Genomic DNA, 144,179 nt, shown 5'->3' on the forward strand with positions numbered 1-144,179 from the left:
ACCTAGGGACCATCAAATTAGTTTTTTGTCTTCTACAGAGAAAAAAATATTCTATTAGGATAGGTTTAGATTCCATTATCTAGGTCGTGTTATTCATCTATATTAGTATTAAGCTCATTATCAACTAAAATCTTTTATATTCTCACAAGTGCTGCTGTCAAACCACATTCCTTCTTTCATAAAACTTCAGGTCAATATTAGTTGTATTTTCCAGCCCAGAGAGAATGTTTTCAATTTTGGTTCTGTTGATGTGGATCTCCACAATATTGGTTTTCTAAAGATGATATAAGCATGCTTTTGCCTTCATATGAGTCACTGATAAACACATGGACTAGAATAAGGCCAAACACAAGCTCTGAAACACAGGGTCTCTTCAGTCAGGCACAAGTCCCTCTCACTTTGCCAAAACCTAGCTTACATTTCTTCACCTTGTCTATAAGCTTCTTTTGAAAGAGTTTGTCAAATGTTTTAAGACATTCTCCCTTACCTACAAGTTTTGTTCCCACAAATTGTAAGTGAAATTACCTTGAAATACCTTCAGCTTAGACCTGGGAATAGGCCATTTCCAGTTGTTAAGATGAGGAAAAATATGGAAAGCATTTCTCTAAAAAAGATAAATCAGTCTGTGCACCTGAGGCTGGATTGGAAATGGAAAGACAAGAAAAAGAACACAAGAGAGGAAGCCATTGACACAATCAAAGCAATAGGTGCAAAAGGTAATAAAAGATCCAACTAAGGTGTGAAGAGTAAACGTGGAAAGGATGGGAGAAATCTGATGCATTTTGGAAGGAATAGAGCCCCTTGACTTTGAAGGGGATTCAAGGATGACTCTAAGCATCCCAAATGAGGAAATTTAGAGGGACATGTAATACTCTAATATGCACAGGTTGTGTAAAAAAGATATCCGAGTAGTTTTCATTATATCTTTCATAACATATTTTACATAGCATTTGGTATAGAACATGAGACATCAATTATCAATGTCAATTACATTTGAAGTGACAAGTATAAAGACGTAGACTATTTCATTCATGACACATCACCTCATACCACTCCTCTTAGGGTCCCCCCAACTCCCCACATCCCCAGATCTTCAGATGTCTAAAATAAGTGAGTCTATAATTCAAATGTACAGTAATTGAAAGCTGGGCAAGAGGTAGAGGTTAGGGATGGAGAGGATGTTGGAAATCATACAGGAAGAGAAACAGAGGCCTGAAGATCATCCTTTCAGTGAAGGACATAGAGGAAGAAGAGGACTGAAACAAAGATTAATTGGTTAGTGAGGTAGAAGAAACAAAACAGGAAGGAAAGTCAAGACAATGGCTTCTGGTAGAAGAGAATAGTCAAATATCTAAAAGGTTACTCAACTGAGATGTTTGGATTTGTTTAGAGTGATATTATTGCTGACTTTATAGATTGATCACAATAGAGATGAGGGGTTTATAACAGATTACAAGGAATGGCTGGTTAAAAAAAAGAAGTGGATTAGGGAGATGGGTGGGTTGACAGGAGGAACAGCTGCATTGAACTGCTTACATTTTTAGATGGGAGAGATTTGAGAGTGTTTGAAATCAGGAGAAATGAGGATGGTTTAGAGAGGGAGGCTGCTAAAGAGTTTTCCCAAAGTGTTAACTGCAGGAAAGAGGCATCTGTAGAAATGAGAAGAGTTGGGATTGAAGGCACAAGAGGAAATCTTATCTCTAAGACAGAGAGAGACCTCTCTGAGATTGCAGGAGAAGGATAAATATGAAAAGGGCAGCTGAGCCAGATAATGTCAGAGAACTCAGAGTCCTCACTTTTCAGAACTTCTCAAGAGCAGTTCCACTGATTTGAAGTTTGACTTTCCAACATTCACTTGCTCATCTCCTTGTTATCTTCATTTAGGACTTCGCTAGTTTATCCTCTGTGTAATGGTCAATACCCGTAAAGGTATTGGTATCCTCTGTGTAATGATTAATACCCGTAAAGGCCCCTTCTCCAAGTTTTCTGAAAACCCCGTTACAGAAAACTATGAATGGGGAACTGAGGCAAGGACCCATCTACTTAGACTCTTACTTTAGGGTCCTAAATATGGGGTGATTTAAGGGACATTCAAGGGGCTTCCTGATCCTAAATAACTGTTCTACCAATGAAGGAGAGAACCTGAAATCTTATTTTTAATAGTTTTTCTTTTGTTCTCCCACATGTCTTTTAAAATTACAAAAATTCAAAAATTCCCTGGGGTTTTGACCTTTTAAGGTTGGTCACAAGTTGTTTTTATCTTAATAAATATTTATTTAGGATTGTATTTCTCTTAGAACCTTTTCTTTCTTTGTTTCTTCCTCCCTTAGATTCTTTTCTTCCACCCTCCTTTCCTTTCTTCCTACTTTTCTTCCTTCCTCCTACAAATAATGAGCGCTTTTGATGTTCCAGGTACTACGTGAGGCTAGGTAGTATGAGCCCTCAAATACCTCATATTCTAAAGAGGCACACAGATATCAATCCAATGACAGCATAGTGAAGTAAGTGGTACCATGGAGGTGTGCTGGGGTCAATGCACCAAGCTCAGGAGTATTACTGGAGGGAAAGAGAGAACAGTGGTGTCATTGGGAACATGCAACACTACTCAATGAGGGGTGGCTTGGGAGGAAGACCCTAGCAGGTAACCCTGGCAGTCAGAGGATAGCTGTCATGAGGTAGGAGAACACTGGAGCCACGGAATATGCCTGGGTCTGACCTGAACACAGGAATGGGTAGACATGCCATAAACCACAACACCTAATTCTTAAGCTTCAATGTTTTTGTTGCCTACAAATAAGCAATTAGCACATGTGAATCCAACCCAGGGTTAGAATTGTTTCAATAAATTACGTGTCTCTTCTCAAACAATAGTATCATAAATTTTCCAAGCTGATTTTGGAAGCAGAAGAGCTCTCATAAATCAGTTTTAACTGGGAAAGTTTAGATCTAATCTCAATTAATAATGAACTTCAAATGGGATGTTGTCTTTCCTCCAGCCATTACCCAAATAAATATAGATCATAGATCATTTATATTTTGACTTTTCCCCATGGCTCTCATTGTTAGGGCACTGGTGTTATTGTCAGTGGCAAAACACAAAAGGAAAAAGAGAAGGGGACTGGGAAAATGAATTTGAGTCCAACTTCTTCTTACTAAATACTTCTGTTCAATTTTATTATTATTTTCACAGAGCTATTAAAGTCTGTTTGGGGTAAATGTTGTTTAAAAATCTAGGGGCAAATTAGAAAAATAACATCTGAATTTAATAAGAAAATATCTGCTTAGAACTATACAATCTGATGGAAAGAGAATTCTCTGTGCCCCCGCACCCTCCCAACATGCTCTCAACTCACCCCACCCCCATCCCTTCGTCTCCGAAAGGACATCTAGTGACAATGCACTTAACCAATGAAAGATAACAGTCTCATTGGCGTAGAATTTTACTAGCTGCTCTAGTTATGAAGAAAGAACATTTTATTCTTTCAAAAATGTTCTACTTAGGACATGATGCAAACCATCCCCCAAACTGGTGATTTGAGAAACTGCACTTGATATTTAGCAGTTGCATTCTTTCTAAATGTCAGCAATGTGCCAGCCAATACTCAGATTATAGAATTAGAACACTCTAATTTTAGAGGCTTTTTAAGGGGAAAATTTTTGTTCCAAGCTTACATTTACCAATGGTGAGAAATGATGAAGAGATTACTGCAATGTTCCGATGTCCTGCTTAATGGTAAAAATCAGATCGCCACACTGTTGATGGCTCTTGGGAAATATTGATCTGTTGACGGCTCTTTGGAAATACTCATCTGATTGTGCTGCATACTGTCATGGGTTTAGAAATGTCTAAGATACTTGTTTTCTGGGTTTTTTTTGAACTTCTGAATTTAATTTTATTTTTTTATACAGTAGGTTCTTATTAGTCATCAATTTTATACACATCAGTGTATACATATCAATCCCAATTGCCCAATTCATCACACCACCCCCCTCACCCACCTGCCACTTTCCCCCCTTGGTGTCCATACGTTTGTTCTCTACATCTGTGTCTCAATTTCTGCCCTGCAAACCGGTTCATCTGTACCGTTTTTCTAGGTTCCACATATATGAATTAACATACGATATTTGTTTTTCTCTTTCTGACTCACTTGACTCTGTATGACAGTCTCTAGATCCATCCACGTCTCAACAAATGACGCAATTCCGTTCCTTTTTATGGCTGAGTATTCCATTGTATATATGTACCACATCTTCTTTATCCATTGGTCTGTTGATGGGCATTTAGGTTGCTTCCATGACCTGGCTATTGTAAATAGAGCTGCAATGAACATTGGGGTGCATGTGTCTCTTTGAATTATGGTTTTCTCTGGGTATATGCCCAGTACTGGGATTGCTGGATCATACTGTAATTCTATTTTTAGTTTTTTAAGGAACCTCCATACAGTTCTCCATAGTGGCTGTATCAATTTACATTCCCACCAACAGTGCAAGAGGGTTCCCTTTTCTCCACACCCTCTCCAGCATTTGCTGTTTGTAGATTTCCTGATGATACCCATTCTAAATGGTGTGAGGTGATACCTCATTGTAGTTTTGATGTGCATTTCTCTAATAATTAGTGATGTTGAGCAGCTTTTCATGTGCTTCTTGGCCATCTGTGTGTCTTCTTTGGAGAAATGTCTGCTTAGGTCTTCTGTCCATTTTTGGATTGGGTTGTTTGTTTTTTTAATATTGAGGCTGCATGAGCTGTTTATATATTTTGGAGATTAATCCTTTCTCTGCTGATTCATTTGCAAATATTTTCTCCCCTTCTGAGGGTTGTCTTTTCGTCTTGTTTATGATTTCCTTTGCTGTGCAAAAGTTTTGAAGTTTCATTAGGTCCCATTTGTTTGTTTTTGTTTTTATTTCCCTTACTCTAGGAGCTGGATCAAAAAATTTCTTGCTGTGATTTATGTCAAAGAGTGTTCTTCCTATGTTTTCCACTAAGGGTTCTATAGTGTCCAGTTTTACATTTTGGTCTCTAATCCATTTTGAGTTTATTTTTGTGTATGGTGTTAGGGAGTGTTCTAATTTCATTCTTTTACATGTAGCTGTCCAGTTTTCCCAGCACCACTTACTGAAGAGGCTGTCTTTTCTCCATTGTATATCCTTGCCTCCTTTGTCATAGATTAGCTGACCATAGGTGCGTGGGTTTATCTCTGGGCTTTCTATCTAGTTCCATTGATCTATATTTCTGTTTTTGTGCCAGTACCATATTGTCTTGATTACTATAGCTTTGTAGTATAGTCTGAAGTCAGGGACTCTGATTCCTCCAGTTCCACTTTTTTCCCTCAAGACTGTTTTGGCGATTTGGGGTCTTTCTGTGTCTCCATATAAATTTTAAGATTTTTTGTTCTAGTTCTGTAAAAACTGCTATTGGTAATTTGATAGGGATTGCATTGAATCTGTAGATTGCTTTGTGTAGTATAGTCATTTTCACAATATTGATTCTTCCAATCCAAGAACATGGTATATCTCTCCATCTGTTGGTATCATCTTTAATTTCTTTCATCAGTGTCTTATAGTTTTCTGCATACAGGTCTTTTGTCTCCCTAGGTAGGTTTATTCCTAGGTATTTTATTCTTTTTGTTGCAATGGTAAATGGGAGTGTTTCCTTAATTTCTCTTTCAGATTTTTCATCATTAGTATATAGGAATACAAGAGACTTCTGTGCATTAATTTTGTATCCTACAACTTTACCAAGTTCATTGATTATCTCTAGTAGTTTTCTGGTGGCATCTTTAGAATTCTTTGTGTATAGTATCATGTCATCTGCGAAGAGTGACAGTTGTACTTTTTCTTTTCCAATTTGTATTCCTTTTCTTTTTCTTCTCTGATTGCCGTGACTAGGACTTCCAAAACTATGTTGAATAACAGTGGTGAGAGTAGACATCCTTGTCTTTTTCCTGATCTTAGAGGAAATGCTTTCAGTTTTTCACCATTGAGAATGTTTGCTGTGGGTTTGTCCTATATGGCCTTTATTACCTTGAGGTAGGTTTCCTCTATGCCCACTTTCTGGAGAGGTTTTTTCATAAATGGGTGTTGAATTTTGACAAAAGCTTTTTCTGCATCTATTGAGATGATCATATGGTTTTTCTTCTTGAATTTGTTAATATGGTGTATCACATTGATTGATTTGCATATATTAAAGAATCCTTGCATCCCTGGGATAAATCCCACTTGCTCATGGTGTATGATCCTTTTAATCTGTTGTTGGATTCTGTTTGCTAGTATTTTGTTGAGGATTTTTGCATCTATATTCATCAGTGATATTGGTCTGTCTTTTTCTTCTTTTGTAGTATCTTTGTCTGGTTTTGGTATCAGGGTGATTTTGGCCTCATAGAATGAGTTTGGGAGTGTTCCTTCGTCTGCAATTTTTTGGAAGAGTTTGAGAAGGATGGGTGTTAGCTCTTCTCTAAATATTTGATAGAATTCACCTGTGAAGCCATCTGGTCCTGGACTTTTGTTTGTTGGAAAATTTTTAATCACAGTTTCAATTTCATTACTTGTGATTGGTCTGTTCATATTTTCTATTTCTTCCTGGTTCAGGATTGGAAGGTTATACCTTACTAAGAATTTGTCCATTTCTTCCAGGTTGTCCATGTTATTGGCATAGAGTTGCTTGTAGTAGTCTCTTAGGATGTTTTGTATCTCTGTGGTGTCTGTTGTAACTTCTCCTTTTTCATTTCTAATTTTGTTGATTTGAGTCCTCTCTGTCTTTTTCTTGATGGGTCTGGTCAATGGTTTATCAATTTTGTTTATCTTCTCAAAGAGCCAGCTTTTAGTTTTATTGATCTTTGCTATTGTTTTCTTTATTTCTATTTCATTTATTTCTGCTCTGATCTTTATGATTTCTTTCCTTCTGCTAACTTGGGTTTTGTTTGTTCTTCTTTCTCTAGTTCCTTTAGGTGTATGGTTAGATTGTTTATTTGAAATTTTTCTTGTTTCTTGAGGTAGGCTTGTATAGCTATAAACTTCCCTCTTAGAACTGCTTTTGCTGCATCCCATCGGTTTGGATCATTGTGTTTTCATTGTCATTTGTCTCTAGGTATGTTTTGATTTCCTCTCTGATTTCTTCACTGAACTCTTGGTTATTTAGCAATGTATTGTTTAGCCTCTATATGTTTGTGTTTTTTACGTTTTTTTCCCTGTAATTCATTTCTAATGTTATAGCATTGTGGTCAGAAAAGATGCTTGATGTGATTTCAATTTTCTTAAATATACTGAGGTTTGATATGTGATGCAAGATGTGATCTATCCTGGAGAATGTTCCTTGCACACTTGAGAAGAAAGTGTAACCTCCTGTTTTTGAATGGAATGTCCTATAAATATCAATTAAGTCCATCTTGTTTAATGTATCATTTAAATTTGTGTTTCCTTATTTATTTTCATTTTGGATGATCTGTCCATTGGTGAAAGTGGGGTGTTAAAGTCCCCTACTATGGTTGTGTCACTGTCGATTTCCCGTTATGGCTGTTAGCGTTTGCCTTATGTATTGAGGTGCTCCTCTGTTGGGTCCATAAATACTTACAATTTTTATATCTTCTTCTTGGACTGATCCCTTGATCATTATGTAGTGTCCCTCTTTGTCTCTTTTAACAGTCTTTCTTTTAAAGTCTATTTTGTCTGATATGATAATTGCTACTCCAGCTTTCTTTTGATTTTCATTTGCATGGAATATCTTTCTCCATCCCCTCACTTTCAGTCTGTATGTGTCCCTAGGTCTGAAGTGGGTCTCTTGTAGACAGCATATATATGGGTCTTGTTTTTCTATCCATTGAGCAAGCCTGTGTCTTTTGGTTGGAGCATTTAATCCATTCACGTTTAAGGTAATTCTCGATATGTATGTTCCTTTGACCATTTTCTTAATTGTTTTGGGTTTGTTTTTGTAGGTCCTTTTCTTTTCTTGTGTTTCCCACTTAGAGAATTTCCTTTACCATTTGTTGTAGAGCTGGTTTGGTGGTGCTGAATTTGCTTAGCTTTTGCTTGTCTGTAAAGCTTTTCATTTCTCCCTTGTATCTGAATGAGATCCTTGCGGGTTAGAGTAATCTTGGTTGTAGGTTCTTCCCTTTCATCACTTTAAGTATATCATGCCACTCCCTTCTGGCTTGTAGAATTTCTGCTGAGAAATCAGCTGTTAACCTTATGGGAGTTCCCTTGATTGTTATTTGTCATTTTCCCCTTGTTGCTTTCAATAATTTTTCTTTGTCTTTAATTTTTGCCAATTTGATTATTATGTGTCTCGGCATGTTCCTCCTTGGGTTTATCCTGCATGGGAGTCTCTGCACTTCCTGGAGTTGGGTGGCTTTTCCTTTCCCATGTTAGGAAAATTTTTGAGTATAATCTCTTCAAATATTTTCTCAGGTCCTTTCTCTCTCTTTTCTCCTTCTGTGACCCCTATAATGTGAGTGTTGTTGCATTTAATGTTGTCCCAGAGGTCTCATAGGCTGTCTCATTTCTTTTCATTCTTTTTTCTTTATTCCCTTCTGCAGCAGTGAATTCCACCATTCTGTCTTCCAGGTCACTTATCCGTTCTTCTGCCTCCGTTACTGTGCTACAGACTCCTTCTAGTGTAGTTTTCATTTCAGTTATTATATTGTTCATCTCTGTTTGTTCTTTAATTCTTCTAGGTCTTTGTTAAACGTTTCTTGCATCTTCTCGATCTTTGCCTCTATTCTTTTTCTGAGGTCCTGGATCATCTTCATTGAATTATTCTGAATTCTTTTTCTGGAAGGTTGCCTAGCTCCACTTCATTTTGTTGTTTTTCTGGGGTTTTATCTTGTTCCTTCATCTGGTACATAGCCCTCTGCCTTTTCATCTTGTCTATCTTTCTGTGAATGTGGTTTTTGTTCTACAGGCTGCAGGATTGTAGTTCTTCTTGCTTCTGCTGTCTGCCCTCTGGTGGATGAGGCTATCTAAGAGGCTTGTGCAAATTTCCTGATGGGAGGGACTGGTGGTGGGTAGAGCTGACTGTTGCTCTGGTGGGCAGAGCTCATTAAAACTTTAATCTGCTTGATTGATGATGGGTGGGGCTGGGTTCCCTCCCTGTTGGTTGTTTTGCCTGAGGCAACCCAACACTGGAGCCTACCCGGGCTCCTTAGTGGGGCTAATGGTGGACTCTGGGAGGTCTCATGCCAAGGAGTAATTCCCAGAACTTCTGCTGCCAGTGTCCTTGTCCTCATGGTGATACACAGCCACCCCCTGCCTCTACAGGAGACCCTCCAACACTAGCAGGTAGGTCTGGTTCAGTCTCTCCTGGGGTCACTGCTCCTTCCCCTGGGTCCCGAGGCACACACTACTTTGTGTGTGCCCTCCAAGAGTGGAGTCTCTGTTTCCCCCAGTCCTCTCAGAGTCCTGTAATCAAATCCTGTTAGACTTCAAAGTCTGATTCTCTAGGAATTTCTCCTCCTGTTGCCAGACCCCCAGTTTCAGAAGCCTGATGTGAGGCTCAGAACCTTCACTCCAGTGGGTAGACTTCCATGGTGTAAGTGTTCTCCAGTTTGTGACTCACCCACCCAGCAGTTATGTGATTTGATTTTATTGTGATTGCACCCCTTCTACCATCTCATTGTGGCTTCTCCTTTGTCTTTGGATGCAGGGTATCTTTTTTGGTGAGTTCCAGTGTCTTCCTGCCAATGATTGTTCAGCAGTTAGTTGTGATTCTGGTGTTCTCGCCAGAGGGAGTGAGAGCACGTCCTTCTACTGCACCATCTTGGTTCAGGCTCCTCTAAAGATTTAAAAAATGCAAACAAAAACGAATGCACAGAATCTCAACTGACAAACACCAAGGGAAGGTTTAGGCCAATAGAAAGACTTTGGTCTTTCCGCACATGAGGGAGACCAGCAAAAATTTCCATACAATGGGAATAAAAACTTTGCGCCTCCTGGATCATAACCAGAGGGGGAAGCTCCAGATGATGAGAGATCCATCAGCTCCCAGCCCAACCTCCTTGTTTTCTGTTGATCACAGCTTGATCTACAAATCCATTTTAATAATGATTCTACCTAATTGTTTTAATTCATTCTTCAGATCAAAGATTATCATAAACTGTTGGAGTAGTGAGGAAAAGAGACAAATATTTATTCAATACTTTGTCTTTCTAGAGATTTAAAAAATAACTTATATCTTAATATATTCACTTCATCCTTTTTGATAATAATATAATTTATTGAGTACCTACTATGTAACAGATTCTTTGCTGATAGCATTCAATATATCATCTCTAAGCTTCTCAAAAGTCTTGTGTACTAGGTATCATTAATTCTCTTTTAGAGGTGAAGTAGCTGAAAATATGGCAGAGATAGAATTTGAGTTCTGATCTAGTGAATCCAAGACCTGTGCTTTAACTACATCAAGATGTATCTCCTATGTAAGAAATTATATCACTTATCCTTCAGCAACATCTCCCATTAGACTACAGGAAATATAATTTACTAAAGTAAGTGTCATTTAAAACACAGAAGCAAATTAGCAAAACAGCATCTTAATAGGGAAATTTCTGTTTAGAATTGTACAAACTGGTGGAAGGAGAATTCTCTGAATCACCACCACATACTGCCACAGACATCTAGTGATAATACATTTATCCACTGAAAGACTCCTGTCTCACTGACCCCATGAGTGAGAGGGCATATGTATAGCTTGAAACGTCCCTCACACCAGCAGCCTCTCACATAGCTGAGAAACACTGCTATCTAGACATCTTCACGGTCTTGTGATTCTCTAATTAATCATGGATTTATATAAAAAAGGTCACCTGAAAGGCACTTGTGAACCTCCATAAGATTAATACTGAAAACATGTTGCATTGTAATTTAATGTTTCTTAAACATCACTTGGATGCTATCTTATTAGAGTTCAGTTCCTGGAAAATTTGTCTTTCTTGATGAATGAAATAACAAAAACTTTAAATATTAATAACAAAATAACTCTGGAGAAAACAGCATGAAGTGTGGTGAAGAGCTCATCAAAGATGGAAACCAATCATATTTATGTTTTGCCTTGAGCCTTGGCTCTCAGAAAACTCAGATTTATATTTGATGTTAAATATAAATCTTATAAGTGCTGCTTAAAGATAAGCAGCACTTATCTTTACCTTAGATTGTTTGCAAAAATGATCTATCTTTTGATTGCTCACATTATTTGATACTTAATCCTTTGTTCTTAATTTAATGTTCTATTTTTTTTAAATGGAAATGCATTTCTTTCATTTATTTATTTATTTTATTTTACTTTTGGCTGTGTTGGGTCTTCGTTTCTATTTTACTTTTGGCTGTGTTGGGTCTTCGTTTCTGTGAGGGCTTTCTCTAGTTGTGGCAAGCAGGGGCCACTCTTCATCGCCATGAGGCGATGCTATCGCGGCATCTCTTGTTGTGGAGCACAGGCTCCAGATGCGCAGGCTCAGTAGTTGTGGCTCATGGGCCTAGTTGCTCCGCAGCACGTGGGATCTTCCCAGACCAGGGCTTGAACCCGTGTCCCCTGCATTAGCAGGCAGATTCTCAACCACTGCGCCACCAGGGAAGCACTAATGTTCTATTTTACATGTCTTTTATTTAAACTATCTCAAATAACTTTTTACATAAATGGACCATAAATAATACAATTAAAAAGAAAACAGTTTCTGCTTGTTCCATTTCAGATTGCCCAAGTCTCTGTTTTTCTTTCTGACGTTTGGCTTTCAATTATCACTCACATCTAATCATTCATCTATTCTTTCGATTCTTTCTTAAAAGATTCTTTCCTTCTGCTTACTCTCACCATTTCCACCTGTAGAATTCTAATCCAAACTTTCCTCATTATTGAATTACTGAATGTTCCCCAACTGATCTTCCTCTCCCCAATCTCTTTTCTTGCCAATTCTTCTTTCTGTTCTGTCCCTAATGGTCATTGGTCAACACTGTGTTCCAGTTGCTGTGTACTTTGTGATTTAATGATGAATGAGATAGATACCAAAGGCAGATACTAAATGACTAATACTATAAATACTGCAACTGAAGTGTATGGGGGCTACTCTGATCTTATGCAGTGTCTCTCAAACTTGGCACTATTGACATTTGTGCTGGATAATTCTTTGTTGTGGGGGCTGTGCTGTGTGCATTGTAGGATGTTTAGCAGTTTCCCTCTCCTCTACCCACCACATGCCAATAGCACCTCCCCAGATGTGAGAAGCAAAAGTGTCTCCAGACATTGCCAAATGTCCTCTGGGGGCAAAGTTTCCCTCTAGTTGAGAATCATTGCTCAACTGTAGTCTGTGTGGGTTGGGAGATGAGTTTAATGTGGAAATGTTTACCTGTGGATAGGGCATTTGGATTGAGAGCTGAAGGATGAGTAGGAATTAGTAGGAATTAGGGTTGTGGAAGGAAGGAGGTACGAGGCTTTGGGAGATGGGAGAGCCTCAGTGTTCTAGGAAGGAAGCCCAATATGTTCAAAGACCTTGAAGTGGAAATGAACCTGCAATGTTCCAGGAACTGAAAGAAGGCCAGTATGGACTAGTACAGAGTGTGCTTAGAGTGTGGCTACTGCCAAGGTTGAGAAATGCACTCATTTAGCCAGGCTGTGTAGATCATGCTCAGACCTATGAGCAGTGAGAAACCCTGAATGATTTTTAGTAGGAAAATGACAAGATATTGAAGTCAATCAGGATAATGGCAGGAGTGGAATGAAGGGAAAGATTGAGTCTACACCAGCATCTTCCATGAATGAAGCTGGGGCTGGGCAGGTGTGTTGATGACAGCAAGGACAAGTGGACAGGGGTGTGGCTAACTGGTAGTGGCATAAGGCTCAGGAGGAAGGTGTGTGTGTATATTTGTATGCACGTATGTGTGTATGATCTTTTTATCTATTTTAAAAAGAGGGTCACTTTTTTTTTTTTTTTTTTGCGGTACGCAGGCCTCTCACTGTTGTGACCTCTCCCGTTGTGGAGCACAGGCTCCGGACATGCAGGCTCAGTGGCCATGACTCACGGACCTAGTCACTCCGTGGCATGTGGGATCTTCCCAGACCGGGGCACGAACCCGTGTCCCCTGCATCGGCAGGCGGACTCTCAACCACTGCGCCACCAGGGAAGCCCTAACAAGAGGGTCACTTTTGAAAGAGTCTTGGAAGGCCTTTGTAGGATGATACCAGCTACTCTTCACAACCTTGTAACCCTTGGGTAGGGGAGGTAAGCATGGTGCAGAAGATGCAACTTCCACTGGAAAAGGGCACAGAGGAAGCAGTCTTACAGGAGACAAGGAAATGAAGAGGTTAATGAAGAGGTTGAGGATACAAGGCAGTTTTTTCCTTGAAAAACTCCCGAGGATACTGTTGAAGACAGGGGAAGGGAGGTGAGGTCTGGGTTTAGAGGGAAAAGAGGTACAGACTTTTCTAGGGATGACAGCCTGGCACAGCTTAGATGTCTGGGGCTTCTGTCCCATTGCGCAGTGAACAGAGAAGGCTGGGATGTGGCACATGGTAGATTATTTCTGGGTATCTCAAGGGGCAGAGTGGGCACTTGGATCTAATAGGGAGACCTGGAGATTTTGGTATCATGAAACAAATCTTCCCCAAAGCCCATTTTTATAATGGTAGCTCTAACCCCTCCCTCTCCGACCCTTCCAGAAACATGACAAACGAGTAGGACTTTTATAGCCTAGCTTCCAAACCTTGGGTTACACTTTTGCTCCATATGAGCTGTGCTCTGCCTGAGCTGGTCTTCTTGTTCTTACAATATGCCTTGTTCTCTTCGCTGCCCCATGCCCTGAATCTGGTTTTGCCTCTTCACATCCTATTTGTTTTTAAAGCCCTAGCTCATATCCTGCCTCCTTCATGGCACCTTCCCAGATCACTGGGCCCCCCAAAGTTGCCTGCTCTTCTTAACTGGCACTTCATTAAAAACTACCTTGGGGCTTTTTTTTTGTACTGGTATATATTGTTAACTTTTCATGGGTATGACATTGTTGTTTCTAAAATTAGATTGCAAAATTCTTGAAGTCAGGATTACGTCCTATGCCCCTTAATATACTCCAAGAGGCTGAACACAGGACTCAACACCCAAAAGCCACTTGATGATTTGTTTAATTAATGCATTGGTTAAAATATGTATCACTTTTCTGGGACAGATGTAAAGGAGTACTGGAGTCAGTGTTATGTGGAGTGTAGACTCAAGGTGTGAATGTGCCTAGGCATTCATTTTTTCTCCTCTGCACAAAAGTTCTGGGAAGTTTCTGACTCACTATTTTGCTCATCTTATAGGGAACCCATTGTCCTTTTCAGATGACTCCATGATAGACACAAGTTGGCGGATTCAAGTCTTCAGCTTTAGTAACAAGGAGGTGAGAGCAACTCTGGGCATGGATGGAGTGGTCAGGGGTGCAGGGAAAGAACCGACCCAGCCAGACCACACAAGGGAAGTTGTAAGTACACTGGGGTCATGGGTAAGAATAAGAGGGTGAGGGATGTCGAAAGAAAGTGACTATTACTCAACAGTGTGCCTCAGGCTTGTCTTCTAAAGTTTAAATTGTGAACATTTCAGAGACAGTGAGCTAACTTTCAGTTATCAATGAACAGACTTTTACTTCTATAAAAGTCACAGTTGGAAATACATCTTCCTCCAAAATTTACATTTCCAGAGCCCTAGCTGAAAGCAATAGGTGTGAGGAAAAGAGAGTCTGGTCTCAGCAAAAAGAAGAGTGGTGGTGTATGCATGTTTGTCTGACCACTTTGAACAGTATCAAAAAAAAATTTGTCTTTAACTCTGGTTTATAAAGTGACAATATTTTTGCCAACTCTTCTTCCCATTAGTACAGATGATGGTAGATCCATTTTCCCAGCCTGTCTTTGGTTGCTGTTTGTCAACTGATGGATTTTCCATCTCCCTCTGGGTTGGGGGTGGGGGCAGTAGAACTCTAAACCAGGCACAAGCAATACTCTAACAGAGGTCTGACTAATGCCAAGCATGGTGGGAGGGTTCCTGCAGTGTCTTTCCATATTACCTTTCTATTATTCCAGCTCAGGTTCACTCTTACCTTTAAAAATAACACCAATGTGTGGTGAGTCCTTTAGCAAGCCTGAAACTGTGAACTTGCTTGTTTTAGACTTGGAGTTAGTTTTGCAGGTCTCACTGCCCCACTTGGGTAGGTTTAGTTCCATATCTAACCCTATGACCAGTCCAGAAATTCCTACCAATTTGGAATAGACTAACATAGTGTATTAATCCTTTTTTTATTTTCAGATACTTTGACACCTTGGGGCCTTGCTGACCAAAAGGCACTGCTCCTCTTAAGGTTAGCTAATTCCTAGAGACAGGCAAATCTTCGAGCACGCCTTTCATATGCAAACCAACCGATCCAGAAGCCAAACCCTCAACCAACTCCTTTAGAGGGCACTCACACTCCTGGGCCACTATCCATCTGTACCTAGGTACCACAGGAAACTATATACAATATCCTGTGAGAAACCATAATGGAAAAGAATATGAAAAAGAATATATATATATATATATATATATATATATATATATATATATATATATATATATATATATAACTGAGTCACTTTGCTGCACAGCAGAAATTAAACACAACATTGTAAATCAACTGTACTTCAATAAAATTAAAAAAACAACAACTAGGTACTAGACAAGTAGGGACAGCCCTTATGCCCCAGAGCCTGCTGAAATATTCAAACTGGCCAATTCTAAAACTGCTTACTCTGTCTTCCTGCAGAAACCACAAGAAAGGCTCATGTCCATGTTTCCCCCTCACTTCTCTGCCTCTTTACTTACTCTGGTGTTTCCCGTATGGTGTGGGAAGCACGACACCATAGATCCCTTCTTGTGGGATCTATGGGTAACAACAGTCTTTTCAATGGCAGTCATCTCTTGATCTGTTGGCCTCACCATACCTGAATAATAGTAAGACCTATATTTAAAAACATGCAGTTGTGATATTGAAACCACTTTTGTCATAATCTTATAAACAACATGGCCATTGATAGCAGCTGACCCCATTTTTGTGTACTGTATTAATCTTTCTTATTTATTTATTTCATATAGTTGTTTTACAACGTTGTGTTAGTTTCTACTGTACAGTGAAGTAGAGTTCCCTGTGCTATAATCTATTTTATACATATTAGTGTAGGAACCACAAATATTAATATCCCCAAACCTACACTGTACAGGTTAGTCACAGAGAACCTGGAGAATGTTTTATTATAATTCACATCAAGCTTACCTCACTATACAGGTCACTTTAACATGTTCTCTATATCTAGACTATGAGGTCTTTGAGGGAGGGGGAAATAGCTATACTTTTCTATTTTCTTTTTTATTTTTTTGTACCAAAGGAGTATGATAACTTCTTTGGCATTTCTGTCTAGGTAGTGAAGTGAAACTAGTACATACTTTTGGCCAAAGAGTACTCACCCTCCATCTGAAAAATGCTTTTCAATAGAGAGGGCAGTTTTGGGAATGACACAGGTAAAGTGGTAAGAGAAGACAGTTATACTTATTTAGTCAATGAGAGAGGGCAGTTCATTCCTGTGGTCACTTATATCACCTTTAAAACCATACATTGCTCTTTATTACGTTAGTTATAGTAGTAGGAAGCTTATAAGTCACTGAGATAAGCTTCTTGTTGAATGTGTTCCCTTGTGTCCTCTATGTAGAACCTGTATGATCTGGTCTTCTCTATTGTCTGAAATACAGGTCACATTAAATTTTAATCCCTGCTCCTATAATAGGACCTCATAAACACCCCAAATATATCCCAATTATTTTGGGGGGTCCTCAAAGGTTATTTTCTCACCAAACCAGCATATCAGCTACAGTTAACAGTGACATATTACTGTTTTTCTCCTTTGTCTCTCACTAGCCCATGTCTGCTGTCTACGAAGATCCTTAAAGAAGCCTCATGGCTGGCTTGGCTGACAGTGTCCCTGATCAGCACTCCTATGGGGATGCCAATGGTGCTATTCCCAGGTATGGGATAGTCCCATGGCTGCTGCCCTGAAGTGCTGAGCTAGGTTCTACTGAGAGGCAGAGAGAGTCAACTCCACCCTGCTTCATCACTATGTCTCCATAGGGCCCAGAGTTTCACAGAATTTCCCGTGTATGGTTTGGCTTTTCGGCTTCATCACTCTAACGCTGGTGGTTCATATCCACTTCAAGGAGCCAGAGGATGATAAATTTACCACGCCACCTACTCATTCATGCATTTCTCCCTCAGCTCTAACCCACCCTTCTCTCCACCAAGCATTCTAATTTACTCCAGCTGTCACACTCCCACAAAAATGTTTTTAAAATATTGGAGTCCACACATTTCTATTGCACCAGGGAGGCTCTGCTTTACCTTTACATAAGAGACCCCATGAGATGGTTTTCCTAGAGGGAAGGAAGATCTACTCCAAATGTGGATTCAGGTCCCCACTATTTGCAATGAGAGAACAACTCTGTGCTTTGAAATTACAGTTTTTCATTCTTCTGCTCTCTCCCTCAAATTTTCAGAGATCTTAGAGCTCACTTAAAGCTCAAAGTCAATAACTTCTTTCTCTTTAATTGTCTTTGCAATAGGGAAGCTTCCACTAATCAAGGATTATTAAACCTGTCTGTACATTAGAATCACTAGGCGGTGGTGAGTTTTAAAATATACTGGCAACTGGGGCCCACCAAAACCAATTAAATTGAAATTTGTGAGGGTAGGACTCAGGCAATGATCCTTTATTTTTTTTAAAACTCTCCCATCTTGTATTCCTTTACACTAACAATGAAAGATCAGAAAGAGAATTAAGGAAACTATCCCATTTAAACATTGCATCAAAAAGAATGAAATACCTAGGAATAAAACTACCTAAGGAGGCAAAAGACCTGTACTCTGAAGACTTTAAGAAGCTGATGAAAGAAATCAAAGATGACATAAAGAGATGGAGAGATATACCATGCTGTTGAATTGGAAGAAGCAATATTGTCAAAACGACTATCCTACCTAAGGTAATCTACAGATTCAATGCAATCCATATCAAATTACCAATGGCATTTTTCACAGAACAGAAGAAAAAGTTTTAAAATTTGTATGGAAACACAAAAGACCCTGAATAGCTAAAGCAATCCTGAGAAAGAAAAACAAAGCTGGAGAAATCAGACTCCCTGACTTCAGACTAGGCTACAAAGCTACAGTCATCAAAACAGTATGGTACAGGCACAAAAACAGAAATATAGATCTATGGAACAGAATAGAAAGCCCAGAAATAAAACCACATACCTATGGTCAATTAATCTATCTCAAAGGAGGCAAGCATATACAATGGAGAAAGGACAGTCTCTTCAATAAGTGGTGCTGGGAAAACTGGACAGCTACATATATAAGAATTAAATTAGAACATTCTCTAACACCAAACACAAAAATAAACTCAAAATGGATTAAAGATTTAAATGTAAGGCTGGATACTATAAAACTCTTAGAAGCAAACATAAGCAGAAAATTCTTTAACATAAATTGTAGCAGTATCTTTTTTGATCCATCTTGCAGAGTAATGGAAATAAAGACAAAAATAAACAAATGAGACCTAATTTAACTTAAACTTTTGCACAGCAAAGGAAACCATAAACAAAATGAAAAGACAACTTACAGAATGGGAGAAAATAGTTGCAAACAAAGAGACAAGATATTAATCTCCAAAATATACAAACAGCTCATGCAACTCAGTATCAAGAAAACAAACAACCCAGTCAAAAAATGGGCAGAAGACCTAAATAGACATTTCTCCAAAGAATACATACAGATGGCCAAAAAGCACATGAAAAGATGCTCAACGTTGCTAATTATTAGAGAAATGCAAATCAAAATTACAATGAGGTATCACCTCACACTGGTCAGAATGGCCATTATCGAAAAGTCTACAAACAATAAATGCTGGAGAGGGTGTGGAGAAAAGGGAACCCTCTTGCACTGTTGGTGGGAATGTAAATTGATACAGTCACTATGGAGAACAGTGTGGAGGTTCCTTAAAAAACTAAAAATAGAACTGCCATATGATCAAGTAATCCCATTCCTGGGCATATATCAGGAGAAAACCATAATTTGAAAAGATACATGCACCCCAGTGTTCATTGCAGCACTATTTACAATAGCCAAGACATGGAAGCAACCTAAATGTCCATCGACAGAGGAATGGATAAAGAGGCTGTGTTACATATATACAACGGAATATTACTTAGCCATAAAAAAGAATGAAATGATGCCATTTGCAGCAACATGGATGGACCTAGAGATTATCATATAAAGTGAAGTAAGTAAGACAAAGAAAGACAAATATCATATATCACTTAGATGTGGAGTCTAAAAAAATGATACAAATGAACTTATTTACAAAACAGAAACTGACCCACAGCTTCAAAAACAAATTTATGGTTACCAAAGGGAAAAGGTTGGGGGTAGGGATAAATTAGGAGTTTGGGATTAACATATACACACTACTCTATATAAAATAGATAATTAACAAGGACCTACTGTATAGCACAGGGAGCTCTACTCAATATTCTGTAATAACCTGTATGGGGAAGGAATCTGAAAAAGAATGGATATATGTATATGTATAACTGAATCACTTTGCTGTACACCTGAAACTAACATAACATTGTAAATCAACTATAAAATAAAAATTAAGTTAAAAAAAATCTCCCCCAGATAATTATAGATAAAACCAGGGTTAAGAACCACTCTTGTAAGCACATGACCTAGGGACAGTGAACTCCAATTTGAGATACTGACTGGGGCACATCTACTCTTCCTCCCATGTGAGACTTCAGGAATCACTCTCTTTTTCCTTGTTTGAAAAGTAAAGGGTAACTCAGTCTAATTATTGTTAATTGTTATTCCTTGTGATGTGTGCTGACTTCTGAAAGGTTCAGACTTGTTAGACCAGCACTCTGGCTATTTTCTTCTAAGCACTTTGCTATTAAAAGACATTGTCTCCCTATGGGCTTCTGGTGGAACCACCTTGGTTTCCTATAGGTGTGGTTAATAAGAAGATCAAGTCATTTGTCTTCTGAATTCTTCTGAAAAGAGTACTTTTGTTGAACTGGGCAAGTGTATATACACAAAAAAATTAAATACATGTTTAGAACAAGGGTTAAGTAAGTTTAAAACAAAAACCTAGACACATTTGATTCTTTATTCATTAACTCTGAATTATTGTTAAACCCTTCTTAATATAATTGTGTGTTTTTTTCATGTTTCTGCAGAATTCGCTCACTCTAAGTATTTTACTCAAAGTGGGTCTATTGGGCTTCCCTGGTGGTGCAGTGGTTGAGAGTCCGCCTGCTGATGCAGGGGACACGGGTTCGTGCCCTGATCCAGGCAGATCCCACATGCCATGGAGTGGCTGGGCCCGTGAGCCATGGCCGCTGAGTCTGTGCGTCCGGAGCCTGTGCTCCGCAACGTGAGAGGCCACAACAGTGAGAGGCCTGCGTACCACAAAAAAAAAAAAAAAAAAAAGTGGGTCTATTTACCAGATGCTTTTAAAACTTTGACAGCTCCACTAGGAGTCAAAACTCCTAAAGTCTTTTATTCAGGCTTTAATTCTGAAAACCATTTAGCACTTTCATAGCAAAGGCATCTATTTGGCTTTTCAGTTTTTAAACACTGTCTCTGTCTGATTTCAGTTGGAGAAAGCAGAAAACCATACAGAAAAGTTACATGGCTTTTGACCTTGGTGAAACTAGTCATTGTTTCTCTTCTCATGGAAAACTGTCTTTATTTAAGTATCTCTCCCAGTGCTTACTCCCTCACATATAGTACTTGCCATGCATTTTTGTACCTTGGCATTCTTACCAATCAGATCAAACCTAGAGGTGTAGATGGACACTCTTTCTTGCTTAAAACTTTAATTAAAGAAGTCTCAGTTTAGCAGGATAAGATAACTATTCTGAACATGTGTTCTGAGTATTTAAAAATATAAACTATGTGATTTCTCCATGGCCCAATAGAAATAAGACTCTTATTTTAAAAAGCATGCTGAAAGCATAATGAAAGTTTCTTAATATTCTCATATATAAAAAATATTTTCCAAGAGTACCAAGATTTTTTTTCCCATTCTTTGGAACTTACTTGAAATATAATGCTTTCACTGAGATGATCTAGAAATTAATTAGATGTTTATAAAAGTTAACTTAATTGACAAAGAACATGTCAAGAATTTTCCATGTTACTGTATCTTTAAGGACTAGTACATGTCCATATTAGTAATGGAATGTTGTTCAGTACCTTCAGAAGAAAAGTATATCTTTCAAGAAAGCATAAAAAAGCACCACTAAAATTACACACATAATGAAGATAAATATAAAAGTCTTGAAATGAGGAATTAATGTTACCCATTATCTTTTTTATTTTTCCACCTAGCATTTGGATAGGGCCTTTCACATAATGAACAGAAGGATGTTAAGTTTTGTGATTTCATATCTTTACAAATTAGAATAGTATGATTGTTTATGTATTACAAAAGTGGAAATGAAGCAAAGACTGTAACTGACTATGCAGTGCACATGATACATCACTCATTTTTTTTTTGGCTTCGTTGGGTCTTTGTTGCTGCATGCAGGCTTTCTCTAGTTGCAGCTAGCGGGGGCTACTCTTTTTTGTGGTGCATGCGATTCACATTGCAGTGGCTTCTCTTGTTGCAGAGTGTGGGCTCTAGGCATGCATGTTTCAGTAGTTGTAGCACACAGGCTCAGTAGTTGTGGCTCTGGGCTCTAGAGTGCAGCCTTAGTAGCTGTGGCGCATGGATTTAGTTGCTCTGTGTCATGTGGGATCTTCCTGGATCAGGGATCGAACCCATGTACCCTGAATTGGCAGGCAGATTCTTAACCACTGCACCACCAGGGAAGTCCCCATCACTCATTTTTGCTTACATCTTTTCTATTCACTTTTCTTAGCTGTTGATTTCCATTAAAAAGGTTAGATGAATCACAGTGAATATAACTGAACTCAAAAACTACTGTTCTGAATATTATTTTAAGTGAGTGAAATGTCATAAGAATTTGTGCTTCCTAACAACTTCAGGGTGTAACTCACCTTAAATTTGTACCAAGAAGGGAAGCCTTATATTTTTACCAAGTTCCTACCAGTCATCCATACAATCATATATCCTTGTCCTTCATACTGTTTTTAGTCAAACATTTACAAATGCTTCCAAGAATTGTTTTTGAGGGCATACTACATATAAAGCTAGATGCTCTATGGAGACAAAGACGAGTGAAAGAGAATCCCTCAACACAGTAGATTATGCTCTGGTGTGGAGGATGAGACATGTTCACCTTTAATTGCAATGTAAAGGAAAGAGTGTCAAATAACAATAAGAAAAATTAAAGAAAAATTGAACTTCTCATGATACTTCAAACAAAACAGAAACAACTGGGCTGGGAACTGAGGCAAATTTAAAAGAAGACATGATACTTCATCTGCTCATGTATTAAACAAATACAGGCAATGAGCACAGCATAAATTTCAAGGACTTGGAGGGGGAAGGGAAATGATAGATTTTAAGCGACTGGAGGGAAGACTTCCAAGGAAAACAAATGGGGCACGAATCAACCAATGTGAGTCACCACATTAACAAACTGAAGAATAAAAATCATATGATCACCTGAACAGATACAGAAAAAGCTTTGGACAAATTTCAATATTCTTTTATTATACAAACTCTCAACAAAGTGGGTATACAGGTGGGTATACAGATACAGAAAAAGCTTTGGACAAATTTCAATATTCTTTTATTATACAAACTCTCAACAAAGTGGGTATCAACATAATAAAGACCATATATGACAAGCCACAGCTAACACCATATTCAACAGTGGAAAGCTGAAAGCATTTCCTCTAATATAAGAAACTAGACAAGGATGTCCACACTGGCCACTTTTATTCAACAGAGTATTGGAAATTCTGTGCATAGCAATCAGACAAGAAAAAGAAATGAAAAGAATACAAATTGGAAAGGAAGAAGTAAAAGTGTAACTGTTTGCAGACAGCATGATCTGATTCATAGAAAATCAAAAATATGCTACCAGAAAACTACTAGACCTCATCAATGAATTCAGTAATGTTTCAGGATACAAAATTAATATACCGAAATCTGTTTCATTTCTACACACTATCAGCAAACCATCAGAAAGAGAAATTAAGGAAACAATCCCATTTACAATCTCATCAAAAAGAATAAAATACCTAGGAATAAACCTACCTAAGGAAGTAAAGACCTATACTGGGAAAACTGTAAGACACTGATGAAAGAAACTGAAGATGACACAAACATATAGAAAGATGTACAATGTTAATGGATTAGAAAAATTAATATTAAAATGACCATACTACCCAATACAATCCACAGATTCAATGAAATCCCTATCAAAATATCCCACAAAACTAAAATAAATAATTTTAAACTCTGTATGCCCCAATTAAAAAATTAAGCATTTACATTTTTATATAAATTAATAAAGCCTTTAAATATGCACACACACAAATCTGCATGGAAACACAAAAGACCCTGAATAGCCAAAACAATCTTGAGAAAGAAAAGATCTGGAGGCAGTTATATATTTTTCCTATTATATTTTTATTTTTGTTATTATTTTTTAACATCTTTATTGGAGTATATTTGATTTACAATGGTATGTTAGTTTCTGCTGTATAACTCTTATATAGTGAATCAGCTATATGTATACATATAGTCCCATATCTCCTCCCTCTTGTGTCTCCCTCCCCCCCTCACTATCCCACCCCTCTAGGTGGACACAAAGCACCGATCCGATCTCCCTGTGCTATGCAGCTGCTTCCCACTAGCTATCCATTTTACATTTGATAGTATATATATATCCATGCCACTCTCTCACTTTGTCCTAGCTTACCCTTCCCCGTCCCCATGTCCTTAAGTCCATTCTCTACATCTGCATCTTTATTCCTGTCCTGCCCCTAGGTTCTTCAGAACCATTTTTTTTTTCAGATTCTATATACATGTGTTAGCATACAGTATTTGTTTTTCTCTTTATGACTTACTTCACTCTGTATGACAGTCACTAGGTCCATGCACCTCAATACAAATAACTCAATTTCCTTTCTTTTTATGGCTGAGAAATATTCCATTGTATATATGTGCCACATCTTCTTTATCCATTCATCTGTCGACAGACACTTAGGTTGCTTCCATGTCCTGGCTATTGTAAATAGTGCTGCAATGAACATTGTGGTACATGACTCTTTTTAGTTATGGTTTTCTCAGGGTATATGCCCAGTAGTGGGATAGCTGGGTCGTACGGTAGTTCTATTTTTAGTTTTTTAAGGAACCTCCTTACTGTTCTCCATAGTGGCTGTATCAATTTACATTCCCACCAACAGTGCAAGAGGGTTCCTTTTTCTCCACACCCTCTCCAGGATTTATTGTTTGTAGAATTTTTTTTTTCTTTTTGCGGTATGTAGGCCTCTCACTGTTGTGGCCTCTCCCATTGTGGAGCACAGGCTCTGGACGCGGAGGCTCAGCGGCCATGGCTCACCTGCCCAGCCGCTCCACGGCATGTGGGATCTTTCCGGACTGGGGCACGAACCCGTGTCACCTGCATCAGCAGGCAGACTCTCAACCACTGGGTCACCCGGGAAGTCCTGTTTGTAGACTTTTTGATGATGGCCATTCTGACCGGTGTGAGGTGATACCTCATTGTAGTTTTGATTTGCATTTCTCTAATGATTAGTGATGTTAAGCATTCTTTCATGTGTTTGTTGGCAATCTGTATATCTTCTTTGGAGAAATGTCTATTTAGGTCTTCGGCCCATTTTTGGATTGGGTTGTTTGTTTTTTTCATATTGAGCTCAATGAGCTGCTTGTATATTTTGGAGATTAATCCTTTGCCAGTTGCTTCATTTGCAAATATTTTCTCCCATTCTGAGGGTTGTATTTTCGTCTTGTTTATGGATTCCTTTGCTGTGCAAAAGCTTTTAAGTTTCATTAGGTCCCATTTGTTTATTTTGGCTTTTATTTCCATTTCTCTAGGAGGTGGGTCAAAAAGGATCTTGCTGTGATTTATGTCATAGAGTGTTCTGCCTATGTTTTCCTATAAGAGTTTTATAGTGTTTGGCCTTACATTTAGGTCTCTAATCCATTTTGAGCTTATTTTTGTGTATGGTGTTAGGAAGTGTTCTAATGTTATTCTTTACACGTAGCTGTCCAGTTTTTCCAGCACCACTTATTGAAGAGACTGCCTTTTCTCCATTGTATATTCTTGCCTCCTTTATCAAAGATAAGGTGACCATATGTGTGTGGGTTTATCTTGGGGCTTTCTATCCTGTTCCATTGATCTATATTTCTGCTTTTGTCTTGATTATTGTAGCTTTGTAGTATAGTCTGAAGTCTGGGAACCTTCTTCCTCCAGCTCTGTTTTTCTTTCTCAAGATTGCTTTGGCTATTCGGAGTCCTTTGTGTTTCCATACAAATAGTGAAATTTTTGGTTCTTTGTTCTATGAAACATGTCATTGGTAGTTTGATAGGGATTCCATTGAATCTGTAGATTACTTTGGGTAGTATTGTCATTTTCCCAATGTTGTTTCTTCCAATCCAAGAACATGGTATATCTCTCCATCTGTTTGTAATCCTTAATTTCTTTCATCAGTGTCTTATAGTTTTCTGCATACAGGTCTTTGGTCTCCTTAGGTAGGTTTATTCCTAGGTAATTTATTCTTTTTGTTTCAGTGGTAAATGGGAATGTTTCCTTAATTTCTCTTTCAGATTTTTCATCATTAGTATATATGAATGCAAGAGATTTTTGTGCATTAATTTTGTATCCTGGTACTGTGCCAAATTCATTGATTATCTCTAGAATTTTTCTGGTTGCATATTTAGGATTCTCTATGTATAATATCAAGTCATCTGCAAACAGTGACAGTTTTACTTCTTCTTTTCCAATTTGGATTCCTTTTATTTCTTTTTCTTCTCTGATTGCTGTGGCTAAAACTTCCAAAACTATGTTGATTAGTAGTGGTGAGAGTGGACAACCTTATCTTCTTCCTGATCTTAGTGGAAATTGTTTCACTTTTTCACCATTGAGAATGATATTGGCTCTGGGTTTGTCATTTATGGCCTTTATTATGTTGAGGTAAGTTCTCTCAGTGCCTACTTTCTGGAGGGTTTTATCATAAATTGGTGATGAATTTTGTCAAAACTCTTTCTGCATCTATTGAGATGATCATACGGTTTTTCTCCTTCAGTTTGTTAATATGGTGTATTACATTGGTTGATTTGTGTATATTGAAGAATCCTTGCATTCCTGGGATAAACCCCACTTGATCATGGTGTATGACCTTTTTATTGTGCTGCTGGATTCTGTTTGCTAGTATTTTGTTGAGGATTTTTGCATCTATGTTCATCAGTGATATTGGCCTGTAGTTTTCTGTTTTGGAGATATCTTTGGTTTTGGTATCAGGGTGATGGTGGCCTTATAGAATGAGTTTGGGAGTGTTTCTCCCTCTGCTATATTTTGGCAGATTTTGAGAAGGATCAGTGTTAGATCTTTTCTAAATGTTTGATAGAGTTCACCTGTGAAGCCATCTGGTCCTGGGCTTTTGTTCATTGGAAGATTTTTAATCACAGTTTCAATTTCGGTCCTTGTGATTTGTCTGTTTATAGTTTCTATTTCTTTCTGGTTCAGTCTCAGAAGGTTGTGCTTTTCTAGAAATTTGGTCATTTCTTCCAAGTTGTCCATTTTATTGGCACAGAGTTGCTTGTAGTAATCTCTCATGATTCTTTGTATTAGTGCAGTGTCAGTTGTTACTTCTCCTTTTTCGTTTATAATTCTATTGATTTGAGTCTTCTCCCTTTTTTCCTGGATGAGTCTGTGTAATGGTTTATCAATTTTACTTACCTTCTCAAATAACCAGCTTTTAGTTTTATTGATCTTTGCTATTGTTTCCTTTATTTCTGATGTGATCTTTATGATTTCTTTCCTTTTGCTAACTTTGGATTTTTTTTGTTCTTCTTTCTCTATTTGCTTTAGGTGTAAGGTTAGGCTGTTTATTTGAGGTGTTTTTTGTTTCTTGAGGTAGGATTGTATTGTTATAAACTTCCCTCTTAGAACTGCTTTTGCTGCATTCCGTAGGTTTTGGGTCATCGTGTTTTCATTGTCATTTGTTTCTAGGTATTTTTTGATTACCTCTTTGATTTCTTCAGTGATTTCTTGGTTATTTAGTAGTGTATTGTTTAGCCTCCTTGTGTTTGTATTTTTTACAGATTTTTTCCTGTAATTGATATCTAGTCTCATAGCATGGTGGTCGAAAAAGATACTTGATATGATTTCAAGTTTCTTAAATTTACCAAGGCTTGGTTTGTGACCCAAGATATGATCTATCCTGGAGAATGTTCCATGAGCACTTGAGAAGAAAGTGTATTCTGTTGTTTTTGGATGGAATGTTCTATAAATATCAATTAAGTCCATCTTGTTTAATGAATCATTTAAAGCTTGTTTCCTTATTTACTTTCATTTTGGATGATCTGTCCATTGGTTTAAAGTGGGGTGTTAAAGTCCCCTACTATGGTTGTGTGACTGTCAATTTCCACCTTTATAGCTGTTAGTATTTACTTTATGTATTGAGGTGCTCCTATGTTGGGTGCATAAATATTTACAATTGTTATATCTTCTTCTTTGATTGATCCCTTGATCATTATGTAGTGTCCTTCTTTGTCTCTTGTAATAGTCTTTATTTTAAAGTCTATTTTGTCTGATATGAGTATTGCTACTCCAGCTTCCTTTTGATTTCCATTTGCATGGAATATCTTTTTCCATCCCCTCACTTTCAATCTGTATGTGTCCCTAGGTCTGAAGTGGGTCTCTTGTAGACAGCATGTGTACGGGTCTTGTTTTTGTATCCATTCAGCCAGTCTATGTCTTTCGGTTGTAGCATTTAATCCATTTAAATTTAAGTTAATTATCGATATGTACATTCCTATTACCATTTTCTTAATTGTTTTGGGTTTGTTACTGTAGGTCTTTCTGTTCTCTTGTGTTTCCTGCCTAGAGAAATTCCTTTAATACTTGTAAAGCTGTTTTGTTGGTGCTGAATTCTCTTAGCTTTTGTTTATCTCTAAAGTTTTTAATTTCTCTGTTGAATCTGTATGAGATACTTGCTGGGTAGAGAAATATTGGTTGTAGGTTTTCCCCTTTCATTACTTTAAATATGTCCTGCCACTCCCTTCTGGCTTTCAGAGTTTCTGCTGAAATATCAGCTGTTAACCTTATGGGATTCCCTTGTATGTTATTTGTTGCCTTTCCCTTGCTGCTTTTAATTTTTTTCTTTATATTTAATTTTTGATAGTTTGATTAATATGTGCCTTTGCGTGTTTGTCCTTGGATTTTCCCTGTATGGGATTCTCTGCACTTCCTGGACTTGACTATTTCCTTTCCCATATTAGGGACGTTTTCAGCTATAATCTCTTCAAGTATTTTCTCAGACCCTTTCTTTTTCTCTTCTTCTTCTGTATCCCTCTAAGCATGAAAAAATGGGAAGCAGGGAATATTAAAAGTAAGAACTTCTGTGCATCAGAAGGTACCCTAAATACAGGAATGTACTTCTTGGAATTTTGCAACATGGTAACACTAGTGTAAAATATATAAAGAACTCATAAATAACAATAAAAAGCAATATAGAATAAAATACTTGAACAGATATTTCACAAAAGAGCAAATGCAAATGGCTTATACATACAACAAGATGCTAATGTTCATAAGTATTTAGGAAAATGTAAATTAAGATCACAAAGAGATATTAATTTATACTGCAGTTGGCAAATTTAAGCTGACTGACGGTGAGACTGCAGAGGAATTAGAGCCAGAATTATACTGTATATGTCTATTGATCAATTTCAGACATTTAACTTTCAACCTTTTTCAAGAATGTGTTTTATAGGAAAGTGGGGGGTTTTCATATAAAAGAAAAATTTACATAAAACCTTGAACTCCATGCAACTGAATAAAAATGTCCTATGTTACAAGACAATCTGAAAAATCTCTTGAGTGAACAGGACTTTATAAATGTATGGGTCTAACAAATAACTCTAAGAATGTCTTTAAATTTTGTTTAAAAGTAAAGATATAATTTACATACTCCTCTCTTGAGCATGGAAGTAGATAGTTTCCTAAAATTCTCTGGTGGTATCTCATGTCAGCTGGCCCTCCGAAGTATAAATTACTCGTTTTTTTCCTTGTCTATGGTGGCTTGGTAATGTACAAGATACATTCACCTTCGGGGTAGAAAAGATCTTAACTTTCCAAACCTTTCCAGAGGTTGGCTGAGTAGCAGCATGTCACACTAAAGAATGGTGTTCTCATCTGAGAAGAAGTTAAGTTTCATTAAAAGGGGGGTGTACCTAAACAGTCTTGCTGTCTGAGCTTTTTAATTGTAGTACATGCTGCTCTTAAAAGTGGTTCAGTTTTATTGTACATAAAAAATAATCTTCCCAAGAATTATTATTCCATTGGAAAAAATTATGTGAAGGGCTTGGGAAAGGTATTCAAAAACAGCTGGAAGTCCAGAGTGGTGGGGAGGGCACTTAGCCTGAATGTTTTGTCTGCAGAATCTGAGCTTCTTTAATTTTATTCCTTCTAAAGTTTGTTAGAGACATCTATGTTTTCTCCAACCCTTCCTTGGAGACAGTTATTTTTAAAATTTGGCTAAGAATTATTTTCAGGGGCCTGCTCTATAGTCTTGAGTAATTGATACAGAAACATGTTTTTTTTTTTTTTTTTTGCTTTTATTTGTCTAGATATTTGCTCCAAACTCCAGTGCAATTTAAAAAATCTTTATAGGGCTTTGTATTTCTCTGAGAATATAATAAAAGCTGTGATCCATCTCCCAAGGAAATTTTTTATAAGTACATGAAAGTTGAAGGCTATTGTAGTCCCCAGGTTAAGCTTCCATTTCTTTTGTTCCCCAGCTTTATTGAGATATAATTGACATATAACCTTGTGTAAGTTTAAGGTATACAATGTGTTGATTTGATTCACTTATATATTGCAAAATGATTGCCACCATAGCATTAGCTAATACCTCTAACATGTCACATAAATATCAATTCTTTTTTTATGGTAACAACATCTAGATTTACTCTCTTAACATGTTTTAATTATATAATACAGTATTATTAAGTATAATCGCCAAACTGTACATTAGATCCCCAGAAATTATTCATCTTATAACTTGAAGTTTGTACTGCTTGTTCAACATGTCCTCATTTCCCCCACCTCCCAGACCTTGGTAACCGTCATTCTAGACTCTGTTTCTATGAACTTAGCATTTTTAGATTCCACATATAAGAATCTCTCTCTGTTTAACTAATTTGTCTTTCTCTAACTTATTTCACTTAGCATAATGCCCTCAAGGTCCATTCATGCTGTTGCAAATGGCAGGATTTCCTTCTTTCTCACAGATGAACAGGATGCAAACAATATTCCATATTACCTCTTCTGTATCCTATAGTCTGGATATTTATATTGTTTTCATATCTTGACTATTACAGACAATGATGCAATGGACATGGGTGTGCAGATATCTTTTTGATATATTGTTTTCTTTTCCTTTGGATATATACCCAGAAGTGGGATTGCTGGATAATATGGTAATTCCATTTTTAATTTTTTGAAGAACCTCACATACTATTTTCCATAGTGGCTGCACCTACTTATATTCTTACCAACAGTGCACAAAGGTTTCTTTTTCTCCATGGCTTAATCAACACTTTTTATCTCCCGTCTTTTTCATAATAGCCATTATAAGAAATGTGAGGTCATATCTCATTGTGGTTTCGATATGCATTTCCCTTATAAATAGTGATATTGAGCATCTTTTCTTGTACCTGTTGGCCATTTTTATGTCTACTTTGGAAAAATGTATATTCAGTTCCTCAGCCCTTTTAAAAATTGAATTGTGGTTTTTGTTTGGGTTTTTGCTGTTATGTGAGTTCTTTATACATTTTGGATATTAATTCCATATCAGATATGTGATTTGCAAATATTTTCTCCCATTCAGTAGGCTGCCTTTTCATTTTGTTGATGGTTTCCTTTGCTGTGTAGAAGCTTTTTAGTTTGATATAGCCCCATTTGCTTATTTTTGCTTTTGTTGCCTTCACTTTGCTCTGCCAAAAAATCAATGCCAAGACCAACATGAAGGAACTTACAGACTATGCTTCTTCTAAGGCTTTTTTGGTTTCAGGTCTTACATTCAAGTCTTTAATCCATTTTGAGTTGATTTTTGTGTATGGTGAAAGTTAGAGATCCAGTTTAATTCTGTTGCATGTATTATCCAATTTTCCCAGTACCATTTATTGAAGTGTCTATCCTTTCCCCATTCAACATTCCTGACTCCCTTTTCAAATATTAGTTGACCTTATATGCTGGGGTTTATTTCTGGACTCTCTATTCTGTTCCATTGGTCTGTATGTTTACTTTTATGTCAATGACACATTGTTTTGGTTACTCTAGCTTTGTCACATAGTTTGCAATCAGGAAGTGTGATGCTTTAGCTTTGTTCTTCTTACTGAAGATTGCTTTGGCTATTTGGGGAGTTTTTGTGGTTCCATTCAAACATTAGGGATCTTTTTTCTATTTCTGTGAAAAATTGGAAGATAAATAGGGATTGGATTTAACCTATAGATGGCTTTGGTTAGTATGGGCAGCTTTAACAATATTAATTCTCCCTATCTGTGAGCAAGAAATATCTTTGCATTTATTTGTGTCTTCTTCAATTTCTTTTTTCAGTGTCCTACAGTTTTCAGTTTATAGATCTTTCACCTCCTTGGTTAAATTTATTCCTACGTATTTTATTATTTTTGATGCAATTGTAAATGGGATTGCTTTCTTAATTTCTCTTTCACATGCTTCATTGTTAGTGTATAGAAACATAACTGATTTTTGTATACTGATTTTGTGTCCAGCAAATTTACTGAATTTATATATTAGTTCTAACAGTTCTTTGGTGGAGTCCATAGAGTTTTCTATATATCTATTATGACACCTGCAAATAGACAATTTTACTTCTTACTTCCAATTTGGATGTATTTTTCTTCTTTTTCTTGCCTAATCACTTTGGCTAGGACTAGAGTACTATGTACTATGTTGAACAAAAGAGTGAGAGTGGTTATCCTTGTCTTTTCCTGATCTCAGATGAAGAATTTTCAGCTTTTCACTTTTAAGTATGATGTTACCTGAGGGTCTGTTATATATAGCCTTTATTATGTTGAGATATGTTCCCTCTATACCTACTTTGTTAAGACTTGTTATCATGAAAGGATATTTGATTTTGTCAAATGTATTTTCTACATTTATTGATAAGATTATATGGTTTTTATCCTTCAGTTTGTTAACGTTTTGTATCACACTGATTTATTTGCAGATGCTGAACCATCCTTAGATGCCTGGAGTAAATCCCACTTGATCATGGTGTTCATCTTAATGGACTGTTGAATTCAATTTACTAATATTTTGTTAAGAATTTTTGAATCTATGCTCATCAGGGATATTGGCCTATAATTTTCTTTTCTTGTGGCATCCTTGTCTGGTTTTGGTATCAGGGTAATTCTGGCCTTGTAAAATGAATTTGGAAGTGTTCCCTCCTCTTCTATTTTTTGGAAAATTTTGAGAAGGATTGGTATTAATTTTTCATTAAACGCTTGATAGAATTCACCAGTGAAGTCATCTGGTGCTGGATTTTTCTTTATTTGAGAGGTTTTAGATTATGATTTAACCCCCTTGTTAAAAAATGGTCTATTCAGATTTCCTATTTCTTCATGATTCAGTCTTGGTAGGTTGTATGTTTCCAGGACTTTTTCAATTTCTTCTAGGTTGTCTAATTTTTTGGTGTATACTTGTTCAGAGTAGTCTCTTATGATTCTTTGTATTTGTATGGTATCCTCTTTCATTTCTGATTTTATTTGAGTCCTTACTTCTTTTTCCTTGGTGAATCTAGCTAAAGGTTTTTTTTTTTTCTTAATCTTCTGAATTTTTAATCTTTACAGTTTTTTTTAACAAGCTGAGTTATAACTGTCATATAACATTATCTTAATTTCAGGTGTACAACATAGTGATTCAACATTTGTATACACTTTCGAATGAGCACCAAAATAAGTCTAGCTACCATCCATCACCATATATAGTTACAAATTTGTGTGGGTGTGATGAGAACTTTTAAGCAACTTTCGTATATGCAATACAGCATTATTAACTATAGTCATCATGCTGTACATTACATCCTCATGACTTATTTATTTTGTAACTGGCAGTTTTTACTTTTTGACCTCCTTCACTCAAATTGCCCAGCCCACTCAGTCAAACACTGGTATGTTCTCTGAATATATGAGCCTGATATTTTTGTTTTGTTTTGCTTATATTTATTTGTTTGTTTATATTCCACATATAAGTGATATCATATAGTATTTGACTTTCTCTGTCTGACTATTTCACTTAATATAATGTCATCAAGGTCCACCTATGTTGTGGCAAATGGCACGATTCCATTTTTTTATTGTAACTATATTATACATATGAAAAGAGATATGAAAATCGTGTCATGAAGTATAAATGCAACTCTTGCTTATCAAACAATAGTAAAAGTAACTTATGGATCATGTGACAATCCTTTCATTTTACAGATAGTCTAAAACCCAGAGAGGAAAATACTGGTTAGTGGGAGACTCGTTATCAAAGAACCTCTTCTGATTTCCTTTTTGGTACTTTTTCCTTTATAGGACATTGTGAGTTGTAAGAATAAAATTATGGGGTATTCACCCATTTTTAGGTGGGTATATTTTAAAATTCTAAACGTAAAGGTGGTTGTAGCATCAGGTGAAATATGATGAGGTCTATTTGTCTTGAATGGTGTTTCATAAAGATGACTGGTTGAAGATAAAATAATTTGGGGGGGTGGTTGGGGGAAGAGAGAACCAGCCTTAGAAGTATTTAGATGGTTTACAACAGCACAGTGTACCCTAAGCTTAACTTCTGAGTACCAAGAAAAGAATATTTAGTGGGCTACAGATGTAGATCTTTAGTCTTATTTGCAATGTATTGTCTAAATTAGCAGGATATGAATAGGTTGAGAGAAAGTTTAGACAGTTAGAAATAACCACCTCCCTTACTGAGATTCTACCTGTTTTTGGCTTCTCCCTCGTCCTGGTAACTAAGCTGGGGAAGTAGTTGATGTGGCGATGGTAGATATAGTGAGTACTTGATGGAATTTTGGAGGTGAGGCTAGCTTCTTCCCAGGCTAATGAGTTCAATGAATGTGGGTGTAGATTTTCCTCACTCTCCAAATACAATCCTTTACCTCCACTGACCAGAAGCATTGTCTAAAAGTTTTAGAGCGCAAACTTTTCATATTAGTGATCATATTCTTTTCTTAATCTATGAATATCTGCCAGACCAATCCCAAAACTATGCTTTTCTGTAAGTGCATGACTTAATTGAACTAATCTCATCCTTGAACTCAGGATGTAAGTAGGCTCAGTACAATTTGTCCCTGTCATAAGAAAACAGTGATTCAGACAAATGGCAACTAGACAAAGTGGAGAGGAAAAAGGAAAAATAAAACAGAAACAAAACCCTGAATTATGTATGATTTTATGATTTGGCTGTGGTTTCTGTTGTCCAAAGACTTTTTTGGTCAATTACCTACTCATCATTTTCAGAGATCATAGATCCATACTTAGCTTCTTTCTTTCTTTTCTTTTTTGTTTTTTGTTTTTTGCGGTACACGGGCCTCTCACTGTTGTGGCCTCTTCCGTTGCAGAGCACAGGCTCCGGACGTACAGGCTCAGCGGCCATGGCTCACGGGCCCAGCCGCTCCGTGGCATGCGGGATCCTCCTGGACCAGGGCACGAACCTGTGTCCCCTGCATCGGCAGGTGGACTCTCAACCACTGCGCCACCAGGGAAGCCCCATACTTAGCTTCTTTCTATTCAACTTTGAGGAAATTAAATGCAAATATCCTGCCACAATCATAGAGGAAAGCTAATATTTAGACTGAAAAAAACCTTAAATACCTTGAGAAAAATGACAATGAAAATACAACCATACAAAATCTATGGGATGCAGCAAAAGCAGTTCTTAGAGGGAAGTTCATAGCAATACAGGTCTTCCTCAAAAAAACAAGAAAAATCTTCAATAAACAACCTAACTTACCAATTAAAAGAATTAGAAAAAGAAGAACAAACAAAACCTAAAGTCAGCAGAAGGAAGAAAATAATAATGATCAGAGAGGAAATAAATAAAATAGAGATTTAAAAAATAGAAAAAAGTCAATAAAACCAAGAGTTGGTTCTTTGAAAGAGTAAACAAAATTGACAAACCTCTGGCCAGGTTCACCAAGAAGAAAAGAGAGAGAACCCAAATAAATAAAATAAGAAATGAAAAAGGAGAAATATCAACCAATACCACAGAAATACAAAAAAACCATAAGAGAATACTATGAACAATTATATGCTGACTAGAAGAAATGGACAAGTTTCTAGAAACAAACAGCCCATCAAAACTGAAAATTTGAACAGACTGATCACTAGAAGTGAAATAGAATCTGTAATTTAAAAAAGCTCCCTAAAACAAAAGTCCAGGACCAGATGGCTTCACAGGCAAATTCTACCAAACATACAAAGAAGAACTTTTACTTATCCTTCTCAAACTTTTCCAAAAGATTGAAGAGGAGGGAACCCTCTCAAAGACATTCTATGAAGCCACCATCACCCTGATATCAAAACCAGATACCAAAAACAAAGATACGACCAAAAAAGAAAATTACAGGCCAATATCTTTGGTGAATATAAATGTAATATTTGTCAATAAAATATTAGAAAACCAAATCCAACAACATATTAAAAAGATCATACACCATGACCAAGTGGGATTCATTCCAAGTTCACAAGGATGGTTCAACACATGCAAAGCAATCAATGTGATACACCACATCAACAAAAGAAAAGACAAAAACCACATGATCATTTCAATAGATACAGCAAAAGCATTTGACAAAATTCAACATCCATGATAAAAACTCTTACCAAAGTGGGTATAGAGGGAACATGTCTCAACATAATAAAAACTATTTATGACAAACCCACAGCCAATATAATACTCAATGGTGAAAAGCTGAAAGCCTTCCCACTAAAATCTGGAACAAGACAAGTACGCCCACTCACCACTTTTGTTCAGGATAATACTGGAAGTCCTAGCTACAACAATCAGACAAGAAAAAGACATAAAATGTATCCAAATTGGAAGGGAAGAGGCAAATTATCGTTATATGATGACATGATACTATATATAGAAAACCCTAAAGACTCCATACAAAAACTACTAGAACTGATAAAAAAAATTTAGCAAGGTAGCAGGATACAAGATTAACATACAGAAATCAGTTGCATTTCTTTACACTAACAATGAAATATCAGAAAGTGAATGTAAGAAAACAGTACCTTTTAAAATTGAACCAAAAAATACTTAGGAATAAACCTGACCAAGGAGGTGAAAGGTTTATATGCTGAGAATTATAATACATTAATAAAGTAAATTAAGATGATCCAAAGAAATGGAAAGATATCCCATGTCTTGAATTGGAAGAATTAATATGGTTAAAATGGCCATACTACCCAAAGCAATATACAGATTTAACATGATCCCTATCAAATTACCCATGACATTTTTCACAGAACTAGAACAAATAAACCTAAAATTTATATGGAATCATAAGAGACCTAGAATTGCCAAAGCAATCCTGAGGAAAAAGAACAAAACAGGAGGCATAACCCTCACAGATTTCAGAATATACTACGAAGCTACAGTAAACAAAAAATGTGGTATTGGTACAAAAACAGAAATATGGATCAATGGAACAGAATAGAGAGCCCAGAAATAAACCCACACACCTAACATCAATTAATCTTTGACAAAGGAGGGAAGAATATAAAATGGGAAAAAATCTCTTTAGTGACTGGTGCTGGGAATGCTAGAGAGCTGTATGTAAATCAATGAAGTTAGAATACACCCACAAAACATACACAAAAATAAACTCAAAATGGCTTAAAGACTTAAACATAAGACATGACACCGTAAAACTCCTATAAGAGAACATAGGCAAAACATTCCCTGACATAAATTGTACCAATGTTTTCTTAGGTCAGTCACCCAAGGCAATAGGACTAAAAGCAAAAATAAACAAATGGGACTTAATCAAATTTCCTTTTGCACAGCAAAGGAAACTGTAAACAAAATGAAAACACAACCTATGAAATGGGAGAAAATATTTGCAAATGATGCGACCTTCAAGGGCTCAATTTCCAAAATATACAAACAGCTCATACAACCCAACAAAACAACCAAAAACAATCCAATCAAAAAATGGGCAGAAGACCTAAACAGACATTTCTCCAAAGAAGACATACAGATAGCCAATAAGCACATGAGAAATGCTCATAGTTGTTAATAATTGGAGAAATGCAAATCAAAACTACAATGAGGTACCACCTCACGTCAGTCTGAATAGTTGTCATTAAAAAGTCTACAAATAGTAAATGGTGGAGAGGGTATAGAGACAAAGGAACCCTCCTACATTATTGGTGGGAATATAAGTTGGTGCAGCCACTGTGGAAAATGGTATGTGAATTCCTCAGAAAATTAAAAATGGAATTAGCATATGATCCTGCAATCCCACTCCTGGGCATATATCCAGACAAAACTATAATTCAAAAATATACATGCACCCCTATGTTCATAGCAGCACTATTCACAATAGTCAAGACATGGAAACAACCTAAATGTCCATTGACAGAAGAATGGATAAAGAAGATGTGGTACATATATGCAATGGAATACTACTCAGCCATAAAAAAGAACAAAATAATGCCATTTGCAGCAACATGGATGGAACTAGAGGCTATCATACTAAATGAAGTTAAGTCAGACAGAGAAAGACAAATATCATATGATATCACTTATATATGGAATCTAAAATATGACACAAATGAACCTATCTATGAAACAGAAACAGACTCACACAGACATAGAGAACAGACTTGTGGTTGCCAAGGTGGGGGAGGGGAGGGATGGATTGGGGGTTTGGGTTAGCAGATGCAAACTATTACATATAGAATGGATAAACAACAAGGTCCTACTGTATAGCACTGGGAACTATATTCAGTATCCTGTGATAAACCATAATGGAAAAGAATATAAAAAAGAATGTTATATATAACTGAATCACTTTGCTGTATAGCAGAAATTAAAACAACACTGTAAATCAACAATACTTCAATTAAAAAAAATTGAAAAAACCTCAAATTCCTAAGTAACTTGCACCCTAAGACACAACTATTTTCCTTTTGCATTCCTCTTACATTATTTCTTATGTAATAAACAAGGTCAGACAGATAAAAGATATATGAGGAAGTGCACTAGGTAGAAGGAAATATACATGAGAAAATAATCTTATCTCATTTATTATCTTGAAGTTGGTTTATATAAAATCCATCACCATGATCCACATAAGTCTTTCAGGTTTGATATATACCTTCTCATTAAGTAAATTAGATGCATTTAGTTTGTTTTAGAGTTCATTTAGTTCCAGGCAAGGTCAATTAAATTTATCTAAATTTTAATGCAAAAAGACATGGTGGTCTCTGTAGATTAATGCTATTGTAAATTAATTTCATATCTATTTTTATATCCACCAGAAAGATTATGGTATTCATACCTGTGGTAAGATATAAAGCTTAACCTAAAACATTCAGGCAATGTGTAATAATTAAAACTAAGCCTGATGGAACAGTCTAGTTCTTCTAGAAAATATTTCTAGAAGTGACCTAATACAAAGATTATAACTATTTTTAGTTTTTTAAGGAACCTCCATAGTGTTCTCCTTAGTGGTTGTACCAATTTACATTCCCACCAACAGTGTAGGAGGGCTCCTTTGTCTCTGTACCCTCTCCAGCATTTACTATTTGTAGACTTTCTGATGATGGTCATTCTGACTGGTGTCAGGTGATACCTCATTACAGTTTTGATTTGCATTTCTCTAATAATTAGCGATGCTGAACATCTTTTCATGTGCCTTTTGGCCATCTGTGTGTCTTCTTTGGAGAAATGTCTGCTTAGGTCTTCTGCCCAATTTTTTGATTGGGTTGTTTTTTTGATATTGAGTTGTATAAGCTCTTTGTATATTTTGGAGATTAATCCCTTGTCAGTTGCATCATTTGCAAATATTTTCTCCCATTCTATAGGTTGTCTTTTCATTTTGTTTATGGTTTCCTTTGCTGTACAAAATCTTTTAAGTTTAATTAGGTTCCATTTGTTTATTTTTGTTTTTATTTCCATTACTCTAGGAGGCGAATCCAAAAAGATATTCCTGTGATTTATGTGAAAGAGTGTTCTGCCTATGTTTTCCTCTAGGAGTTTTATGGTATCCAGACTTACACAGAACTACTATATATCTTACAATCCCACTCTTGGGCATATATCCAGAGAAAACTATAATTTGTACCCCAAATAGTATTCATTGCAGCACTATTTACAATAGCCAAGACATGGAAGCAACCTAAATGTCCATCAACAGATGACTGGATAAAGAAGATGTGGTACATGTATACAGTGGAATACTAATCAGCCATAAAAAAGAATGAGATAATGCCATTTGCAGCAACATGGATGCACCTAGAGATGATCATATTAAGTGAAGTAAGCCAGACAAAGAAAGACAAATATCATATGATATCACTTATATGTGGATTCTAAAAAAAATGTACAAATGAACTTATATACAAAACAGAAATAGACCCACAGACGTGGAAAACAAACTTATGGTTACCAAAGGGGAAAGAGGGGGAGGGATAAATTAGGAGTTTGGGATTAACATATACAGACTACTATATATAAACTAGATAAGCAACAAGGACCTACTCTATAGCATTGGGAACTATATTCAACATTTTGTAATAACCTATATGGAAAAGAATGAAAAAAAAATGTATGTATAATTTAATCACTTCACTGTACACATGAAACTAACACTACATTGTAAATCAACTACACTTCAATAAAAAAAGATTATAACTAGTAGATTTTGAAGGTCTAATTAAAATAAAACAGTTGTAGAAGTTATGTGAAAATTTGGTATGGATTGGTTTATAAAGCATTTTAATATCCTGGCTAAGAGACAGTATACACTTGAAAAACTAGTGAAAAAAGGAGAAACTTGACAGTACTTGCAGTGATTTACTTCTTTGGAAAAAGGAAAAAAAAACCCTAACTGAAGCAAGTAATGCCAAATGTTGACATCTATTTTGTCTTGCTGGTGGCTACATAGCTGTCTATTTCATTTTTTCTATTTGTTTAAAATATTTTATTGTTAAAAATTTTAAAGATGGGATTGTTGTCACCATCACTTTTTTTTTTTTAACTTTTAGAGATACATACTGAAATATATTGGAATGAAACGGCATATCTGGGATTCTTTAAAATACTTAAGCATTACTAAAATAAGAAGAGTTAAAAGTATAAAAAGAACAAGGGTGGCACAATCTTGAACGCACTGTGTGAACATAAAGGAAAGCCTCATTTAAAGTGGAGTCCAGAAGCTCTGAAGGGGGAGCGCTCATGCATATACCTTCTGCTGCAACTTACTTTGCATTCCTGGGCATGAAGAAGCTTATTTTACTACCCCAGCAGGAGGAGGGAAGATTTTTTCCTTACCCAGAAACAGCCCAACCAATGAGAAACCATCACCACCCTGAAATTCTGTTTTTCTACAATGGACTTCTGTTCAAAGCAGCCCCTCCCAACTTCCCCCTTTTTCTCTTATAAAGTAACCTTCCCTCTCCTTTGTTCACTGGACTTGCCTATGGTTTGCTATAGTTTGCATGTCTTGAATTTGCTATTCCTCTGCCATTACCAAATAAACTCTTTTTTTTTTTTGCTGGTAAAATAACTGGCCGTTTTATTTTTAAGTTTGAAAGTTAAATCCAGGTGATAACTGTACATGCACATAAATACTTTAAAATGAGGAACGGTATATTATCTTAAAGCTGTTGGGACAAGAATACTTAGATGAACACAAAAAGGAATGATAGATTAATTAAGGAGATTAGTTAATGTATATTCTTTTACACCAGTTCTGTGTTTCTAAAAGTTTCAATTATTTTGCTTAAATCAATTGTACAAAATTTTGGCTGGCTTATTTTTATGAGCACAGAGTAAGAGTTATCAACAAGTTAGATTGCTGGGAAATTCTAGCTCTTTGCTTGTGTAATCCCTATTGGTTTGCTGTATTGTTCCTAACCATTGCTTAACTTATCCCCCAACTCTGTTTTACCTACTTGTTCCCTCCAAATGAAGACTTTGACTGTGAGGGTCACTTTAAAGCCAAATTATAGGGGAAAAAATGAGTAGGAGAAGGAATTAATAGGAATTAAGTGAGGAATGTTCTGAGAAGTACACTTGAAATTGAAAGGATATGGGGACATTCTCAGCAGGATAGAGTCCTGGAACTGGTGAATATGTGCCACATCAACATCTATAACTAACAAGTAGTTCAAATTTACTTATCAGAGTTCATCTAAATAACCATTCTTTTTCAATTATGTGCCATTTCCTTGTTTCCTCCTGTAAACACACTTCACATAAGAAGTCACAGTAATGTGAAGTTAGTTTGGTTCTTGGAATTTTTGTTAAGAAAATATTTGCACATAAAATGAAAAGACCCTGTTATTAGGAAATTAGCACACATCTTTTATCCTGCCCCAAAGGCAGGATAAATCCTTTATTGTGTTTCCTTAATTTTCCTATGCCCTGTATATTTTGGACTTGAAAGCATTGCGTTGTATCCTGTGTTGGTGTTTCTGTTTTGGTTAACCAGACTAAGTTCAGGATTCAGGACTTCTAGCGTCCATCCCAACGCATGTTAAACCAATTATGGAGGCACAGGGTAAAAATGAAAGCATTTCTACCCAAAAGGCCCTGCTAAAACTGTTAGATTCAATTAGGTACAAATTCTGTCTTTAGGATTAGAGTTTTATATTCTAAGCCAAAACTCAATTCCCTTTGTTGGTTTCTATACCTACACATACATTTTGCTACTGAGGGTATGTATCCCCACCATAGTGTCTGGTCCTGAGAAGACACAGTGATTCACAGCTCTCCTGAGAAGTTGATTACACCCATCAGTTGGGTTTGGAAAAATTCTGAAGGCTTCTTTTTGCAGGGAGAAACGGGAGAGGGCATTTTTTGCTGGTTACTACAGGAGAGATTTGGGTTTTAGGTTTTATTTTCATACCAGGGTTGGGTTGCTAAGACGGAAATCAAATTAAAACTGGCATGTCTCTGTGGCTTCATTTGCTTTTCTTCCTGCCATGGGACAAGCTGGCACCAAAGCCTTGTTTTGAAACCCTGAAATTCGAGTCTTAGACAGTCAGTGCCAGTAGCGTGAGTTGAAATTGCTTGGTTTGACTTTCCATAGGACTGTGGGGACCCAAATAGAAAGACTGAATGGGAGTTTGTCTCAGCAGCTAGTAGAATATCTTCTTTGGGAAGGCTTATTAAGAGATACAGGCACTGTCTTACAAAATGTTTAAAAATTAAACTTGCGCCAGCCCTTCTTCTACTGTATATAGGTAGTATCCTATTTATGGGAGAAAATGTGTTAAGGCCAAAAGGAGGAAGTGAGGTTTGCAGTGTTTTGAAGGAGAGTTTTCAGGAATCTTGTAAAAGGAACAGAGGAAATTTGGGCAATGGAATTTGTTCAATGTGTGGCATGGAGAGAAAAATGGATGAAGAAGATTTTAGAGACATTTTGCTGTATATTATGAGTGGAATTCTCTTTGGAAACATTTTGAGAAACTTAAAAATTTAAATTGCTTTTAAATGCCTCCCCTACCTTTTTTTTTTTTTTTTTAAAGGTTGGAGTCCTCTAAAAATGGAGTGCTTAAGCACTTATATAGATCAAAAAGTGACAACAGTCTGGACTTGTTCTCTTAGTAGGTTGTACAGTTCACCTAATAACTTTATATTCAGGAAGAGTTTTAAATATCTCTTTTCATTAGTTTTTGTTCAATATTAGATTTTGAATTTGGAAATATCTCCAAGCCAAGTCAATATAATAGGAGATTTAATTATTTCTCGTCATTACTTTTTAATGCAGTATTAGATTTTGTAATTGGAACTATTTCCAACTTCAGGCAATATAATGTTATTGATTAATAGAGGGGTCAGAACACGTAATGTTCATTGTAATTGCAGTCTAGTAGACTACTTAAGTGCAAAATGAAGATCAAGTAAGAGATAATGTAAAGACACTTGCAACTATGAGGTTCCTTATACTCGTCTTTTCTTTTTTCCCCTCAGCAATACTATATATTAGAAATATCTTAAAAATAGAGACTACATAATGTATAAGGGAGAACTATAGAGAGGAGAATGTTTCTGCATCTATTATGTGGAAATGATAATTGACTAGGTTACTCAAAATGCCTTGAGTCAAGTTCAACAGGAAGAATGAAATGGGAATGCTGTTAATGTGCTTTTAAAGATTCCTTTCCAGACAGATTGCCTCTGGGTTCAACATTTACAGTTTGGTCCAGGTATGAATTTGAGAGGAGAAAAATGGATTTTGGTATTTTCTATGGAATAATTGTTTTTATTTTTGTCATTGTTTTTGGCCTTGGACAGACTTATCTAGCCTACACAGAAGCACAGATGTTGCAGTTTAGAAGTGTGGTAAAGACCAATTTTTTTCCCTCAAAACAAAACAAAAAACCTCTCAGTTTGTCTACTGGACAATAAAATTGGATGGAAAAGCTTCTCATGAAAGGTAGTCTTGGTGTGAAATGTGAAGCTTCTGTTTAGTGCCCCTCAGACTGTATACCCTGTATCATTACTTCTTATGAGGTATATTTGATGACACATAGGCCAAAAGAGACAACTGACAGGAGTGTGAGACTTGGACCAATTATACCTCACATGAGTTAACAAGGAGTGGTGATAGCAAAACCTCACCAGTCAGGGAAGATGAAAGACACATACCATATTGTGCCACATTTGAGAAATATGAATGTTTGTAATTCCACATCTGTACTTAATTTCACTAAACTTCCCTGGTTATTCAAGTCTGACTCAGTGTACATTCACGTTCTACTGCCATGCAAAGCACAGAGTTGTTGGTTTACTCTAGCTGGATATTTAGTTAGTAGTTTTTACGGGAAAAGAGTTTAACCAGGCATTGGGGAAAGAGATTATTTTATTTGGGAAAAATTTAAAGACATTAAGTATGATTAAAATATGTTTTTAATCCATACATTATGAAAACTATGATGCTTAAAAGTAGAACGAAGGGAGAAAGTTTCTGTTTATTTAGGCATTGATGTATTCTTGCTTTCCACATCAGTCCTCAGAGAAGAAGTGGGAAAGGAGTGAGAGTCACATTAATCGTGCTTAGAGCGAGTCTCAGGCTAGGCCCAATTTAATTTCTGCACTTGATAGATAATATCATGGCTAAACTAATCAACTTTTAGGTGAATTCAGACTTTAATAAATTTCAGAATCAGATTTCTGAGAAGTATTAAGGCTGAAAATAAGAACTGTCCTATTGAACTGAAGAAAATAAAGCCAAAGAATCCTAACTTCCAGGAACTGAAGGGACCCCCCCCCCAATTCCAGAAAAGACTGCCTCAACTCTTACCCACAGATGAGTATCTACTCAACTCTAACAAAGCTCCTCTTTTTAGAGGAAAGCATTCTATTTTGTTCTTTAATGAATACAAATTATAAGGGCTTTTCCTTTCAAAACCTGAATCCCTCCTACTTTAGCAGAGTTCATGGTTAGGTGGTCATCCATCTGGTATGATTCTGAGACAGAACACAAATAAGAACATAGACTCTCCTGTCATTATTATAAATGTACCACAAAATTGAATTGAGAGGAACATTTTTCAGTTTTTGAACTCTTTTTCCCTCCCAAGTGATATGTTATTTTGCTTGAAAGGGTGTCAGAAATATAAGAACCAACCCATTGATTAGTCTCTGCCATCATGCTTCTGAAATAGTTGACGATCAAAGGAGCCATTAGATGAAAAAGTGCTTGAGTTCTCAAAGTTGTACTCATAGTGTGAGAGATTATTTCAATGGCTCTGACCCTGTATTATGTTAGGCCATCAATTAAACCTCAGTAGGTCTCAGTGGCTTCATGAGAAAATGAGGAGGTTGGAATAATTGATATTTAAGATCTGGTTCTAACATTCTATGATTTCAAGATGTTTGATATTCAGTTAATTCAAGTCTGTTAAAAAAGATGGTCATCTTAAAGATATCCCTGAAATTGGGTCTTAAATTAAGCCATGGGTTTGGAAGTATTTGTTGAGTAGGTATTTATTTCTTTTTAAAAAGAATTCCTGTTCTCTTATAACCTGGGTTATTTAGGGTAGACCTTTGGAGTCTTGTACACCCTCCTATTTCAGAAGAGGGCCAAACTTTCCTGGTGAAGAAGTTCCAATTATACACCAAACATAATCAGAAGGATGTGACAGGATATATTGCCCACAGTGTCCAGAATTCTCACATCTTATGCTGGTTTGGGAGATTGGTTTTTGTCAAGTATTTTCCAACAACTCATTGCTCTTAATTGAACCCTGAAGGCTTTTCTTGGCAACTGATATCAGCCTTCACTAAGTCTGTGAAGGCCCCTCAATGTGGGCAGAGGCAGCGTGCTGTTAGAATCCTTGATTTCTCTCTCAAGGTTTTGCTTAGGCAAACAGAGACCATCTCCTGCTGCTTTACTGATGCCCAGGCAAGATTTTCCAGGATAGAGACTGCTGGTGCATAAGGTTTAAAACAAACCCCCAGTGGCTGCAAGGGAATGTGGTTTTGAGACCTGAGGTTATATATTCATATCTCCCTATTCCTCTTGGAGTTGCTACTTCTGTTCTTCAGAGGGTAAAAGGAGTCGGCTAACAAAATTGAGCAAATCAGTGATTGATGGTATTTTCCCTCTATTGAAATTCATTAGTATTTCTTAAGTTCTGCAAGTCGATGGCCTGAAAGCTCTTGAAAAGTATGAATGGTGACAAAGTTTAGCTTCTGCTATCCTTGTGCTTTTCTCTCATGAGGCCAGAAGTAGCTTCTTATTCTTATATTTTTTTAATTTTTAAAATTTCTTATGCAGTTTTTAAAGGTTACTTTCCATTTACTGTTATAAAATATCAGCTCTATTCCCCGTATTTTATAATACATCCTTGAGCCTACCTTACACCCAATAGTTTGTACTTCCCACTCCCCCACCGCTGTATTGCCCCTCCCCATTTCCCAGTGGTAACCACTAGTTTCTTCTCTATATCTGTGAGCCTGCAGAAGTGACCTTTTAAAAGTAAAAACAAATTTATAGGAAGAAGAACAAGTGTTGCTTTGTATATTCGCTTACATCAAGGCAAGGTGTGGCACTAATGAATTTGGATTGTATTATTGGCTAAAAGTCGAGACATAGTCTAGATTACACTGAAGGAAAGAATGACCCCAGTAATTTTTACTGTAATGAAGGATATGTGATGTCTGGTGAGATGATTTTGGATTCCATCAGTAGGAACCTTATCACTAACAAATAATAAAGTGTCATAGGATGAGAGAAGAGGATTAGAAGTGATCTCTGGGTTCTCTATTGCAATTAAGTTAGTCTGCATACAAGCAGGTGATGTGACTGTGTCCATAGTTTACTAGGCAAGGCTTCTAGTATGTGCAGCTCAGGGCCAAGGCCAAGGCCTGCCTGTTCTCTCTTACCCAGTGCTGGCTGCAATCTAAAGTAGCTTACACATTTGGAAGAAAGAAATTCCCAAATATATATAGGTGATCAAAAATTTATTTTATTTTTAATTTTTATAAAAATAACACATTCATAGAAAATCAGAAATTAGAAGAGCAGAAAGAAAAACATGCATATTCCTCCCACCCATTGACAACCGACAGTAGCAGCTAGTCTATTTCTAGCCAATCTTTTTTCCTAAGCATTTCAATCATGATTATGATGAAGTTGTATATAAAATTTTATATTTGCCTTTTCTCATTTAGTATTTTATTCCCCCCAGCTTTATTGAGGTATAATTGACATAGAACACTGTGTAACAGTGTACAATGTGATGATTTGATATACGTATATACTGTCATTTATTTTTTTTTCATTTTATTATGTTCCTTTGTAGAACTTGACAATAGAGATACAAAGCTGATCACAGAATAGATACTATTTTGTATCCTCTTTAATATAACAATGCCTCAAAATTTCCTAATATTCTGATCTTCATAATTATCATTTTAATGGGTATAATATTCCATCAATTTGTTGTACCATAGTTGAACCATTCCTTTACCATCCAAAGTCCCAGGTGTTCTCTGGTTTTCCATTTCTTTGCCACTATAAATAATAGTGGTATGACTATCTTAGTGCATATATATATTTTTTTATTCTCTTGAATTATTTCCTTAGGATAAATTCCCAAAGGTGACAAATGTCCATGGGCAGTTTTTTGATTCCTGATACACAGTCAGACCACTTTCCAAAAATCAGCAATGGAAGGTTGCAAACTTGCAAATTATCACATTTCACCACAATTTCACAAGGACTGGATATTATAACTATTTTTTTTAGCATTTATTGAGTATTTATTTTGCTCTACATGGTACACAGTGTGTGAATTACCTCTTATAATTTTAGCATGTGTCATTTATTTTTATTCAAGCATTTGTCCATGTTACATATCACCTCTTTATTACCATAACTGAAATTTTAAATAATGGTTACATAACAAGTGTGTAATATGGATATACTGTAGATTATTCAACATTTATTTATTGATATTTTAGTTGTTTTCAAATTCTGTTACAAATTACAAAAATATCTTTGTAGCACAAACGTATCTTCTAAAAATTTCTCATTATTTTTCCATTATGAGAGATACACAGCATGTCACTCCTTCTTCAAGTTATCATTGAGCAATAGAACTTCAAAGAACTCAGAAATTATCTCAACTAGCCTGCTCACTTTATAAATGAAATATGTAAATGACGGTGTGCTATGAAAGACATTTTTTCTTTTCTTTCTTGCTTAATTTCTCTTTAAGATGACTGTATCTGTGCCCTAAAGGAAGCAGAGGTAGGAAGTTAGATACTCCTTGCAGTCATAAAGGACACCTCTCAGGTCACAGTCTTTGGCTACCCATTCAACAATGAAAATCACGCGGGCGACTGCTGATGTACCTAGTAAGCATTGTTCTGAGCCAGTTTGGCTTTGAGAATCCTTACACTATTCCCTACACTATTGTTTCTTTCCTACGGGGCATGCTCTTTCCTCATATGCTTTCCACCTCCCTCTCTCCTGTGTAATGAGCTACTGAGTCACAGAGCAGGAACAAAAACCTGGTGTCCTTATTCCTAATTCAATGATGAAACATTATGGGCAAATTGGGAATATTACTCTGGTGCTGACTTATCAGCTGGCAAAACTCATTTTTGAAAGTTTAAATCAGACTTTCGTTGTTGTTTGTTTTCAATTTTAAAGTGACTTTCTTCTGCCTTTAGCTTTCATTATCTTACTGACTACAAAAAGAAGTCTCCAAATAGAGAATTTTGGCTAATCTTGGATTGTCTTTCTCCATTGCCTCTTCCTTTTTTGCTTTCTTTTATGTCAGCATTTCCTTGATTTCACATTTGTTCTTCCTCTCTGAAGCATTCTTTTGACATAATCAGTTATTGATTATAGGGTAGAAAAGTGCTGCTTCACTTTTTTTTTTTCCTTCTGATTTTGGGGTAATAGAAAAAAATGGGGAAATTCTCATTTAAATTGTAGTCAGATGCCTTGTCTTTGAATCTAGTCACATAATAAATATTTGTTGTTATTTATTGAATAAGATTGGGAGTTTGAGATTGACATATACACACTGTTATATTTAAAATAGATAACTAGCAAGGACCTGCTGTATAGCACAGGGAACACTGCTCCATATTCTGTAATAACTTAAATGGGAAAAATATTTGAAAAAGAATAGATACATGAATATGTATAACTGAATCACTTTGCTGTACACCTGAAACTAACATAACATTTTAAATCAACTATGATCCAATATAAAATTAAAATTAAGAAAAAAAGAATAAGAAACTAATTTGGCTATAGACTCCAATTTTAAAGTGTGAGTATACCCTGAACATTTTAAGCTGGCCAGTCTTTCTTATTTAGGTTTCAGCTGAATTTTTTAAACAATGTATTTGAATTTTTTAAAAACATTTTTATATGCCAGCTGTGGAGCTAAGGACCTTCCTTGCAGCATCTCATCTAATCCTCAAAACAACCTTACTATATGGATAAATTATCCATAGTGTGTGGATGAGGAAAATAATCTTACAGAGGTTACACACCTTGTCCAAGGTCATCTAGGGAATACCAGAGTGGGATTTCTAACCAGTTTGGGCTACACCTCTTCTCAAAAATTAGCCTATAGTACTTATATCAGAGAAAAAGTAATTTAGAGTTAAAAGTCAGAAATCTTAGAAAATGAAATTCTGAATACCTTGGATTTCTAAGAGTTGAGAGAAAGGTTCTTAAAATGGCAGGAACAAAATACCCACGTTACAGGTGTGACAAAGTAACTAATATTATGTACATGCTGTGTGGCATCAAAGTCATATTTCCCATGGTGAGTCGCCATAGAGTGGTGGTGTGGGGACCATGTTTAATGTTGCTGGGTGGTTTAAAAGGACAGACAAAACTAAATAACAAGGAATAATAAATTAACTTGAAATTAAAAAAATATTGTAGACACAGGCATTATGCAAAAGCATAATTTTCCTAATAATCCTCAAGTAAGGTTTTAATCTTTAAGAAAGACTAGCATTTCCTCCACAGTTAAACTGCACAATTTCTGGTTTTAAGAGGTCCCATTTTTAAACACTTGATCTGGGATTCTTCTATCTTAGCTCTGCAAAATTGACAACTAGGTATATTCTCTAGAAACTCGGGAAAATAGTTCCTAATATGGCATTGTCTCCTTCTTATGGACAAGAGCTTGCAAACTTTGTCTGTGGCCCTCTTGTGCCTTTCTCCCACAGTCCTGTTCCTTGCCTTCCGTACATCTCCCTCATCCTCTGAATAAGGGACACAGGTAAAGATAGGATGGCAGCTGTGTCAGAATTTAGTGGTCTTTAGGCCAAAACATTGCTCAACCCATATTTTTTTACTGTTGTATCAAATGAGCTGAGGGGAAGTCCTAAAAATGATCCAAAGAGTTTCCATGGCCATGGAGCCTACATGTCTAATTTCAAGATAAGAATTAATGTTAAACTGATATATTGCTCGAGGGTTTAAATTTTTCCCCCTCAAAATTGGACTGGGCCATTGGTTCTTAACTTAAAGACCTTTGACTCCCTCCCTCCCAGATGTCCATGAAGAATAAGGAATGTATGTTATTGACAGTGTGTTTTTTTTTAAAAAAATATCCGCAAAAGGCTAATTAAAAATTCAAGTTTCTTTGTTTTTTGTTAAGTTATCAGCAATTGTGTTAGTATTGGTTCCTAATCAGTAGCTCTGACTAGAAATCGTTTTGTATGCTAAAGGTGCAAAACTAATTATGAATTCATGATGTTTGTTTCATGGATTCAACTACCACCTATACTCTTATGACCACAAACCCTTATTTTCAAGGTTAATCTCTCTCTCTCTCTAAGCTTCAAAATCAGATATCCAACTACCTGACACATATCAACTGCTAGATGTTGTATGGTTGTTTAAAACTGAACTCATCTTCATCATACTCCCTGCCTCTTCTTCTGACTTCCCTATTTTCATGAACCCATCACCCTCTTCACAATTCCTAAGAAAGGCATTAGAAAATCACTTACTTTCTTCATCTCTTTCTTTCTCCAAATGCAGCCATTTAATTCCATCATTTCATTTTATTTCAGACATATCACTCACACACAGTTGGTAGTATTATAAAAATGTCCTACATTGTCTCCTTTCCTCTCCTCTGTAAAGTACATTCAATCCATGGCCACCACAGATCTGATCACAGTATTTCTGTTTTTGAAGTCTGTCCCATATTATCCAGAGAGCAAGTCCCAATCCCAAGCAAGTGTACAAGGCCTTTTAACACACGGCCTCAGTCGAACACACTGACTCATTTCCTGGTATTTCTGATCCACAGTTTGTATTTTAACCACTCACGGAAACACCCACACACACTCTCAGGTCTCTGTCAGCGTCCTTCGTCAGCAATGCTCCTGCCTCTCTGCTCTGTCTTGTTAACCTCTAGTCATTTTTTTTTTAGCCCAGCTCATTGCCACTTATCTTTAGCTTTTATTTCAAGTACAATTAGTCATTCCTTTTCATTGTATCCCCACTGTATCATTTTCTTCATGGAACCATCCATTTATTCATTCATTTTTTCCATATATTCATCCATCTATTTATCTATCCAAATATTTATAGAGAGTCTCCTATGTATTCCAGTAGCTGATAATACAGCAGAGAATCGTACAAAATCCTTACCCTCATGGATTTTTTTAATACATTCTAGTATGAAATAAATACATAATAAAAAAATAAAGGTTGAAATAGTATGATTCAGGTAGTGACAGTGCCAGGAGGAGAAATCAAGCATTTTAAGAGGATAGAAGGTTACAGAGGTTGGGGAGGGTAGCTACATTAAATCAAGAGGTCAGGGAAGGGCTTTATAAGCAGGTGATAATTGAATAGATATTTTACTATTATTTTTCATTTATTTTTATAATTTTTAATTTATTTTATTCACTTAGTACAGTAAGAACACCTTTCCATGCATTTAAATATATTTCTACAGAATCGTCTTTTTTTTTTTTAACATCTTTATTGGAGTATAATTGCTTTAAAATGGTGTGTTAGTTTCTGCTTTATAACAAAGTTAAACAGCTTTACATATACATATATCCCCATATCTCTTCCCTCTTGCATCTTGCTCCCTACCACCCTCCCTAACCCACCCCTCTAGGTGGTCACAAAGCACCGAGCTGATCTCCCTGTGCTATACGGCTGCTTCCCACTAGCTATGTATTTTACGGTTGGTAGTGTATATATGTCCATGCCACTCTCTCACTTTGTCCCACTTTACCCTTCCCCCTCCCCATGCCCTCAAGTCCATTTTTTGGTAGGTCCCGTCCTGTCCCTAGGTTCTTCATGACCACTTTTATTTAGATTCCATATATATGTATTAGCATACGGTATTAGTTTTTCTCTTTCTGACTTACTTCACTCCATATGACAGACTCTAGATACTTCCACCTTACTACAAATAACTCAATTTCGTTTCTTTTTATGGCTGAGTAATATTCCATTGTATATATGTGCCACATCTTCTTTATCCATTCATCTGTCGATAGACACTTAGGTTGCTTCCATATCCTGGTTATTGTAAACAGTGCTGCAATGAACATTGTGGTACATGACTCTTTTTAGTTATGGTTTTATCAGGGTATATGCCCAGTAGTGGGATTGCTGGGTCGTATGGTAGTTCTATTTTTAGTTTCTTAAGGAACGTCCACACTGTTCTCCATAGTGTCTGTATCAATTTACATTCCCACCAACAGTGCATGAGGGTTCCCTTTTCTCCACACCCTCTCCAGAATTTATTGTTTGTAGATTTTTTGATGATGGCCATTCTGACTGGTGTGAGGTGATAGCCCACTGTAGTTTTGATTTGCATTTCTCTGCTTTTTAATGATGTTGAGATTTCTTTCATGTGTTTGTTGGCAATCTGTATATCTTCTTTGGAGAAATGTCTATTTAGGTCTTCTGTGCATTTTTGGATTGGGTTCTTTGTTTTTTTGATATTGAGCTGCATGAGGTGCTTGTATATTTTGGAGATTAATCTTTTGTCAGTTGCTTTATTAGCAAATATTTTCTCCCATTCTGAGGGTTGTCTTTTTGTCTTGTTTATGTTTTCCTTTGCTGTGCAAAAGCTTTTAAGTTTCATTAGGTCCCATTTGTTTATTTTTGTTTGTATTTCCATTTCTCTAGGAGGTGGGTCAAAAAGGATCTTGCTATGATTTATGTCATAGAGTGTTCTGCCTATGTTTTCCTCTAAGAGTTTTATAGTGTCTGGCCTTACATTTAGGTCTTTAATCCATTTTGAGCTTATTTTTGTGTATGGTGTTAGGGAGTGTTCTAATGTCATTCTTTTACATGTAGCTGTCCAGTTTTCCCAGCACCACTTATTGAAGAGACTGCCTTTTCTCCATTGTATATTCTTGCCTCCTTTATCAAAAATAAGGTGACCATATGCATGTGGGTTTATCTCTGGGCTTTCTATCCTGTTCCATTGATCTATATTTCTGTCTTTGTGCTAGTTACATACTGTCTAGATTACTGTAGCTTTGTAATATAGTCTGAAGTCAGGGAGCCTGATTGCTCCAGCTCCATTTTTCTTTCTCAAGATTGCTTTGGCGATTCCGGGTCTTTTGTGTTTCCATACAAATCGTGAGATTTTTTGTTCTAGTTCTGTGAAAAATGCCAGTGGTAGTTTGATAAGGATTGCATTGAATCTGTAGATTGCTTTGAGTAGTATAGTCATTTTCACAATGTTGATTCTTCCAATCCAAGAACATGGTATATCTCTCTGTCTGTTTGTATCATCTTCAATTTCTTCCATCAGTGTCTTACAGTTTTCTGCATACAGGTCTTTTGTCTCCTTAGGTACGTTTATTCCTAGATATTTTGTTCTTTTTGTTGCAATGGTAAATGGGATTGTTTCCTTTATTTCTCTTTCTCATTTTTCATCATTAGTGTATAGGAATGCAAGAGATTTCTGTGCATTAGTTTTGTATCATGCTACTTTACGAAATTCATTGATTACCTCTAGTAGTTTTCTGGTGGCATCTTTAGGATTCTCTATGTATAATATCATGTCATCTGAAAACAGTGACAGCTTTACATCTTCTTTTCCGATTTGGATTCCTTTTATTTCTTTTTCTTCTCTGACTGCTGTGGCTAAAGCTTCCAAAACAATGTTGAATAACAGAGGTGAGAGTGGGCAACCTTGTCTTTTTCCTGATCTTGGTGGAAATGGTTTCAGTTTTTCACCATTGAGGACAATGTTGCTGTGGTTTTGTCATATATGGCCTTATTATGTTGAGGAAATTTCCCTCTGTGCCTACTTTCTGGAGGGTTTTTATCATTAATGGGTGTTGAATTTTGTTGAAAGCTTTTTCTGCCTCTATTTAGATGATTATATGGTGTTTATTCTTCAGTTTGCTAATATGGTGTGTCACATTGATTGATTTGCATATATTGTAGAATCTTTGCATTCCTGGGATAAACCCCACTTGATTATGGTGTATGATCCTTTTAATGTGCTCTTGGATTCCGATTGCTAGTATTTTGTTGAGGATTTTTGCATCTATGTTCATCAGTGATATTGGCCTTTAGTTTTCTTTCTTTGTGACATCTTTGTCTGGTTTTGCTATCAGTGTAATGGTGGCCTTGTAGAATAAGTTTGGGAGTGTTCTTCCCTCTGCTATATTTTGGAAGAGTTTGAGAAGGATAGGTGTTAGTTCTTCTCTAAATGTTTGACAGAATTCCCCTGTGAAGCTATCTGGTCCTGGGCTTTTGTTTGTTGGAAAATTTTTAATCACACTTTCAATTTCAGTGCTTGTGATTTGTCTGTTTATATTTTTTTATTTTTTCCTGGTTCAGTCTCGGAAAGTTGTGATTTTCTAAGAATTTGTCCATTTATTCCAGGTTGTCCATTTTATTGGCATAGAGTTTTTTGTAGTAATCTCTCATGATCCTTTGTATTTCTGCAGTGTCAGTTGTTACTTCTCCTTTTTCATTTATAATTCTATTGATTTGAGTCTTCTCCCTTTTTTTCTTGATGAGTCTGGGTAATGATTTACCAATTTTGTTTATCTTTCAAAGAACCAGCTTTTAGTTTTATTGATCTTTGCTATCATTTTCTTCACATAGCCTCCTTCAGGCTGTGTTCACGCTGCCAACCCCAGTCCTCTCCCTGGGATCCGACCTCCGAAGCCCGAGCCTCAGCTCCCAGCACCTCTCGCCCCGGCGTGTGAGCAGACAAGTCTCTCGGGCTGGTGAGTGCCGGTCGGCACCGATCCTCTGTGCGGGAATCGCTCCACTTTGCCGTCCGCACCCCTGTTGCCGCACTCTCCTCCGCGGCTCCGAAGCTTTCCCCCTCCGCCACCTGCAGTCTCCGCCCATGAAGGGGCTTCCTAGTGTGTGGAAACCTTTCCTCCTTCACAGCTCCCTCCCAGTGGTGCAGGTCCCGTCCCTATTCTTTTTTCTCTGCTTTTTCTTTTGCCCTACCCAGGTACGTGGGGACTTTCTTGCCTTTTGGGAGGTCTGAGGTCTTCTGCCAGCATTCAGTAGGTGTCCTGTGGGAGTTGTTCCACATGTAGATGTATTTCTGATGTATTTGTGGGAAGGAAGGTGATCTCCGTTTCTTACTCTTCCGCCATCTTGACGCTGCTGAATAGATATTTTAATGAAGTGCAGAAGTCATACTGGTAACTTCTAAAGGGTGATGTGTGGGCTTTGAGAGAAACAGGAATCAAGAATAAAATCTAGGCTTGAGACAAGGGCATTTCAATGAACGGTGACACCATTTACTGGGATGAAGATTAAAAGAGAATATGGTATGCAGAGGATATATTTATTATACACTTATTTATTTACAGATTTATATCTCTCATTAGTTTGTGAGTTCCTTGAAGACTGGCTCCATATTTTCTTTGGCTTTGGATTAAATAAAATAAGCAAAATATTTTAAAACAAGGAGGATTATTGGTTGGGTGGTTCACAAAAAGGCCACTGGGTGGCAAAAATGTTAGGGACCACTTTACTACATTATTTCTACAGACACGTCTAGGTCTATAATTATATGCATCTAAGTCTTAAAATTTTAATATAGGCAATTACTCAGGAGTTGAAAATCAACTACTTACTACCACCAGGTATTCAGAATAATATTCTCCATATACAAAAAATTATCTTTTTCATTAGAAGCTTTCATGTTAAAAATAACATCTTCAATATGATGCAGGAAAAAACCAATAAAATGGCAAAAAATATGTTAGCTGAAATACAGTTAATAATATAGAATCCTGAAGTGAAACTTAAAGCTCAATACCATCTTTTTCATGAAGTCATTTTGATTACTCCCACATAAACTCTCTCTTTTCCAAACATTCATCACACAGATCACTTATCACATACTAAGGAGGCAGCACAAGGCTGTAGGAAGAACAAAGGGAATTGGAAGCTAAGCTATAGCCCCATTTCTACCACTTATTATATTGGAAACCATTATGAGCTCTCTCTACCCACTTTTCATTGACTGTGAAAAGGGAGAAAACATATAGGCCTGGCTATCTCATAGGGTTATGGTAGCCCTTAGCCAAGTGGCTTCATGGACTTTTCATAAACTATAAAACTTCATTCACAAAATGATCCCTTTTATTTATTATTTATTTGTCTTTTTCCAGGTACTACAAGGACTCAAAGATCAATAAAACACCATTACGATTCCCTAAGAGCTTAACCTGTAGTGGGAAAATAGAAGCATACCCAAGGAACAAGAGAGACGCACAGCAAGATGCAGGAGACATTACTATTAGTGTTGGCTGCAATTTCGTGATTGGTGAACACATTTATTTTCCAAAGAGGTAATAAATTCCTAAGTGGTAGAGACCATGTCTTGTATAATATTCTTATATTCCCACTATTGGTAGACGTTAGAACCTCAAAATCAGTTAAACGAATGAGTCTAAATAGGGAAGCTGGGCTGAGGAACTGTATCACTACAAATATAAACACTCTATAAATCTCCTATTCCATATACATGGTTCCCTTCCTCTGCCCTGTGTCTCCCTGCTTTTGGACTTTGGAATGTCCACTTTACAGAAGTAAATTAGTTTTCTTGGGCTGGACTCCTTACCCCTGGTGTCAGGATTACTCTCCCGTAAATATTTTCAAAGACATTCCTGAAAAATATGCACATCTCAGTTTTCCTAAGAGAAGTATATTTCCTATAAATGTTTTAGCAAAGTTAGTTCAACCTCTTGAAGCTTGTAGAAAAATAGTTTTGGGGCATAGTTCTTCTTATTCACTCATCTTGGTATCTTTTACAATAGCTTATTATAGTTATTTTAGTGATTGCTTGTACTAAAATTCCCCAGCACCCCAGAGGAGTCATCATGAAGCATACTCTCAGGTTACATCCTGACACCTCCAGCTTAAACTGGTCAATTGTAGTGAGGTTATTACAGATGCAGGAAACAGCTGCAAAATGACACACTTTGCCCGGAAACTTGATTTCTATGGTCTTAATCCAAACTTGCTACCTCTTCTGAATACACACTTTTGTGCAACGATGTCTTTCCCACCTGCATCCCAAACACAATGTGCCAATTTTAAGTATGACTAAGCATGAGTGTTTAACTTGACTGACTTCACAGAACGCATGGCTTATGACATTATAAAATATAGAAAGTGACTATTTGACCATTAGTGGTATATAATGATCTTTTCATGCCCCTTAAAGGTCATGATACTCAGTGGATATGTCATCAAATAAGTGTAATTAACTGGATGTTTTCAGTTCATATGAATTTTGCTGTTGGGGCATGTTGATTTGGGCATGAGAAACATCATGAAGTACTGGGGAATTTTTTCTTTCAGAAATCAGGAAGCCAGGATTCTGGTGGCATCCTTGTCACTAATTGACTCAATAACCTTGGATAAACAATTTTACCTTTTGAAATCCACTGTTCTTACCAGTTAATGGAGAGAATTGGACTGAGTTCATGACAATGCTTTTCAGTTGGAACATTCTTTAGTGCTAATCACTTTTTTTTAATTTTATTGAAAGTGTTAATCACTTTTAGCATAAAGTGTATAGTTAATTTATTACTTATTCTAGGAAAAGTAACGTGTTTTAGGAAGTTTTGAATGACAGAAAGCAAAGGACTAGGTGACATAAGTAAATAGAGAGCATTTATATGAATCAGAAGCAAAGTATAAGACTAGGAATTACAATATGTAGAACAACTAGGTGAATAAGAAGAAAACAACAGGTTAGCCTGCCTAATGTTCTAATAAGTTTATTGAATGAATCCTACTGGAGCCAGACCTCTTCAGGTCTTATTAAAATGTGACAAAACTGGCTTTTACTTCAGACATCAATGTATCCTGCCCACCAGTCTAGATAAGCAGACCAGAGAAATTTGAGAATGACTGGTGTCTAAGATGAGAGAGCTGCAAATTTTCTTTCCTCTTCATGGAGGGGGTAGAATAGTGCTTTCTTGTGGTCCCCAAATCAAGAGATCTGAAAGAATCACTTCTAGAGTCAACCATAATGGGAGCCTGGCATCTCATTATCTGGTGGGTTGTATGCCCTGGCAGAGGACTTAATACCTGTGGATCAAAGGTATTCTGGGCAAGGGCAACCCAGAAGCAAGATCACTATAAGAAGCTGCTGATAGAGATTGAAAGGTCAAGCTGGAACAAATCTCCCATGCAGATGTTGTGCATTTAGAAGTCCCTACAAGAGTCCTCTAAAGAACCCACGTATGTGCTCACTAGAGAGCCATCAAATCAAGATCATCTCACAGAGAAGACTACTGTAGCAAAACATAGGTAAGAAACAACCACTTATGACATTCCATTTCTCCTCCCAACAAGCCAAAAGTGAGAGGGACCCAGAAAGGGGCCAAGGTGGTATTCTAAGAGCACCCCATGTCCCCATGTTCCTTACTCATTCCATATGCTTCAGGCCAAAGCTAAAGTTGAGCTGGGGGAAAGGAGGATATGAGGTTAAAGTGTGAAATGATTAAATTAGACTGGACTCTTTGACAACTGAAAGTCACAAGAAAACTGAAAGTGATTGTGGAAGCTGAGATTTCACACAGAGACAGGAAATGGAAATTCCTCATGTCAGAGTGAAAGCAGTGTTAGCAAAATAGAAAACCATTTTACTTTCATGTGCCACTAAATCCAAAATGTTCAATAATGTGGCAGACAAAGAGCAGGTTTTCTCAAGCCTTGGTCCAGGATCTCAGGTGTGGGGAAAATGGCATAGCTGCAGATGCTGCTGTACCTGTCACTACTGAGGGGATATGTGGCTACTTCTAGCTTAGCTTCTAGAATTTGTGGAAATTCATGAAATACCAGCTTCATCAAGAAAGTAAGGATGCTGGTCTACTGTTCCAAAATATCTATAGAAAAATATCTGTGCACAGTTTTATTGGGAGATAATTCTCCACAGATATTTTCATATTTTTGCATAGTTGGGCTTTATGATTGAATCATAAATGCAGGAAGATAGATATTGTGCATTGCTCCAGAGAGATTTAGAGACTTCCCTCCCCAGAGCCATTTGTTTACATTCCAGGGTAAAGCCCTTCCTTTCCATTCCCCAGAGAAAATTTGGTTACATTTCAGAGTGAAGTTCTCTCTCTCTGGAAAGGAAGAGGGAGAGGTAGATGTGCCAGCTGCCCTATGTAAACTTTGAGTCATAATTTCAGGGTTCCTCTCCTCTGATGCAAATCCCACGCATACCCAGGTGAAAAATTGGTCTTCATCCTGGTGCCCTCTGGGGAATAGGAGCTAAGGTGCTCTGTGAGAATAATCTCTCTGTTCTCTAATTCGGAGATCTCATGTTTTCTGTCAGTGTGTATGACATATACTATATATACACACACATATTGAGATATACGACATACATATGTAGTATATGTCAATTCTGCAAAATCAATAGGATAATTAATGCTTAACAAATTTATCCTACTGATATTTGTAAAAATTGATATTTACAACCAGATAAGCAGTCAGTTTTAAGTCCAGAAACTAGTATAAAGCATTTATATTTTATTTCTATTATGGGATTAACTTTTAGAATTTTTTTAGAGATAGTGGTAGTTTACTTTGTTTGCAGAATAAAAGTTCTTGATTTTGTATTTGTTAGAAACAAATTAATACTGTTAGAAAAATATACTGATATGATCTATTATTCAGATATAAATTTCCTGAGCATTGGATGGATGTTGTAGACTCCAGAGTTAAGGCCTAAACTAGGTGCACTTTTTGAACTTTGACCCAGCTGGGTGTATCTGTAAGGGCCAGTGTGACAAATTGTGTTTTAGTGAAGATCTGGTGAGGTTTCTGACAGCAGCTTTGGCTGGATGAGCTGGGCAGCTGGAGGTCAAGACTAGTATTTCCTCCTCAGTTAAACTAACAATTTCTGATTTTAAGAGGCCCCATTTTTAAACACACCCCTTACTCTTCTGCAAAACGTAGAATGGGGAGAGAGAGGTAGCATATGGAAGGATGGGAAAGAGTGAGGAGGGATGCTTTTGAGCCACTTAATTTGTCCTCTTGCCTTGAAATGATGCCTCATTTCCTGGGTCATCCAGGAAATGACCCAGGTCTTAGCGAGTAAGGGACAAAACTGAACTAGGCGACCTGATCAGATGAATAAGGGAGACCATGATGAGGGGACCAGGAGAGGTAGAAGCGATAACACAAATTAGCATATTTTGTGATCAAGTTGACATTAGTTCGAGAAACTCTTATTTAGCTCCTATTGTGCATGACATACTACACTAGGAACTGGGCTTAAAAGATGAATACGACACAGTTCAAGTCTGTGTGTGTGTGTGTTTTAATATAAAGTAGTAAATGCAGGGGTAAAGGAGCAGACACACAGAGATGGGAAACAGTATGGTGTCCAAGAAGAATCACAAAGAGTTCAGTAAAGTGAAAGCCATGTTTTTCAATCTTGCCGCACAGGGGAATCATCTCATGAACTTTAAAAAACTGCCTATGCGCAGGCCTCACCCCACACCAATAAAACCTGAATCTCTGGAGGTCGGGCCCAGGCATTGGTCACCTTTTTAAGCTTCCCAGATGATTCTCGCTGTATTTGGGTTGAAACCCACTGTCATGGTCAATAAGTATAAAGTAGGACTTCATGAGAGATGATGCAGTTTGCCCATCTGCTAAATAGGGATAATAACACTTACCTTGCCTAACTCATCAAGTTGTTATAAAGACATTTGGAATGTAAGAATGCATTTGAAAATGCTTTGTAAACTACAAAGCCCTGAAAAAATGCAAGGTAATATTAGCTCTCCTGTCAGATTGAGAGTCCTTTGAGCATAATAATTATTAATTCTTATTAATATTAATCTCTATAAGGTTAATCTTATTAATCTTTATATCACCACACTTCCCAACATAGGATCTGCCACATAGTAGATGTCCAATATATGTTTGCTGAATGGGTGAATGAATAAATACATCAACAATGCAAGTAAACACGCATTGAACTCTTGAAACAGCACTGAAATAGAAGAAGTGAATAAAGTGAAAGTATATTCTCATGGCTTATATTCAAAAGGAGAGTTTATAGGGGCATATGAGCTTATGAAGTGATGTAAATTAAGTTGATTTATTGCACCTTTCAAACAACATGTGAATGAACTTTAAAAATATGTACAGAAACATGTCCCTGATTTTGAGTGTTCCAGCCAGGAACCCAGCTTGGTATGTAGACATTTTAAACAATAGATTTCCAGAAAAAAAGTTAATATTTGAAATCAGAGCACAGTGGAATTCTTAGAAAGAAATCACATTTTCTTTGGAGTCTCCCACTTTTATCTTTTACATGGTCTGACTTTGAATAAAATCGTATGTGGATTGTGTGTGTTTATGTGTGTGTGTAATTGATGTGTGGATTTAGACATGACAGAGATGTTCAGGTAAAATAAATCTGCAATCCAAAAGTGATTAACAAGCTTCAAATTTAAGAAAAAATGTTGCATGCTTAATCAATGGATGAGGAAAGGCAAAGAACTATAAATGCATTGTACGTACATGATGCTCTTTGTGATTCTCAAAGAAATATCCTAAAATATGCCCTCATTGTTTGTGTCAAAGAAAAGCCAATCTTTCTGTGCTTTTGTTGCAATGTGATTTTCTAACTGATTTGTCATCAACTCATCTCCATTCAGCTTCATTTCCTAGAAAGAGATGAATGTGTGCCTCCATCCAATGCTAGAGGAGTGCATGTGGGCAAGAAAGGGAGGTCACACTGAGGGGGAGAATAGGAGTAGAAACAGCACTCCCAGAGAGGTGCCAACCATAACATTTTTCACAGCTCAGAGTCAAATAGGTATCAATATCTAAGTAGAACTCTCTACCAGGAATGCAGGATAATTTATTTAGCTTCAGAAATTTGACACCAAGATGGCAATAACATTAGTTCATGTCCAAGGAGGCATAATATCATGTCTAAGGAGATCCATTTGAAAATAAGGGAGTGTGATGAGTAGACAGAAGGTAAGAGAGTAGATCCAAGTTAACAGGCTAGGTGCAGAGCAACCCTCCTGGGGCCACTGGTCTAGGTAGAGAGATGTCAGTATGGAGGAAAGCCAAGGACTCAAGGAAAGTCAGCCGCAAGTAGGAGGCCTGCACTTGTCACAGGGATGCTCAGAAGGCCTGACACCTGATAACATCACCAAATTTCTTCTACATATGCCTAATGATTCTGTCAAAAACATTTTTCAAGAAATACTATTTAATGGTGTAAGTTTTGCTTTAGTACTAGGTCCATGCAGGCTAGTCTGCAGATGGTTAACAGCTCATTTGACAATTTGGATTGAAACTAAAATGCATAGGAGTTAATACACTGTCCTTTAGCCTTGTTTATATCCTCTTCATCTCATTAGTATTATTTCTTTATAATTGTCCTCTACCTGGTCCCCCTGCCTGCAGTCTACCTCCACAATAACCTCCCCAAAATGTGAGTTTAATAACTTTACTTCTTAACATCACCTTCATTGTTTTTAATGGAATCTTCAGTGTGTCCAATTGCAATGAGGTTTATCCAAAAAATCTAACTTCCCACTGTCCAATGACCATTCCCTCCATTCCTTGGCTCTTTCTATGTCTGGAATACTCCAACCTGTAAACTGCTGAAATTCCACATGTCTTTCAAGGACAGATTCAAATCTTAACTCTGGGTAGTTCTGCCCAAACTTCCAAGCTAAGATTTCTTTGAATACTTTGTTCACGTTCTCCTTTCTGTAAGACTAAAAATTTAAAGTGCATATTTATGTTTGTTTCCTCCATAAATCTGTGAGCTCGTCAGAGGCAGGGAATCTATCTGCTTTGCCTTATCTCTAGTTCTCAGCACTGAGCATAGTGCCCAGTACACAGTACATCTTCAAATTTTTTTTGGTTAAATGAATAGATGCCTATATACTATATCATTTGAGATTAGGTTTGATTCAATATAATAGAAATTCAAAATACACGATTCAGACAAGATAGTGGATTTTTTTTTTAGCCTCGTGTAAAGGAAATTCAGAGATGTACAGGCAGTCTATGGATGTATGGTGGCTTCATGTTGACATCAATGTTGTAAGAATCTAAAAAAATTCTGCTGCTCATCTGCTATGGATTAAATTGTGTCTCCCCCCTCCCCCCACCAAATTGATGTGTTGAAGCCCTAACCTCCAATGTGTCTGTATTTAGAGACAGGGCCTATAAAGAGGTAATTAACTTAACTGAGGTCATAAGAGTAGGGATGTCATACAATAGGATTAGTGTCTTTATAACAAGAGATACCTGAATATTTCTGCCACCCCAGGGCCCCATGCACACAAAGAAGAGATCACGTGAGAACATAGAAATATGGCAGCTACCTAAAAGCCTGGTAGAGAGGTCTCACTAGAAACTGACCATGCTGGCACCCTGATTTTGGACTTCCTAACCTCCAGAACTGTGAGAAAATAAATGTCTGTTGTTTAAGTTACCCAGTCTGTGGTGTTTTGTTATGGCAGCCCAAGTTAACTAAGACACCAAACTTAGCTTTGAGATCTGCTTCTGATGTAAGATGGCTGCTGGAGTACCAGTGATCACATCTGAGTTCCAGGTAATAGGAAGGAAGAAGGGGGAAAAGGAAAAAGGGTAAGAAGTCTTCTCTCCTAGATGAATCAGTGCTCCTTAAGATTTCCCAGACATCCACCTAAGTACCTCTGCCATCCCTAGCTTTAAGGGAGGCTGGAGAATATAATTTTTAATCTGGGCCTATTGCCACCTAGAATAAAATCAGGGTTCTGTTTGTGAAGAAGATGGGAAAAATGTATATTAGGTTGGTACTTAGAAGTTTCTGCCACAAATGTCTTCCTGGCAGTTTTGGCTTTTGGGTAGAAAGTCTGTATCCTGGCTGAATGGGGTGGTTACCCATGCTGCACTGAATTTGTAAAATGAACTGTTATTTGGGTACCATAGACAAGGATCTAGATAATAAAAATGTTGAAGTATAGGATGTTTTAAATGCTACTGTCATTTGATTAAAGGGTTGGGTGGCACAATATTTTACTACATCCCTGGAAAGAGTTTTGGGGGGATATTCTCTTTTTCTCCAAGCAAGGAGAATCTCAACTAGATATTCCTATAAAAATGAGAATCCATCCTGGACCTATCACTTCAGAAAGGTTGATTGTATTATGCTCATCAGAATCTATTCACCAAAGTTAGCACAAAAAGAGAAATAATATCAGAGCAGAAATACATGAAATATAGACCAGAAAAATAATAGAAAAGATCAATGAAACTATGAGGATTTTTAAAAAGCTAAACAAACTTGAAAAACCTTTAGCTAGACTATCAAAGAAAAACAGAGAGATGACTCAAATAAATAAAATAAAAAATGAAAGAGGAAACATTACTGATACTAGAGAAATACATAGGATTATAAGAGACTCCTATGAACAATTAAATAACTTAGAATAAATGGATAAATTCCTAGAAACAAGCAACCTACCAAGACTGAATCAAGGAATAGAAAATATGAACAGACCAATAATAAGTAAAGAAAGGAATCAGTAATCAAAAACCTCCCAACACAGAAAACCCCAGGACCAGACAGCTTCAGGGTGAATTCTACCAAACATTTAAATCAGAATTAAAGACAATTCTTTTCAAACTTCTGCAAAGAATTGAAGGAAAAGGAACATTTCCAAACTCATAATTTGGTATCAGCATTACCTTGATACCAAAACCAGATAAGGATACTACAAGAGAAGAAAATTACAGATCAATATCCCTGATGAAGATAGATATAGAAATTCTCAACAAAATATTAGCAAACTGAATTCAAGAACATATTAAAAGCATTATAAACCATGACCAAGTGGGATATCCCTAGGGTGTAAGAATGGTTCAATGCATGAAAATCAATAAATGTGATATACCACATTAATAGAATAAAAGATTAAAATCATATAATTATCTCAGATACAGGAAAAGCATTTGACAAAATAAAAAATCCTTTCATTATAAAAACCCTCAACATATTGGATATAGAAGTAACATATCTCAAAAGAGTAAAGGCCAAGCATGATAAACCTACAGCTAACATTATACTCAATGGAGAAAAATTGAAAGCTTTTACTCTAAGATTAGGTACTAGACAAATGGTGCCCACTCTCACCACTCTTATTCAGTATAGTACTAGAGGTCCTAGCAAGAACAATTATGCAAGACAAAGAAATGAAAGGCATCCATATTGAAAATGAAGAATTAAAACTGTTGTTAGTTGAAGAATATATGATCTTATATACATATAGAAAACCCCAAAGGCTTCATAAAAAAAAAACTGTTGGAACTAATCAATGAATTCAGTAAAGTTGGAGGACATAAAATCAATGTACAGAAATATGCTGAATTTCAATAAACTGATGATGAAACATCTGAAAAGGAAATAAAACTACCCCATGCACAACAACATTAAAACAATAAAATACTTAGGAATAAATTTAACTAATGAAGTGAAAGATCTCTACACTGAAAACTATAAGACTTTGTTGAAGGAAATTGAAGAAGACACAGACAAATGGAAAGACATCCCATGTTAATTGATCAGAAGAATTAATATGATTAAAATGTCAGTATTACCCAAAGCCATCTATAGATTCAACACAATCCCTCTTAAAATTCCAATGGCATTTTTCACAGAATAGAAGGAAATCCTGAAGTTTGTAAGGAACCACAAAATGCCCTGAATAGCCAAAGCAATCCCAAGAAAGAAGAACAAAGCTGGAGGCATCACACTTCCTGATTTCAAATTATACTACAAAGCTATAGTAAAAACAGTATGGTACTGATATAAAAAGAGACATGTAGATCGATGGAATACAATAAAGATCCCAGAATTAACCCCCCGCGTATATGGTCAACCAATATTTGACAAGGGAGCCAAGAACACCCAATGGCGAAAGGATAGTCTCTTCAACAAATTGTGTTGGGAATACTGAATAACCACATGCAGATAAATGAAATTGGACACCTATCTACACTACTCACAAAAATTAACTCTAAATGGATCAAAGACTTAAACATAAGATCTAAAGCCATAATACTTTTAGAAGAAAACGTAGGGAAGAAGTGCCTCCATTGGTCTTGGCAATGGGCAATGACTTTTTGGACAGGACACCAAAAGCACAAACAACAAAAGCAAAAATCAACCAGCAGGACTACATCAAACTTAAATGCTTCTGCACAGCAAAATAAATGATCAACAAAATGAAAAAGCAACCTACACAATGGGAGAAAATATTTTCAAACTATATATCAGATGAGAGGTTAATATTCAAAATATATAAAAACTCATACAACTTAATAACAACAGAAAAACACAAACAATCTGATTAAAAATGGGCAGAGGAACTAAACAGACATTTTCCCAAAGTAGACATATAACTGGCCAACAGGTACATAAAAAGTGCTCAATGTCACTAATCATTAGATAAATGCAAATCAAAACCACAATGAAATGTCACCTCATATCTGTTAGAATGGCTAATATCAAGAAGACAAGAGTTAGCAAGTGTTGGTGAGGATGCTGAGGAAAGGAAACACTTGTTCATTGTTGGTGGGAATGTAAGTTGGTGCAGCCACTATGGAAAACTATATGGAAGTTCCTCAAAAAAATGAAAAATAAAACTATCATATGAACCAGCAATCCCACTTCTGGGTATATACCCAAAGGAAATGAAAACAGGATACAGAAGAGATATATGCACTCCTACATTTATCGCAGCATTATCCACAATAGCCAAAATAAGGAAAGAACCTCAATGTCCATCAACAGATGAGTGGATAAAAAAGTTGTGATACACACACACATACACAATGGGATATTATCCTGCCATGAGAAAGAAGGAAATCCTGCCATTCGTGACAACATGGATGGACCTTGAGGATATTATGCTAAGTGAGATAAGTCAGACAGAGTAAGACAAATACTGAATGATATTACTTATATGTGGAATCTTAAAAAGACCCAACTTGTAAAAACAGAGAGTAGAAAGGTGGTTAACAAAATCTGGGTGTTGGGAGAATAGGAGAGATGCTGTTTAAGAGTACAAACTTGTAACTGGTAGATAAATAAGACCTGGATATCTAATGCACAGTATAGTCATTATAGACTATAATATTATATTATAGACATCTAAGAAGAAAAAGGATCCATTTAGGTAACTCAAATTGGGCTATAGCACTCTGATCTCAAAGTGAGGTGGACTAAAAGTTCCCATCTTCTGGGGAGAGGAGCAGGTAATAGCAGAGTGCCAGGCTGGGTATGCAGTATCAGGGAAACAAATCTCCAGAACTGGAGAGGGAGAGGGTAGACCTCTGCACTCCAGTATTATCCTGTAGTAGTTTTATAGGTTTGAGCTCACAAAACTAGTACCAAATGTGTGGGAGATTCTTGAAATGCTGTCACCATCCTGGAGTTCCTAATTAACCACAAAGAGCCAGAGTGCTTTCCATGTTTAAACTGAAATGGATAACCTCCACTTTTTAGTTAGACCCAAAGAGGTTTGGACTGGGGAGCCTGACCCTGATATTCCCGGTTGGCTCAATGTCATTTCATTAACCTTGCAGCAATACTGCAGTTAGGCAATAAATGCAATTCCACATTTTACCCAGTTGAATTGTTGGATTCCATTGTGACACCATGACCAGGTTCTACTATTTTTACAACACCATCTGAAAGGGGAAAGGAAATAATATCCATCAATGTCTGTTGTGTAGCACAGGATCTAAGGCCCTTCTGCCCAGCACATATACTGGCATTTCACCACAGGAAACCTTATTTGATATGCATCTTTAAAACGTAACTACCTGGGAGTTAAGGAATTTTTCTAAGGTAACCGAAAGTGCTACTGGTGAGCAGAGTTGTAACTCATGCAGTGCTCACCTCAACCACACGGCTTAATTTGGGGAAATAGGTACCATTTATTGAGCAATAACTGTATGTCAGACCCTTTGCTCACCACTCGACATCCATCATTCCTATTTACTCTATAAAGCGCCTCCTCCCCCAGCTCTCTATTATTCTCACTGTACAGGTGAGGAAACACAGAGAGCTTTTGTAACTGGGCCAAGCATGGGAGCAGTAACTCATACCAATTTTGTATCTCTTCCAAACCTGTATTCTTAACCATATGCCACTTTCCTTAACACAGAAGGAGGAAGCATATTGTCATAATTAGCAGTTTGGGCTCTGGGCTCTGGGTCAAAATCCTACCTCAGCACTTTACTAGATTTGTAGTATTGCAAAAATTATTCAAACTCTCTACAGAGCAGTATCTTTCTTTACCTGTGAAATGGGAATATTAAAAATACTTACATTCTATGGTTGGGGTGAGTAATAAATGAGAGATACTATCTCACCGTTCTCCAAGGCAGTCTCCAGCATCACTGTCCTCAATGACCTGGGGCCTTGTCCACAGTTACTTTGTTAACTGGGAAGACATATGCTAAATTCATTTATAATAAGTTAATCAATATTAGTTCACTGTTATTTAAGCATAAAGATTTTGAATACTGTGATGCTTTATCATATATTTTAAAGCAATAGAAATTTACGTTTCAAAAGAAATCTCAAGTGAGAGCCAAAACACATAGTCCAGACAAAAGCAGGAGTCTAATTAAATTCCTCTCAGGTTCTGGTGCTGGTTAGGGATGGTGACCCTAGGGATGGGATATCTAGGAAGATCAGTGATGGGGCTGAAGGTGGTGAACTCAGCCTGGGTTGTGATGGCTGTGGGAAATCAGATAGAGAGGCAGCAGGTAGGCATGGAGAGGGCTCAAGCTCAGGACAGACTTAGAACTGGAGACACAAGTATGGAAGGTATGCGGTGCTGTGTGCCTTATGAGGTGTAAATCAATCAGTGTTGCATGGTTGCAGGAGCCAGGTGAATGGACTGAGTATGCAGAATGGAGAGAGAACCACGGACAGAATGAGGAAACACCCTAAACACTGGGTGGAAGAAAAGGAGTCCATGGAAGAATCCAAGAAGGAAGGACATGAGAGGGAGGACAATATCAGAGGAGAGCCACAGAAGCTATCCTAGCAGCTCACACACTTCCTGCCGCCATGTTGGGGAGCATGCCCACCCCTGACCACAATCTGAGTCTGCACCCTCAAAAGACCTCAAACTACTGACCACAACTGACTGGAGATCAGGACTTGACATAAGACTCAAGCTGGGTCAAGCAGATTCCCTCTTCTTGATGGGTGTAACTGTAATGGGAGACTCTAGTCATTTTACTGGGTTTTTACTGTAGAGGCCACAGGAATCCAGGATCAGGAGAGCCACTCAGTGCTAAAGCAGAGAAAAACTGATATGAGGAGAAATGATGAGAGATTCAGTGGGCATAGCGTACTTGAGAAAGAAACTTAAGTTGCAACTTTCTGGTTCCAGTGAGTTGCTCGGAGGGGTACCCGCATGTGAGTTCTGTTACTTAGGCTGCCTTGAGTGGTTTGAGTTCCCAGCAGCCAGTGATTGCAGACTGAGGCAGAAATCAAGGGAGGAAAGCATTTTAAGGAGATTGTGGTTAATACTATCTAGGGCAGCAACAAGGTTGAGGATACAGTCTGAAACAGATCCATCCGTTTGGTGAAGAAATAAGGGATTGGCCTTGCTAAGGGTATAATTAGAATACTGATGGTGACAGAGATTTATGTGGTGGTCGGGAGAATGAAATGGAGGCAACCTGGCTCTTCAGGGGAGAGGAGTGAGGGGTGGGAAGGTGCAGATTTTTTCAAATTAAAATTAAGGGAAATTTAATGGGAGCAAAATACTCATAGAAGGGAAATCCTTGCTGAAGCGTTGGTCTGCAAAATGGAGGGTATGGGATTCTGTGTATCCTCCCAGTGAGGTACAAAATGAGTCACTAGGGTATAGGAAAAAAATGAGAACTTTTAAATATTTTTCTTATTTAAAATTATGTGTATGTAGTTTTATAATGTATATATTATAAAATGGTACAGTTTTATAATTTGTAAATACATATATATACATTGTGGTTGTGTGCTCAATAATTTTATTGATAGAGGTATGTGATCAAAAAAGTTTGAGGCCACAGCATTAAAGTGTCCGAGAAGCAGGATGTTCACCCGCCTAAAAGCCAGCAGTGTACTAGATGTCACAGAAGTAACTTCACGAAGGACAATGTTTTGGCAAAGTAAAAATAAAATAGTGGAAAAAGGTATATCCTCATCCTAAAGAAGTTTTGCATTTTTATCCTTTTTGCTTTGTGCTTTCTCGAAACCTTTACTTTTTTCTTAATGAGGTGACTCTTATGATGCTGGAAAGTGTGGAGCTCAAGTGTTTTTTATTTCATTACTTTTCCAGACCAAAGACTCTTGGTCATCAATGACCGATCATAGCATACCAAAAAACATCAGGTATGAAACAAAATATTTCCATAGAGCAAGTGCCAGAAGAATCTACTTTGCTTTTTTTTCTTAACTCAGTGGTCTTCCCATGTCCTAATGGCTCATTCCTAACCAGTCAGGGAGAAAAGTAAAAAGGGTTTTCTGATTTGTAAAGCTAAGGCACTCACTCTCTCCGCCTTTTTTTTTGTTTGTTTTTGTTTTGTATCTTTTACATTTGAGGTAGAAAAGTAACACAGAAGACAGAAAAAAGTCTTGTTCTGAACATTGATAAATGTTGCTCTTCCTACTGCTTTATATTATAAGAAAATATTAATCAATTCAATAGCAACAGATTCATCTTTATATGTTGTACATCTTTAGGCCACTAGAAGACAGAATTTAAAGCTCATTGTAAAGGGCAGAGTTTTCTCTTTTGTTCTCCAATTGGAGTGAGAGTGTGAGTATTTAGTAAAAAAGTAAGGAGACAGAGATATTTTTGGCATTTTGGTATGCCAGGTTGCCATCTGGTTGCAGTATTTGTCCATCTTTAATTTTCAGAATTAAACTGGCAGATTCTGCCCATCAGAGAATGTCACCCTTTACTCTAGAAACTATTGCTATTTCAGAAACTTACTATAAGTTAATGACCTTTCCAGAGACAGAGGTAATCAACTCGAACCCAAAGACCTATAATTGAACTAAGTATCAATATCGTTTCCACACTGAGCTCAGTTTTAGTGGAAATTTGAATTCTTTATTTCCTTATTATATTATTGAAAAATTTACTTATGATGTTGATTTAGGTTTCAGTTAGCTGCCCTATTTTGGTCTATCTATAGGCTTAAGGATGATTACTTCCAAATACTATCCTTTCTAGACAAAGTCTAATAAGGAGCCAATGACAACTAGAATTATTAAATTGAAATAATTTATGACAAGCCTATCAATCATTCATATTTTATATATTTGTAGATTTATAGTTTTCTGCACACTCCTCTGAGCATATTTAGTAATAAAAATTTGAACTATGCATGAGATAGTGTGATGGTTAATTTTATGTGTCAGGTTGGCTAGGTCATGGTGCCCAGTTGTTTGGTCAAACACCAGTTTAGAGGTTGCTGTAAAGGCATATTTTAGATGTGATTAACATTTAAGTTAGTAAGCAGACTTTGAGTAAAGTAGATTACCCTCTATAATGTGAGTGGGTCTCATCCATTCAGTTGAAGGTCTTAGAGAAAAGACTGAGGTCCTTAGAAGAGGGAGGGTTTCTGCTTTCAGACTGCCTTTGGAATCAAAACTACAACACCAACTCCTGCTGGAATTTCCAAGCTTCCAGCCTGCTCTGCAGATTTCAGACTTGTCAGTGTCCACAATGGAGTGAGCCAGTTCCTTAAGATCTCTGTCTCTCATTCATATTTATATATGAATATAAATAGAAAAATTCCAACTCTCTGTATAGATATTTTTCCTTCTCAACGTATTTGAAGAAATTATATTGACATTATTTTGAGAATGACTAAAACATTGTAAACATATGTATTCACATATCAAGTTTTTTTTTTTTTTTTAACCAAGTAAATAGTGAGAAATGATACATGGGTAGAAATGTATGTGTCCAGGGGCTGGGTATTTCACCAAGCACACCAGTGAGGATGGTGACTCTATGTCAACTTCACTTTTCGATGTCCTGTCGATTGCTACCCCCTTGATTTTGTTAGTTCCAACACCTGCTGGTTGGGAGAAGCACTGCCAGGTATGAAGTCCTGACGATGCTAGCCTAACTTCACCTAAAACATCCTTTGTGGAAGTGTAGTCCAAGCACTTCAATAGCTGTGGTTAGTCCACTGTTAAAAACTGAACCAAGATTTTTGAAGATTATTAAAAGTTTTCCAGATGCTGAGTCTATACACGCATTCTATCTGAAAATCAGTCCACTTAGATACACAAAGGTTTGCCCAGTAATAATGAATGTTTTGTTTTGGCTGCTGCCCAATGTAAGCAGCTATAAGAGGTTCCAGTAATTTCTTCCTTGATGTACTGATATTTAATAAGTTGGAAGTGTCTGTCTTTCAGCAAACATATTTTATGCCTCATCTTTTAACTCTAAGATATCTGTATGGTTAGACTAGAATTATAGAACACCAAAAGGTTGGGTAAGTTCAAGTGCTTCACTTAAATCTTTGGTTCCCCAGATAGCCCCTGAATTACAAAATCATTTCCATAGTAGAGTTTCCTGTTTTGGGACTGTTTTTTACCCTTGCCTTGAAATGCTGAACTAGTCTGGCCGGCTGGCCTGATGCTCACAGAGGGTCATGCTGAACCGCGATATTGAAATGCCTACAACTATATATTTTCCAATTCTGCTGTATTTGTAGAAGCACAGCTAGAAAAAAAAAACTGGTTTGATTTTAGATGTGAACCTTGTCTAATCATGGAATAAACAAACTACAGTTTAAGAAGAAACTCATCCAGGTACAGTGGGATTAGCCATGGACATCCTCAGACCAATTACAGATACCTCTTTCTTCATTCATTCTTTACCACACAGATGGCCCCTGCGGTTCACGGATCATGGTGAGAAGCCTGGGATTGGAGTGCACTGGGATATTAGAATAAAATGTGTAAATGTGATGCATATTTAATCATATGCATGTCCTTATGCAGTGTATTTCGAATGAATGGCTTATCTTTCTAAAAGGTACAGTCACTCTACCAATTTCAGTTGTCCTACCAAGGTTTCTCACAACTTCCCTCCATGTTCACATCAGAAAAGAGTCTTAGTTTTTGTAGGGCTAATATAAAAAAATAGACTACATTTCACTTTGTCAGGATCAAGCTGGACCAACAAATCTAGGAGGGTGAGTTTAAGCTGTCAAGAGAAAGAGACACAGAAAAAAAATACCTCAGACTAATAAACATTTACACATCATCTATCTGGACTTGACTTTGACCAGTCTGTTTTTAAATCTCTGGTGATGTGTAGCAGACAGCAGAATAAGTGGTCCTGAGGGCTGCCAGCCTCTCATCCAGAGACGTAGGTGGCCACAGGCATCTGTCCATCGTTGTCAAGGTTCAGAAAGTCTGAATAAACATCAACATTTTCATAAGGAAGCTGAGGAATTCCAGACGCATCAACCCAGTGAGAGAAATGCTCTGGAAAGGAAACTGTGGCAGACGCTCCCACACCTCTTGGACAGACATCCACATTTCCTAAGTGAGGGCATCCACTTATCCCCAGATGTGAGAACTGAATAAATATCACCTTCACAACCCTGTCCAGTGAAGACATATTTTGATTCCAGAAATTACACAAGCTGACCAAACGACTCTACCTATGAAAATTCCTGGCTACTTTCCCCCAATCCAAAACAAGAATGACAAGAAATAGTTTTCCCTCAGAAAAGAGAATCCTGCTGAGATTTAAACTCCGTTCTAGACAGGATCTGGCTTCTAGAATTTTAGGCAAGGTTAGATCAGTTAAAAACTGTACAGAAAAATCAAACACATAGAGGAATGCCAGGAACATTTTTGAGTGTTGTTATATAAGGTATTTTAAAGGGAAGAGATTATATTTTTATAGGAAATACTTAGAGGCCAGAATATTTTTCAAAAATATTCTTTCTCCTAGGTGTACTATTGTTCCTCTATTCAAATTTACTAAATGAGCGTCTGTCTTCTTTAAATGTGTGAATGGGGAATTCAGCTTAAAATTGTTAGTATTGGAAATGGAAATTCTTTTTGGAAGCTGTGGCTCTATTGCTTTTCTACCGGTTGTCAGGCAGATTTCAGAACTGTATTCCCACATGTTCTCCTTCCACAACAGCTGGAAGCTTCCTTGTATGAGGGAGGATTCCACACTGTTGTTTTCTGTTTCAACGTGTATAAGGGTCCACTCACCAGCCCTAAAAAATTGCGACAATGTATAGTTTTAGATTCTTAGCAAGAAATGGTTGCATGTGAATTCAAATTCAGTAAAATCAAATAGTTTCAGCAAACGAGTTAAGCTGTAAACCATTTACGTAGAAAGTATTTCCCTTAGTGACATTGTTCATTCATTTAATGTTTATTGAGTAGCCTAGTATATTCAGATGTATTAAGTCTTTAATCTCTACTTATGGAGTAAAGAGTTTTGTTTCTCTAAGAATTTTCAGGCATCTGAAAGTAGACAGAGAAATCTAAAAGTGAATAAGCAGAAATAGGCCTAGTGTTGAAGAGCAGCAAATTCAGTGTCCCAACCAAAATCAGTGTTTTCCTTGGAGAACATTGGGAGAAAAGAAGACGCTCAGAAAAAGTGTGTTATTTATGAAAAGCTATGTTTCATTTAAACTAGGGTTAGATTTTATCAATGGTAGAACTGCTAACTTGATTATGTTCTGGGCTAAACAGCCACGCAGGATTCCGTTTCCTTTGCTCCTTTCGATGTTGGCACTTTGTGAGGCTACCAGTTAATCTCTTACAATCTAATTGCAATGCGGACATGTGGAAGAAAAGCTCTTAGAATAAGGAAGGTTAATAAAACTCTAGGAAAGCTCCTTTTTAAGCACTTAATGTTTATGGTCTACGCATTGAGTAATTCAGACTAGAGTCACCGGAAAAATGAATTAGGACCAGTGTTAGGTTCAGTAGATTCTGACTGCGGGTTTTCCTTGTTCCCCTCCACACTGAGAGGAGTGCGACCTCTTAACTTCAGTGGAATTCTTGCAGGCTCTGCACCACAGGATTGAGCCAGACATTATATTGAAAGTGGGGCGCTCATACACTTGGATTGAATGAATTTAGGACTGCCAACCATTGTCAGTTAGTAGCTGAATTGCAGAGATCTTGGCACAGAGGGTGTAAAAGTATGCTCTGGCTAGTCCTCGAAGAACTATTTTGCTTTTAGAGTACTTTGAAAACACACTGAGTCATAGAACAAGGCCAAATGTATGTTTGGCACAAGTTTATCTACTGTATTCATTTGTATATTTTCATGGTACCTATCAGTACGCCTAAGCTTTTATACGGAAACATAATATCCTTGAATGGAAGTGATTGGAAGAGGATCTATTTGCTCTGTAAGCTGGGGCTTTGATAATGAAATGCATAAAGGGTCAAGAGTTGGCCAGACCTGTAGAATGACAGTGCATTGTTTACTATCTATTCTTCATACATAAGAGTTATCAATTTCTAAAGGGATCAGTAGCAAGGCAGGATGCTTGCTTCACTTCACAGTGAAAAATATACATACATAGAGTTTTCCCTGGGATGGCAATGTGCTGTTATTTAAAAAGAGCTGAGCTAGGTAGGAATCAAGAAAACTTGGTCCAACCCAGTTCTTCTAAAACTCACTGTATAACCTCAGGCAAGGCACAGTCACTCTGGGTCTCCTTCTCCTCATTCGCAAATCGAGGGGGTTTGACTCTCTGTGATATATTCTACTCCATAGTTCTTAATCTTCAAGGGGTGATGAGAAGAAGACAGAAAGTGAGCACAGTTAATGATGAGAAAACTTGGCAGATTTAGTTCCTTCCCAAGTGCCATGTCTGTGAAGCTTTTTCATCAGCTCTAGAAGTTCTCATTGCTCAAGTTCAGCATTCCCATAACCAGGTTAGGAACGGCACAAACTAGCTGGATTCTAGAGTCATGATTATTCAGTGGCTTATAAGGTTAGGTCACAGTTGCTATGGAAATAATTAGTTTCATTACCATTCTGGCATGGTTAACTTCCGGGACCATGCTTTGAATAAGCACGCTTTTACTCCAAGCAATGTGTAGGGACAGAGATTCTGACACAGTTCAAAGACTTCAAATGCTTTTCAGTCTCTCTGACAAAAGGCTTCTGGCCTTGGCCAGCATCATGATGGCACAAGCCTCTTTAAATATTTCTTGTTCTTACTTCTCCATTTATAAGATGAGATACTGTCTAACGTCATTTACTGTTCTGAAATTCTATCAGTTACAGAATATTTGGGCCCTAGGATAGAACAAGAGTCAACCCTTCCTCCCTAAATGTTTTTGCAAAATTAATTGTATGTATTAATTTTTATTATGATATACAACAAGCTGACATTTTTTACTTGTATGAAATTAATCAACCCAACATCTTTGGATCCTTCCTGTTCTTTTTAGCCTGCTCACTGGATATAGGCAGGCATTCCTTTGCGTATCACTTGCTTCCCAGCTTTATTAGGCCTTCCTAAAAACCCAGAAAAATATCTGTTCTTAAGCATTCTCTGAATTCTTCCATTTACCTCAAAGAATTCTTCTTTTTAAGAAGACACAAAGTTCTTTATATCAAGTAGCAATGCTAGTCAGCACTGGGATATTACCAGAAAAGCTAAATCTGTATTAGCTTGCTAGGGTGGCCAGAGCAAAATACTACCACAAACAGACATTTATTGTCTCACAGTCCTGGAGGCTAGAAGTCCAAGACTAAGGTGTTAGCAGGGCTGATTCCTTCTGAGGGCTGTGAGGGAAAATCTGTTCCATGTCTCTCAACTGCTTCTGGAAGTTTGATGGCGGTGTGACATTTCTTGCCTTGTAGCATCTCTACCCGATCTCTACCTTCATTTTCACATCTTATATGTGTGCGTGTCTATGTCCAAAGTTCCCCTTTTTATAAGGACACTAGTCATATTGCATTAGGGGCTACCATATTCTGGTATGACCTCATATTAACTAATTACATCTGCAATAACCCTATTTCCAAATAAGGTCACACTCTGTGGTACTGGGGGTTAATACTTCAATATGTGAATTTGGGGTAGACCCAATTCAACCCATAACATATGGCTTCCAATATTCTTAGTGGCGGGAGAATCCTGTTAGTGGTGTTGGTTTTGCACTTTGAACCAGGGCTCAGTTGCATTAATAATAAACTTCGATGGAAGGCTCTTGGCTAAATTATGAAGAAGAGGAGTTTGCTTTCTCTTATCCTGCTACCTCCTTCTAGGTCCTTCTGTCTCTGGTGGGCCCTCCACCCTTAGTCCTTTTATGTTCTGCCCTTCAGAATGGATATGTAATTCATAATATTAAATATCTGCCCCAGCTTTTATTGCTTTGGGGAACATTTCTAACTCTCTTGTTAATCATTACAGGATTTTAGAGTCGGTTTAGCTTCTTGGCTGGCAGCTTTATCCAACATGCTTACAGAATAACAAAATATTAGATTTCAAAATCATCTATTTTTCACTTCACACTCCCTATCTATACGAAATTCTTTACCTTCTTCAGTAACAAAGTAACCATTTTAGCAAGCTCCTCATTTCTGGGACCAGTTCTTTTTTTTCTGGTTCAAGGAAAAGAACCAAAGGCTCTTTAAGTCTGGTCTCCGTTCATCACCATCATCCAACTTGTCAGCAGTCACTATAATGTTCCCCTTTGACTTGCCTCATTTCCACCACATCTAGAAGTTGCAAGCATGCATTTTAAGCATTTTATTGGGGGAAAATATTCCTAGATTTGCCTATTTACAGAAATATCTATAACCTATTCTTCGTGATGGAGTAAGGAAGGTATGGGGGCCTAAGTTTGGTCAAATCCAAACACTTTCCTAGGCACTCCATGTAGATTATCTATTTGAATCCTACAATAACCCTGTGAGATATTCTTGCTTAAATTTATGAACAAAATAGAGACTAGCTAAAGAATTTGTGATCATTATCTAATAGCCAAAAGGAAGGACCTCTGGAATTCTTTCCATTTCAAGAAGAAATGCTGAACTTTAATCACATTTTGAATGGTGACAATAATGATGATAATTTTATATTTATTGATCACTTACTCTATTCTAGGTACTGGCCCACAAGTGCTTTGCCTGATTTATGTCATTTTATCCTCACAACTATTTGACGAAGATGCAGACCCTGTTTTTTTTTTTAATGTGATATGACTGACATATTATATTATATTAGTTTCAGGTATACAACATCATAATTTGATAGTTGTTTGATATTTGGCCCTTAGTTGCGGCTCGTGGGCTCCTTAGTTGTGGCATGCGAACTCTTAGTTGCGGCATGCATGTGGGATCTAGTTCCCTGGCCAGGGATCGAACCTGGGCCTCCTGCATTGGGAGCATGGAGTCTTAACTACTGTGACACCAGGGAATTAACCCCACCTTTTTTTTTTTCTAATAATGGAGAGCATTCTATAACTTTATAAAATTTATTTATTTATTTTATTTATTTATTTTTGGCTGTGTTGGATCTTCATTGCTGCATGCGGGCTTTCTCTAGTTGTTGTGAGTGGGGGCTACTCTTTGTTGCGGTGCATGGGCTTCTCATTGTGGTGGCTTCTCTTGTTGCAGAGCACGAGCTCTAGGTGCCCGGGCTTCAGGAGTTGTGGCTCTTGGGCTCTGGAGTGCAGGCTCAGTAGTTGTGGCGCATGGGCTTAGTTGCTCTGCAGCATGTGGGATCTTCCCAGACCAGGGCTTGAACCCGTGTACCCTGCATTGGTAGGTGGATTCTTAACCACGGCGCCACCAGGGAAATGATCACCACAATAAGTCTAGTTAACATCCATCACCACACATAGTTAAAATTTTTTTCTTGTGATAAGAACTTTTAAGATCTATTCTCTTAGCAACTTCTGAATATATTATACAATACAGTATTGTTAACTATATTCACCCTACTGCACTTTACATCCCCAGGACTTATTTATTTTATCACTGGAAGTTTTTACCTTGTGACCACCTTCACGCATTTTGCCCACCCTTCACCCCTTACCTCTGGCAACTGCCAATCTGTTCTCTGTATCTGTGAGTCTTTTTTTTTTTCTTAAGATTTCACATACAAGTGAGATCATACAGTATTTGTCTTTCTCTGTCTGACTTATTTCACTTAGCATAATGCCCTCAAGATCCATAAACCCTGTTTTACAAGATGAGAAAATTGAAGTTGAAGGAAGGTTAAATAACTTGACCAAAGTTTCATGGCTAGGAGTTAGTAAAACCTATACTGGAATGCTGCCAGTGTCAATTAAGACCCTTCACTTTTAACCACAATACGTTTATGTGAAAGTGAAAATATCATGCATTACTTTTCACTCAGTCATCTTTTGCAAAAAATCCCCAGCTCTCTTTATTAAAATTGTCATGTATAAACACTGCACATCTCCCAAGGGTGTCTAGCTGAGTGCTGGGCGCAAAGCTTATGCTGAATATATACTTTTCATTAGAAGCAGCCATATGAATGTATCCCTTAAATTTACAATAAACACAACTGGAAAAGTCATCATTGAACTGGGGGCTGGGAAAAATATTGGACAGATGGTTAAGAGACCTATGTTCTAGTCCTGTGTAACACCTGTGATGCTAAGTTCCCTCGTCCATAAATTTAAAAAGCTTGGTTTAAATGATTTGGGTTCAAAATGGTTTTAAAATGCATACCCCCACATTTTGTAGTTTCAATTATGTTTTAACTATGTTGGAAAGTATTTTAACTTCTGGTTAACAGCAAAGACTATATGGAATGTCAATTTCAGCATAGTGGTTTGTTTCCATGGCTTTTAGGAATGCAAATTATGTGTACCCAGGTTTTGGCCGACCCACATATTTGGGGTGTGTGTGTAAGTGTGTGAGAGAAAGTGTGTGTGTGTGTCTGTGTGTGTTTAGTATCCGTGGTCAGATCTAACCTATGTATATTCCCTCAGGAACACACAAGTGTTTAGGGTTCAGCCGTATTAACTATGAAATTATTTGGTAATAAATGTTATCTTCATTGATGTGTCTTTTCTCCTAACATACAATTTTTAATTCCAGCTCTTAAAAAGAGACCATTTAGTACTTTTCAGGCACAAACATTGGCAGCCGGTAAACCACAGTTATATACGAGAGATCCAAACAGGCAGGCTTCCTTTAGATACGGTAAAATTTAGATAGCTAAGTTTTATCCAGTGTTTAGTATTTTGGAGACACTTTGTATTTGCCTGTATTCGCTCCTTTAGTCCTTATAATAACCTTATGAGGTGGGTGCTATTAACCACTTCATCTTGCAGATAAGGAAACTGAGACACAGAGGCAATGTAACCTGCCAACCCACTAACCATTCTTTAAAATAGAAATCTGAACAACTTCCCCACACAAGTGATTTTTTAATACAAAAAATTCTCTATTAAAATTGTCATATTTATGGGAATAGATTCTAAAAAAGTGGATATATGTATAACTGATTCACTTTGCTGTATAGTAGAAACTAACACAACATTGTAAATAACTATACTCCAATAAAAAATAATTTTAAAAACTGCCATATTTAAACAACAAGAGGTAAATGACGCTTAAAAAGTCAGCTAGTAACAACAAAGTATCAGTGCGTTACTCTCCTAATCCTTAGCTGTTCTCAATTTCCACTTAATTTTCTGATTTGACTTGTGGCCTCCCTAGATTACTTCCTTTGAATATAACCTAATTTCCTAATTTGGAAAGCTCCCAGCTTCAGTGTTTCGATCGCTTCTCTAAGTGTAAACTTTTACACATTTTTTCCTGCACCAAAGTTTTTAATGTCCCCACGGAATGAGTCTTAATTGTGAGACACACAAGCAGACATTAAAAACAAAACAAGGGCTTCCCTGGTGGCGCAGTGGTTGAGAGTCCGCCTGCCGATGCAGGGGACACGGGTTCATGCCCCAGTCCGGGAAGATCCCACATGCTGCGGAGCGGCTGGGCCCGTGAGCCATGGCCACTGAGCCTGCGCGTCCGGAGCCTGTGTTCCACAACGGGAGAGGCCACAACAGTGAGAGGCTCGCGTACCGCAAAAACAAAAACAAAAAAGCAAAACAAAACAAACACCACAAAAAACCAGCTTTTTAACTTTTCCCCACTCTTAGCTGGTGCTAATGTGCGGTACTGTGAGAAAAGAAACTCTCTCATCTCAATGAGTTATATAGAAATGAAGTTATTAAATCAATAGATGAATGAATTTTCTTAGGTCTAGGTGGAAAGTAAAAGCTGCTAGAGTGTAGATTCATCCAAATCCTTCAAATCAAAAGTGGATGAGTAGGCATTGACTTGGTCCTATCTTTTGCAAAAATATTCAAATTACTGATGCAAAACAATAGATTTAAAGTTTAAAATGGAAGATTGACAATATCCATTTATTGCCCTCCTGTACACTACCCATATTGAACTGCAAGGATGGAAAACCAATGAAAAAATGTCTCATTTTCATATATTTTGGCTCATTCAGGTTTATTCTTCTGTGAATTGACTATTCATAGCCTTCATCCATTCTTCTACTGAGTTTTTCTTCTTATTGATTTATGAGTTCTTTAGGTATTTTAGATACTAATTATTTATTGGTTCTAGGCACTAAATATTTTATTCCAGTCGATGGTTTGGTATTTCACTTTATTTATGGTTTCTTCTGTCAAATAAAAGAACTTAGTAGTTAAATACATTCATCATTTCCTTCATGTTTTGGCTCTCTGTGTCTTTTTCTTTTTTCACTTGAGGTACAGTTGATTTACAATATTATATAAATTTCAGGTGTACAACATAGTGATTTACAATTTTTTAAAGGTTATACTCCATTTATAGCTATTATAAAATATTGGCTATATTCACTGTGCTGTACAATATATCCTTGTAGCTTATTTATTTTATACATAGTAGTTTGTACCTCTTAATGCCCTAACCCTATCTTGCCCTTCCCCTCTTCTCTCTCCCCACTGGTAACCACCTGTTTGCACTCTATCTCTGAGTCTCCTCCTTTTTTGCCATATTCACTAGCTTGTTTTATTTTTTAGATTCTACATATAAGTGATAATATTTGTACTTCTCTGACTTATTTCACTAAGCATAATACCCTCCAAGTCCATCCCTGTTTTTGCAAATTTCATTCTTTTTTATGGCTGAGTAATATTCTACGTGTGTGTGTGTGTGTGTGTGTGTGTGTGTGTGTGTATCTGTGTGTATGTGTATACACACACATACACACGCACACACCCCACATCTTCTTTGCCCATTCATCTGCTGATGGACACTAAGGTTGCTTCCATATCTTGGTATTGTAAATAATGATGTTATGAACATTGAGGTGCATGTATCTTTTCAAATTAGTGTTTGTTTTCTTCGGATATACACCCAGGAGTGGAATTGCTGGATCATACAGTAGCTCTATTTTTAGTTTTTTGAGGAACCTCCATACTGCTTTCCACAGTGGCTGCACAAGTTTACATTCCCACAAGCAGTGCACGAGGCTTCCCATTTCTCGACATCCTCTCCAACATTTGTTAACTGTGGTCTTTTTGATGATAGCTATCCCGACAGGTTTGAGGTGATATCTCATTGTGGTTTTGATTTGCATTTCTCTGATCATTAATGATGTGGAACACCTTTCAATGTGCCTGTTGGCCATCTGTATGTCTTCTTTGGAAAAAATGTCTATTCAAGTCTTCTGCCCATTTTTAATCAGGTTCTATGGGTTTTGCTTTTTTTTTTATATTGAGTTGTATGAACTTTTAATATATTTTGGATGTTAACCTGTTATTGGTCATATAATTTGCAAATATCAATATTTTCTCCCATTCAGTAGGCTGTCTTTTCATTTTGTCAGTGGTTTCCTTTGCTGTGCAAAAGCTTTTAAGTTTAATTTGGTCCCATTTGTTTATTTTTGCTTTTGTTCCCTTTCTCTTAGGAGACAGATCCAAAAAATAGTTCTATGGTTTATGTCAAAGAGTGTTCTGCCTACGTTCTCTTCTAGGAGTTTTATGGTTTATAGTCTTACATTTAGGTCTTTAATCCATTTTGAGTTTATTTTTGTATATGGTATTAGAAAATGTTCTAATTTAATTCTTTTACATGTACATGTCCAGCTTGCCCAGCACCACTTATTGAAGAGACTGTCTTTTCTCCACTGTATATTCTTGCCTCTTTTTTTGTAGATTAATTGACCATAGGTACGTGGGTTTATTTCTGGGCTCTCTATTCTGATTGGCTCTATGTGTCTTGATAAAGCAATCCTTTACGACTGCGTGTCATGAAGATATTGATATTTTCTTCAAAAAAATTTAAAATTGAGCTTTTCATATTTAGCTTTTAAATCATCAATCATATTACATTTTTTTTTTTGCAGTACGCGGACCTCTCACTGTTGTGGCCTCTCCCGTTGCGGAGCACAGGCTCCGGACGCGCAGGCTCAGCGGCCATGGCTCACAGGCCTAGCCGCTCCGCGGCACGTGGGATCTTCCCGGAATGGGGCACGAACCTGTGTCCCCTGCATCGGCAGGCGGACTCTCAACGACTGTGCCACCAGGGAAGCCCAATCATCTTATTTTTATATGTGATATGATGTGAAGTAAAAATGTAATCTTATCTTTCTACCATATGGGCAGCAAACTGTCTCACATTTATGTTGGACAGCTAATTTTCTCCCCAACAATTAATAATTCCCTCACTATATTCAAAGCCCCTGTGTATACAAATGTCAGATTCTAGGCTATATTATCATCACTGTTCTTTTGTTCACTTCTTACATCAGTACTACACTGTTTTCTTTGGTTTTTTGGGTTCTTTTTACATCTTTATTGGAGTATAATTGCTTTACAATGGTGTGTTAGTTTCTGCTTTGTAACAAAGTAAATCAGTTATACAAATACATATGTCCCCATATCTCTTCCCTCTTGCATCTCCCTCCCTCCCACCCTCCCTATCCCACCCCTCTAGGTGGTCACAGAGCACCGAGCTGATCTCCCTGTGCTATGTGGCTGATTCCCACTAGCTATCTATTTTATGTTTGTTAGTATATATATGTCCATGCCACTCTCTCACTTTGTCCCAGCTTACTCTTCCCCCTCCCCATACCCTCAAGTCCATTCTCTAGTAGGTCTGCGTCTTTATTCCCGTCTTGCCCCTAGGTTCTTCATGACCATTTTTTTTTCTTATTTTTTAGATTCCATATATATGTGTTAGCATACGGAATTTGTTTTTCTCTTTCTGACTTACTTCACTCTGTATGACAGACTCTAGGTCCACCCACCTCACTACAAATAACTCAATTTCATTTCTTTTTATGGCTGAGTAATATCCCATTGTATATATGTGCCACGTCTTCTTTATCCATTCATCTGTTGATAGACACTTAGGTTGCTTCCATGTCCTGGCTATTGTAAATAGAGCTGCAATGAACATTGTGGAACATGACTCTTTTTGAATGATGGTTTTCTCAGGGTGTATGCCCAGTAGTGGGATGGCTGGGTCATACGGTAGTTCCAGTTTTAGATTTTTAAGGAACCTCCACACTGTTCTCAATAGTGGCTGTATCAATATACACTCCCACCAACAGTGCAAGAGGGTTCCCTTTTCTCCACACCCTCTCCAGCATTTATTGTTTGTAGGTTTTTTGATGATGGCCAATCTGACCGGTGTGAGATTATATCTCATTGTACTTTGATTCGCATTTCTCTTATGATTAATGATGCTGAGCATCTTTTCATGTGTTTGTTGTCAATCTGTATATCTTCTTTGGAGAAATGTCTATTTAGGTCTTCTGCTCATTTTTGGATTGGGTTGTTTGTTTTTTGATATTGAGCTGTATAAGCTGCTTGCAAATTTTGGAGATTAATCCTTTGTCAGTTGCTTCATTTGCAAATATTTTCTCCCATTCTGAGGGTTGTCTTTTGTGCTTGTTTATGTTTTCCTTTGCTGTGCAAAAGCTTTTAAGTTTCATTAGGTCCCATTTGTTTATTTTTGTTTGTATTTCCATTTCTCTAGGAGGTGGGTCAAAAAGGATCCTGCTGTGATTTATGTCATAGAGTGCTCTGCCTATGTTTTCCTCTAAGAGTTTGATAATCTCTGGCATTACATTTAGGTCTTTAATCTATTTTGAGCTTATTTTTGTGTACAGTGTTAGGGAGTGTTCTAATGTCATTCTTTTACACGTAGCCGTCCAGTTTTCCCAGCACCACTTATTGATGAGGCTGTCTTTTCTCCACTGTATATTCTTGTCTCCTTTATCAAAGATAAGGTGACCATATGTGCGTGGGTTTATCTCTGGGCTTTCTATCCTGTTCCATTGATCTATATTTCAGTTTTTGTGCCAGTACCATACTGTCTTGATTACTGTAGCTTTGTAGAATAGTCTGAAGACTGGGAGCCTGATTCTTCTAGCTCCGTTTTTCTTTTGCAAGATTACTTTGGCTATTTGGGGTCATTTGTGTTTCCATACAAATAGTAAAATTTTTTGTTCTAGTTCGGTGAAAAATGCCAGTGGTAGTTTGATAGGGATTGCATTGAATCTGTAGATTGCTTTGTGTAGTAGAGTCATTTTCACAATGTTGATTCTTCCAATCCAAGAACATGGTATTTCTCTCCATCTATATGTATCATCATTAATTTCTTTCATCAGTATATTATACTTTTCTGCATACAGGTCTTTTGTCTCCTTAGGTAGGTTTATTCCTAGATATTTTATTCTTTTGGTTGCAATGGTAAATGGGAGTGTTTTCTTAATTTCACTTTCAGACTTTTCATCATTAGTGTATAGGAATGTAAGAGATTTCTGTGCATTAATATTGTATCCTGCTACTTTACCAAACTCATTGATTAGCTCTAGTAGTTTTCTGGTGGCATCTTTAGGATTCTCTATGTATAGTATCATGTCATCTGCAAACAGTGACAGTTTTACTTGTTCTTTTCCAATTTGGATTCCTTTTATTTCTTTTTCTTCTCTGATTGCTGTGGCTAAAACTTCCAAAACTATGTTGAATAATAGTGGTGAGAGTGGGCAACACTGTCTTGTTCCTGATCTTAGTGGAAATGGTTTCAGTTTTTCACCATTGAGGACGATGTTGCTGTTGGTTTTTCATATATGGCCTTTATTATGTTGAGGAAATTTCCCTCTATGTCTACTTTCTGGAGGGTTCTTATCATAAATGGGTGTTGAATTTTGTTGAAAGCTTTCTGTGCATCTATTGAGATGATCATATGTTTTTTCTCCTCCAATTGATTAATACAGTGTATCACACTGATTGATTTGTATATATTGAAGAATCCTTGCATTCCTGGGATAAATCCCTCTTGACCCTGTTGTATGATACTTTTAACGTGCTGTTTGATTCTGTTTGTTAGTATTTTGTTGAGGATTTTTGCATCTATGTTCATCAGTAATATTGCCCTTAGTTTTCTTTCTTTGTGACATCTTTGTTTGGTTTTGGTATCAGGGTGATGGTGGCCTCATAGAATGAGTTTGAGAGTGTTCCTCCCTCTGCTATATTATGGAAGAGTTTGAGAAGGATGGGAATTAGCTCTTCTCTAAATGTTTGATAGAATTCGCCTGTGAAGCCATCTGGTCCTGGGATTTTATTTGTTGGAAGATTTTAAATCACAGTTTCAATTTGAGTGCTTGTGATTTGTCTGTTTATATTTTCTATTTCTTCCTGGTTCAGTCTCGGAAGGTTGTGCCTTTCTAAGAATTTGTCCATTTCCTCCAGGTTGTCCATTTTATTGGCATAGAGTTGCTTATAGTAATCTCTCATGATCTTTTGTATTTCTACAGTGTCAGATGTTTCTTTTCCATTTTCATTTCTAATTCTATTAATTTGAGTCTTCTCCCTTTTTTTCTTGAAGAGTGTAGCTAATGGTTTATCAGTTTTGTTTATCTTCTCAAAGAACCAGCTTTTAGTTTTATTGATCTTTGCTATCGTTTCCTTCATTTCTTTTTCATTTATTTGTCATCTGATCTTTATGTTTTATTTCCTTTTGCTAACTTTGGGGTTTTTTTGTTCTTCTTTCTCTAATTGCTTTAGGTGTAAGTTTAAGTTGTTTATTTGAGATGTTCCTTGTTGCTGATCTTTCAGGATTGTATAGGATTGTATAGGATTGTATTCCTATAAACTTCCCTCTTAGAACCACTTTTGCTGCATCCCATAGGTTTTGAGTCATCATGGTTTCATTGTCATTTGTTTCTAGGTATTCTTTGATTGCCTCTGAGTTCTTCAGTGATCTCTTGGTTATTAAGTAGTGTATTGTTTAGCCTCCCTGTGTTTGTATTTTTTATAGATCTTTTCCTGTAATTGATATCTAGTCTCATAGTGTTTTGGTCAGAAAAGATACTTGATACATTTTCAATTTTCTTAAATTTACCAAGGATTGTTTTGTGACCCAAGATATGATCTATCCTGGAGAATGTTCCATGAGCACTTGAGAAGAATGTGTATTCTGTCATTTTTGGATGGAATGTCCTATAAATATCAATTAAGTCCATTTTGCTTAATGTATCTTTTTTTTTTTTTTGCGGTACATGGGCTTCTCACTGTTGTTGCCTCTCCCGCTGCAGAACACAGGCTCTGGACGCGCAGGCTCAGCGGCCATGGCTCACGGGCCCAGCCACTCCGTGGCATGTGTGATCTTCCCAGACCAGGGCATGAACTCGTGTCCCCTGAATAGGCAGGGCGACTCTCAACCACTGCACCACCAGGGAAGCCCTAATGTATCATTTAAAGCTTGTGTTTCCTTATTTATTTTCATTTTGGATGATCTATCCATTGGTGGAAGTGGGGTGTTAAAGTCCCCTACTATGATTGTGTTACTCTCGATTTCCCCTGTTATGGCTGTTAGCATTTGCTTTATGTATTGATGTGCTCCTATGCTGGGTGCATAAATATTTACAATTGTTATATCTTCTTCTTGGATTGATCCCGTGATCATTATGTAGTGTCCTTCTTTGTCTCTTGTAAAAGTCTTTGTTTTAAAGTCTATTTTTTCTGATATGAGAATTGCTACTCCAGCTTTCTTTTGATTTGCATCTCCTCAGTTTCAGTCTGTATGTGTCCCTAGGTCTGAAGTGGGTCTCTTGTAGACAGCATATATATGGGTCTTGTTTTTGTAACCATTCTGCCAGTCTATGTCTTTTTTTGGAGCATTTAATCCATTTACATTTCAGGTAATTATCCATATGTATGTTCCTATTACCATTTTCTTAATTGTTTGGGGTTTGTTACTGTAGGTCTCTTCCTTCTCTTGTGTTTCCTGCCTAGAGAATTTCCTTTAGTATTTGTTATAAAGCTGGTTTGGTGGTGCTGAATTCTCTTAGCTTTCGCTTGTCTGGAAAGGTTTTAATTTCTCCATCAAATCTGAATGAGATCCTTGCTGGATAGAATAATCTTGGTTGCAGGTGTTTCTCCTTCATCACTTTAAATATGTCCTGCCACTCCTTGTGGCTTGCATAGTTTCTACTGAAAGATCAGCTGTTAGCCTTAAGGGGATTCCCTTGTATGTTTTTTGTTGTTTTTCCCTCGTTGCTTTTAATATTTTTTCTTTGTATTTAATTTTTGATAGTTTGATTAATATGTGTCTCAGTGTGTTTCTCCTTGGATTTATCCTGTATGGGACTCTCTGTGTTTCCTGGAGTTGATTAACTATTTCCTTTCCCATATTAGGGAAGTTTTCAACTATAATCTCTTCAAATATTTTCTCAGTCCCTTTCTTTTTCTCTTCTTCTTCTGGGACCCCTATACTTCGAATGTTGGTGCGTTTAATGTTGTCCCAGAGGTCTCTGAGACTGTCCTCAATTCTTTTCATTCTTTTTTTCTTTATTCTGCTCTGCAGTAGTTATTTCCACTATTTTTTTTTCCAGGTCACTTATCCATTCTTCTTCCTCAGTTATTCTGCTATTGATCCCTTCTCGAGAATTTTTAATGTCATTTATTGTGTCGTTCATCACTGTTTGTTTGCTCTTTAGTTCTTCTAGGCCCTTGTTAAACGTTTCTTGTATTTTCTCCATTCTATTTCCAGGATTTTGGATCATCTTTGCTATCATTATTCTGAATGCTTTTTAAGGTAAACTGCCTATTTTCTCTTCATTTGTTAGGTCTGGTGGCTTTTTACCTTGCTCCTTCCTCTGCTGTGTGTTTCTCTGTCTTCTCATTTTCCTTAAGTTACTGTGTTTGGGGTCTCCTTTTCACAGGCTGCAAGTTCGTAGTTCTCGTTTTTGGTTTCTGTTCCTAGTGGTTAAGGTTGTTTCAGTGGGTTGTGTAGGCTTCCTGGTGGAGGGGACTAGTGACTGTGTTCTGGTGGTGAGGCTGGATCATGTCTTTCTGGGGGGCAGTTCCACATCTGGTGGTGAGTTTTGGGGTGTCTGTGGCCTTTTTATGATTTTAGGCCACCTCTCTGCTAATGGATGGGGTTGTGTTCCTGTCTTGCTAGTTGTTTGGCATAGGGTGTCCAGCAGTGTAGTTTGCTGGTCGTTGAGTGGAGCCGGATCTTGGCATTGAGATGGAGATCTCTGGGAGATTTTTGCCGTTTGATATTACATGGAGCTGGGAGGTCTCTTGTGGACCAGTGTCCTGAACTTGGCTCTCTGACCTTAGAGGCACAGCCCTGATGCTTGGCTGGAGCACCAAGTGCCTGTCATCCACACGGTCATGTGGCTGTATGTAGAAGGCCTTAGTTCCTTGCCACATGGATCTCTCCTTAGGGCTGCTTGAGTGTCCTCATGACATGGCATCTGGCTTACCCCAGGATGTGTCATCCAGCCCGCGGTCCCCAGGACTGTTGTGGCTTCGGCTGCTGGGGCCCCTCCAGAGCTGGCAGCCTCAGTGAAGCTGCCCTCCCCTCGGGCTCCAGGGCAGTTCAGTTTCAGAGGAGGGAAGAGGTCCCGAGCCAGGTGGTCCAGCTCTGCAGAAATGTGGGCTCCATTCTCAGTACCACATTGTTTTAATTATGGCAAGTCTTGATGGTAAATCAGCTCTTAATTTTTAAGATATTCTTTGTTGTTCTTGAATCTTTTTTCATATACATCTTGTGACCAGCTTCTCATATTAAAAACATATTTGGGAATTTGGAATTATCTGATATTTTAAAGTCACATTCATATGTATATATGTAATATATGTATGTATATATAAAATATATATTTATACATATGTATGCATATATATATATAAAACACACTTATGTATGCATATGTACACACGCATATTCTGGGAGCACTATATTTTTGTGATATTGAATCTTCCCATTCAGTAAGATATCTCTCATAGATATCTCTATGATTTGCAATAAGATTTTATATATTTTCTTCATAAATTTTTTGCATATCTTTTATTATCTTTATTTATAGGAACCTTATGTTTATTGTTGTATGGTAGCATGGAGAATTTGAAGTCTCAAGGGTAGGTTCAATTCCTATAATTCTAGAAATAAGAGGGCTTAAACCTCTATTATTTACTCTATGAAAGTAACTCTTTTATCAGACATGTTTCTTATGTTTGTGGGGGGATGCTTATCATTATGATGGGTAGTGATACATGTCATATGCACAGGGTTAGTGTTAAAGGCAGGAAATTTTTTCAGAGTAGGTGTATTAACTGGTCATATCAGAATCGAGGGTAGGATGCTTGAATTCATAGGAAGGATATTGTTAATAACAGTGTTTTGATGATGAAATTGATTGTGTATTGTTCTGGTGTATGTGGGTTGTGAAATGCTCCCAGGAACAGGATTTTTGTGAATATATTTATTATGATGATATTAGTGTTATTCTGCTGGGGAAAACATAGGGAAAGGGCCTGCTGCATATTCTACATTAAAGTCAGATACGAGCTCGGATTCTCCTTCTTTTAGGTTGAACAGGGCTCGGTTGGTCTCTGCTAGGGTAGAAATAAATCATATTATGGCCAGTGGCCATGATGGAAAGATCAGCCATAGTTGTTCTTGTGTTGTGGTGAGGGTTGATAGGGTGAAAGACCCATTTATTAGGAGCACAGATAAGAGAATAATTGCTAGTGCTACTTCATATGAGATTGTTTGTGCCACTGCTCACAGAGCCCCAATTAGTGCATATTTTGAGTTGGACCATAAGATAGAATACACAGTTAGACTTGATATGGCTAGTATAAATAGCTCAGCTGGACCATAAGATAGAATACACAGTTAGACTTGATATGGCTAGTATAAATAGCACCTCTAGGTTTACGTTAATGAGGGGGTATGGCATGGGTAGGGGATTCATATTGTTAGGGCTAGAGTCAAGGTCAGAACTGGCATGATGATGAATATGGAGGTGGAGGAGGTAGCTGGTCATAGTGGTTCTTTAATGAATAGTTTGATTGCATCAGCAATGGGTTGAAGTAGGCCATGTGGTCCTACAGTTTTCGGTCCTTTTTGGAGTTGTACGTAGCCTAGAATTTTTCATTCTACTAATGTTAAAAATGCTATGGCTAGAAGAATAGGGATAACAAGCCTTAGAATATTGATTATAAACATTTTGTTAGGGAGAGGATTTGAACCTCTGGGTATAAAGGTTTAAGTTTTACACAATTACCAGGCTCTGCCACCCTAAATAAACCCTGGTCTCAGGTGATTGTTTTTGCTTATTAAGTTGAGATTATATCATTAATTACTTTAAAGGCACTTGCTTGAGGTGGGCCTTATTTCTCTTGTCCTTTTGTACTGGGAGAAATACATAATAGAGAGAAGCCAACCTGGATCACTCTGGTCCGAACTCAGATCACGTAGGATTTTAATCGTTTAACAAACGAACCTTTAATAGCGGTTACACCATTGGGGTGTCGTGATCCAACATCGAGGTCGTAAACCCTATTGTTGATATGAGCTCTAGAATAGGATTGCGCTGTTATCCCTAGAGTAACTTGTTTTGTTGATCAGTGTTTTCGATCAATAAGTGATACTGTGCTTTGACTAGTGAGTCTAAGCTTTAATCACTAGAAGTTTTTTTGTGCTCCGAGGTCACCCCGACCAAAATTGTCAACCCATGTGAAATTTCGTTATCCATTGATGGTTTAATCATGTTTTTTTGGATTAACTAATTGAAGCTCCATAGGGTCTTCTCATTATTTTTCGGTATCCCCGCCTCTTCACAGTGAGGTAAATTTCACTGATTAAAAGTAAGAGACAGTATAACCCTCATGTGGCCATTCATACAAGTCCCTATTTAGAGAACAAATGATTACGCTACCTTTGCATGGTCAGGATACCACGGCCATTCAACAGTTGTCACCGGGCAGGCAGTGCCTCCAATACTAATAATGCTAGAGGTTATATTTTTGGTAAACAGGCTGGGTTTGTGTTTGCCGAGTTTCTTTTACTTTTTTAAATCTTTCCTTGGGTGCACACCTGTGTTGGCTTAACAGTGTATTTGATAAATAGTTTAGTGTTGGGCTGTATTTATTTACTGTTAACTATCAGTATATTATTACTTGCTGATGTAAACTTGTGCAAGGAGAAATATCTCGTTACTCATATTAACAGTATTGCTTCTATAATTTTATAGATTAGTCCAGTAATAAGACTAGGAGTTAATTTATTTAACATTGATATTAAGGTATATTTATTGTTGAGCTTGAACACTTTCTTAATTGGTGGCTGCTTTTAAGCCAACTGTGGTGCTGTTTATTTTTACTCTCTAGTTAAGGTTGTACCCATTTCTGAAAAGCTGTACCTTTTTAGACTAACATTTAAATACACATTAAAACCTATAAGGGGTCTTTAGTGTTATTTAAAGTTGAACTGAAATTCTTTTTCTGGACAACCAGCTATCACCAGGCTCATTAGGCTTGTCACCTCTACTTATAAATCTTCTATTTTGCCACATAGATGAGTTTGTTCTAATAACTGTTCATAAGTAGCTCGTCTGGTTTCAGGTGGTTTAAGTTCTCTTTGTTAAAATTTTGCTAGTTAAATCATTATGCAAAAGGTACAAGGGGTAAGCTTGGCTTTCTGTTACTTTTAATGCTTCTTTCATCATTCCCTTATGATACTTTCTCTATAGTGCCATAAATATTTAAATTTCTATCTCCTATAATTTAAATGTTAGGTGAATGTTTAATTTGATCGGTTCATGCTAATATAATGGGAACGGGTGTGGGCTAGATTTAGTTCAAGTCATTCACAGGTTATGAAATCTCCTAGGTGTAAACTAGGTGCTTTATTTAAGCTATGCTTTGATTTATCCAAGCACACCTTCCAGTATGCTTACCTTGTTACATCTCCTTTCACAAAATAAACTAGTATTTGCCAGTAAGTTATGATTTTTGTTATATACTTGAGGAGAGTGACGGGCGGTGTGTGCGTGCTTCATGGCCTTATTCAATTAAGCACTCTACTCTTAATTTACTACTAAATCCTCCTTTGGTTTTTAGGTTTCATAAAAACTTTCGTGCAGGTAAGAGATTGTTCTTGGTGTGGAATATGTAGCCCATTTCTTCCCACCCCATGGGTTACACCTTGAGCTAACATTTTTGTGTGCTTTAGTTGTGCTTACTTCTATTCCTTTTTAGGGTTTGCTGAAGATGGCCGTATATAGACTGAATTAGCAAGGGTTGGTGAGGTTTATCGGGGTTTATTGATTATAGAACAGGCTCCTCTAGAGGGGTGTGAAGCACCGCCAAGTCCTTTGAGTATTCAGCTGTTGCTAATAGTACTCTGGTAAATAATCTTGTTCTTATAATTATTTGGGTTTAGGGCTAAGCATAGTGCGGTATCTAATCCCAGTTTGGGTCGTAGCTGTCATGTAATCAGGACGTGCTAAAGTCACTTTCTTAGTCTATCTTTACTTTAATTACGGCTTTTTACAGCTTAATTAAAATTTAACTTTATTTTGTATTACTCTTTAACACGCTTTAAGATGTATTTCTATTAACTTGGGTTAATCGTATGACCGAGGTGGCTGGCACGAAATTTACCTACCTTAATTAACATGGCTTAGTCGAACTTTCGTTTATGGCTTAATTTTTATCACTGCTGCCTCCCGTTGGGATGTGGTCGAGCAAGGCGTTATGAGCTACTGGTATAGTGTGTTTGATACCTGCTCCTTTTAATCTTAGTGATTTAGAGGGCATTCTCACTGGAGTGTGGATACTTGCATGTGTAATTCTATTAAAAATTAATAGAAAGGCTGGTACCAAACCTGTGTGTTTATGGAGCTAGCAAGCTCATCTAGGCATTTTCAGTGCTTGCTTTAGATGTTTAAGCTACATCAACTTGTTGTGTACAGGTGATATTTATATGGCTGTGTTCTGTGGTTTGTGTCGGATTTAGTATTAAATTTTTGATAAAGTAGTTAATGAATCTAGGGGGATGTCTGTCTATATGGGTAGTGAATATCTACATAGTTTATTGGTATGATGGGGGTGTTTTTGAGGTTGCCTGATTTGATGGGTGCTTATTTTTAGATGAGGTGGGGAAAGTGGAATGCTAGTGTTTATTGCACAGGTATATACATATAATATTGTTATGTCCTATAACCACTGACTAAATTGCACACCATGGATTGTTGATGCCGGTAAATAATTTCCAATTAAAGTCCAGCTACAATTTTTTTGACTGTGTTAAGACCTTTTAAGGTCATAGCTGAGTCCAAGCATCCCCCCCTAAAAATTAAAAAATACCAAGTGCATGAAACCACAGTTATGTGTGAGCATGGGCTGATTAGTCATTAGTCCATTGAGATGTCTTATTTAAGGGGAAAAAGTGGGCCATTTTAGATGAGATGGCCCTGAAGTAAGAACCAGATGTCTGACAAAGTTCATTAATAGAAACCCTCACCTGGTGCTTAAGTTCGTGGTCTAATGGACGGGATAGGCATGTTGACTGGGAATGATTTGACTTAACGTACTACGTACAATTAATAATCTATACATACTACATAATACTAATAATATGATGTACATGCTTATAAGCATGGGGTAAATAATGTAATGCACGATTATACATATAATGTAATATGTACATATGGGGTGTATGTACTTATTGATGTGGTAGTACAGTTATGCATGATGTACATAATAGTTTGTGATAAGATGAGCTGTTGTAATACTGACATAGTACTTAACAGTTCTGTAAATGTCCTAAAATAAAATTTCAGGGAATAGTTTAAGTAGTATTCCAGCTTTGGGTGCTGGCGGTAAAGATTGGGGCTTCTTCCTTGAGACTTGGGGAGGTGTGTCGTTCTCCTTTTCTGGTTTACAAGACCAAGGTAATATGATATACCACAAGGACTCTTCATTTTAGGAGATTGTTTTCAATGATGCTAGTTACTGGCATTAGTACTAGGATTAGAAGAAAGTATAAAATAGATGTTAGTTGTCCGATAATGATGAAGGGGTGTTCTACAGGTTGTTCTCTGATTCATGTTAGTGTTAGTAGATCTGCTACTAGTACTTAAAATAAGCATTGGCTAAGGGGTCGGAATGTTATACTTAGTTGTTTGGATGTGTGGAGTATTGGGACAAATATTAAAATTAGGATTGAAAGTATTAAGGCTAGGGCTCCTCCTAGTTTGTTAGGGATTGTTCGTAGAATTGCATATGCAAATAGAAAATATCACTTTGGTTTAATGTGTGGTGGTGTGTTGAGTGGGTTTGCTGGGGTATAGTTGTCGGGGTCTCCTAGTAAGTTGGGTGAGAATAGGACTAGTATTAGTGAGGCTAGAATTAGTAACAGGGCGCCTAAGATGTCTTTGATTGTGTAATAGGGGTGGAATGGAATTTTGTCTCTGTCGGACGGGATTCCTGTGGGGTTGCTGGATACTGTTCCGTGGAGAAATAGTGGGTAGGCAGCTGCTAGTGCTGTAATGATGAAAGGGAGAACAAAATGGAAGGCAAAAAATAGCGGAAGAGTTGCCTTATCTACGGAAAAGCCACCTCAGATCCATTCGACAAGAGTAGTGCCAATGTATGGGATTGCTGAGAGCAGGTTGGTAATGACTGTTGCTCCTCAAGATGATATTTGTCCTCATGATAGCACGTAGCCTATGAATGCAGTGGCTATAACTGTAAACAGCAGAACAATTCCAGTGTTTCATATTTCTAGAAAAGTGTAGGATCCATAATATAGACCACGTCCTATGTGAATGTAAAGGCAAATAAAGAATATGGGAGCTCCGTTTGCACGTATGTATCAAATGATTCATCCATAGTTAACGTCTTGGCAGTTGTGTGTTACTGATGAGAAGGCAGTTATTGTATCTTGTGTGTAGTGTATTGCTAGGAACAAGCCTGTTAGGATTTGTAGAATTAAACAAATACCTAATAGAGAACCAAAATTTCATCATGACGAGATATTTGATGGGGTTGAGGGGTCAGTAAATGCACTGTTGATGATTTTTATTGGTGGGTGTGATTTTCAGATGTTGGTCATTGGTGTTCTTATAGTTGAATGACAATGATGATTTTTCATGTCATTAGTCATGGTTAGAATCCATGTGGGCATGATGATGACATATATTGTATTTATTTTAAGGGTTATTTTTGTGATTAGTTTTGTGGGGTTTTCTTCAAAACCTTCACCTATATATGGGGGCTTTGGGTTGATTGTGAGTGGCGGTGTTGGGTGTGGGATTGTGTTGAATTTTGGTGGTTCATTTTTATAGGCTTGATGGTGTTTTTGATTTATTTAGGAGGGATTTTGGATACGTTTGGTTATATGATGGCTATGGCCACTGAGCAGTATCCTGAAGTTTGGGTTTCTAATAACACTGTTTTGGGGACATTTCTTTCAGGATTGGTAATAGCGTTTTTAATGGTGCTGTATGTTTAAAGGATGAAGAGGTGGAGGCTGTGTTTAATGGGCTGGGAAACTGGGTTATTTATGACACTGGTGATTCTGGTTTTTTTCCCAAGGAAGCTATGGGGCTTGCAGCATTATATTGTTATGGTACCTGGTTGGTAATTTTTACTGGCTGGTCGCTGTTTATTGGTGTTGTAGTTATTATGGAGACTACTTGCGGTAATTAAATAAAAGCATGCTAAGGATGAGGGTAATAAGGAACGATAGGAAATATAGTTTGATAAGGCCTTTTTGGCTTGAGACTAGCATGGAGAGCTTTAATTGAATAAGGGATGTGGTTTTTGGTAAAATCTTTTCTAGTCAGATTAAGTCTAAGAGGAGGATGCTGATTTTTGGCTTATTGATAGGTCTAGGTAGGGAGGTAAAATGGTGCATGATAGTGGGGAAATAACCTAAAAGACTAGAGAATTTGAGGGTATTTGAAGGGTAAATAAATTTTAAGTTTTGTGTGTTAAGATTAATTTCAAGTGCTAATACAAAGCCCAGGATGGTCACTGTAAGGGCAGTTAATTTTAGGTATAGGGGCATGGTTTTTAGGGGGACCTTTGTTGGGGGGATGCTGCTGGAGATAATAAACCTGGCAAAGACACTTCCAATTAGTAGGCGTTTGATGGAGCTAATTAGGAGTGGGTTGTTTTCATTGATTGAGGTTAAGGGAGAGAAGGGAGGTTGCCCTAGTAGTGCGGAGAAGATAATGCGAGCATTATAGACAGCTGTGAGGGAGGTGGCAACTAGCGTTATTCACAGGGCTCAGGTGTTGGTACAAGACGCGTTAGCAGTTTCGATGATCGGGTCTCTAGAATAGAAGCCGGTGAGGAAAGGCATTCCTGTCAGTGCTAAACTTCCAATAATAGGGGCTGATGTGGTGAAAGGTAGAGCTTTGAATAGGCCTCCTATTTTTCGAATATTTTGTTCGTCATTCAGGCTGTGAATAATAGATCTGGAGCATATGAATAGCAGGCCTTAAAAAAAGCATGTGTGCAGATGTGCAAGAACGCTAGATAGGGTTGGTTGATGCCAATTGTTACCATCATTAGGCCTAATTGGCTTGAAGTGGAGAAAGCGACCATTTTTTTAATGTCGTTTTGGGTGAGGGCACATATTGCTGTGAATAGGGTGATAAGGGCTCCTAAGCATAATGTTATGGTTTGAATAAGTTTGTTGTTTTCTGTTAAAGGGTAAAATCTAATAAGCAAGAAGTTTCCTGCTACCACTATTGTGCTTGAGTGGAGTAAGGCTGATACAGGAGCAGGGCCTTCTATTGCTGAGGGGATTTAGGGGTGAAGTCCAAATTGGGCTGATTTTCCAGCTGCAGCTAGTACGAGTCCTATGAGGGGGAGACTTGAGTGATTTAAGTCTAGTATAAAAATGTGTTGCAGGTCTCATGTGTTTAGGTTAAAGAGGAATCATGCTCTTGATACAATAAATCCAATATCCCCAAGGTGGTTATATAGGATTGCCTGGAGAGCAACTGTGTTTGCGTCTGTTCACCTGTCTCACCACCCAATGAGCAGGAAGGATATAATTCCAACTCCCTCTCACCCAATAAAAAGTTGGAAGAGATTGTTGGCAGTAACAAGAATTAGCATGGTGATGAGGAAGAACAGTAGATATTTGAAGAACCAGTTAATGTAGGGATCTGAGTGTGTGTATCATATTGAGAACTCCATAATGGACCGCGTGGCAAATAATGCTACTGGTACGAATGTTATTGAGAAGTAATCTATTTTGCAGCTAAGTGTTAATTTAAGGGTTTGAACAGTGATCCAATGTCAGTTTGAAATAACTATATCTTGGCTTGTGTGGACAAATATTCTTGGAATTATGCTGGTAATGAAAGCACATGAGACAGTATATATATTTTTTTCTTTTCGGTACGCGGGCCTCTCACTGTTGTGGCCTCTCCCGTTGCGGAGCATAGGCTCCGGACGCGCAGGCTCAGCGGCCATGGCTCACAGGCCCAGCCGCTCTGCGGCATGTGGGATCTTCCCGGACCGGGGCACGAATCCGTGTCCCCTGCATCGGCAGGCGACTCTCAACCACTGCGCCACCAGGGAAGCCCGAGACAGTATTTTTTACATATGATGAATATTTGTTGCTTTTGTAAAGATCTGTATTAGTTACTATAATTGGGATTGTTAGTATAAGCTATGTGACCAGAGTGAAAGAGGAAAATAGGTTTATTACTTTTACTTGGAGTTGCACCAATATTTTGGTTCCTAAGACCAATGGATAACTACTATCCTTTAAAAGCTTGAAAAAGCCATACTGTTAGGCATGGGAGCATCAATTAGCAGTTATTGCATCCTTTCTCAGTAAATAAGAAGTTTCAGTCTTCTGTTACAAGATTCACAATCTAGTGTTTTTTTTAAACTATATTTACAATACAGGGGGCCTAGGATAATTTTGGGGTTTAGTGACAACAGTAGGAGGGATAAAACATGAAGGGCTATAAGGGCATTTTCTCGTGTGAAAGAGGGTGTAATGTTATTAATGTGGTGTGTGTATTTACTACATTGTGTTGTAATTAATATATAGAGATAGTATAAGGCTGTAATTACAATGTTGGCTCCTATTAAGATAATGGTGAAATTTGATCACAAGAAGGACGATATAACCACAAACAACTCTCCAACCAGACTAATAGCTGGGGATAAGGCTAAGTTTGTTAGGCTTGCTAGCAGTCATCAAGTGGCTATTAGCGGGAGGAAATTAGGCCTTGGACTAAGATTATTGCTCAGCTATGGACTCGTGCGTGATTTGAGTTTGCTAGGCAGAGTAGTATAGATGATGTGAGGCCATGGGTGATTATTAAAGCAGTGGCTCCTATATAACTTAAAGGCGTCTGGATAAGAATAGCTGCAATGAAAAGCACTATATGGCTGACGGAAGAATATGTGATAAGTGATTTTAGGTCTGTTTGGTGCAGATTGAACTGGTTATGATTATTCCTCATAGGGAAAGCATAAGAAAGGGATATGCTATGCATTCTGTCAGCGGGTTGAGTATTGCTGTAATTTGCAGTGTGCAGTAGCCCCCAAGAAGTTTTAGTAATAGGCTGCAAGGACTGTAGAGCCTGTGATGGGGGCTTCTACATGTGGTTTGTGTAGTCCATAGAGGTGGAGACCATAGAGGGGTATTTTTAACATAAAAGCTATTATGCAGGCTAGTCATATGAAAGCATTAGATCAGGAATTGGGTAGTGCTTGGGTTCAATATTGGAATACTAAGAAATTTAGAGAGCCTGTAGTGTTTTGGATATATACTAATGCTACTAGAAGTGGGAGTGGCCCGACTAGTGTGTAGAATAAAAAGTAGAGTCCTGCATTAAGGTGTTCTGTCTGGTTACCTCATCGAGTGATGATAATGAGTATAGGAACTAGTGTAGCCTCGAATATAATGTAAAATAAAATTAGTTCTGTGGCTGTAAATGTTATGATTAAAAATGTTTGTAATATGATTAGTATAGTGATATATAGTTTCTTTTGGTTTGGTGACTCTGAGCAGGTGAGATTGGCTGGCTATTAATATTAGTGGTAGGAGTCATATCGTTAAGATCAATAGTGGTGTAGATAAGGAGTTGGAAAAGAACATTAATGAGAAATTAAGGCTATTATCATTAAACTGCTTAAGGAGAAGCAGGCTTGTGAGGCTAATTAGTAGGCTATGTGCTGTAGAGTTAATTCAAATTATATTATTAAAATTATATTATTTTTTGATAATATAGGGGTATTAATATAATTAATTAAATTAATAAATTTTAGCATTGGGGAGGTTAAGGTTTTGTACGTAGTCGGTGCCATATGTGTTCGATACTAACACTAGTAAGGATAATCTGAGTGTGGCCTCGCGGGCTGCAAACACTAACAGGATGGTTGGTATTATGCTGGCTAAAGTGAAGTGTGAATTTAGGATCATTAGGGTTGCCATGCAGAATAGCGATAATGTTATGCCTTCTAGACATAATAGTGAGGATGTTAAGTGGGATCGATATATTAGCAGTCCTACAAGAGATACTGTGAAAGCTATAATAATATTTATACATACTAAAGGCACTTGGTAATTATGAATTTAGTCATAATCTAATGAGTCGAAATCATTTGATTTAAACTAAATACCATATTCAGTTCATTCTAGGGCCTTCTGAGTTCATTCATAGGCCAGGCTAATTGCCAACAATGAGATTAGGAGCAGGGCTATGTTGAGTTCTGTTTTTAGATTATTTGTTTGAGGTGCTCAGGGGAGGGGCAGTAGAAGGGGAATCGCTACGTCGAAGAGAAGAAATGTGATTGCTACTAGGAAGAATTTTATAGAAAAAGGCAAGCGGGCTGATCCTATGGGGTCAAATCCACATTAATTAGGCCTTGTTTTTTCTGTATAAATATTCAGCTTGGGGAATCAGAAAGCTATGAGTATGAGCAATGAAGCCAGTGCTGTGTTTGTCAATAGGGCCAGTGTTAAGTTTATTATTCTTTTTTCGGGTTATACCGAAGCTGATTGGAAGTCAATTGTACTAATTAATACTGAAAGAATTATGAGCCTCATCAATAGATAGATACGTAAAGGAATAGTCATGCAACATCTATAAAATGCCAGTATCAAGCAGCGGCTTCAAAGCCGAAGTGATGGTTGGACGTGAAGTGATATGTTGATAGGTGCAGAAAACAGATAATGAGGAAGGTGGACCCAATAATTACGTGCAGTCCGTGGGATCCTGTGGCTATGAAGAAAGTTGATCCGTATACTCTGTCTGAAATTGTAAAGGGTGCTTCATAGTACTCTGAGGCTTGTAGGAGTGTAAAATATATGCCTGGGGCGATTGTAATAAAGAGGGCTTGGAGTACATGCTTGTGATTTCCTCCATAAGGCTGTGGTACACTCAAGTAGTAGATACACCAGAGGCTAGTAGCACAGAAGTGTTAAGGGGCAGTACTTCTGGTGGATTTAGAGGGCGAATGCCTGTTGGCGGCCAGCACCCGCCTAATTCAGGTGTAGGGGTGAGACTTAAGTGGTAGAAGGCTTGAAAGAAGCTGGTAAAAAAGAGGACTCTGAGATAATAGGATTATCCCATCTCTAAGTCCTTTTTTTCCCTGATGGCGGGAGAAGTAGATTGAAGCCAGTTGACCGGGGTATTTAGCTGTTAACTAAAAATTCCTGGGAGATGTATCCCTCCAGTCTAGGGAGGATTTAGCTTAATTAAAGTGTTTGGTTTGCATTCAGTTGATGTAGGATATAGTCTTGCAATCCTAATTAGGCAGGAATTAAGTAAATTATACTTGCTTAGGGCTTTGAGGACCCTTGGTTTGGTTTAACCTAAATTCCTATTCCAATACTGATAGTACTGGTGTGAGGGGTAGGAGTATAGTGCATATTACGATCATGGTTGGTAGGAGGCTTATTTGCTTTGCAGAGTCAAATTGCCGTTTTATTTTTGTGTTGTTTGTGGAGGGGAACATTATCAGTGCTGTGGAGTGAGTCGCATGTAGAAATACAAGTTAAGTAGTGCTGTGATGGCTATTAGTGTGGGCAAAATAATGTTATTTTTTTTGTCATTTCTTGGATGATTATTGATTTGGATATGAACCCCGATAGTGGTGGGAGTCCTCCTATTGATAGCAGGGTAGCTAGGGTAAGGGTTGTGATAATAGGTATTTTGTTTCCTGTGTGTAATGGTGATAATGTAGTGGTAGCTGAGCTGTGAATGAATAATATAAATAAATAGTGAAAGTTATTATAATGTAGATTACTAGGTTTAGACTTGTTATAGTTGGGTTATAATAAATACAATATATTTATAATAAATAATATAATAAATATCTTTTAAAAATTACATTTTATAAATAGTTCTGCCTTGTAGAAGCACATTTAAATTTTATATAACTTGCATATTAATCCTATATCCAGCATGACTTTGCTGAACTTCCTTATCAGTTTTAATAGTTTGACGATAAAATTCACCAACATTTTTAATGTAGAAAATAAAATTATGTGCAAGTACTCCACTGAAAGAAGTGATAATACTATTCATTTTGGACTTGGAAGGGAATTCTCTCAAGATTATGTTTATCATTAAGGTTATCATTAATTTTTTGTTAGCTACCTTATATCAGAAGTTCTATTTCCCTATAACCAGTGATTCTCTGATGCATAAGAGAGCATCAGAATCAGAGCACTGGGCTCTATAGCCCTGGAGTTTCTGATTCAGTGGTTCTGTGGAGGAGCCTGAATATTTGCTTTTTTAACAAGTTTCTAGGTGATGGTGATGCTGCTAGTCAGGGGACCACACTCTGAGGACCACTGCCAGTGCTCTATGCTAAACTTTGGTCTCTATCATTTGAGTTGTATACTTCTGGTGAGATGGTTCTTATTTGTTCCCAAACCTGCTTATTCCAGTTTTATTGTGGTCCTCGGTATTTTATTGTGGTCCTTTGCTGATGGCTAACGCCTGCAAACAGTTTTGTAAATATTTCCCCAGCTTTTATAGTTGTTGAGTTGATTCTTTTTATATCTTGCCATTCTTTGTTCGTAGTATATTTCTCCCAGTATTTTACTATGAAAAATTTCAAACAGATAAGAAGTCACTTTACACTGAACACCTGTATAACCACCAGCTATATTCTACCATGAACGTTTTACGACACTTGATGTACACATATTTGTCCATCTGGCCACCTCTATATCCATTTATCACTACATCTTATTTTCGTATGCTTTTGTGTCCTTTTGTCTACATCTTCAATTCTAGTTTTTTTCTCTTTAATCATCTTAACAATTTACTTCAGAATCTCTGTGAGATCGTTCTATCTTCCGCTATTATTCGGATTTGAAATCTCCTGTTGTATATGCTGTCCGATTCCTGGTAGATTGTTTCCTGTTATTTTATAATTGCACTGTAAACTCACTTTCATTCTCATAGGAATCCTGTGCAGCCTAGGTTGAAACCATGTCCTATCAGGGAATTTTTACGTTTTTTTGATCCCATGACTCTTAGCAGAAGTATTCCTGGTGTAAGAGCGATTTCTATGGCGATTTCTCATCCAAACCAGACAATGTTTGGTACAGCCCCAATGGAGGGAAATTTTTTTTTAGCCCCTCAAAATCTTAACTAAAGTAAACTTCCTTACATTCTCCCTGTGCCTGGAGGCTCTCCTTTTCCTTTTCTTTTTAACCTTTTCATTGAGTGCAGACCCTTCAGGTTCCAACTTATGTTGGTGATCTCAGTTCCAACTCCTTGCGTTTCTGAATTCCGGTGTCTCTGCTACTGTTTCAATCTGTGTTAAAATCCAAGATTAGCACATCCCCAAGAGCAGCTACGCCTCAGCTCATGTACTTGGTATTTGTTTCTCTTTTTTTGGTTTCCCTGTCGTTTCTGGTTTTCCAGTGCATTTAAAGAATGTCTGTTACAAAATACTCCTTCATGTTCTCTGCTTCTTGAATTTTTGGCAAACAGAAGTCTACTTTTACTTCATTCACTTGGATTTTATTTCTTTGTGTATTCTGAGGAGGTTCCTATTTCTGTTTCTTACTGTTTATTTACCTATACTGACCAGTCTTAATTGTGTGTTCTTTTGTATTCTTCTAACGGAAATCACTTTTATTTAAAATTCACCAGTGGAAATTTCCTCTCCATTTTAAACCTTACACGTTATTATAACCTAAGAGAAATTATGAATCACGTTGAGTATATATGTTCAGGAAAACCCCTAAGCTCACTTGCTGGTTGAATGGATTCTCTCTCTTCTCTCTGTAAAGCACAGTGACTGAGGCTCATGGCGCAGCAAACACTCATGACCAGAAGACTATTTTATTCTCCAAGCCAGTGGTACTACTGTTCCCATCAGTTGTGTCACAGACTTATCAAGAATCAGTTCTGTTGCTGCCTTACGTTACTTAGTATTTTAATGTTATTTTAAATGGTTTTATTTAAAAAATTTTAATGCATTCAAATATATAACTGAGTAAAACATGAGTGGAAAACAGTTATTTCTATCAAAACTAAGTTCAGTTCTCTGATTAAATAAAATTTTCTTTGTAAATGAGGTATAGATAAGAAATTTATAAATGATTGGGAAAATATTCTCAAAATCTTAAGACTTACGCACCAACATTAATTTGCAAATGTGTCAAATTTTCACTTTAAAGAAGTCAGAGTTAGAAATTAGAGATGTTGTATTAGCAATGATGTCTTTATACAGCATGGACAACTATGGAACACGCTGATAAAAAGATATTTACATGTATTAAGTTAAAATATGATCTTTAAACAATATATCATTTAAAAAATATCCCTCACATTAAATGACTTTTTAACTAACCAATTACTGGTCCGTATTGCATAAGGTAAGAGGACTTCTACTTTATTTGATTTTGTTATTACTTCTATCCAATTTTCTTACTGTCTGAAGTGTTACTAAAATATTTATATTTACATATGTTTATTTGAAACGGGGTCCAAGAGAATAGAAGGAAGCAATAAATCAGATTGTTCAAAATAAAATGAAATACTTAAATAAAAATTTAGCAAGTTAAGATTAAAAAAATAAAGAACGCCAGGAAGTATAGTGCATGAGAGGTCTCTGACTTCTAGCCTGCCCCCATCCTTGGGATAAAGTCCTTGCTTAACATGGTCCAAAAGGATACATGCACCCTAATGTTCATTGCAGCACTGTTTACAGTAGCCAAGACATGGAAGCAACCTAAATGTCCATCGACAGAGGAGTGGATAAAGAAGATGTGGTACATATATACAATAGAATATTACTCAGCTGTTAAAAAGAATGAAATAATGCCATTTACAGCAACATGGATGGACCTAGAGATCGTCACACTGAGTTAAGTAAGTCAGACAGAGAAGGAGAAATACCGTATGATATCGCTTATATACGGAATCTAAAAAAAATGATACAAATGAACTTATTTATGAAACAGAAACAGACTCACAGACTTAGAGAACAAACTTATGATTACCAGGGAGGAAGGGTTGGGGGGAGGGATAGTTAGGGAGTTTGGGATTGACATGTACACACTGCTTTATTGAAAAAGGAAAACCAACAAGGACCTACTGTATAGCACAGGGAACTCTGCTCAGTATTCTGTAACAACCTAAATGGGAAAAGAATTTCAAAAGAATAGATACATGTATATGTATAACTGAATCACTTTGCTGTACACCTGAAAGTATCACAACATTGTTAATCAACTATACTCCAATATAAAATAAAAAGTTTAAAAAAATAAAAAGAAACAAAAGCACTGCCAAAAAAAAATAGTCCTTGCTTATGGTAACTATGGTTTGTGCCACGTGACCTCACAACACTTGGGAAAGCTGAGGATGGGGGACATCACGCAAAGATATAGGTAATAGACCTATATATAAAGGTGCTCAGAGCCCCAGTAAGTCTGTGCTGGTAACTAGCACATTCAAACTAATCCTCTAAGCAGAGGTAAGTCAAAAGTAGAATAGCTCAGAAAAATTAAAGAAGGTAATATATTACTTTGGGTAATAATATTACTCAAGAAGGCAATAATAATCAGCTCAAATCAATAAAAGATATGAGACAGAGAAAAGGAGTGTAGAGACAGGTTAATTTTCATGGAAGATAAAGAAACAATCAGAGAAAGAATCAGGGCTGTAAGGGTGGAGTCCTGGGCACAGGAGATGTGCATTCACACTGGCTTCCTAGAGATGCTCTCTCACTTCTCCAGCTTTTGTGGATCCCGAACTGTGAAGATGCAGTTGTAATCATTGTAATGATGTCCCAGTTCTCCTTAAAGCCTTAGCAGACCAGTTTCCATCCTTTCTTACTTCTCCTTTTATCCCAACTATAAACCCCACCCAGAACCTGAGTATATGTGCCCCTTGCTTGTTGAGTGAGTCTAAATAATGTAAGTGGAAAGGGAACTAACTTACAATTCTATTATCTTTAACAGTTAATATTCTTGAAGGCTGGGACCATATGTCTACCAGATTTTGGCATGCTAATAAGGAAACAGAATAAAAACAGCTTTAGTGAGTTTATCTGCACAAATTTACTCATTTAGAACCCTATCTTAGCCAAGAGGCTTTCCAATATGTTGGTATAACTTATCTCATATCTTTGCACGGAGTACTGTGTGATTTAAAGGCCATAAAACATTGGATTGAGAGTCAGGAAACCTTGATCATAATCAGAATTCAACCGTTGCAAGGAGTTGGTGACTTTGGAAGAATCATCCAAAATCTTTCGGCCTCAGTTTCTTTATCTGTGGGGCTCATGTGTTTTGACTTAAGGTAATTGTAAAACTCAAATTGGAGAATAAATGTGAAAGTACTTTGTAAATTGGATATGCCATACAAATATAGATGATAAAGCTTTATAATCTCAGGGTTGAAAGGGACTTTGCAGCACCTCAGATCCAGACTTTACCTGATTTAGAATAATTTTTAATGCTTTTAATCTTTTGTATTTCCTTATCCCCCTGACTTCCATACTTGTTTCATTTACACAGGAGTAATATTTTAACACATCTTGTTCAAATGAATTTCCTGATATTCCTAAAACAACACTGGAAACAAAGACTACATTTTTTTTTCTCAAGTTAACCAATAAGTGCAGAGGGAAGAAGGAAAAGATTCACTCTCATACTCTGTGAATCCTAGGTTATTGACAGATAGCTTAGAAATCGTTTGAGGGTGCGACCAGACATGTTTACATCGGATGGGACATGGGCTGTGCAGAAGCCTAAGGGGGTGGAGTCACACCGGCATTTCTCCTCCACTCAGGGCCCCTCCCTCAGCTCCTAGGCTGCCTCCCATCTGTGCTCTGTGGAAGCAACACACGTATAATTGCAACATTTCCTCCCCAATTCTTGTCTTTAAAACATATGTGTCCTTTGGGCTCTGCCAAAAATAACCAGAGTCAACGAAGAAAAGGCCTGTTAAGAGGAGGATATATTTCTCACCTTGAATAGCACTTGCATTTTAAAAGCTGTCCAAATAGCAGTCACTAATATTGCTAGTCCAGTCAGTTGTGTGTGAAATCCTTCCTCAGGACCCCTCCTGTGAGGTTGACGGGTATGCCAAGAAGCAGGAGAGCTCTCTACACAAGGGGTGTGTGTGTGTGTGTGTGTGTGTGTGTGTGTGTGTGTGTGTGTGTGTGTGTGTGTGTGTGTGTGTGTGTGTTTTGGGGCGAAAAACAGCTAGAAATTGCCTATCTCATTTTCACTGTAATTCATGAATGGAATTGCTTTCCAGAGTGATTAAATCTGCCCTGTTTGGGGAAGATAGTTGGTCAATAGGTGTCAGAGAATGATTTTTGTAATCATTGACAAGCCTTTTATTGATGTAGCCAGCAGTGACCAGGTTGGAGAAAGGTTGTTTATTCACGATCCAAATGCATGCTGAAATCTCATTAGGCCCAGATGTTCATATTCCTAGATATAATCTTGACACCAGAGCCCAAACCAACATTATTGTGGGAGACACAATTCCTCAAATTCAGCCCTTAACTATTTCTACTCCATTGGGAGAATTTACTTCTCCCTCCTTCCCTACCTCTAACACTCTCCAGATTACAAAGGGAACAGTTATAAAACAGTCAAACAGAGTGGAGATATATTTGGAGCAGTGGGATTTTAGACATTCCTTAGCAAACCCCAAGAGGCCTAAGATTTCCAGTCCTATGAAGCCCTCTCCACAGCTGAGCTATAGTGGTAATGACAAGGAAATAAGTTTAGAAGAACTTAGCTGGAAATGGTACACAGAACAATACAGGAAATAATAAGAATGGCTAATGGGATGAAGATTAAATCAGATAACGAGAGCTATAGGGTTAAAGTTTTGGTTCCAAAGAAGTCCCAGTGTTGATTTACTAATTGATTATTAATAATCAGCAGAGTTTGATTTGGAGCTCTTAAACAAATTGTTACATAAAAATCTTTCCAGCCTGAATGATTTTAGTCAAAGCAGGGGCCATTCAAATAGAGCTATACCTCTGGTTTGCTTCAAGAATATAAAAATCCACTTTAAACAAGATTGTGGTACATTGTCTTATACTGAAAACCAAATACCAGTAGGCGGACTTACACTAGTGATTAAAAGTTAGGTTAGATTTAAAGATGTCATAGGTCCTAAGGGTGATTCATTATATACTGACATGCCAAGAGAGTTCAGAAGGACATCTATTCCTAAAATATGTTCAACCAGCACCATAATGTAAAAATAATGTTTTGTGTTCCTTTTATACTTCGGCGTTATTTCTATGATTTTACCTCCTTAGTGAAAGAGTGTTGATTGAACCATTTGAATAGATCATGAAATAGTGAGTAATTACAATCTTAGAGGCAAATTAATGACATTTATACAATAGAATTATAATTATACATTGAAAACTAAGAATGTATTTTTTTAGTAGGCTGCTTTTGCCCTAATAAAAATCAAACCTTCTTTCAGAATGTAGTGCTTTTAATTCAGATTACCTAATATACTGAATGTCAAATTTGAGTAGCTTTTTAGTCACTAAGATATTAATATTTGAGAGTATATTTGAGCAGTATTAAGAACCAAATCATTTCACTGAAAAATTATACTTAGAATAATGTTCACAAGTAGGCAGACTGTCTGATAGCCTCAAATGTTAGCTGTTCATTGCTGCTCTCCATTTGAACTACAAAATGCTAAAGAGTTCTCAAGTACGCTCACTTTAAATTATGTTCCCAATCAAAATCACAAGAAGATTGGGACTTGAGAGCCTTTTGATTTTTTTTTTGGCCTCATAAAAGCAATATATGTTTATTGTTGGATTTTATATATTATAGCTAAGCAAGGAAATCGGAAAAAAATAACCGCTCAAAATATGATCACACAGAGATGGGAATGGTCAATATTTTTGTCTGCTTTCTTTTTTCAGAGAAGTGTTATGTGTGTGTTTGTGTGTTTACATTCTGTTGTATAATGTTTTTCCTCACCAAACAATTTATTAGGAATATTTTTCAGCTATTAAATAAGTATTGATTTCAAAATAGTATGCTTTGAAGACCAATGATTATGGGAGGAATACTTTCAGAGCAAGCCTCTTTGGATTCGGAAGGAACAATGAATATTAAAAGGCAAGTATTGAAACCTTCCCATGAAGTTTCCTTCAGAGTTATTTTGGCTACATAATCATTTAAGTGACTTCACCCAATGTTGGTGAATTAGTTGTAGGAGACATACACCAATAGGTTAGAAGCAGCCTGATTTACTAGAAATTGTATTAACCTGGGAATCAAGAGGCCTGGGATCTAATCAGCGCTCTGCCAGAGGACCTAGCAAGTAACACCAGGCAAAGGAATTAACCTCGATATCTGTGTTTATACTGTGAGCCTAACACTGCCAGACTATGATTCTCTATACCATGAATAAAATAAGTGTTGCTTGACGTGGATGATTCTGCATAATTTAGTTAAGAAATTCAGTCAGATTACTGTCATTCCTGTGAGGAAAGCTGTGACAGAATAGGGATTTAAAGATTTTACACCTATTTTAAAAAGCTATTCAATCGATTCCTTGCATCTTAGAAAAAGATTTTTACAACATACCAGTCAGTTAATACGTATATTTTTTTCTGTAATTCAAAATTATGCAGAATTGGACCAAATGCCAAAGTCTAAGTCTTTAGGAAAAAAAGTAATTGAAGATAAATTATTTTAAAGAAAGACTCTGTAGTAAAAATACCAGTAATGTAATTTAACCCTATTTCTTTATGTGCAGCTGATTTCTTTCTTTGAATGGCTGTTCAGAAACTAGAATCTTATCTGTCTCAAAGACAAACTTAGTTCACAGAAGGCTTCATTGCTATACTAAAAATTTCTCACAGATGTAAAATTTACAGATGGCTTTGTTAGGTGGGGTAACTGAGAAGCTATAAAGGGAGGGAGAGCTTGCTTTGGGATAGTCCCATCTACTGAAGTTTTGAAAATAGAAGGTTGTGAGAAGAACATTTAAGATACATAATCTGTGCATCTTCTTCAGCAGCAGCATGCAGAGCCCTCTAAGTATAAAGGAGAAACTCTCATCATTTTCAGAGAAGGATTTATTCAATAACTTCATTGCTTATAAGAGACTATTACAAACAAAATTAAGTCCCTCCTAATTTAGTTTACACCCATTTTATCTTGTTCTATGCATATCTGGGTTTGCAAACAGCTGGCTGCCACTCACTGAATACAGTCCCTTTGTATATTTGAAGACTGGCACATGGACAGCTACATGTAAAAGAATTAAATTAGGACATTTTCTAATACCATATACAAAAATAAACTGAAAGTGGATTAAAGACCTAAATGTAAGACTGAAAACCATACAACTCCTTGAAGGAAACATGGGCAGAACACTCTTTGACATAAATTGTAGCAATATTTTTTTGGATCTGTTTCCTAAGGCAAAAGAAACAAAAGGAAAAATAAACAAATGGGACCTAACTAAACTTAAAAACTTTTGCACAGTAAAAAAACCCATGGACAAAAAAAAAAGACAAACTGCTGAATGGAGAAAATATTTGCAAATGATATGACTCATAAGAGGTTAATATCCAAAACATATAAATAGCTCATACAACTTAATATAAAAAAATCCAATTAAAAAATGGACAGAAGACCTGAATAGACATTTTCCAAAGAAGATATACAAATGGGCAACAGGCACATGAAAAGATGCTTAACATCGCTAGTCATTAGAGAAATACAAATCAAAACCACAATAAGATATCACTTCACACCTGTTAAAATGACTATCATCAAAAAGTCTACAAATAGCAAATGTTGGCAAGGATGTGGAGAAGAGGAACCTTAGTACACTGTTTGTGGGAATATAAATTGGTGCAGCCACTGTGGAAAACAGTATGGAGGTTCCTCAAAAAAGTAAAAATAGAACTACCATATGATCCAGCAATTCTACTCCTGGGTATATATCAAAAATCAAAACAAAAACACTAATTTGAAAAGATACATGCACCTTAATGTTCATAGGAGCATTATTTACAATACTCAAGATATGAAAGCAACCCAAGTATCCATCAACAGATAAATGGATAAAGATGATGTGAAATACATACACACACACACACACACACACACACACGATGGAATGTTACTCAGCCATAAAAAAGAATGAAATTCTGCTATTTGCAAGAACGCGGATGCACATAGAGGGTATTATGCTTAGTGAAATAGGCCAGACAGAAAAAGACAAATAATCTATGTTATTATTTATATGTGGAATCTAAAAAAAAAAATAAATGAATACCACTAAACAGATACAGAGAACAAACTAGTGATTACAGTGGGGAGAAGAAAGGGGGAGGCAGCAAGATAGGCATAAGGTATTAAGAGATATAAACTACTATGTATCAGATAAGTAAGCAACAAGGTATATCGTATAGCACAAGGAAATATAGTCATTTTGTAATAATTTTAAATAGAGTTTAATTTATAAAAATATTGAATTACTATGTTGTACACCTGAAACTAATATTGTATTATAAATCAACTATACTTAAAGTAAAATAATTTTTAAAAGACTGGCATGAAATGATTGTGGAGTCATTTTCACAATGTTGATTCTTCCAACTCAAGAACATGGTATATCTCTCCATCTATTTGTACATCTTTAATTTCTTTCATCAGTGTCTTACAGTTTTCTACATACAGGTCTTTAGTCTCCTTAGGTATGTTTATTCCTAGATATTTTATTCTTTTGGTTGCAATGGTAAATGCAAGTGTTTTCTTAATTTCACTTTCAGACTTTTCATCATTAGTGTATAGGAATGCCAGAGATTTCTGTGCATTAATTTTGTATCCTGCTACTTTACCAAATTCATTGATTAGCTCTAGTAGTTTTCTGGTGGCATCTTTAGGATTCTCTATGTTTAGTATCATGTCATCTGCAAACAGTGACAGTTTTACTTGTTCTTTTGCAATTTGTATTCCTTTTATTTCTCTTTCTTCTCTGATTGCTGTGGCTAAAACTTCCAAAACTATGTTGAATAATAGTGGTGAGAGTGGGCAACCTTGTCTTGTTCCTGATCTGAGTGGAAATGGTTTGTTTTTCACCATTGAGGACGATGTTGGCTGTGGGTTTGTCATATATGGCCTTTATTATGTTGAGGAAAGTTCCCTCTATGCCTACTTTCTGGAGGGTTTTTATCATAAATGGGTGTTGAATTTTGTCAAAAGCTTTCTCTGCATCTATTGAGATGATCATATGGTTTTTCTCCTTCAATTTGTTAATATGGTGTATCACGTTGATTGATTTGCATATACTGAAGAATCCTTGCATTCCTGGGATAAACCGCACTTGATCATGGTGTATGATCCTTTGAATGTGCTGTTGGATTCTGTTTGCTAGTATTTTGTTGAGGATTTTTGCATCTATGTTCATCAGTGACATTGGCTTGTAGTTTTCTTTTTTTGTGACATCTTTGTCTGGTTTTGGGGTCAGGGTGATGGTGGCCTCATAGAATGAGTTTGGGAATGTTCCTCCCCCTGCTATACTTGGGAAGAGTTTGAGAAGGATAGGTGTTAGCTCTTCTCTAAATGTTTGGTAGAATTCACCTGTGAAGCCATCTGGCCCTGGGCTTTTGTTTGTTGGAAGGTTTTTAATCACAGTTTCAATTTCAGTGCTTGTGATTGGTCTGTTTATATTTTCTATTTCTTCCTGGTTCAGGCTAGGAAGGAATAAATTTTTAAAAAGAAATCAAAGATCATTACATTTGAAAACCACAAACACATTGCTAAGATATATTTTAAAATACTGATATAAATGGAGAAATATACTATCTTCATTAGATGGAAGACTCAATATTTCATAGATGTTAATTCTTTCTAAATTCATCTACAGATTCATTGATCTAAACTAATCTATAGATTCAACTTTAGTCCAAATTCCAGGAGGCTTTGTTATTTTTGGTAAAAATTGACAATCTGGTAGTAAAATATATATGGAAATATAAAGGACCTGAAAGAACTAAACGATCTTGAAAAGGAACAGAAAAGCTAGAAGATTCACAGTCTTGACATTAAGACTTCCATAGAGCTACAGTAATTAATACAATGTGGAATTGGCATAAGGATAGCTAAATAGACTAATGAAAAATAAAAGCGTCCAGAAATAGATCCACTCATTTTGGTCAAATGATTTGTTGCAAATATACCAATGCAATTCATTGTGAAAAGTAAAGTGTTTTCAACAAATAATCTGCATCAACTGTATATCAATATGGAAAAAAAATGGACAATTACACTACCTCTTACCATACAGAAAAATAAGTCAAGATGGCTGGCAGATCTAAATGTCAATGCTAAAATTATGAAGTTTCTAGCAGAAAAAAAAAATCTTATCTTTGTTACCTTGGGATAGGTAGTGGGCTGAATGGTGGCCCTCAAAAAGTATTTCCACAAGAAGATGTGGCGCATATATACAATGGAATATTACTCAGCCATAAAAAGAAACGAAATTGTTATTTGTCATGAGGTGGATGGACCTAGAGTCTGTCATGCAGAGTGAAGTAAGTCAGAAAGAGAAGAACAAATACTGTATTCTAACACATATATATGGAGTCTAAAAACAAAACAAAACAAAACTTCTGACAAACCTAGGGGCAGAACAGGAATAAAGATGCAGACGTAGAGAATGGGCTTGAGGTCATGGGGAGGGGGAAGGGTAAGCTGGGATGAAGTGAGTGTGTAGCACTGACATATATACACTACCAAATGTAAAATAGATAGCTAGTGGGAAGCAGCTGCATAGCACAGGGAGATCAACTCGGTGTTTTGTGACCACCAGGAGGGATGGGGTAGGGAGTGTGGGAGGGAGACACACGAGGGAGGGGATATGGGGATATATGTATACATATAGCTGATTCACTTTGTTATACAGCAGAAACTAACACAACAATGTAAAGCAATTATACTCCCATAAAGATGTTAAAAAACAAAAAAAAGATATGCCTACATCCTAATCCGTGGATGTGATGAATATGACCTTGTATGGCTAATGATGTAAATTAAGGATCTCAATGAGAGGAGCTTATCCTCGATTATGGCAGGGTGGGAGGGGGGCAGTAATTGCAAACACACCTATCCTTATAAGAGAGAAGTAGAGAGCAAGACAGAAAAGGAGGAGGTATGTGATCATAGAGGCAGAGACTGGAGCAATGGGACCATAAACCAAGGAACTTCTGGATCCACCAGAAGCTGGAAGGTGCACAAAAGAGACTCTAAAGTCTTCAAAGAGGGTGTAGCTCTATGAGTATCTTGATCTCCAAATTCTGGCATCTAGAACTGGGAGGTTATGGAAATTTGACACAGCAGCTACAGGAAACTGATATAGGGTACAAAGATTTCTTAAACAAAATGGAAAAAGCAGCAGCAATAACAGAAAAAATCGAGCAACTGGACATCAAAATGAAAAATTTGCTCTTTAAAAAACACCATTAAAGAAAGAAGCCAAAGCACATGAAAAAGTGCTCAACGTTGCTAATTATTAGAGAAATGCAAATCAAAACTACAATGAGGTATCACCTTACTCCAGTCAGAATGGCCATCATAAAAATGTCTACAAATAATATATGCTGGAGAGGGTGTGGAGAAAAGGGAACCCTCCTATACTGTTGGTGGGAATGTAAATTGGTACAGCCACTATGGAGAACAGTTTGAAGGTTTCTTAAAAAACTAAAAATAGGACTACTCTATGACCCAGCAATTCCAATCCTGGACATATATAAGAAACAAAAACACTAATTACAAAAGATATACGCACCCCATGTTCATTTCAGCATTATTTACAATAGCCAAGGTATGGAAGCAAACCAAATGCCCATCAACAGATAAATGGATAAAGAAGATGTGGTACATATATTCACAATAGTATATCAGCCATAAAAAAAATGAAATTTTGCCATTTGCAACAGCATGATGGCCTTGAAAGATATTATGCATAGTGAAATGTCAGACAGAAAAAGACAAATACAGTATGAAATAACATAAGTTTGTAGGTCAATTTTACTTCAAAAACAAAGAAACATAAAAACAAACTCACAGATAAAGTTATCAGATTTGTGGTTACCACAGGCGGGGGGTTGGGAAGAGGGGGGTATGGGTGAAGTCAGACAAAAGGTAAGACAAACTCCCAGTGATAAGATAAATAAGTACCAGTGATGTAATGTACAACATGATAAGCACAACTAACACGGCTGTATATTATATATGAAAGTTGTGAAGAGAGTACATCCTAAGAGTTCTCATCACACACACAAAAGTTTTTTATTTCTTTAATTTGGTATCTATATGATATGATGGATATGCATTAAATTTACTGTGATAATCCTTTTATGATGTAAGTCAAATCATTATGCTGTACACCTTACACTTATACAGTGTTGTATGTCAGTTATATCTCAAAAAGTTGGAAGAAAAAATTATCAAATAAAAAAGTAGAGAATTAAAAATGATAAATTAGAAAAACATCAAAGAACAGCTGATGTCAAAGATGATTCCATGTTAAAAAAATTTTTATGGTTAAACACCATACATTTTGACTAATTTGAGCTTATGCCAGGAATTTAAGAACAGAACATCAAAATTTTCTCTGCGATTCATTACAGAGCAGACTGAAGAAAAGTCATATGGTCATTTCAATAGATTCAGTAAAATTAGGAAAACTTCATACTAATTTGTAATGTAAAAAATATCTCAGTAAACTAGGAATTAAAGGGAAATTCCTTAAATTCATACAGGAAATCTATCAAAAACCTACATCAAACATCAGAGTTATGATAATCTTTATCAGAAATACCTTCAAATAAGCCAGTAAAACCCTACTAAACTCACTACTATTCAACACGGTACTAGATATCATAGCCAGTGAACAAGACAATAAAAGTAAGACTTTTAAGATCTGCAAAGAATAAAGCAAAATTGTCATTATTTTCAGATGATAATTTCAGAGAATCTAAAAATTAGCAAAAGACTTTTGTAGGACTGTTGATACAAGATCAGCGGACAAAAATCACTACTGCTCATATATATTAGTCTTAAGATATCTAGAAAATGTAGCAATAACATAATTCTATATTTAATAGCAATAAAATCTACAGCTACCATGAATAAATCAAACAAAAGATTTATAAAACATTATGGAGAAAATTATTTATTAAAGGAAATAAAAGGAAACCTGAATAAATAGAAAAATTTTGTTTATGAATTGGAAGATTTAATAAAGATGTCATTTTATCCCAATAAATGTATAAATTACAACAGTTTTCAACACAATTCCAACAATTAATGAACTAATAATTTTTTTTTAATTCCTATGAATGAAAAGTAGCAAAAGTAAAAAAGCTGGGAGAATAGCCACCAAAGTAAGGACAGTGGTTGCTTCTGAGCAGATAGAAAGGGAAAGGAGCTGGCAAAGGAAACAAAACCAATTTAAATCTCATCAGTGGAGAGAGGAGCTTCAAGATGGCAGAAGAGTAAGACACGGAGATCACCTTCCTCCCCACAAATACATCAGAAATACATCTACATGTGGAACAACTCCTACAGAACACCTCCTGAACCCTGGCAGAAGCCCTCAGACCTCCCAAAAGGCAAGAAACTCCCCACGTACCTGGGTAGGGCAAAAGAAAAAAGAGAAAACAGAGACAAAAGAATAGGGATGGGACCTGCACCAGTGGGGAAGGAGCTGTTTAGGAGGAGAGCCTTCCATACACAAGAAACCCCTTCGCTGGCGGAGACTGCGGGAGGCGGAGGGGGGAAGCTTCGGAGCCGCGGAGGAGAGCACAGCAACACGGGTGCAGAGGGCAAAGCGGAGAGATTCCCGCACAGAGGATCGGTGCCGACCAGCACTCACCTGCTTGTCTGCTCACCCACCAGGACTGGCGGGGGCTGGGAGGTGAGGCTCCGGCTTCGGAGGTCAGACCCCAGGGAGAGGACTGAGATTGGCTGCATGAACACAGCCTGAAGGGGGCTAGTGCACCACGGCTAGCCGGGAGGGAGTCTGGGAAAAGGTCTGGAGCTGCCGAAGAGACAAGAGACTTTTTCTTCCCTCCTTGCTTGCTGGTGAGCGAGGAGAGGGGATAAAGAGCGCTGCTCAAATGAGCTCCAGAAACAGGCGCAAGCCGCGGCTTTCGGGGCAGACCCCAGAGACCGGCATGAAACGCTGAGGCTGCTGCTGCCACCACCAAGTAGCCCGTGTGCGAACACAGGTCAGTCTCCACACCTCCCCTCCCGGGAGCCTGTACAGCCCGCCACTGCCAGGGTCCCGTGATCCAGGGACAACTAATCCGGGAGAACGCACGGCGCGCCTCAGGCTGGTGCGACGTCACGCCTTCCTCTGCCGCCGCAGGCTCGCCCTGCATCTGTACCCCTCCCTCCCCCCGGCCTGAGTGAGCCAGAGCCCCTGAATCAGCGGCTCCTTTAACCCCGTCCTGCCTGAGCAAAAAACAGACGCCCTCAGGCGACCTGAACGCCGAAGCGGGTCCAAATCCAAAGCTGAACCCTGGGAGCTGTGCAAACAGAGAAGAGACAGGGAAATTTCTCCCAGCAGCCTCAGGAGCAGCGGATTAAATCTCCACAATCAACTTGATGTACCCTGCATCGGTGGAATACCTGAATAGACAACGAATCATACCAAAGTGAGGAGGTGGACTTTGGGAGCAACGATATAGGTATGTCGTTTTCCCTTTTTCTCTTTTGTGAGTAACTGTATGTGTCTGTGTGTGATTTTGTCCATATATCTTTGCTTTTACCATTTGACCTAGGGTTCTGTGTGTCCGCTTTTTTTTTATTACTTAAAAATTTTTTTCTTAATAATTACGTTTATAAATTATTTTATTTTATCTTCCTCTTTCTTTCTTTCTTCTTTTTTCTCCATTTATTCTGAGCTGTGTGGAGGACAGGCTCTTGGTGCTCCAGCCAGGTGTCAGGGTTGTGCCACTGAGGTGGGAGAGCCAAGTTCAGGACACTGGTCCACAAGAGACCTCCCAGCTCCATGTAATATCAAACGGCGAAAATCTCCCACAGATCTCCATCTCAACACCAAGACCCAGCTCCACTCAACGACCAGCAAACTACACTGCTGGACACCCTATGCCAAACAACTAGCAAGACAGGAACACAACCACACCCATTAGCAGAGAGGCGGCCTAAAATCATAAGAAGGCCACAGACACCCCAAAACACACCACCAGACGTGGACCTACCCACCAGAAAGACAAGATCCAGCCTCACCCACCAGAACACAGTCACTAGTCCCCTCCACCAGGAAGCCTACACAACCCACTGAACCAACCTTAGCCACTGGGGACAGACACCAAAAATGAGAACTACGAACCTGCAGCCTGTGAAAAGGAGACCCCAAACACAGTAAGTTAAGCAAAATGAGAAGACAGAGAAACACACAGCAGAGGAAGGAGCAAGGCAAAACCCCACCAGACCTAACAAATGAAGAGGAAATAGGCAGTCTACCTAAAAATGAATTCAGAATAATGATAGTAAAGATGATCCAAAATCCTGGAAATAGAATGGAGAAAATACAAGAAATGTTTAACAAGAGCCTAGAAGAACTAAAGAGCAAGCAAATAGTGATGGACGACACAATAAATGACATTAAAAATTCTCTAGAAGGGATCAATAGCAGAATAACTGAGTCAGGAGAACAGATAAGTGACCTGGAAGATGAAATAGTGGAAATAACTACTGCAGAGCAGAATAAAGAAAAAAGAATGAAAAGAATTGAGGACAGTCTCAGAGACCTCTGGGACAACATTAAATGCACCAACATTGTAGTTATAGGGGTCCCAGAAGAAGAAGAGAAAAAGAAAGGGACTGAGAAAATATTTGAAGAGATTATAGTTGAAAACTTCCAATATGGGAATGGAAATAGTTAATCAAGTCCAGGAAGCACAGAGAGTCCCATACAGGATAAATCCAAGGAGAAACACGCCAAGACACATATTAATCAAACTGTCAAAAATTAAATACAATGAACAAATATTAAAATTAGCAAGGGACAAACAACAAATAACACATAAGGGAATCCCCATAAGGTTAACAGCTGATCTTTCAACAGAAACTCTGCAAGCCAGAAGGGAGTAGCAGGACATATTTAAAGTCATGAAGGAGAAAAACCGAGAACCAAGATTACCCAGCAAGGATCTCATTCAGATTTGATGAAGAAATTAAAAGCTTTACAGACAAGCAAAAGCTAAGAGAATTCAGCATCACCAAATCAGCTTTACAACAAATGCTAAAAGAACTTCTCAAGGCAGGAAACACAAGAGAAGGAAAAGACCTAAATAAACCCAAATCAATTAAGAAGATAAACAAAATTGATAAAACATTAGCCAGACTTAACAAGAAAAGAAGTGAGAAGACTCAAATCAATAGAATTAGAAATGAAAAAAGAGAAGTAACAACTGACACTGCAGAAATACAGAGGATCATGAGGGATTACTATAAGCAACTATATGCCAATAAAATGGACAACCTGTAAGAAATGGACAAATTCTTAGAAGCGCACAACCTTCCGAGACTGAAGCAGGAAGAAATAGAAAATATGAACAGACCAACCACAGCACTGAAATTGAAACTGTGATTAAAAATATTCCAACAAACAAAAGTCCAGGACCAGATAGCTTCACAGGCGAATTCTACCAAACATTTAGAGAAGAGCTAACACCTAACTTTCTCAAACTCTTCCAGAATATAGCAGAGGGAGGAACACTCCCAAACTCATTCTATGAGGCCACCATCACTCTGATACCAAAACCAAACAAAGATGTCACAAAGAACGAAAACTACAGGCCAATATCACGGATGAACATAGATGCAAAAATCCTCAACAAAATACTAGCAAATAGAATACAACAGCACATTGAAAGGATCATGCACTATGATCAACTGGGGTTTATCCCAGGAATTCAAGGATTCTTCAATATACGCAAATCAATCAACGTGATACACCATATTAACAAATTGAAGGAGAAAAATCATATGATCATCTCAATAGATGCAGAGAAAACTTCTGACAAAATTCAACACCCATTTATGATAAAAACCTCCAGAAAGTAGGCATAAAGGGAATTTTCCACAAAATAATAAAGGCCATATATGACAAACCCACAGCCAACATCGTCCTCGATGGTGAAAAACTGAAACCATTTCCTCTAAGATCAGGAACAAGACAAGGTTGCCCACTCTCACCACTATTATTCAACATAGTTTTGGAAGTTTTAGTCACAGCAATCAGAGAAGAAAAAGATATAAAAGGAATCCAAATTGGAAAAGAACAAGTAAAACTGTCACTGTCTGCAGATGACATGATACTATACATAGAGAATCCTAAAGATACCAGCAGAAAACTACTAGAGCTAATCAATAAATTTGGTAAAGTAGCAGGATACAAAGTTAATGCACAGAAATCTCTTGCATTCCTATACACTAATGATGAAAAGTCTGAAAGTGAAATTAAGAAAACACTGACATTAACCACTGCAACCAAAAGAATAAAATATCTAGGAATAAACATACCTAAGGAGACTAAAGACCTGTATGTAGAAAATTGTAAGACACTGATGAAAGAAATTAAAGATGTACAAATAGATGCAGAGATATACTGTGTTCTTGAATTGGAAGAATCAATATTTTGAAAATGACTATACTACTGAAAGCAATTTAAAGATTCAATGCAATTCCTATCAAACTACCACTGGCATTTTTCACAGACCTACAAAAAAAATTTCATAATTTCTGTGGAAACAGAAAAGACCCCGAATAGCCAAAGCAATCTTGAGAAAGAAAAACGGAGCTGGAGGAATGAGGCTCCCTGACTTCAGACTATACTACAAAGCTACAGTAATCAGACAGTATGGTACTGGCACAAAAACACAAATAGAGATCAATGGAACAGGATAGAAAGACCAGAGATAAACCAACACAAATATAGTCACCTTCTCTTTGATAAAGGCAGGAAGAAATTACAGTGGAGAAAAGACAGCGTCTTCAATAAGTGGTGCTGGGAAAACTGGACAGCTACATGTAAAGAATGAAATTAGTACACTCCCTAACACTGTACACAAAAAGAAACTCAAAATGGATTAAACACCTAAATGTAAGGCCCAGCACCATCAAACTCTTAGAAGAAAACATGGGCAGAACACTCTATGACATAAGTCACAGCAAGATCCTTTTTGACCCATGTCCTAGAAAAATGGAAATAAAAAACAAAAATAAACAAATGGGACCTAATGAAACTTAAAAGCTTTTGCACAGCAAAGGAAACTATAAACTAGTTGAAAAGACAACCCTCAGAATGGGAGAAAATATTTGCAAATGAAGCAACTGACAAAGGGTTAATGTCCAAAACATACAAGAAACTCATGCAGCTCAATATCAAAAATACAAACAACCCAATCCAAAAATGGACAGATGACCTAAATAGACATTTCTCCAAAGAAGATATACAGATTGCCAACAAACACATGAAAGAATGCTCAACATCATTAATCATTAGAGAAGTGCAAATCAAAACTACAATGAGATATCATTTCACGCTGGTCAGAATGGCCATCATCAAAAAATCTACAAACAATAAATTCTAGAGAGGGTGTGGAGAAAAGGGGACCCTCATGCCCTGTTGGTGGGAATGTAAATTGATACAGCCACTATAGAGAACAGTATGGAGGTTCCTTAAAAAACTACAAATAGAACTACCATATGACCCAGCAATCCCACTACTGGGCATGTACCCTGAGAAAACCATAATTCAAAAAGAGTCATGTACCAAAATGTTCATCACAGCTCTATTTACAATAGCCAGTACTTGGAAGCAACCTAAGTGTCCATCAACAGATGAATGGATAAAGAAGATATGGCACATATATACAATGGAATATTACTCAGCCTTAAAAAGGAATGAAACTGAGTTATTTGTAGTGAGGTGGATGGACCTAGTGTCTGTCATACAGAGTGAAGTAAGTCAGAAAGAGAAAAACAAATACTGTATACTAACACATATATATGGAATCTAAAAAGAAAAAAAAATGGTCAGAAGAACATAAGAGCGAGAAGGGAATAAATATGCAGACCTACTAGAGAATGGACTTGAGGATACGGGGATGGGGAAAGGTAAGCTGGGATGAAGTGAGAGTGGCATGGACGTATATACACTACCAAACATAAAATAGATAGCTAGTGAGAAGCAGCTGTGTAGCAGCGGGAGATCAGCTCGGTGCTTTGTGACCAGCTAGAGGGGTGGGATAGGGAGGGTGGGAGGGAGGGAGATTCAAGAGGGAAGAGATATGGAGACATATGTATGTGTATAACTGATTCACTTTGTTATAAAGCAGAAACTAACACACCATTGTAAAGCAATTATACTCTAATAAAGATGTTTAAAAAAAATCTCATCAGTGAAGCTTTATTTTTCATTATAACAGTAGCTGAAGGACAAAATGTGAACATTGTGACAATTCTGGCTCCAGATTTCATGAGTACTTGTTTTAGTGATATCTTGACTTTACTCCATTGTTTAAACTTTTCAAATAAAAAAGAAATAATATTGACTTTTTTTTTTGACAGGGTCTCCTCTGAAGGTAGATAGATGATAATAAAAAGAAGATTTTTCATTTTAATTCATTTCATCTAAAATACTTAAGGTTTCCACATAGCTGAGTTATAAACAGTTGAAATTCAATTCTGTTACCAAAAATAAGAGTAAATTACTCTCCTCTGAAAAAGCAAGCTATGGCAGTTGATTATTAACACTAACTTTTATTATGACGACTGGAACTACTGAAAAACAGGAAAAGGGCACCATTTACTCAGTTATATAATTTGCCTCCACATGCCAATGATGTCTAAAATCCTAGAATTATATTAGTTGTTTAGAGATTGATTTAAATTATTAGAAGCTACAGGTAATAAAAGCATTGCTTTTGATCTAAAGTAATTATTAAAAAATGTTCAAGCCTGTATGAGTTACAAAGCATTCTCTTATATCTTGGCCTCATCACTAGATTAGTATCCTAAGCAATCATTTCAGCTGAAATATTTTTGAACATTGTTTTCTAGATGTACAGCTATTTTCAATTTCTACTTGTTTGTGCTTGTTGAACATCACATTGTTTAGACTGACTTGTACTGTTACTAACTCCAATTACATTCCAAAACTTTACTATTACTATTATATTTCTATTACTAAGAATCATTTTGTTCCAAAAGAGAGGGGAAGATTTCTGAAGAATCCGATATCCAACCTTGGGATAGAGTTTATCTGGGCTTGAGAGAGCCAGCCTTGTTCTCAAGCTCTTCATTTTCTGCTCAGTATGATCACTATTTGATTCAAGAGAACCTGGAGAATTTTCTTATAGAAGAGCACAGATTACATAGAACATGTAATTTGCAAATTAGTATTTACCCTTTCATTTTAGTAGTACAATGATTTATTTTAGGTAAAGAGTTAATAATACTGATTTGATCTTGTGTATCTTGAAAGATGCTCATCTCTGTTAAGGACGTGAATGAATTTCATCAGGAAGAAAATTATATTCCTCAAGTAAAATTATATTCCTTAATATATTTCAAAGATTATTCCTCCACCTCATCATTTTACTATAAGGAATGTTATCCAGGGCAAAACTTGAATTGGAGTTGGTTAATCCATCCTCAAGAATGTTCCCATAGACAACACATAATAGGCAGTGTCCGTTTGATTCATCAGTTGGCGAGACTCTAAGTAAAAAAAAAAAGGAACAGCTGGATGCGTGACAGAGCATTGCTCTGTATTCTTCAGAAGAATTTATCTTATGCCACGAGGCATGGGAAGTATATTTGTATGCTCCAGAGAAACTGGTTCTAATCAAAGTTAAAGGAGAATTACAATCTCTGTTCTAAACACATGGTTGGAACTATCTCATATCTAGTACTGGGGATTAAGAAAAGGCCTAAGCAATTGGATGCATGATTAAAGATTAAAGGAATTAGGATTATTAGGTTTGGAGAAATCATGATAGAAAAGTGCCTGACCATGAGTCTTTAAATATGACATTATTATTTAAAGGACATTGACCAGCTGTTTTCCAGCCCCAGTATGTCCTGCATGTAAGAAAATATTTAAAATAGCAACACAAGAAATACAGACTAGATCACAAACTCTAGAATAAAGATATTAAGGGCTAGAAGAGACTGTATATGTGGCTATTAGAAATATTTAATACTCCTTAAGGGAGCTCATTCATATGGCTCCAGCCATATGAATCCCATAATATACGGATTGCACAAACATTTTTGGTAACATATGCATGGCATTCATTTGGATTACAAGAACTGTTGACATGACTATATAAATTATAAGGTAATGATTTTTTTATATCACTGTAAAGCAAAAAAAAAAAAAGGTTGTCGAAGTACCTATCTTTCTTTTAAATCACTGATGTCTTCCCCAAATTAAGCTAAGATCGAATCTTTGCTACACTCACTGTGATTCTTTGATTCCATGGTCATAATAGGCATTCAACAGCGAGAAGGAAAATCGCATTTCCCGAAGTTTCCACATTTTTACATTTTTCTTAGTGACAGCTACAAGCTGAAATAGCTATGAGTTAATGAAGTCTGTGTGGGTGAGACTGCTTTGCTCCATTAGCAGAAACAGACTGGGCTAATTTGAGTCGTAGACAAAGCAAACTAGAAGACAGTGCTACTAGCACATCAACAACATTCTAGCATAAGGAGGAAATAAAGTTGATTAAACAAATCAGTTTTGTCACCTTTCTAAAACTCAACACACAGGCATAAAAACAGAGTACTTCTGCTACTAACTAAAATACCTTTGCCTATCTCAGTGTCATGAAGATTGTCTTCTGGTTTCTTTGAGACGTTTTATAGATTTAGCTTCTACAATTACATCTGTAATTCAATTTGAGTTAATTTTTGCAGATAGTGTGAGATAAGGATTAAAGTTCACTGTTTTCCATTTTGGTATCCAATTATTCCAAGAGAATTGTTCCAGCCTTTCTTCATTTTTCTTGCTTTATAGTACTAGTAGGACCTCCAGTACAAATTTGAAGAATGTTGGTATAAGGATGTATTTTTGTCTTTTTCCTAATCTTAGGGAGAAAGTATTCAGTCTTTCACCATTAAGTATGTAAGTGTGATGTTTTGGGGTTTTTTTTTTTTAAAAATAAATGCTCTTTATCTGTTGAAAAAATTCTTTTTATTCCTAATTTGTTGCATTTTCACAATGGATGTTAAATTTTTCAATATTTTTTGTTTTAAGAAGCACATATAAAATATATCATCTTAACCTTTTTAAGTGTACAGTTCAGCAGTGTTAAGCATATTTATATTGTTGTAAAAGAGATGTCCAGAAAGTTTTCATCTTGTGGAACTCAAACTCTATACCCATTAAGCAGTAACTGCCCTTTTCCTTCTCCTCCCAGGCCTGGTAACCACCATTCTACTTTCTATATCTATGAATATAACTACTCTGGGATCTTCATATAAGTGGAATCATACAGTATTTGTCATTTTGTGACTGGCTTATTTCACTTAGCATAATATCCTTAAGGTACATCCAAGTTGTATCATGTAACAGGCTACATGGTATTTAACAGCTGCATAGTACTCCATTATATGTCTACACCATATTTTGTCTATTCATTCATCTGTCAGTGGACATTTGAGTTGCTTCCACCTCCTGACTATTGTGAATAATACCGTTATGAACATGGGTATGCAAGTATCTTTTGAAAACACTGCTTTCCGTGCTTTTGGATACCTTCCCAGAAGTAAGATTTCTGGTCATATGGTGGTTCTATTTTTAATTTGTTGAGGAACCTCCATACTATTCCCTTAGCATTTGCACCAGTTTACAATCCTGTCTACTGTGCCGAAAGGTTCCAACTTATCCACATCCCTGCTAACACTTGTTATTTTCTAATTTTTTAATATACAATCCTAATGGGTGTAAGGTAATAGTTCACTGTGGTTTTGATTTGTATTTCTCTGATTATTAGTGATGTCGAGTATCTTTTCATATATTTATTAGCCATTTGTATATCCTCCTTGGAGAAATGTCTACTCAAGTCTGCCTTCTCACTGGTTTTCAGCAATTTGAGTATGATTTGACTCCATGCAGTTTTGTCTGTGTGTGTGTGTGTGTGTGTGTAACATTGCTTGATATTGTCCCATGTGTAACTAATGTTCTGCTCCTTTTTCCCCCAGGCACATTTCTTTTCTTGCTTCATTTTGGAGAGATTATATTTTATTGGCTTTAGGTTTATTGATCATTTCTTCTTCAGTGTCAAACCTTCTGATACCAGTCAGTGAAAATTTCATTTCTAACATTGTATTATTTCATTTATTTTTCACCTCTAGATGTTCCAGGGGTTTTTTTCCCCCACAATCTATTTTTCTCCTCATTATGTTCACATTGTCATTTAAATACTTGAATATCACATAGTAGCTTTTCTTAACTACTTCTTTTATTCTTCTTGGCCCTGGCGCTTTAAAAAAAATTTTTAATTTTTTCTCCCTGGCTATGGGTCACAATTACCTGGTTCTTGGCATATCTAGTAATTTTTTATTGAATGTTGGACTGCATGGCTATTTTGTGTCGAAATGTGTAGATTTTGATGTCTTCCTTGAAGAGTGTTGCACTTTGTTCTGACAGGAGGTTAAATTACTTGTTGATAAGTTGGACCATTTATAGGTCTATTTTTAAGGTTTTCTAAGGAGCAGGTCCAGAGTTGTACTCCAGTCTCTATGGCTAGTTCAGCTCTAATTTCAAGGTATCATCCCTCTGGGGTCTTCAATGACGACCTGGCTTATTTCCAAGGGCTCTTCATTTTGACGTCAGAGCTCAATCTCCTTTTGCATAAGCTCTGGGAATTGTTTAGCTTATAATTTCCAATTATTCTTTGCCTGACTTTGTGGAGTTTCACTAGAATCACATCCAGCTTAAAACTCAGAAAAGACTCAAAGGAACTATATGCACATTTCTGGAGCTCCTTTCATGCATATCTCTCTCCTTTATGAAACTCTGCTCCACAGTTTTCAACCATCTCAGTCTTCTTAAACTGTGATTTACATCTCCTCAGATCAGTGAGGCCAATGTGTTCTTCTTGTGCTCCCCTTCCCTGTATCTGTGGTTGGGAAATTGCCTCTAGGTAGAAAACTAGAGCAATTGTAGGGCACACTTTGCTTGTTTTCCTTCTCTCAGTCATCACATTCTGTGCTGCCTATTGCCCAAAGTTTGAAAGCAATTGCTTCATATATTTTGTCAGTTTCCAACTGTTTACAGAATGAAGTTATGTCCAGTATTTGTCACTCTGTCATGACCCATAAAAGAAATTCACAACTGATTTTTACATTTTTAAATTAGGGAATATTTCAAGTACACAAAAATTATAGGAAGATATGTCCATTTTAACCAGATTAAAAACTATTTTGCTATAGTGACACAGATCACTTAATTTGAAAGAAAAAAATGTTGTAGATGTATTTAAAGCTTTCATTTACCTCAAGTCTATTTTTTTTCTCCTATATTAGAGGCAAACATTGGTGTTTATATTTCCTAATCATATTTTAATGCTTTCATTATAAATTTTTCCACAAACAGTATGTAATACGATTTTATTCACATTTCACCTCAACAGCAGCTTCTCTCTACTAAACGTTTCAGAGTCTTTTCTGCCCATGTAGAGCCCATTCTTCAGGCCAACGACCTGAGGGTAATGCCAATATAGACAATTGCCTCTTCCCTGTAGCATCTTTACCTCTTTTGTACATTAATCTCACATATTTCTGCCACATTAGCAGAGCCATGTCTATGTCTTCCTCTTCAGCTCATTGAGTGCTGTCTCCACTTAGGCATCACCAACTTCTGCTGCAGTCATGAAAGCTTCCCTAGTAAGAAAGGTGGGCAGATGAAAAGCTCAAATCTCGTATTCCCTTTTTCCTCAAGGATCACGGTTACGCTGCATTTTGGTCATACCAGAAAAAACTGAAATGCTGCTTCATCTAGCTTGGTAGTTGCTTATAGTAGGAGGGTAAGTCTGAAACCAGATCATGGTTTGCATGCTTATAGGAGCAGAAGTTTCCAAATATACTTAAGAAGTGAGTGACAAAACTGTTTCTATTATGTAATACTATATCACATTCTTAGAACTTCTCTTAATCTAAAATTTAACTGCTGAAAATAAAATTCATATATACCACTCTCTTATCCCAAGTTTCCTTTGTTTTGGTTAAATCAATCACCCTTAGAGCTTCTCTGTGTCACTGGACATTGCATTTTTTCTGTATCCACAAACTATCTCCATGTCATATGTCCTTTTCATTCTGCTTAGTTTCTGTGGTCTCTCACCACCCCTCTGTTGGTAATATACTGAGCTCCCCTGTCACATCTCTTACATCCCATAAACAGAGTCATCAATTACCTTTTTAATTTCCAAATCCAGTGGACACTTTTAATCTCCTGTTTTGCCTTACCATTTACCATTCGACACTCTTCTTGAAACATACTCTTCCTTTAGCTTCTAATTTTCCTTCTTCCCTTACTAACAGCTCACTGTCCTTTGATGTTCTTCTTCCTCTACTCATTCCTTGAATGTTGATATTTCTGGGTTCTCTCACTTCTTTCCATACACTCCCTTTGAGCAATCACTTCCACTTTAGTATTTGTAAGGGTGAAAATTAAGCTAATGCAACAGAGAGACCCTACAAAGTCCAATCACTTAAAAAACAAAGAAATTTTTCTCAGTGTCACATCACAGTCTAAGGTAAATCCTTTGGTGGTGGGAAGCTTTGCTCCAGGGACCCAGGTTTCTTCCCAGTCACTGCTTCACTATTCCACAGGGCATTGCTGTGGTCTCCATGGTCAAGGCTTGGTTGTTCCACGCTTCAGTTGTTCACTCATTGGAAATAAGAAAAAATATAGAGAAGACATTCTAGCTGCCCCAGTTCAGGGAACTACCATCACCAGATTTGTAACTACCATTCCTACATCTACCATTTTCACCCCTGGTGCATTTTCCACACATCATACAGGATGATCTTTTAAAAATACACATCTGCTCATGTCACTTAAAAGCAATGGTGAAAAAGATAAAGTCCCAGCTGCCTAACTTGTCTTATAAATCCCTCAGCATTCTCTTCCTTGATACTCAGCTTGATCCAGAATAATGCTTTCTTATTTTTGAACTCTATAGTCCAGCAATATTTAACTAATCTCAATTTCCTGATATAATATGCCCTATGTCATCTGTTTTTTGTATATGCCATTCTCTTTGTCTAGGTATCATTTTTTCTTTTGCTTGGCTATTTTCCATGTTTCACTCATTTGTCAGATTTCAGCTCAAATTTTACTTCCTCCGATGAATCTGTAAGAGACTCTAATGTATATAATCAGGGAAGTAACTGGAAAAGAATGTATAAAATATAATGAGAAGTATTAATAAAACCCCTCATTGGCCAAAATTTTTAGTCCAAGTTCTGTTGCAAATGGCTGGCACATTTGGCCCCAAACTGTGAAACCTTAACTAAGATTCACTAAAATTAGGTATCATCCAATTACAGACAATTATATTTACATCCTTAAATCTGAATGTAGTAGTGTAAAAGAAGCATGTGGGCATTTACTTAGGCATTTTCCCCTTGCTCAACTGTCATATTTTTTGGTGCCCTCAAATATTTTTTTTATAACAAGACATAGCTAATGAGGTCTTCTATAATATCAGTTCAATTAACAATTTAAAAAATAAAATCTACCGTGCCTATCCTATTGTTTGCACATGGAAATGGGTAGTTTGGCCTGGGTATTTTGGCACACATGCTATATTTGTTTTTAATCTGACTCATCTCTAGTTCAACTTGAAAAATTGCCTATGTCATTGACATTGCCAAAGATATTTCATCAAAGTCTCCACTTCATCAGATTCCCAAGAAAGGCAGGGGAGAATTCTGATTTTTCTTAGGTGGTCCCAGTAATTTCAGGCTTGGAAGAATTTTAGAAAAAAATTTTTTCTTTTAGACCAATATCCTTATTAAAATGTTTTCAATATAAAAATTCATCCCAATAAGCTCTATCCGTCAGCTGTTTTGGCATTCACCATACAGCTTTTTATCCAGAACTTCTTTATGTACCTCTTTTGTCTTGTATACGACTGATTCTGTGCATCTTTGTTATTTTGTATAGGACTGATTGTACAATTTTCAACTTCTCAGCTAATTACTCCATGATTTAAAGGAAAAATATTTGCTTTACATTTTACAGAGTACTTAAGACAATGCATAGCACATAGTAGCTACTCGGTAAATAACTGATAACTAAGAAGTTTATGGACATCAATGAAGTGACCAATAGGGATAAATCCACAAATACTTGAGGAAAAGGTATAAAGACATAAAATAATGCCATCTTAATGCACGTTTGATTACTTTCTTCCAAAACGAGTCATTTCCTAAATTAATCTCTACAGGTTCCTGACTTTAAGTAAACAAATGCTAATAAAGTAATTTACAAAATGGAGAACAAAAGAATCAAAATATTAAATGCTACATGTTGCAGTTGTTCTTATGAAATAAATTACCCATGAGTCTTTATAATGGCATTATAACAGACTTACTAATATGCTAGCTGCTCTTTACTGCACCAAACAGTCCACTAGTTCAGCGAATAGTCCCATTTTTGGTAATGAAGTGAGGAACAAAATTTTCTAGAAAAGAACCCAGTGAAAGGTTCACAGTGTGGTAAATAAGTATATATCCTTTCAAAAGGATTTACAAAGGAGGAAGTAACAAAAGGATTGAGTCAGGAGATTATCTGTGAAAATGGGAAAATGTCAAGCTAACTAGAAAAGTAATGTCATTAGAGGAAGGGTGGCTGGAGATGATGATGTAGAACACAGTCATGTGAAATTCCATGAGCCCCCTACCTCTGCTTCATCCCACAGAGCATGTATACCAGCTTGACGTTATAGCAATGGGAGAGAACATAGGGGTCATTTTCATCCTATTCTATTTCCAATGATTTTGTAATTAACTGAAAGTCAGAAGTATTTAATGTTCTTTTTCTTTCCTACTTGGAAACTAGCAAGAAGAGGAATGTATTGTTTTCCCCACAGTTCACACTGTTATGCATTCTGGCCTGAACCTCTGAGAGTCTCCAATAGAAAAATTGACATGCCAGCAACTTTAGGAGATATGAGGGTTTCATTCGTAATAGGAATCATGTGGAAGATTGGCTGCCACAAATGTGAACACCAACTTCATAGTTGACGTCTCATTTTTTGTGTGCAAAAAAATGTCTCAAGTATTTTCCAAAAGAACGAAGATGAAAAGGCAAGCAAAGACCAGAATTACATAAGATCCAGATGAAGATGATGGGATTCCTATGTCATTCATGAATTCATCTACCCAGAATTTTCCCAATATCATGGGCCTGTATAAAAGGGAGAGTGCAAAGTTCACAGGCAGGTTTTCAAATAAGCTTTTACTGAAACGTGGGCATTGTTCATTCTTGTCCTAAGACATAAGCATCAGGTTAACTGAAGGAGTAGATTAGGGGTCAAACCTAAGCTGAATCTTCTCAAGAATCGATTGTTTCAGAGTCTTCTAGATAATTACATTAAGTTTTAAAACATGAAATTATAGACAGTAGATTATTTTTGTTTTTAGAAATATTTATGATAATTAGCTGGCTAGAATAGATATCTGTACTAGTTCCTATGCTTTCATTCTTACTCTGCAACCCCAGCAGTTCTAAGATTTCTTTCCTGCTACACCCAAGTTACTAAGGAAAACCAGAGAACAAGTCTCAGAGAAATAGACTGTCTTTGCCAAAAATATCTTGCCTTCAGTCCTAAAACTTCTACCATAGTGGTGACCCAGTACACAGTGACTGTAAACATTCCCAGCATGTTGGAATTTGATGGAAAACTGTATGAGTTTCAAATGGTTTGGTACATGTTTTTTTTCTTTTCGGTTAGGCAGTTTAGGTGAAACTACTGTTAGATTACAGCAAGGTTAGTGAAAATTTGGGGAAGAACTCTGTATCTTTTCCTTTCAAGGCCTGGTGATTTTTGAGCTCAATGGTGTTTTCCAGCAGAATCCACTGTAAAACATTTTATAAAACATTGTTTATAATTACATTAAACATACCAAAATAGAACTTTAAAATACCAATAATTATCCCAACAATAATAGAGAATTTTTAAATGTGTGCCTGCACACACACACACACCCCTTCAAAACTATACTCTTTAATAGGAGACTTACAGACATAAGCACTCTAGGGGCTAAGGAACTATTAACTTTGTTTAAAACTAATCATATTGCTTAAAAGTGGCTTTGTGCTTGACTTTGAGTGTCCTGAAGAACATGATAAGAAGTTGTTTTTAGGAGAAAGAATAACAATTCTTTAGAGGAGTTAGTGTCTTTGTGGCCTTCTTTCCTTATAGCCCTGGCTCTCAGAATGTAGTTATGACCAACATAACTAAGAAATACCAGCTCATTCTTATGCTCTTAATTTCTGAAGGCATCAGTCTTCAGGAGGCAGATCCAGGACACTAAGGAACTACTGGGCCTGGAAGTATCAAGGGAGGCTGAGAAATAAGTGGTAATCAAATTCCTTACTATTTTGTCTGGAAATTTCATTAGGGAAATAGAACAGGAAAATATATTTTTTCCTCTAGGTTGAAATAGTATCCAGTCTATGTAAATTGAAAATTTCGTAGTTACAGTTTTGCCACTGGATGATGCTTTGCATTTTTGGTAAGGCAAAATCAGCCTTGAATTATAGTTTATTTTCACCATAAGCCTGGCAAGAGAGTCACCAACAACAGCATTACAACTGCAAATTTTGCAAATGGGCATTTTTTTTTAAGAAGCAGCATTGGAAGAACTAGATGCCAGAAATGTGAAGTGGAGAAGACTGGACCATCTCGATTTTATTCTGGTGTGTAAGTGCTGTGGTTGGCATGATATTTTGATCTAATAAAATATTAGTGGGTTTTGTTGCCACTGCTCCCACTTAACACTTTATTTATGGCTCTTGGTTCTTAACATGCAAAATAGTCCATGAGACCCACTCCTGGGCATATATCTGGAAAAAACCATAATTCGAAAAGATACATGCACCCCAATGTTCATTGCAGCACTATTTACAATAGCCAAGACATGGAAGCAACCTAAATGTCCATCAACAGAAGAATGGATAAAGAAGATGTGGTACATATTTACAATGGAATTTTACTCAGCCATAAAAAAAGAATGAAGTAATACCACTTGCAGCAACATGGACAGACCTAGAGATTATCATACTAAGTGAAGTAAGCCAGACAGAGGAAGACAAATATATGTGGAATCTAAAAAAAAGTTGATACAAATGAACTTATTTACAAAACAGAAACAGACTCACAGACTTTGAAAACAAATTTATGGTTACCAAAGGGGAAAGGTGGGGGAGGGATAAATTAGGAGTTTGGGATTAACATATACACACTGCTCTATATAAAATAATCAACAAGGACTTACTGAATAGCATAGGGAACTCTACTCAATATTCTGTAATAACCTATATGGGAAAAGAATGTGTAAAAGAATGGATATATGTACATGTATAACTGAATCACTTTGCTGTACAACTGAAAACTAACATGACATTGTAAATCAACTATACTCCAATACAAAATAAAAATTAAATAAAAAAAATAGGCCACGAGATATTCACTGCCTCAAAGAAATGTTGTTACAGCACAATTAGATAATTTAAAATTCATACTCTCAGCTTTATAACTACCAAAGTCAATGTCCATAAGAAAGAGGACGAAAGACTTTGAGGATACATAATCATGGTCACTCAGAGGGCCCCCTGTCCTCCTCACTCTAGGGAGCTATACTGTGTTGCCCTGTGGGAGGAGTGAGAGATGGAGGGGGAAACACAGTATTAAATACCCGTATGCCTCTGAGAAACAGCCACTGCCCGTACCCTTGAGCTAAGCCCCCTTGGATAGTAAAAAAGAAATATTATACTCATTAGAATATTTATTTATTTACTCAATTTATTACTCAATTTATTAATACTCAATTTATTTCATTTTTCCTTCACAAATACAAATGGGCAACTAAGAATCACAGTTATATTAGAAGACTGCAGCATAAAATAGAGAAAAATAGCAAAAATGACAAAAAGGGTGGGGGAGGGATGGAGTGGGGAGAGAGAGAGAGAGGGAGATTTATTTTGAGGAACTGACTACACAATTGTGGAAGCTGGCTCATCCAAAATCTTCAGCCTAGGCCAGCAGGCTAAAGGCCCAGGGAAGAGTTGATGTTACAGCTTGAGTTCAAAGACAGTCTGGAGACAAAAATTCCTCTTCTCTGGGGGACCTCAGGCTTTTTTTTCTTAAGGCTTCCAACTGACTGAATGAGACCCACTGACAGTATGGAGGGCAATCTGCATTACTCAAGTGTACTGGCTTAAATGTTAATCTCATTTAAAAACAATAGCTTAACAGCAATACGTAGACTAGGGTTTGATCAAATATCTGGGTACTGGGGCCTAGCCAAGTTGACACATGCAATTAATCATTATAAACATTAATACTTTCAGCAGAACGACTGGTGAATAAAGTTGAGAAAATTTGCTGGAATGTAAACAGAAGAGAATAACGATGGGATATATGAAGACAAAAGAAGGTTGTAAGTCATCAGATTGCACAGGATCATAACATAGGTAGCGTAGTTAATAAAAAATGAAAGAAGCCTGGTATCTAAAAAATTCTTCTGAAATTTCAGAACATCAGAATTGAGAGAAGATTGTAAAAATTGTAAGAGGGAAAAATCACTTCCAAAGGAACATGAATTACATTGGCATCAGAGTTGTCACCAGCAACCACTGGATGTAACTGCTTCCAAATTTGAGGAAAAATGAGATACTTGACTTCAAATTCTATTCCCAGGCAAACTATCAATCAAATAAGAAGTCAGGAAGAAGGGGTACTCAGACATGTGATAACTCAGAAAGGTTTTCTCCACATACTCTTACTAAGAGAGTATTTCAGGATTTACTCTGGCAATTCAAGAGGGTGAAAAAGTATCAAAAGATACTTTGAAGCAAAGAAGCTGAATCTATTACTTGCTAAGCAGGCAGGTAAGAATTGTGGATGTGGAATGCAGTCTCTGAACACAGCAAAGAGCAGACTTTATACAGACCCTGAGGAAGGTGGAGCTTAGGGACTGGGTGACTTCCAGAAGCATGCTGAAGTGAAGCGCCTAATGACTGGCCAACCATGAAAGGTCTGAGTACTTAAATGAAGCTACCACTGATTGACTGGGATAGGTTTAAAACCTGTCCTGAGATATCCTATTTATGACTTGGGTTTTGAGCTAAATAACAATCAGTATTGTATTTTCTTCATCTTGGAGAAGAGGAAATTTTATTTTCAGAACAAAGAGAATACTATGGGGTCCAGGAAAGGTAGATCCAAGCAAGAGAAATGAGAAGTTCCTACTGGCAGTGGCTCCGTAGATCTAGCTCTGTTGGATCAGGAGGCTGGGAATCTGCAGGAGTGAGGTATATACTGCAAAGGAGGATTGAATAAAATATAAAGTATGTTTGAGCGTTTGGGGAGAAGTGTGATGTAGTGTAGTATCACACTTACAAGCACAAAATTGGGAGCTGACTGGCTGTGCTTGAGTCCCATCTCTACTTGTTACACATCTCCACTGTGTAACTTTGAGCATGCTACTTAAGCTCTCTCTGCCACTCTTGCTTCATCTGTAAATAGACCATAATAATAGTCTCTATCTTACAGAGATGTTGTGAGGATCACACAACGTGTATTGTTATCTATTGATTTGTTACAGATTATTGCAAGATTTCATGGCTTACAACAATGATAAGTTTTATTATCTTTCAGTTTCTGTGGGTCAAGAAAATGGGAGAGGCTTGGTTGTGAGACCTTATTCAAGGTCTCTGATGATGTGGCAATCAAGATTTGGGGGCTAACTATGGAAAACAGTATGGAGGTTCCTCAAGAAACTAAAATGATCTAGCAATCCCACTCCTGGGCATATACCCAGACAAAACTATAATTCAGAAAGATACCTGCACTCCTATGTTCATAGCAGCATTATTTACATTAGCCAAGAATGGAAACATCCTAAATGTCCACTGACAGACGAATGGATAAAGAAGATGTGGGAGGAGCTTCAAGAGGGCGGAAGAGTAAGATGTGGAGGTCACCTTCCTCCCACAAATACATCAAAAATACACCTACATGTGGAACAACTCCTACAGAACACCTACTGAACGCTGGCAGAAGACCTCAGACCTCCCAAAAGGCATGAAACTCTCCATGTACCTGGGTAGGGTAAAAGAAAAAACAGAGACAAAACAATAGGGATGGGACCTGCACCAGTGGGAGGGAGTTGTGAAGGAGGAAAGGTTTCCACACACTAGGAAGCCCCTTCACTGGTGGAGATAGGGGGTGGGAGTGGGGTAATCTTCGGAGCCACGGAGAGCGCAGCAACAGGGGTGTGGAGGGCAAAGTGGAGAGATTCCCTAACAGAGGACTGGTGCCGACCAGGACTCACCAGCCTGAGAGGCTTGTCTGCTCACCCGCCAGGTCAGGCGGGGGCCGGGAGCTGAGGCTCGGGCTTCGGTCAGATCCCAGGGAGAAGACTGGGGTTGGCAGTGTGAACACAGCCTGGAGGGGCTACGGCACCACAGCTAGCTGGGAGGGAGTCCGGGAAAAAGTCTGGACGTGCCGAAGAGGCAAGAGACTTTTTCCTGCCTCTTTGTTTCCTGGTACGCAAGGAGACGGGATTAAGAGCGCTGCTTAAAGGAGCTCCAGAGACGGGCGTGAGCCGCGGATATTAGCGCGGACCCCAGAGATGGGCATGAGACGGTAAGGCTGCTGTTGCCGCCACCAAGAAGCCTGTGCGCAAGCACAGGTCACTACCCACACCTCCCCTCCTGGGAGCCTGTGCAGCCCGCCACTGCCAGGGTCCTGTGATCCAGGGACAACTTCCCCAGGAGAACACATGCCGGCCTCTGCTGCTGCGGGCTCGCCCCACAATCTGTACCCCTCCCCGCCCCCACCCCCACCCCCCCCCCCCAGCCTGAGTGAGGCAAAGTCCCCGAATCAGCTGCTCCTTTAACCCTGTACTGTCTGACCAAAGAACAGATGCCCTCAGGCGACCTACATGCAAAGGCGGGGACCTACATGCAAAGGCGGGGCCAAATCCAAAGCTGAATCCCAGGAGTTGTGTGAACAAAGAAGAGAAAGGGAAATTTCTCCCAGCAGCCTCAGGAGCAGCGGATTAAATCTCCACAGACAACCTGATGTACCTTTCATCTGTGGAATACCTGAAGAGACAAGGAATCATCCCAACTTGAGGAGGTGGACTTTGGGAGCAACGATATATATATACATAGTTCCCTTTTTCTCCTTTTGTGAGTGTATATGCGTATGCTTCTGTGTGTGATTTTGTCTGTACAGCTTTGCTTTTACCATTTGTCCTAGGGTTCTGTCCGTCCTTTTTTTTTTTTTTTAGTAGAGTTTTCAGCGCTTCTTATCATAGGTGAATTTGTTTTTGTTGTTCTTTCTTTCTTTTTTAATTACTCAAAATTTTTTTAATAATTATATTTTGTTTTTTATTTTAATAATTTTTTTTGTTAATTTTATTATATTTTAGTTTTTTTCTTTCTTCTTCTTCTCCCTTTTACTCTGAGCCATGTGGATGACAGGTTCTCAGTTATCCAGCCAGGCATCAGGCCTGTGCCTCTGAGGTGGGAGAGCCAAGTTCAGGACACTGGTCCACAAGAGACCTCCCATTTCCACGTAATATCAAACGGTGAAAATCTCCCAGAGATGTCCATCTCAACACCAAGACCCAGCTCCACTCAATGACCAGCAAGCTACAGTGCTGGACACCCTATGCCAAACAACTAGCAAGACAGGAAAACAACCCCACCCATTAGCAGAGAGGCTGCCTAAAATTATAATAAGGTCACAGACATGCCAAAAAAACACCACCAGACATGGACCTGCCCACCAGAAAGACAAGATCCAGCTTCATCCACCAGAACACAGGCACTAGTCCCCTCCACCAGGAAGCCTACACAACCCACTGAACCAACCTTAGCCACTGGGGACAGGCACCAAAAACAATGGAAACTACGAACATGCAGCCTGCGAAAAGGAGACCCCAAACACAGTAAGTTAAGCAAAATGAGAAGACAGAGAAACACACAGCAGATGAAGAAGCAGATAAAAACCCACCAGACCAAACAAATGAAGAGGAAATAGGCAGTCTACCTGAAAAATAATCCAGAATAATGATAGTAAAGATGATCCAAAATCTTGGAAATAAAATGGAGAAAATACAAGAAACGTTTAACAAGGACCTAGAAGAACTAAAGAGTAAACAAACAATCATGAACAACACAATAAATGAAATTAAAAATTCTCTAGATGGGATCAATAGCAGAAGAACTGAGGCAGAAGAACGGACAAGTAACCTGGAAGATAAAATAGTGGGAATAACTACTGCAGAGCAGAATAAAGAAAAAAGAATGAAAAGAACTGAGGACAGTCTCAGAGACCTCTGGGACAACATTAAATGCACCAACATTCGAATTATACGGGTTCCAGAAGAAGAAGAGCAAAAGGAAGGGACTGAGAAAATATTTGAAGAGATTATAGTTGAAAACTTCCCTAATATGGGAATGGAAATAGTTAATCAAGTCCAGGAAGCACAGAGAGTCCCATACAGGATAAATCCAAGGGGAAACACGCCAAGACAAATATTAATCAAACTATCAAAAATTAAATAAAAGAACAAATATTAAAAGCAGCAAGGGAAAAACACCAAATAACATACAAGGGTATCCCCATAAGGTTAACAGCTGATCTTTCAGCAGAAACTCTGCAAGCCAGAAGGGAGTGGCAGGACATATTTAAAGGGATGAAAGGGAAAAACATACAACCAAGATTACTCTATCTAGCAAGGATCTCATTCAGATTTGACGGAGAAATTGAAAACTTTACAGACAAGCAAAAGTTAATAGAATTCAGCACCACCAAACCCGCTTTACAACAAATGCTAAAGGAACTTCTCTAGGCAGGAAACACAAGAGAAGGAAAAGACTTACAAAACAAACCGAAAACAATTAAGAAAATGGTAAAAGGAACATTCATATCGATAATTACCTGAAATGTAAATGGATTAAATGCTCCAATCAAAAGACATAGACTGGCGAATAGATACAAAAACAAAACCTGTATATATGCTATCTACAAGGGACCCACTTCAGACGTAGGGAAACATAGAGAGTGAAAGTGAGGGGATGGAAAAATATATTCCATGCAAATGGAAATCAAAAGAAAGCTTGAGGAGCAATTCTCATATTAGACAAAATAGACTTTAAAACAAAGACTATTACAAGAGACAAAGAAGGACACAACATAATGATCAAGGGATCAATCCAAGAAGGAGATATAACAATTGTAAATATATATGCACCCAACACAGGAGCACCTCAATACATAAGGCAAATACTAACAGCCATAAAAGGGGAAATCGACAATAACACAATCATAGTAGGGGATTTTAATACCCCACTTTCACCAAGAGACAGATCATCCAAAAAGAAAATAAATAAGGAAACACAAGCTTTAAATGCTACATTAAACAAGATGGACTTGATATTTATGGGACATTCCATCCAAAAACAACAGGATACACATTTTTCTCAAGTGCTCATGGAACATTCTCCAGAATAGATCATATCTTGGGTCACAAATCAAGCCTTTGTAAATTTAAGAAAATTGAAGTCATATCAAGTATCTTTTCTGACCAAAACACTATGAGGTTAGATATCAATTACAGGAAAAAATCTGTAAAAAATATAAACACATGGAGGCTAAACTATATACTACTTAATAACCAAGAGATCACTGAAGAAATCAAAAAATAACTAGAAACAAATGCCGATGAAAACATGACGACCCAAAACCTATGGGATGCAGCAAAAGCAATTCTAAGAGGGAAGTTTATGGCAATACAATCCTACCTTAAGGAACGAGAAGCATCTCAAATAAACAACCTAACCTTACACCTAAAGCAGTTAGAGAAAGAAGAACAAAAAAACCCCAAAGTTAGCAGAAGGAAAGAAATCATAGATATCAGATCAGAAATAAATGAAAACGAAATGAAGGAAATGATAGCAAAGATAAATAAAATTAAAAGCTGGTTCTTTGAGAAGATAAACAAAATTGCTAAACCATTAGCCAGACTCATCAAGAAAAAAAGGGAGAAGACTCAAATCAATAGAATTAGAAATGAAACAGGGGAAGGAACAACTGACACTGCAGAAATACAAAGGATCATGAGAGATTACCACAACAACTATATGCCAATAAAATGGACAAATTCATAGAAATGCACAACTTTCCAAGACTGAACCAGGAAGAAATAGAAAATATGAACAGACCAATCACAAGAACTGAAATTGAAACTGTGATTAAAAATATTCCAACAAACAAAAGTTCAGGACCATATGGCTTCACAGGCGAATTCTATCAAACATTTAGAGAAGAGCTAACACCTATCCTTCTCAAACTCTCCCAGAATATAGCAGAGGGAGGAACACCCCAACCTCATTCTATGAGGCCACCATCATCCTGATACCAAAACCAGACAAAGATGTCAAAAAAAAAAGAAAACTACAGAACAGTATCACTGATGAAAATAGATGCAAAAATCCTCAACAGAATACTAGCAAACAGAATTGAACAGCACATTTAAAGGATCATACACCATTATCAAGGGGGGTTTATCCCAGGAATGCAAGGATTCTTCAATATACGCAAATCAATCAATCAACGTGATACACCATGTTAAGAAATTGAAGGAGAAAAACCATATGATCATCTCAATAGATGCAGAGAAAGCTTTCGACAAAATCAACACCCATTTATGATAAAAGCCCTCCAGAAAGTAGGCATAGAGGGAACTTTCCTCAACATAATAACCGCCATATATGACAAACCAACAGCCAACCTCGTCCTCAATGGTGAAAAACTGAAACCATTTCCACTAAGATCAGGAACAAGACAAGGTTGCCCACTCTCACCACTATTATTCAACATAGTTTTGGAAGTTTTAGTCACAGCAATCAGAAAAGAAAAAGAAATAAAAAGAATCCAAATTGGAAAAGAAGAAGTAAAGCTGTCACTGTTTGCAGATGACATGATAATGTACATAGAGAATCCGAAAGATGCTACCAGAAAACTACTAGAGCTAATCAATGAATTGAGTAAAGTAGTAATGCACAGAAATCTCTCACATTCCTATACACTAATGATGAAAAATCTGAAAGTGAAATCAAGAAAACACTCCCATTTACCACTGCAACAAAAAGAATAAAATACCTAGGAATAAACCTACCTAAGGAGACAAAAGACCTGTATGCAGAAAATTATAAGACACTGATGAAAGAAATTAAAGATGATACAAATAGATGGAGATGGATACCATGTTCTTGAATTGGAAGAATCAACATTGTGAAAATGACTGTACTACTGAAAGCAATCTACAGATTCAATGCAATCCCTATCAAACTACCACTGGCATTTTTCACTGAACTAGAACAAAAAATTTCACAATTTTTATGGAAACACAAAAGACCCCAAATAGCGAAAGCAATCTTGAGTAAGAAAAACGGAGCTGGAGGAATCAAGCTCCTGGACTTCAGACTATAGTACAAAGCTACAGTAATCAAGAGAGTATGTTACTGGCACAAAAACAGAAATATAGATCAATGGAACAGGATAGAAAGCACAGAGATAAACCAATGCATATATGGTTACCTTATCTTTGATAAAGGAGGCAAGAATATACAATGGAGAAAAGACAGCCTCTTCAGTAAGTGGTGCTGGGAAAACTGGAGAGCTACATGTAAAAGAATGAAATTAGAACACTCCCTAACACCATACACAAAAATAAATTCAAATGGATTAAAGAGCTCAATGTAAGGCCAGACACTATCAAACTCTTAGAGGAAAACATAGGCAGAACACTCTATGACATAAATCACAGCAAGATCCTTTTTGACGCACCTCCTAGAGAAATGGAAATAAAAACAAAAATAAACAAATGGGACCTAATGAAACTTCAAAGCTTTTGCACAACAAAGGAAACCATAAACAAGACAAGAAGACAACCCTCAGAATGGGAGAAAATATTTTCAAATGAAGCAGCTGACAAAGGATTAATCTCCAAAACATACAAGCAACTCATGCAGCTCAATATCAAAAATACAAGTAACCCAATCCAAATATGGACAGAAGACCTAAATAGACATTTCTCCAAAGAAGATATACAGATTGCCAACAAATGCATGAAAGAATGCTCAACATCATTAATCATTAGAGAAATGCAAATCAAAACTACAATGCGATATCATCTCATACTGGTCAGAATGACCATCATCAAAAAATCTACAAATAATAAATGCCAGGGAGGGTGTGGAGAATAGGGTACCCTCATACAGTTTTGGTGGGAATGTGAATTGGTACAGCCACTATGCAGAACAGTATGGAGGTTCCTTAAAAAACTACAAATAGAACTACCATATGACCCAGCAGTCCCACTACTGGGCATATACCCTGGGAAAACCATAATTCAAAAAGAGTCATGTACCACAATGTTCATTGCAGCTCTATTTACAATAGCCAGGACTTGGAAGCCACCTAAGTGTCCATCGACAGATGAATGGATAAAGAAGATGTGGCACATATAAACCATGGAATATTACTCAGCCATAAA

The sequence above is a fragment of the Delphinus delphis genome, chromosome 4 (assembly GCF_949987515.2).
Source record: "Delphinus delphis chromosome 4, mDelDel1.2, whole genome shotgun sequence".
NCBI lineage: Eukaryota > Metazoa > Chordata > Mammalia > Artiodactyla > Delphinidae > Delphinus > Delphinus delphis.